Below are 144,179 nucleotides of genomic sequence, written 5' to 3'. Positions count from 1 at the left end.
TTTCAGAGAGGAAGGGAGAGAGAGAGAAGAGATAGAAACATCCATGATGAGGGAGAAGCATTGATCAGCTGCCTCTTGCACACCCCACATTGCGGGCGGAGCCTGCAACCCGGGCATGTGCCCTGACCGGGAATCTAAAGCAACCTCTTGGTTCACAGGTCAATGCTCAACCACTGAGCCACCTGGGCGGGGCCCTCTAGGATTTTTTTGATCACCTTTCCGGGATGCAATATGTTCACTACCCAAGCTGAGAAGGGGCAGTGCCTCCCGCCCCAGCCCGCTGGCCTCCGGAGCGTCGCCCAAGCCTTAAGGACGCCAGAGTCCTGTTCACACTTGTCGGCCAAAAGCTCCAGAGCCCGTCTTACCGGCTGCCCTTCCCTTTGCCTCCTCCTTGTTTAAACCAGGGCACCGCTGGTCCCAGTTGCACTCGTTCCTGCCCTCCTGTGCGCTGGCGGCGCTCCATCGCTCCATCCCGGGGCGGCTCCGGGAGCCGGCGGATGGATTTTGCCCGACGGCGGGGTGGCCCCCAGGTCGCCATGCTCGCGCGCATGTCCCCTGCAGAGAGCTGTCCCTATGGCAGCGGCGACGGCACGGGGACCTGGGGACGCGAGGCGCCCGCGGCGGTGGCAGCGGAGCGGGCACTGGCGGCGCCAGGCCAGGCGGGCTGGTCTGGGTGTGGCCGGGCGGAGGCTGCCGCCCCACCCAAGTCTGAGCTGGGCACCGGGGCCCGAAGGCGGCCGCGGACTTGGCGAGAGGACGCGGGGCGCGAACGCAGGGCCCAGGAGGACGCGGCGACAGGCGGGGTCGTAGGGTGCGCGCGGCAGGCGGGCCCCCTCCCGCTTTCCTAGAAAGCGCCGCCCCACGCCGCGGCCATGCGCTCCCTGTGGAGAGAAGTCCTCCTGGAGACCTTGCTGGGTAAGCCGAGGCCGCTCTGGCCGCGGGCTCGCGGGGGCCGGTTCCCCCTGGTCCCCTCCCGCCCACCCCCCGCCCCTCCCCGGCCCTGCCCGGAGCCGCCGCGCTCGGAGGGCTGGCTGAGCCCCGCGAGGGAGAAAAGCGCTCTCAGTGCCCAGAGGAGAGATGCTTATCGCCCCGTGGGAACCTTGGCTGGCGCAGGGGGAAAAGACAAGACCCAGATGGAGGTGCCGAGGCCGAGGACGCGGCGAGGCGCCTGCGGGAACCGGCGCCTCCGGGTTCCCACGCCGGCGTGCGGTGGCCCCCGAAGGCGCGCGCATTCTCCACGTGTCGGCCTTGAACTGGCGCGGCCGGTACCGCCCGCTCCACGGAGCCGCCGCCCTCCCCACCCGCGACCTTTATGTTTAACTTAACAAAACTCAGGAGGAAAGGGGCACCCGTGTCCTCCGGCGGCTGTGGGTGAGCGCACGGGCAGTAGCTGCTGCTGCTGGTGTGGGCCGGCACGGGTGGCCTTGGTGGCGGAGGCTGCGCATTTGGGCATTTGGCGAAAAGCATAGAACTCGGGTCCCAGGAGCTCACTTAGTAGTTTTACAAAAAAAAAAAAAAAAAAAAAATAAAATCCCACGAACAATTACTGGTGTAATTCTGTTGGAGTTGTATGATTGAAATCAGAATTCCTAGACAAACGCGGGGAGGCTGCTGGGATCTCGCGGTTCTCCCTCTGGCCCGGGAGGGGCGCCTTGCTGAGAGCTGGATTTTCTGGGAGCTGGTAATGCTCAGAGGGCCCACGTTTCTGCCTCAGGCTGTATCTCCTGAGTACGGCCATGTAAAGCGACTGGCAGCAAGTACCTAGGGTGCTAGGTTCTCCTTGTACTTGATCTCATTTAAGCTGAACTCTAAGTGCTGTTTTGCTGGTTAAGAAAGGGAGGCTGAGCCAGGCCGGTGTTGCTCAGTGGTTGAGGGTCAATCCATGAACCAAGAGGTCCCTGGTCAGGGCATATGCCCGGGCTGGGGGCTCGATCCCCAGGTGGGGGTGTGCAGGAGGCAGCCCATTAATGATGTTTCTGTCTCATCCATGCTTCTATCTATCCCTCTATCTTCCTCTCTCTCTAAAAATCATTGAAAACATTAAATTTTTTTTTTTTTTAAAGAAAAGGAGGCTGAGAAGTAACTTGGGAGAAAGTTAGTACACTTAGTCATTAGAAAGCTACGTTTGGAGCTAAACTGGGGGGGGGGGGGTTTAAGTTTATTCTGCGTTTGCTGCTTTCTAAAGTCACAAAAGCAGCAAAGGCAGAATAAACTTGTTTTGCATTTGTAAGTGAGGAGTAGAAATAATGTCAACCTCATAGGGCATGGGTTGTGTGAGGAATAAGAGATGATGTGTGTAAATCAATCCTTAGCACAGAGCCTAGCACAGGTAAGCATTCATTATCATTATTGCAGATTTCACAGTCGTTGGCAGAAATGAAACTGACTTCAGATCTGGGTATTCCACTGCCCCATTCTGTTTCCTAAGGGTTGGGTTTAAAACAGTCTACACTCAAGAAAATGTTGACTAACCGACCTGCCTACACGTGTAGTCTGGAGTGGAAGGAGGGAGTCTGCTGCTTGTTGCTCTTGTCGGTTTTCATATTTCTCATTCTGAAAGTCAACTTAGGTAAGGAAATGTTGTCAGTCAAGGTCCTGACAGGAAACCCAATTCAACCCGGATGTTCCAAATGAAGAGTCTTTAATACGGGGACGACCTACTGGAGGGGCGGGGTTACTGTGTGAAACGATGACAAAGTTACACTCGGTCTTTTTCTGAAAAATCTTTTTCTTCTAGGATACGTTACTTGGTCTCTCTGGCATGACCTGCCTCCGATGATTTATTACTTTCCTCTGCAAACACTGGAACTCACCGGGCTTGAAGTTTTTGGCATAGCTTTTCTTTCTCCGATATTCCTCATCATTGCTTCTTTCTGGAAGCTGGTTAACAAGAAGTGGGTGCTAACCCTGCTGCGGATAATTGCTGTTGGTAATTATTTGAAAGTATTTCTTTATGTTTTATTTTTAGTTAAAAATCAAATGAAAATATGTCGACTGTTCTCTGAATGCTAAATGTTTGAATTAGAAAAAAGAGTTCTCTTTCTCTTACTACTACCTCAAGAGTTTTAGTAAAATTGGAAGAATAGACAAAAATCCAATGTATTTTACATTTCTAATTTTCCTATCAGATTATTAAAGCTTAAAAATCATGAAATGACAAGGGGAAAGAAACCTTGGTAAACAGTTCAACTCTTGAATATATTGTATTCTTCCCCGCGCTCCCCCCCCCCCCGCCTCAAATATGACACAAAATTCAGAAACCATTAAAATTGTTAAATGACACTGCATAAAAATATGAAAATTATGCATGACCAAAACCATAGTAAGCAAAGTCAAACAACAATGTAGGAAAAATATTTGCAATTCTTTTAGTCAAAGGGCTAATTTCCCTAATATTTGTTTTTTTTCACAAATTAATAAATAAAGGAACAACAACTCAATAGAAAAGGGGGCAAAGGCTACCATCAGTTTACTGGAAATGAAATATAATTATTTATTTAAAAATGTACTAAAATGTGTAGAATACAAATTGTACTCACAATATATTTATATATAGTTTTACCTATTGGATTGGCAAAAAAATAAAGTCTGATAACACTGTATTGTAAAGATGGGAAGCAGACACGCATTCACTGCTGGTGCGAATCCAATTTGGCAAACCTCTGTAAAGGATAATTTAGGAGTTTTGGTCAAAATTGCAAATGTGTACATAGTCTTTCATCCATCATTTCCACTTCTAGGAATATATCTAGTTCATACTTCTATTGATTTGGGTTATTTTTTAAAATATATTTTTATTGGTTTCAAAGAGGAAGGGAGAGAGAGAGAGAGAGAGAGAGAGAGAGAGAGAGAGAGACATCAATGATGAGTGAGAATCATTGATCGGCTGCCTCCTGCACGCACCCTTCCCGCCCTCCCCCCCCCCCCCCCCCCCCAGGAATCGAACTTGGGACCCTTCAGTCCACAGGCTGATGCTCCATCTAATGAGCCAAACCACCTAGGGCAATTTGGGTTATTTTTTACCTTAAAGATTTTGACCCATTATAATGGCTATAAAAAAAATAGACAATAACAAGTGTTGGCAAGGATGCAGAGAAATTGGAACAGTCACCCATTGCTGGTGAATGTAAAATGGTGCTGCTGCTTTGGAAAACAGTTTGTCAGTTCATAAAAATGTTATCCTATGACCCATCAACTCTACTCTTGGAATTTACCTAAAAAAATGAAAACATGTTCACACAAGACCTTGTACACAAATGTTCATAGCGGCATCCTATCTAATAAAAGAGTAATATGCAAATTAACCATCATTCCGCTACACCCACCAGCCAATCAGAGTGAGTATGCAAATTAATCCCAACCAAGATGGCTGCAGCCACAGAGAGAAGGAGGGAGGCTTGGGTTACCCTGGCAATGGAGGAAGCCAAGCTTTCCACACACCCTGGTAGGCCCAGGCCTCCACTCAAGGGTACAAAGTTTCAATTATAGAAGGTAAATAAATCCAAACAGAAATGGCGGCAGCCACGGAGCTGGAGAGAGCAGGAGGCTAGGGTTGCCCCCAGCGATGGAGGAAGCCAAGCTGCAGCCTTGGCTGGCTCAGGCCTTCACTCCAGGCTACAAAGTTTCTTTCTTTTTTTTTTTTTTAATATATTTTATTGATTTTTTACAGAGAGGAAGGGAGAGAGATAGAGAGTTAGAAACATCAATGAGAGAGAAACATAGATCAGCTGCCTCCTGCACACTCCCTACTGGGGATGTGCCCGCAACCAAGGTACATGCCCTTGACCGGAATCGAACCCGGGACCTTTCAGTCCGCAGGCCGATGCTCTATCCACTGAGCCAAACCGGTTTCAGCCAAAGTTTCAATTATAGAAGATACATAAATTCCAACAGAAATGGCTGCCAACACAGAGCAAGCAGGAGGCTTGGCTCCGCTCCAGGCTACAAAGTTTCAATTGTAGACAATAAATAAATTCCAGATACCAGGGCCTCCGCTTGGGTCACTGCGGGGCGTGGCTGGCCTGCAAACCACCACAGACCCCTCACCCAGGCCGCCCCATGCCCCAAGGGAACCCCCACCCTGATCCGGGACACCCTTCAGGGGAAACCAGCTGGCCCCCACCCATGCACCAGGCCTCTATCCTGTCTAATAAGAGTAATATGCAGATTGACCATCACTCCAACACGCAAGATGGCTGCCCCCATGTGGTCAAAGATCCTGCCCCCATGTAGACACAAGATGGCCACCACAAGATGGCCAGCAGGGGAGGGCAGTTGGGAGGCACCAGGCCTGCAAAGGAGGGCAGTTGAGAGGGACCAGGCCTGCAAGGAAGGGCAGTGGGGGCGATCAACCCTGCAGGGGGAGGGGCAGTTAGGGGTGACCAGGCCGGCAGAGGAGGGAAGTTGGAGGCAAACAGGCTGGCAGGGAGCAGTTAGACATCAATCAGGCTGGCATGGGAGTGATTAGGGAGTGATCAGGCTGGCAGACAGAAGCAGTTAGGGGCAATCAGGAAGGCAGGCAGGCGAGCAGTTGGGAGCCAGCAGTTCTGGATTGTGAGAGGGATGTCCGGCTGCCCGTTTAGGCCCGATCCCAGCAGGATTGGGTCTAAACGGGCAGTCAGACATCCCTCGAGGGGTCCCAGATTGGAGAGGGTGCAGGCTGGGCTGAGGGACACCCCCCCCCCGCGCCCCCGTGCACGAATTTCGTGCACCGGGCCTCTAGTTATTTATAATAGTCCAAAAGTGCTCATTGACTGATGAAATGGATAAACAAAATGCAGTACATCCATGCAATGAAATTTTATTCAGGCATGAAAAGGAATGATGTACTGATAACATGTACTAACTACAATATGATGAATCTGGAAAACATTATGCTAAGTGAAAGAAGCCAGTCACAGAAGGCTACATATTTTATGATTCCTTTATATGAAACTTATATGAAACTTCCAAAATAGGAACATTTATATGAGCAGGAAGTAGATGATGATTGCTAGGGGCTGGGGGTGGGGAAGAAGAAAAGGGAGTGATGGCTAACAGGTATGGATTTCTTCTTGGGGTGATGAAAATATTCTGGAATTAGTGGTAATAATAACTCAACTTTGTGAATATATAAAAAACCACTTTAACAGGGTAAATTTTATGGCATGAATTATATCTCAATAAAATTTTAAAAAGATTTATGCACACACACAATTTTACATTAACTCTCTCTTCCTGAGTATAAAAACGGTATCAGACACAACAGTGATGAAATGCAGAGAACTGAGTACCAATGTGTGGCTGCCGGAAATATTTAACTCTGTACTGTCTTTGTAGGCAGCATAGCCTCCTTCCAGGCTCCAAGTGCCGAACTTCGGCTGGTGGTCCTTGCGCTTGGTGTGTCTTCCTCACTGATAGTGCAAGCCGTGACATGGTGGACAGGAAGTGGTTTGCAAAGGTATGGTTCGAATCTTACGCACCTATAGATAAATAAGTGTAGCCCAGCCGGTGTGGCTCAGTGGTGTGGCTCAGTGGTTGAATGTCATCCTATGAACCAGGAGGTCAAGGTTTGATTCCTGGTCAAGGACACATACTTGGGTTGCAGGCTCAATCTCCAGTAGGGGGTATGCAGGAGGCAGTCGATCAATGATTCTCTTTCATCATGGATGTTTCTATCTCTCTCTCCCTCTCCCTTCCTCTCTCTTGTGGGAACCCCTTTCACGTCCCACGTGGTTCAGGGTTCCAGTTCAGGGTTCGGGTTCTGGAGAAGGCCAGACACAAATGAAAAGAGACTAGAAAAGTATTAATTTGGGAATATTGGGGGCCAGGCAGGAGCCCACCTCTAGTGGGAGCACTACTTGCTGCTCTGGCCTTGCGGTCCCTTTTATTGAGACTATGGGATACACCCATAGCCCTTGGGCAGGAAACTCCAATAACAGAAATTTACATAAGACAAACCGAGGTGGAGGCTGCTTCAGCTAACAATGTTTCAACGAAACAGTGAGTGAACTAGCTCTGACCTTTCAGAGCAATGAAGGTTGTTGACCAGCCTTCCTGGTTTTCCTGTCCACATCTTTCTATTAATGATCGGTTTCCGGCACTCTCTGAAATCAATAAAAACATATTTTAAAAAGGAGGGGGACATCTGTAATACTTTCAACAATGAAGATAAACTTAAAAAAAAAAAATAAGTGTAGTGATCAGTTACAAAAGGGGAAGTTGGGACCAATAGTTCCAGGTTATTGTATTTACCTTCCATCTGGCCTTGTAGCCAAGATCAGGGTGTGAATAATGTTCTAATAGTGGAAACAACCCACTGCCATCAGTCTTAACAATGTTTTGAGAATGAAGGAATTTTGACAAGTTGCCTAGACAATGGGCTAAATAAAGGCTATGTCATGTATATTACTGCAAATTACCAGACTATTTCACATATTCATTCTATGAAAGTATGAAATTCATGATGGATGCAGTTTATTGAAAGCACACAAAAAGTCATTAAAAACACTTTCAACAATAAAGATAAATTAAAAAAGAAAGAAAGAAACAACCAGAGGCAGAAAACAAACAAACAAAAAAAATACTTTTGCACTTCCAGGTACCTCAGAATCTGGGGATTCATTTTGGGACAGATTCTTCTTGTTGTTCTCCGCATATGGTACACTTCACTAAACCCAATCTGGAGTTATCAGATGTCGAACAGGGTGATACTCACGTTAAGTACCATAGCCACACTTGATCGCATTTCCACAGGTAAGTGTATGCTGGATTTATTTAGGGATATTCTCTCTTGCCTAGTTTATATTTCTGATCTAAATGTAACATATCTTGGAAAGATAAAAATAGTCCCTCTGAACTATTTCTCTTTTTCAACTTTTTCTCCCTCTGACATAGTAACAGGCCCAGTCAGTGGACTATTATCCAAGCAGAAGGAGTCTTTTCCTTGCTAGTACAGCAGGTGACAATAAAAAGCTGTCTCTGGCTTGTATCACTGTGGAGAGGGAGAGTAGATCAGGCCCTGTGCTCCGGGCTGGCTTTCAGCCCATCTTCCTCCTCTTCCCCTCTGGACAGGGCTCTCCAGGGTGGCGTCCTTCAGCCCTCTCCCTCTGACCCCAGTGTCATTTTCTCATTCACAATGGAAAGTTGTTTGTGAGCTAGGGCTGTGGGAACTACCTGGGCTTTTATTTCTAGGAGTCCGAAGATAATTAAACTCTAAATCTGAAACTTGAAAAGAAAGGAAATCTTGCGTATTCGCACCTCCGTTCAATCACCTGTCTCTCTCTGGTGATAGACACAAACTTGGATGCTTGCTTCATAGGCTAACTCAGCACCCTTCTGAAAAGAAGGGAGAAGTGTTACCAGGTTCTAATTAATTTCCCCCTGGCTCTTTGTGTGACTCTCAATGACTCACTGTTCTTTTGTAAATACAAGGACCGATCTCACAGATTCATGGAAGTTTAGAGGGTTTTGGCTCACCATGAACGAAGTGCTTGTGTAATTCCCCTTTGGCCCTGATTCTAGCATGGGCTGTGGGTAGTGAGACTAGAGGAACATCATGCAAGTAAATTGGTCAAGTGACAGTAATATTAGAACATTTAGAACTTGGTTTAGTGCCCTAATATGTGTTTTATCCTATATAATAAAAGGCTAATATGCAAATCGACCGAACGACCAGTTGCTATGATGCATACTGACCACCAGGGGGCAGATGCTCAATGCAGGAGCTGCCCACTGGTGGTCAGTGCACTCCCACAGGGGGAGTGCCACTCAGCCAGAAGCCGAGCTGACGGCTGCCAGCGCAGCGGCGGTGGCAGGAGCCTCTCCTGCCTTCTCAGCAGCGCTAAGGATGTCTTGACTGCAGCTTAGGCTCTCTCCCTCCGGGGAGCAGGCCTAAGCTGGCAAGTGGACATCCCCCAAGGGCTCCTGGGCTGCCAGAGGGATGTCTGACTGCCAGCTTGGGCCATCCCAGGGAGTGGGCCTAAGCTGACAGGTGGACATCCCCCGAGGGGTCCCGGACTGCGAGAGGGCCCCCCTGCCAAGTGCATGAATTTTCATGCACCGGGCCTCTAGTATTTTATAAAACACTAACATCTAAAGGTGGAAACTCAGGCAGCAAATTTTGCAGGTACAGCTTGAGAAGGATCTGAACTTTAGGGTATCCTTTACCTTTCCTGACTTGTGTTTTCTTCTTGCTACTGGTTTCAATTTGTGTGACCCAGTTGTTGGTCCCTTCCTGCTTTTCCCCCTGTGGTCACATTTACAAAACTCCAGACTCCTCACCAGCTTGCCCAGGATATCTGATCATACCAAGCATTTTTTATAGTTTTATTACATATTTGCTGGGTCCGGAGGCAAGGGTCACCCACCATCATATATAGCATATTGCTCAGCAAATTTAGCTTCAGGATCTCTCTTCTCCAAGTACTGTTTAGCCTCAGGCCTTGTCCTCCCCTCTGCCTTCACCACCGCTCCCACCCCCAGAGCTTTCAGCTCTGCTCCTCCTTTCTCTGACTCCTTTGCTGGCAGAATGGCTTTCTTCTTGTAAAATCGGGCTGCTGGTCCCTAGGGCTGCCCCTCAGGAGTCCCTCTGTCCTGCAGAGAGCTTCACAGTGCTATCAAGCATCTGCCCAACAGGCTCTCCTTTCCTACAAAGAGATTTCCTGCCAGCACTTTCTCCTTGTTACATGTTTGTATGGTAAGTCATTTATGCAACGAGCTGAGACCCCTTCATTAAACAGTCCTGGCAGACAAACAATGGGTCCGTGCTGCCTGTCACTACTCGAGCCAATTAAGCAGAGACAGGGTTGAGTCATAGATGAGCGTTTATTCCCATACTGCCGCAGGATGGGAGAGCAGCAGGGCAGCCACAAAAATCCGCTCTGCAGCCCACCACAAGCCAGCTGCTTATATAGAAGAAGTACAAAGGCAAGTAGGCAAAAAGGCAAACGGGCCGTTTACAGACACGCAAAAGGGCTGGTGTCTTCAAAGGGCTTAGTGATATGCAAGGGCTGGGGTTACATGGGGAAATAGCCAAAGCGTAGGCCAAATGGGCAGTTAACAGGTAAGCAGAGGGCTGGCGATTCTGGTTTCTGGCTCCGGTTCCGCAACAAAGTTGTTCGTCTTCCCACGGTAATAGGAAGCTCCAAGTGGGGAGGAAGGGCTGCATTTCCAGGTGAGCTCCCAGGTCCCGAGTGCGGCTCCAGCCAGGTTAGAATGTGCCTTCTTTAATCAGAATAAAGCCATCACGGTTAACAGAGCATGATTAATATTTCTTACAATTCTAGCTGGTTCCCTACCATTCTACTTCTGCCCCTATCAGAAGTATTGTCTAGTTATACAGGCACTGCAGCCCGATGGCTAAAGTTCCCACCCCCGTTTCTCGTTGCTAGCTGACCTTGGACTAGTCACTTGTCTCTCTAGGCTTCAGTTTTCAAAACTGTAAAATGAGATTAGTGATTGAGCCAACTTTGTAAAGTTGATGTGAAGATTAAATGAGCTCAAAAAGAGGGCTCAGCTCAGGGCTCAGCAGAGCCACCGCTCAGTGGGTGCCCTCTGTTACTCCGGCTACGGGGGTTCAGATGAGAGCCCTGCTCTTTTGGGGAGAAGCAGCCTGGTGTCCTGGAAATACTCCACTCCTTTGTTCCCTGAACATACACACCATTCACGTCTCCTACATCTAGTTTGGCTCCTACTATTGACTTCACAGGAAGTAACTGACTCTCGGCATTTCTCGGCATTTTCACTTGCCAAATTTCAAGATGCTTGGTTCTCCCTAAACCATTCCTGATCTGGCTTGCCTAAAACAAGCTCTCCCACCAACTAGCTCTCGGCACCATTCTGCTTTGTATCACAGCCGCTCATCTCATCCCCCTTCTAATGGAAGCCAGGTACCATTTCTTACTCACTAAACGTCTGTAAAGTGTAGGGGGTACATTTCCATGTGACCCATCCTTTTCCATTATTTTTTTATTCTAGATGGTGACTGCAGTAAACCTGAGGGGAAAAAGACCAGCGAGGCAGCCAGAGGGACGGCCTGTAGGCCTCACTGGTTGCTGGCAGGGGCTGCCTTTGGCAGTCTTGTGTTCCTCACCCACTGGATTTTTGGAGAAGTCTCTCTTGTTTCCAGATGGGCAGTGAGTGGGCATCCCCATCGAGGGCCGGATCCTAACCCATTTGGGTGAGTTTGGTTTTGTTATGGTTGAAGAAAGAAGTACCTTCTTTGTTGAGCAGCTAGATCTGTGCTGGCCAGATATTTCCTACTCTACTTCCTTTAGACATTAGAAGTGTTGCATGACATTACTGTGCTCTCTGGAGACGGAGGAGACAGAAGAGTGTTGACCAATACTGCAGGATTGCTGCGAGGTGAATGAGGGAGGGTTGAGGGCTGTGCACAGCTAAGCAGGAGGTTCTGGGAGCTCCTGCACGGGCATCCTGAAACGCCAAGGAATCCCCACACAGAAGACCATGCTCAGTGGCAGGGAAGGCATGGCACTCCCTGGCCATTTTCTCCAGAAACCTCCCCCACTTTCCCCATTACAGTTGGGCATTTGGTAGGATGAGACCAGAGTGCCCTGATGAGGGACTGGAATGGCAGCCTGGGCATAGATCTTGATTCTCTGCAAAGGACGAAAGCCCTGGGAGATATCTGCATCCTCTGGTACTTTGGAACCTGCTGCATCCTTGGGGCATCCACGAGTCAGCAGTCTTGTCCTGGCAGGTTTTGCTCAGTGGATAGAGCGTTGGCCTGTGGACTGAAAGGTCCTGGGTTCGATTCCAGTGGAGGACACATGCCCGGGTTGTGGGCTTAATCCCCAGTAGGAGGCATGCAGGAGGCAGCCAATCAATGATTTCTCTCATCATTGATGTGTCTATCTCTCTCTTCCTCTCCCTTACTCTCTGAAATCAATAAAAAAAAACCCTATCTAATAAAAGAGTAATATGCAAATTGACCATACCTCTGCTACACACCCACCAGCCAATCAGGAGCAAGCATGCAAATTAACCCAACCAAGATGGCTGTAGCCACGGAGAGAGCAGGAGGCTTGGGTTTCCCCGGCAATGGAGGAAACCAAACTTTGCGCCTGCCCTGGCCTGCCTTGGCCTCCGCTTAAGGCTACAAAGTTTCAATTATAGAAGATAATAAATAAATCCCAACAAAAACTGTGGCAGCCACGGAGCTGGAGAGAGCAGGAGGCTTGAGTTGCCCCCGGCGATGGAGGAAGCCAAGTTTCCGCAGCCCTGGTGGGCCTAGGCCTCTGCTTAAGGCTACAAAGTTTCAATTATAGCAGATAAATAAATCCCAACAAAAATGGCTGCGGCCAGGGAGCGAGCAGGAGGCTTGGCTCAGTTGAAGGTTACAAAGTTTCAATTATAGAAGATAAATAAGTCCCAGATACCAGGGCCTTCGCTTGGATCACTGGAGGGGCATGGCCAGCCTGCAAACTACCACAGGCCCCTCGCCCAGGCCGCCCCAGATTGGAGAGGGTGCAGGTTGGGCTGAGGGAAACCCCCTCTCCCCCGTGCACGAATTTCATGCACCGGGCCTCTAGTATATATATATATAAAAAAGAGAGAGTTAGCAGTCTTGAGTTTAAGTGTTGGTCCATGTCCTTGGTCCTCATTATTCTCTCTCTACTCTTCCTGGAACCTCCTACCTCCTGCAGCAAAGTCCAGCCATTCATGTTAAAAGATTGGAGGGACCTTTAAAAAATCTGCCTCAAATATGTTTTCTCTTAAAGTGCCGAAATTCCCATATTTGGATACATGTAAAAAAACTGCCCCGGAAAACCTCTGGGCATATCCCGAAGATGTCTCAAGCTCAGCATCTCCACATCTGGACTCAGCAGTTCCCAGTCCCCAAACATGTTCTTCCTCCTCCATGCCTTGGCTTACTCTGCCAAGTCATCCTGCGAGTGGGAGTCTTCTTCATGTTCTGAATTCAATTGGGCATTATGTTCGGTCAGTTTTACTGCTTCTCTGAAAGAATCTATACTTTCCTCCCTGTCTGCAATCATATCTGCCTTAGTGGAGTCCTCACCATCTTTCACCCAGGCCGTGCTATCATACTATTGTCTTCTAATGGTCTCTCTGGTGTGGCCTTCTCCACACTGCCCCAGAGTGAGCTCTTGAAAATGCAAATCTGACTCCATCCCTCCCTTGCTTAAAACCTTTCAGGTCTCTCCCCTGCCCCACGCCCATACCAGGTCACAGAGACAGGATCTGCACACCCCCGCTCCCCCGCCTTACTTTTACAAATGCTCTCTGCTCTCTATCTTATCCCTGTGCTGCACCTGGGCTGACATCACGTTGAGTTCCTTGGAAGTGCCGGACTGTTCCAGTCCTCCATCTCAGTGTATGTGCTCGTCCTTGTCTGGGTTACCTTCTCTGTCTGGATATCCTGGCAAGCGCCTACTCACCCTTCAAAAACAGCTCAGGCATCTCCTTTGTGAAATCTTCTCTGACTCTCCCAAGGATTCCTTTATGCCACATACTCACTTGGATCTCCACCCGACATATCTTTTTTTATCATTCTGCATTGCAATTTAAAAAAAAAAATGACAGTTATTTCTTCCTTTCTAGACACCATGCTCCTGAGGGCAGGGAATGAGAAAAGGAACTAATATTCAACTTTGGACCAATCACGTCACATCGCTGGCTGTTTTCTCACTGTACAATGACAGCTTTCTTTTCAGATATTTTGTAATTCTATATGTCAGGGCAAGACATTGAAGATGGAGCTGTAACTCACGAGACCGGCATTCCCAAACTATGTTCTGTGGAACGCGGATTTCTTGAGATGTTAGTAGGTACTCTGAGAGGGGGAAAAAGTCTTCCAGATCAAATACTGCATCTCGCATTCCTCTCTTTGTGCTTCACAAGGCAAATGAGTATATTAGAGACTCTTGAGAGTTTCTTAAACGTATTGAAACATGGCGTTCCTTCTTTAGAACTCCTATTCACATCTCAAAAAACTGGTGTTTCTCAGAACCCCTGTTTGAGAAATGTTGCACCATCATAGTGGGAATTGCTTTAGAAAATTCACTAGATTTGACTTAAGGGAACGGGTCATGGATAAGTTTTGATGGCTTAGAGCAGTGGTCGGCAAACCACGGCTCGCGAGCCACATGTGGCTCTTTGGCCCCTTGAGTGTGGATCTTTCACAAAATACCACGTTTTTAGCAAAGGCCAGCTTAGAGTACCCTAATTAAGTTAATAACAATGTACCTACCTATATAGTTTAAGTTTAAAAAATTCGGCTCTCAAAAGAAATTTCAATCGTTGTACTGTTGATATTTGGCTCTGTTGACTGATGAGTTTGCCGACCACTGGATTAGAGATATGAGAGACGAGAGAAAGGTGAGAGAGAGGCTCAGAGGATGCTGAAGGACCCTGGGAAACTGAAGGATCGTTCAGACGTTCAGACTACAGGCTCTGGGATGATGAGGGGAGCAGGACAGACTGTCTTAGTCATGTGTTCGGTTTCCCATCAGCCCGCCCCAGGCCTCCCGACCTGGTTACTCTTACTCTTCCATAGCACTTTGCAGCTTCTGATATTCTGCACTACTGGTTAATTGTATTTATTGTCTGTGCCCCTTCCCGCACTGAACGTGACTCCTATGGAGGAAAGGGATCTTTGTTCATGGGTGTGTCTCTACCCCCTAGAAGACAGCCTGGCACACAGTAGGTCCTCATAAACATTGTTGTTGAATTGGGGAGAGAAAAAGATCAACAGTGTCCTCCATGGCTTTTTGTCACATCTGGTCTTCTGTGGACCCAGGACGATCTTTAACCTTAGGATGCGGGGATGGGCAGGATAGCAGCTGGGAGCCCCACTCCAGAGCCCGAGCGCCTTTTTGGGATTCTCTGTCCTATGTGCGCTGCTATGTAGGACCGCAGCCACTTACGTAAGTGCTCTTTCCCCCAGTGTCCTCCTCTGCAAATAATAATAGCACTTACCTACAAACTCAGGAGGAGTGCATGAGCTAATGTAATTAAACATAAAAATCTGAAACAGTGCCTACAAGGTAGTAAGTGCTCATTTATATTACAGCTGCTTGGTTGAGTGCCCTGTCTTTGCTGCTATTGCTGCTGGATTTCCCCACAAAAGTTTGGTTAAATTATTATTTTTTTCTTCTACAAGTTTTTGCCAAGTTAGCAAATGAATGAAAGTGTGTGATTGTTTTTAAAAACACACAACTATCAATTACTTATCCAACTGACACAGGTCCCAGGAAGGCAGAGACTGCATTATTGAGGCAGAGGAGAGAAGAGGCAAACTAAATAAAAACTATTCCCAATGATGTTTTATTTTTGTCTTTGGCAGAGTCATTTAAAATGAGTCACATGGCCAGTTTGGACTATAATTTAATAGTCTGAGAAAACTTAGTTTCTTTACTGAGCATGAGACTGCACATATGATTTACTTAAAGTCAGAGTTCTGACTGTATCTACACTAATAAAAGAGAAAGATTCAAATTGACCGTACCTTCGCAACGCCCACCAGCCAATCAGGAATGAGTATGCAAATTAACCCAACAAAGATGGTGGGTTAATTTGCATACACAGGCACTGAGTGGCTGGGGGTGGGGCAGGACACTTGCGTTCCACACAGCCCTAGCCACTCCAGGCCTCTGGGCAGCATGGGAAGGCAGAAAGGCAGCTCCGGCCGGAGTGAAGGCAGTGCCAGCAGCCAGGGGAAGGAAGGCCCATTCTTGCATGAATCTTCATGCATTGGGCATCTAGTATAATATGGGTTCCCATGGGCTCTCAATATCTCATATTATCCCTTGGGTGTACCCAGAGGTAAGAGATATTTTTCTTTTTCACAGATGAGGCAATGAAATAATAATGTCAGAAGTTTTATGGCATGTCTTTTTTTTTCTTTTTCCCACAGAGGTGCAATTCTGCTGTCTTTGGTGAGCGGGTTGATGCTTTCGACTTGTTCATGGTTCCCGGGTACCAGTTTACTCTGGTGGGTTACAGGTATGTGGAGTTTACCTGCAGGTATGCCAGTTGTTCAGCTTGGTTGCCCAATTTACTTGCAAGCATGTGCATCTAGACTGGATAGAGATGACCAAGGCCGCCATGTGCTATTACAACCAGCTGCAGTCCCTGTGACCCATCTGTCACCGTGACAGCTGGCTCCAGATTCCACTTCCTCCTATTTCATTTCACCTCTCCTCCTGTAGCTGTCTAATTCTGTCCTGACTCTGCTTGCATGATCTCCCCCATCTCCCAAACGACTTACCTAAGACATGCGTGTCCTGTGCCTTCAGGTTTACCGAAGGTCTGAGGAGATGGAGGGTTGAACATTGCCTTGTTGCCAGACCTCCTCCCTCTCCAAGACTCCTTGCTTCTCTGGTTTTCAGGAATGGCCTCCTTTGGCACTCCATAATGAGGCCTGCATTTTCTATCTGCATAGTGTATTTGGCTTCTGTCAGGAGAGATATCTTATTATATATGAATTAAGCAGGAGAGATGATGTGTGGATATGTGAGAATATGTGTATTGGTAATAGATGTGGATTGAATAACATACTAAGTAAATTTCTGTACCCCTAAGTGCCATCACCTTGCATGGAGATGTATGTGAAGTCCAATAGGTTGCTCAGTTAATGAGGACGGCCAGGCCCTCATCCTCCCAGGGCTGTGTGGCGCACTGTTGCCGTCGCCTTGAGCTGTTTTTACTCGCTTGTGTGTTTTCTGGTAGGTGTTCCCTGTGGGGTTGGAGGAAGTGTGCGTGAATATTGGCGTAACCTTTCTTCTCATCAGAGAGATGCCTCATGAGAGTCCTTGAGGAAAGGATCAGATAATTTTGCTAATGCTGAGTGTGCAATGAGCACACACAGCTTCTTAATCTGTGTGCGATTGGGAACAGGAACATGGAGCACAGTGGAAGTTGGTTAAACATTTCTATCATGCTTTTTCTCATGGAGTAGAAGCAACATGCTTATGGGGCAGGTACGTAGCAGCTTCCGTTTAAACAGACATATCAACTTTTAGTTACAGAAGAGAAAAGCTGTGAACTCACAGTGTTATGCTTAGACTTACCTCCGCAGATAAGGAAGTAAAGTCATACCCTGGAGAGTCAAATCTAATCTAGTGTTGCGGTCTCCCTGGAGTATTACATGGTATTTTAAAAGACTCTAGGGGCAAACAGATTGGAGGCCTCTAATAGGCTCTTTGCAACAGAGAGGAAAGCGTGGCCATAATTCACACTAATGGGTGTGAACCGTGAGGCACTAAGAAGCTGGCTGGGGCCACTCCCTGCTCCGCCTGCTGGCTTTTCTGGAGTTCTTGCCCCGAGCATTGAGGAGTTTGCTGCAGACACCTTGAAGGGTGGATCACAATGATACATTGATTGAAATGTCTAGAAAAGTCATATTCTATGGAAAAGTGTTATAGTGCCCTGGCCAGTTTGGCTCAGTGGTTAGAGCATCAGCCTACAGACTAAAGGGTCCTGGGTTCAGTTCCAGTCAAGGGCACATGCCCGGGTTGCAGGCTCCATCCCCAGTGGGGAGCGTGCAGGAGGCAGCTGATTAATGATTCTCTTTTATCACTGATGTTTCTCTCTCTCTCTCTCTCTCCCTCTCTCTCTCTCTCTCTCTCTCTCTCTCTCTCTCTCTCTCCCTCTCTCATTCCCTCTCCTTCTCCCTCTCCCTCTCCCCTCCCCCTCCCTCTCCCTCTCCCTCTCTCTCTCTCTCTCTCTCTCTCTCCCTCTTCCTCTCTGAAATCAACAACAAAAAATATATATTTTTAAAAAGTGTTGTACTGACAGCTTTAAAATGGGGTGCTATAAGACCCTGATATGCTTTCTCAAAGCTGATTTCACAGGAAGTGGGAGAATTGTTATATTTCCTTGGGATTGGCTCAACAAATGAGCCAACATTTGCTAAGGGTCTGCTGTGGTCCAGGCAGATTGCACCGCCCCCAAACCCACCACGCTGCTGGATAAGGGATGAGCGGACCGCAGACTTGCTAAAGCAGCGTGTCTACAGCACGATCTCGGTCCCATCTCCTTTTGGGCCAGGTGGTTGGGAAAGCCACATACTTAATACAGAACAAGGGGCAGTATTTAAATGGAAGGAAATGCCTTTAGAAAGTTCCTTAGCAAAAACATTCTAGAAACCACACCGACTCTAACATGTTGTCTAAGTCCTGGACCTCGCTAGTTAAATTAAATGGACATGTTTTTGGTATTGCAGATAAGTTCAGTTTTTATTGATCTTAGGATCATAACACAAATAATCTAAAAACACCTTCTTCCTTCTCCCCACCATTCCTGAAGAAATATCACAGGACGGGGGTTCACTGGACACACATTCCACCTCGGGTTGTACAAGTAACTCGCTGTGTGAGCTCCAGCAAGACACGTTAACCTTTCCAGATCTCATTTTCTCATTAGCGTGAAGATTGGACCAGTCTGCCCCTGAGGTCCCTTCTGGCTCTCAATGGCTGTACATTGGTCATCCTATAAGCCGATATCCATCTCCCTCCTATTTATTTATTTATTTATTTATTTATTTATTTATTTATTTGTGTTTGAGAAATGGAAGAGACTATTACTGCTTTCCTGTCTGATTCTTTTTCTTTTTCTCTCTCAAAAACAGGAGCGGCTTCGGCAGCTGGTCTTCTGTACTTGCCCACGTGGGCAGCCGCTGTTTCTGGCTGCGTCCTCGCCCTCTTCACAGCGTCCATGTGGCCTCCAGTGCTTGGACACCTTATCAGCTCAGGGTCAAACCCTGGGAAAACCATGACCATTGCCATGATAGTTTATCTTCTAGATACATTTTTCTGTGCATGGTGCACAGCTTTTAAATTTGTCCCAGGAGGTGTCTACGCTAGAGAAAGATCAGATGTGCTTTTGGGTGAGTACGGTATAAGGGTCTGGATGAAACTAGTAAGTACTGGCAAAAACCCTTCAAGACGGGGGAGTTAGCACTTTACACGACACGTGGAAATAAATAGGATGATCTGGCCTTTCTCATTAAAAGAGTCTCTTGATTTAAAAAAACAACGACACTGGAGAAATGTCTAAATTACTACTTAAAACAAAATTCTTTGTTCATTTGAGTTTCAATAATACTTATTGCTACAAAGCCCTTTTAAATGAATTAGTTGTGAAAAACAAGTTTAATTCATAATAAAGTATAAAAGAGGTACTAGGTAACACTTGTATTTATGACATGCTGAGAAAGAGGGTGTCCTAAAAAGATGTATACACACTTTGAATAATTTCTTAATTCCAATGGGTTAAACCTGAAAAAAAAGAGACATCAATTGAGCTATTATCTGTTAAAGTGTGTATACATTTTTTGGGAATTGTGTGTGTTTTTTTTTCACTTCTTCTGAATTTTATCTATGATTTTTATTTACTATATTTTTACCCATAAAATGTATTTTGCATATGTGAATCTTAGTGTAAATGATAAATTCCCAAACCATAGGATAAATACATTTTTCATTTCAGTGGCTATGAACTTACCTGCCATAATTAAAATTTCATAAACCCATCCCAGTTTAGTACTTTAAAAATTGTTTGCTGGCAATGATGAAATTACTGATGTATAATCTATAAATCAAATGTTGCTTATCATTTTAGTTTAAGTAAAACATGTCAGATGCTTCAAGGATAAAACCTTTGAAAAAGTGAAGAGCCAAAGCATGTTAGTAGAGGATTCCGTTCTTGTTTGTGCATTCATTCATTTTCCCATTTGTTCATTAAAAACATGATTGCACACCTCCTGTGTCCTGGAGACTTAAAAGACATCGTGCCCTTGCCCACCTGAAGCCTCAGTGCAGTGGGGGAAACACCGTAGATAAAATTAAACAAATACCTGTGGAAGTGCAGCTGGGGTGAGTGCTGCACATCTAGGCTTCTACCCGAGTTCCTGTGCCGTCTCCCCGGGGCCCTTGGTAAACATCCAACTACTTCGGACATTTTCACATACATTTTCCTATTCCACAAGCTAGACATCTGTCAGGAGAGGCTGATTTAGAATATATGTGTGTGTGTGTGTGTGTGTGTATATACATATATAGATATATATATATATACACACACACACACACACACACACACACAATATATGTGTGTGTGTGTGTATATATGTATATATGTATATGTATATACACACACACACACACACACATACATACTAGAGGCCTGGTGCATGAAAATTCATGCACTGGAGGGGGGCGGTCCCTCAGCCAGGCCTGTCCCCTCTCACAGTCTGGGAGCCCTCAGGAGTGGAAGGTGACCCAGTGATCAGGGGAAGACGATGCCCCATCACACCTCTGCTGCCACTGCTGGTAGCGCAAGCCTCGGCTGGCACTGGTTACCTGAGCCTCGGGCAGCCCTGGGCGGCTTCGCAGCCACCATCTGAGGCTTGCCTGAACCTCGGGCCAGCCCTGGGTAGCTGGGGGGCTGAGGGGACTGGGGGGCTCTGGAGGCTGGCATACGACAAGGCTGGGCCTGCCACGTGCCTGCTGCCCTGGTGGGGCTGAGGGGACTGGGCACCACCATCTTGTGGCTGTGGGCACCGCCATCTTTGAGGGTGTGCCAGTCAATTAGCATATTCCCTCCTTATTGGCTGTGGGCGCCACCATTTTTGAGGGTGTGGCAGTCAATTAGCATATTCTCTCCTTATTGGCTGTGGGTGCCACCATCTTTGAGGGCGGGGCAGTTGATTAGCATATTCCCTCCTTATTGGCTGTGGGTGCCGCCATCTTTGTGATGGCGTGAGGGTAAATTAGCATATCCCCTCTTTATTAGATAGGAGATATATATATATATAGATATATAGATAGATAGATAGATATATCTATCTATATATATGAAATATTTAAAATGATGGTTAAGAATTTGATATTTCTGGTGAATTCAAGCTCTCATCTGATTAGAGAAACCCATTGCTGCATTTCCTCCACGATAACCTTGGCTTTGCGAACTTGGTATTTCTTCTGGTTTCTTTCAGGTGTGTGTGCTCTGTCCTGCTCTCTCCTCCTGTGCAATGCCCTGCTCTTTCCTTCCTCCAGCTTGCTTAGGGGTCTGCCATGTGGAGAGCACAAATGAAAGTAAGAGCTGTTCTGAGCTTAAGTTTACTTCTTCAGAGTGTTATGCGTGATGTGCTTTTTGAGTGCCTTCTCAAGTAAGAATTATTATTATTATTTTTTTTTAGTAAGCATGACACTATATTGATAAGGCCACAAAATTAAGAAATCTTGGTAATTTTCAGAGTAGCTTTTAATACAATTGAAAAGAATGTGTATTCAATCAGAAACTAGTTATTGTCTGGGTTTCTCCTGCTATTTCCTGGAAATGACACATAATTTTGTTTTGTTCTGTTTTGTTAGCCTGCCACCTAACCCTAACTCTTACTTGACAGTTCCTAATTGATTTATTGTTCAGTCATACCTCCGTTTCCACTCTTATTCGGTACCACCTTAGAAGTACGTAAACTTTCCATGCAAGCTACATCGTAATGCATCCCAACTGAACTCAGCTTTACTGGCCCACCTCTTTGGCACCGTGTGTTCCAGCATGCACACTCTGTGGGGAGCCAGTGCCCAGAACACCCACATCCCAGCACACCGCCATGTTGAGAACCTACCTGGCCTCCTTTGTGCCACGTGGAGAAGCCTGAGTCCTTAAGGCTGTTCAGAAGGCTCCTCTCTCTGAGCTCCACCCTCCTCTGCCCGGTCAATAGTGATGCACACGCTCAGCAACCTAACAACTAAGGAAACACTCGGGAAATTAAAAGAAATCCATCAGGGTTCTACTGAGCTGATGGCTTACGATCATCCCCATGATCAAAAGTACTGCTAGAGCAACTGCCGAGGAACTGAGATAAATTAACCTAATAACTGAATTCTCAGGATGTGCCCATGTCACTGAAACCTTGGCCTCTGGTATTTATCATAGGAAGGATTCTTGGATTAGGATGTAATATCGTCTAATATGTTCTTTTTCTTTTGATAGGGACAGTGATGCTAATTATTGGGCTGAATATGCTATTTGGTCCTAAGAAAAGTCTTGACTTTCTTCTTCAAACAAAAAACAGCCCTAATGTGCTTTTCAGAAAGAGTGAAAAATATATGAAACTTTGTAAGTATAGTTTTGCTTTCTTTTTTAAAAGCATTTGTTAAAAATATAAAGCTTTGAACATATATGAAATTAAAGAGTATAATGAACCCTCATGTACCCTTCGCCCAGTTCCAACAATTGTTATTAACAGCTATCTTCCCTATGGTTTTTGGTGAAATACTTTAAAGAGAATCTCTGATATTATGTCATTTCAACTGTAAATACTCTGTGTTAGTTTTGTTTCACTTCTAACATAGATAAGTTGATTTAACAGGTAAAATTTCCAAAATGCTTTGTTTTAATAGTTGAGGCTATTTTCCCATTTCTTTTTCTTCTTTTTTTGGGAGATTAAATATGTTAACTTTTGGAATATTGATGAGCTATAAAGTCAAACATGAAATAAGTTTACTATTTAATAAGACTCATTTCAAATGGAATAGATTAATAATATTTATTGAATGTATAAAATTTGCAAATAGTGTTTTGGATACAATAAATTTCACAACTACACAGTGTTATGTAGGATTTAAAAACATGGAAAGGCCCCTTCCCCCCGGCACAGGGCACAATAGACACCTGACGTCCCTGTTGGGGGAAGCACCTCCCCCATCACACACGTGGCTTATGGCATGTGGGCCTCCACACGTGAACTGATGGACTTTAATTAGCTTGAATGCTGAACTACTCCCACCTGTAACATGGAGAAGCAGCTCTGGACACGGGCTGCTCCTGGGACCCTAGCTGTACCTCTTCCAGGACTGGCTTCTCCCAATAAACTTTGGTTTAATTAAAAAAAAAAAAAAAAGGTAAAAAACTGGTCTACATCCTCAATGAGTTGATACTTTACTAAAGAAGACAAAATATTATAGTGTGAAGAGATAGAAAACAATCGAGAAGCTACATAAATGCCCTACCTGGTCTGGCTCAGTGGATAGAGCATTGGCCTGTGGACTGAAGGGTCCCTGGTTCGATTCCGGTCAAGGGCACATGCCTGGGTTGCAGTCTCGACCCCCAGTGGAGGGTGTGCAGGAGGCAGCCGATCCATGATTCTCTCTCATCATGGATGATTCTATCTCTCTCCCCCTCTTCTCCCCCTCTGCAATCAATAAAAACATTTTAAAAAAAAAAGGAAGCTACATAAAATCTCAATATATTTCTAAAAGAAATGTTACAAAGCAGTAAGACCATTATATAAAAACCTTAAAATGTGTTCTATAATAATTGGAAAAGGTTATTTTCAAATTTAAAGAACATTTTTAAAATTAAAAAATATATATTTGTGTCCTTATGTTTTGAAACCAAGATCTGGCAGTTTTTGCTTGTTTGTTTTGAATCCTGACCATCTTTGCGTTTTTAATTTATTATTAAGAACGATAAGTCTTTAATTGATTCATCACATTGAGGCGTTGGAACAGTTTACTTACAAGTTGTTTAGACAGTTTTATGTGATTTTTTAAAACTAGATTTTCTTTTTTAGAGCCATTTTAGGTTCATAGCAAAATTGAGCAGGAAGTACAGAGGTTTCCCATAAACCCCCTGACCTCACATGCACACAGCCTCCCCCCATTATCAACATCTCCCACTGGAGTGGTTCATTCATTTCTATTGGTGAACATACATGGACACATCACTGTCACCCAGAGTCCATAGCTTACAGTAGGGCTCACTGTTGGTGTGGTAGATCCTATGGGTTTAGACAAATGTATAATGATATGTACCCACCCTTATAGTATCATACAGAGAAGTTTCACTCGCTGCCCTAAAAATCCTCTGTGATCTACCTATTTATTTATCCTTCCCTCCCCTACCCATGGAACCACTATCTTTATCTTTTAAAAATGTTAATAGATTTCATTTTTTTAGAACAGTTTTAGGTTTACAGAAAAATTGAACAGAAAGTACAGAGTTCCCATATACTAGTACCTCCTCTGACTCCTACCCCCACAGTTTCCACCATTATTAGCATCTTGCATTATTGTGGTATATTTGTTATAATTGATGAGCCAATATTGGTAAATTATTATGAACTGAAGTTCATAGTTTATGTTAGAGTTCATTCTTTTTGTTGTATGTTCTATGGGTTTTGAAAAATGTATAATCACATGTCTCTACCATTACAGTATTATACAGAGCAGTTTTGCTACCTAAACAATCCCTGTGCTCCACCTATTCACCCTTCCCTCCCTCCTCCAAACTCCTTGCAACCACTGTCTCCATTGTTTTGCCTTTTCTAGAATGTCAGTCTTTGTCTTTCAACTTCAAAGTTTAATCTACTATTTTTGCAATTTCTCATGTGTTAAGGATTTATTTCCATCATCTTACTTTTATTTTTCTACTTTCTCTAGGTCTATACTTTCCTTGTTTATCTTCTTGCTTTTTTTTTTTCCAATGTTTTTATTGATTTTAGAGAGAGATAGAAACATCAATGAGAAGGAAACATTGATCAGCTACCTCCTGCACACCTTCTGTTGGGGATCAAGCCCTCAACCCGGGCATGTGCTCTAACCAGGAATCGAACTGGTGACCTCTTGGTGCATGGGACCACGCTCAACCAATTGAACTACACCAACTGAGCTCTCTACCTTTGTTTTTAAACTGCCCCTTGCACTAATTCTCTATTCAGCTTTGTCTAATCTGCTGTTTATTTTGTCCATTGAGTTTCTAATTTCAGTTATTATAGTTACTATATAATTTTATTTCTACAAGCCTATTAATTTCTTTACAAATTTTCCTGATCACTGAGTTAGTCTCATGTTCCTCAGTCATACTGTTGAATGTCCTCTTTTATTTTTCTAAACATGTTAAGTGCCTTATTTTATATTCTGATTCTTTTGTTGTTTTTTGTTTGTTTGTTTTGTTAATCCATAACCCAAGCTATTTTTGACATTGATTTTGGGTTTTTTTTAAGAGAGAGTGGAAGGGAGGGAAAGTGGAAAAGCAGGGTTGGGGGCGGGGGAGAGAGACATCAATTAAGAGACACATCCATTGGTTGCCTCCTTCACGCACCCCAACCAGGACCGGGGATTGAACTTGCAACCTAGGTATATGCTTTTGACCAGGAATCTAACCTGTGACCCTTCGGTGGTGGGCCAATGCTCTAACCACTGGCCAGGGCTATATTCTGATTCTTAAAGTTTAATATCTGAAGTATTTGTGGGCTTGATTCTTTTTTAAAAAATATATATTTTATTGATTTCGGAGAGGAAGAGAGAGGGAGAGAGAGATATATAAACACCAATGATGAGAGAGAATCATTGATTGGCTGCTTCCTGCATGCTCCCTACTGGGGATGGAGCTCACAACCTGGGCATGTGCCCTTGACCGGAATCGAACCCGGGACCCTTTAGTCCGCAGGCCAGTGCTCTATCCCCTGAGCCAAACCAGCTAGGGCTGTGGGCTTGATTCTTTAGAGCAGGGGTCCTCAAACTTTTTAAACAGGGGGCCAGTTCACTGTCCCTCAGACGGTTGGAGGGCCGGACTATAGTTTAAAAAAAAAGCTATGAACAAATTCCTATGCACACTGCACATGTCTTATTTTGAAGTAAAAAAACAAAACGGCAAAAACACCCGCATATGGCCCGTGGGCCGTAGTTTGAGGATGCCTGCTTTAGAGTGATTTTTCCTGCTGGTTCCTGCTCATGGAAAGTTGTTTTCTTGTATATTACCTTGTATCTATTTATGATTTACTTTAATCTCATGGCTATTGGAATATTTTTAGGGCAGATTCTTTGAAACCTGTTATTAAAGTATGGGTTATGTGTACATGTCACACATGAAAATTAACTCAGGGATTAGACATTTCCCCTTTGCACAAAATCCTCGATTAATAGGTGTAATAATTTCATGAAAGTTATTTTTTAAGCAAACTTAACTTCTTTTAAACAAGTATCTTTGCTTTCTGTTTAGTTTTGTGGCTGCTCGTTGGTGTGGGGTTATTAGGATTAGGACTACGGCATAAAAGCTATGAGAGGAAGTTGGGCAAAAGGGTAAGTAAATACCAATCTTAACAAAGGATTTGGTAGGCTATATATGTATATACATACATTTGTACACTCCTCCATTATGACTGAGCTCTAGACCTGGATCTAATGACTTTAAGGCCCTGTATTTCATCGCCTTAACCCTTAGGTCAGAGGCTAATAACATAGAATTATTTTATGAAGTTGGGTTGGGTTCTTGGGACAGGATAGACACACATCGTAGAGGCAAACTGCTTGTGATTTTGTTATACGTAGAAGTTATCTCTCTCATCCCATGGCTTAACATATCTAAACCATGAAATAAAGACCTACTTTACAATGGCTTCTTTGTACTTTCTGGCAGATATTGCTGCAGGCAATAATGTGAGATTCTTTGAATAAAAATCTTACAGACCATCCTTGATTTTTCAGAGTTGGGGTAACTTGTGTATTGATGAGGTGTGGAAGTTTTCTTGTCTTTTTCTTTTCCCTCTTGCTGTCTACAGTTTTGTATGTTTTTTTCCCTTTCTCTGTTAGAGAGGTGGAAAGAGTAAGTCATTGCAATGTTATGCTATCCTCCACTCTGATAAAAAGCTTGATGCGTATCATAATGCAGAGAGAGTCACAGTTTGGGGTAAAATAGATTTCATGGGTTAACTTTGGGTTTTAGCAATCTGTATTACCAGGCAAATGTTTCATATTAAATAAAAAGCTATACTGAAGATGCAGGGCCTGCTTCTCTTGTTGACCTTGGTACTTCTCGCACCTCATGAAGTGCTTGGCACATCCTTGGAACTCAGTAAGTATTTCTTAATTTAAAAAAAAATTTTTTTTAAATATATTTTATTGATTTTTTTTACAGAGAGGAAGGGAGAGGAATAGAGAGTTAGAAACATCGATCAGCTGCCTCCTGCACATCCCCTACTGAGAATGTACCTGCAACCAAGATACATGCCCTTGACCGGAATCGAACCTGGGACCTTTCAGTCCGAAAGCCGACGCTCTATCCACTGAGCCAAACCGGTTTCGGCAGTATTTCTTTTTTTTAAAATATATTTTTATTGATTTTTTACAGAGAGGAAGGGAGAGGGACAGAGAGCCAGAAACATCGATGAGAGAGAAACATCTACCAGCTGCCTCCTGCACACCCCCCACCGGGGATGCGCCCGCAACCAATGTACATGCCCTTGACCGGAATCGAACCTGGGACCCTTCAGTCCACAGGCCGACGCTCTATCCATTGAGCCAAACTGGTTTCGGCTCGGCAGTATTTCTTAATTAAGCTCATTACATGATCTCTTTCTTTTTCCCTTTACTTATTATTTATTACTTATTTATTATTTATCATTATTTATTACTGCAAATAATGTCAACCAGAAGAGGATATGTAATGTCAGGGATTCTTTTCAAAAGGAGTCATTTCAGTTGGATTTTGTGCCTGTTCTTTTCGCCATTCATTCATTCATTCGTTTGATAAATCTTTGAATGTCTCATTTGTGCCTGGTGACAGAGAATAGAAGGTAAACAAACGAGTTAGACAAGATGCCTGCTCTCACAGAGATTACATTCTAGTAGGGGAGACAGTATTCAGAGGAACAAGTAAGTTATCAGGATGGCTTCTGTTTTTTTGGTTTGAGCAACTGGATGGGGGGAGGTAGCATTTACTGAGGATTGGAGGAATGAGGGAATACCAGGTTTTGGGGTGATAAAATCCACAGTTAATTAGTTGCATGAAAAGGGATAGCTTGATGAATATAACCATGCTCTTGAACTCTCTGTTGATGGTTCCATTCTCTTTATGTGACACTCACTAAACGGGGTAATTTTTCTTGTGTAAAGATGAAATGCCTAGCTCACTGCTGGTGGCATATTGAGCTTTTTGTGTTGAGTAATGGCCCTCTGACACCTTGAAGTTGCTGCTTATTCTTCTCCCAGTCTGAGCTCTATGGCCCACTTTGAGGTATTTTTCAGTTGTGGCGATGGATTTGTTCTAATCCTGCCATCCTCTTTCACAGGATCCCTGTTGTGGGCCAGAAGGTATTAGTTTGAGATGGTGATTAGGGTTGAGCAGTGCATTCTCTGGCTGAGCCCATTGACCCAAAAGAGGAACTCTGAAAGGGGCTGTGCTCCTGAGCCTGGCCTTGTGGGGACAGTAGGGGAGCAGCACCCCCATACCTCAGTTAGAAGGGGCACACCACTTTACAAACATGTTAAAGGACTCGGTACCCCTCTGTGATCTCCTTCTTCTCCGGGGCAAGGGAAACCCCTCTCCTGAATGTGGTGTTTATCATTTCCATGCATTTCTTTATATTGTTACGATACATGCTCTATCTCAAGACAGTATTGTTTTTTCCATTTTTTTAACTTTATCTAAATGACATCTGACATATATATTTTACAACTTACTTTTTTCTTAAAATCATCTTTGTGAGATTCATCCACATGGAAATACATATCCTCAACTCATTTATTAGCTCTGTGTAGTATTCCGTTATTTGTAAGTGGTACAATTTATTTATTCATTTTCCTATTTTTGCTTATTGCAACAACAGCCAGATTGTTTCTAAATGTATGCTATTATAAACGATCTTTATTACAAATGCTCACGTTCCAAACTTCTAAGCTTAAGCTAGACGTTCACTGAGGATTATGAGAATACCATTTAGCAAATATCTCCTTATTTTTATGAATTAAATGTGGGCAGATACGGAAATGCCTTTGCTGAAATATGAATTTTGGTAGAGGGAGGTGGAAAAAATGGGATCATTGGACCCGTCTAATTCACATTAAAACTTCCTCAGGCACCAACTACTGAAGTCTCTGCCGCCATCTGGCCTTTCAGGTTTGGCTACGACAATGAAGGATGGTCTAGTCTAGAAAGATCAGCTCAGCTGCTTAATGAAACAGGTGGGTCTTACTGGAATTAGTTTTAGGTTTTGAGAAACTACTATTATTACTTTTCTTTTGAGCAAGATCATAAGTACCAGGAGGAGGGTTTGCTGGGTCATAAACTAATCTCTTAAAAAGGCTTTACCTTGGTGGGCAGCTGCAGGAGGATTGAGCATCTATAATCACATTTGTCTTTGTTTGAGAGCAATTAATTCTGTTGATTCTGAACAAAGCCTCACACTGGGTATCTACAGGGGATTCTTGTCATGCCTTTGCTCTTAGAGATGCCCCTGCTGGTGGCTCCTGTCACTTGGGGACTCACTTTGGAGACCAATAAACTGTCAGGTTAAAACTGTTAGGATCAGAGTGATGCTCATTTGTGAAGCAAATTGCCTTTAAGAGCCTAAGGGACTGGGGCACAGGGCAGGGGCAGGCTAGTAGGGGGCAATGGGAAAAAAGGGGGGGGGGCATATGTAATACTTTCAACAATAATGATTTTAAAATAAATAAATTAATTAAATTTTTTTATTTTTTAAATTCCTTATTTTTTATTATTTTTAAAAATTCTTTATTGTTTAACCTTTTGCACTCGGATGTCGAGTGTGACTCGACACGGTTAGCATCGGTAGCAGCTCTTTTTATACTCTTTGAATGTATCAATAATTTGAAATATAAAAAAATCCAAATAAATAAGTTTGTATGAAAAGAAACTCCAGTTTTTTATTCTACTGCCGTGCTTTGTAAAATCTGGGGTATTTAAAAAATTAAATCCTGAGTAGAATAAAGGAATCGAGAAAAAAGCAAGCGAGTGCAAAGGGTTAAAGTATTGCATATAAAAAAAAATAAAGTATTGCATATAGTACTATATGTCTCCTTTTTCCCCCATTGACCTTTCCCAGGCCACCTCCCCCCGCCCTCACCACCACCCCGCACATGCCCTTACACCTCACTAGTGTCTGTGTCCATTGGTTATGCTTATATGCATGCATACAAGTCCTTTGGTTGATATCTTACCACCACCCCCCTTCCTCCCCTGCTTCCTTCTGAAGTTTGACGGTCTGTTTAATGCTTCTCTATCTCTGGATCTATTTTTGTTCATCAGTTTATGTTGTTCATTATATTTCACTAATGGGTGAGATCATGTGATATTTATCTTTCTCCAACTGGCTTATTTCACTTAGCATAATGCTCTCCAATTAAAATTTTAAAATAGCCTAAGGGACAATTTTAAGTTTCCATGCCTGGGGGAGCTCATCTTTGAATGAAGCATCCTTGAAAATATGTGGGCATTTGGTTCCTAGATCAACTGCATGGAACATGGAGCAAGATATGTAAAAGGCTGAACTGTTCTGGTTATTCCTAATGATAAGCCTGTCTCCCAGGAAATTGCAGAGGGTCTGTACGAGTTTAATCCGGCTAAGAAATCTCCTTGGCCTTTAGTCCTGATTACAGGCCTCCAAGGCACATCTGGTCAGGTCTGGCAAAACCAATACACTTACTTCTGTGCCAATACCATGGAGGTGTTTGCCCAAAAGTAAAATGCTATTATTGTGCAACACTCTCTATTTCTGAACATAAATTGGGTATTTGAGAAAGGCATTACGCTTATTTGAGATTTGGGGAATGAGGTTAATATTATTTGAAAATTTAGAAAAGTTATGTTTTTATCCTTTTCTGCATTTTCTTAAGGTGCCCCACGTATTAATTACATTCTAAATATGGGAAAACTCCCTGATAGCTCAGATTTGGTTCACGTCACTTTCGTGACTCTTTAAGAACTTGTTTTGGATTTCTGAGTGAAGGCAATGGGTTCAAGAACAACGTTTTGCTCATTGTATTTGCATTGTTGTGGTTAATCACTGTGTGCCTTTTTTTTTTTTTCTGAAAAGGTGCAGATTTCATAACAATTTTGGAGAGTGATGCTTCTAAGCCCTTTATTGGGAACAATGACTTAACCATGTGGTTAGGGGAGAAGCTGGGCTTCTATACTGACTTTGGTCCAAGCACAAGGGATCACACTTGGGGGTGAGTGTTCCTTGGGTACTAATCCTGAACATAACTCTGAAAGGCCAGGCAGCAGAGGCTTAGAGTGGGAAGGTGAGATTGTCGGACCTTAGTCCCATGACTGTGCCCCACCGATGCTTCCTGGGGGATGAGGAAGTGCTGAAGATATGCATATTCCATAATTGTTTGAATGGTTTTCCTGTCACCGGATATTTTCAATTTACCACTAGAAACCATACAGCGTAAGAGCTGAGATTATAACAGTAGGCATATCAGACCTGGACATTGTCTTCATGGAGTTTATATTCTCATGTAAAGATACAGAAAATAAACAAGGACACAAAAAAGTAAATAACATTGGAGAGAACCAAGATGGCGGCATAGGTAAATGCTGGACTCACTTGCCACCTTCCACAACCACATCAAAATTACAACTAAAATACAGAGCAACCATCATTCAGAACCACCTGAAAGCTGGCTGAATGGAAGTCCTATAACTAGAGAAGTAAAGAAGAAAGCACTTTGAGACTGGTAGGGAAGGTGGAGATCTGGAACAGGTTGGTCCAACACCCACGTGTGCCATTTATTTAATCAGGAGGGAGATCATCTCTGTGGAGGCCTCCCGTAAGGAGCAAGGGGTCCCAGCCCCACACCAGACCCCCAGACTGAGGTTCCAGAGCTGGAAAGAGAAGTCCCTGTAACTCGGGCCGTAAAAACCAGTGGGGATTGGGTCTGAGTGACAAGGAGGCTGCTGGAGACTCAGGTATTCCTTTTAAAGGGTCTGAGCACAAACTTATAAGGTCCTGCTTCCTCTGAGCTCCGGCACCAGGTGGTAGCTTTGGGGGACCCAAACACATATGGAGAGGAACTAGATTGTCTGCCATTAGGGCAGGAACTTGGGGGCGGCTTTCTCCCTGACAGTGGAGTTTGCAGGGGTCATTGTTCCTGTGCTGGGACCTCCCCTGTCACAGGGCTGACTGGAAGCCATATCTGACTCTCCATTAGCCTGGAACACACTGTTTACTCTGCCCTGGGGATTCCCCTAGATCCTGCCCCATCCAGTTTGCAGCCCCACCCAACCTGTTTGCAGCGGCCTTTCCATATGCATGACCTGTCCTGGCTCAGGCTTCAGACTTTGCTAAAATCTCTCAAACAAGCTACAGCTGGCGTCAGCATGCCCCAAAATTATCAATAAAAGGCCCAAGACCTGGCACTAGCACCAGCCTGCCTTGATTCACAGGTGGGACTTTCCTGGGCACCTCCAAGCCCAATACAAATAGCTCCTGCCAAGCAGCCCCAGGCAGTGGCTGACTGCACCTGGAGGCCCTAGTGCCAGTGTACCCAGTGGACAGCTTCAGACCATAACAGATTTCAACTCTATACACCCACAAATGACACACTCAAGAGGCAGACTCAGTGAGCAGTAAAGCCCCACTAAAGCAAGTCCTGCTCCATCGGGGTGTTTTCTGCACAGCAGCTCTCCCACTATACTCACAGTGGGTCCTCACAGAAAATTAGCTTGGAGGTCAATTCCTCATAGAGGTGCCAACAGCAATCAAGGCTCAACTACAAGACTATGCACACAGCCCACACAGGGGTGCACCTAGAGTGCCCAGCTCAAGTGACTGGGGAGGCTGAGCCACTCGGCCCTACAGGATACCTACTACACAAGGCCACTCTACCAATTCCAAGAGACATAACCACTCTACCTAATACGCAGAAACAAATCCAGGGAAGCATTCAAAATGTGGAGACAAAGAAACATCACAAATGAAAGAAATGGAAGCAAGCAAACTACTGGATACAGAGTTCAAAACCATGGTTATAAGGTTACTCAAGGATTTCCATGAGAGCTTCAATGGACTTAGACTTTCAAGGATCTCAGTGAGAATGTCAAAGACATGAAAAAGGACCAGTCAGAAATTAAGCATACACTAACTGAAATAAAGAATAATTTACATAATAATCCTCAATAGTAGAGTAGAAGATTCCAAGAATCAAATAAACAATTTGTAATATGAGGAAGCAAAAAACACCCAATCAGAAGAGAAAAAAAAATGAAGATAGTGTAGGAGCCTCTGGGACAACTTCAAGCATACCAACATTTGCATTATGGGGATGCCAGAAGATGAAAAGAGAGAGAGCAAGATATTGAAAACCTATTTGAAGAAATAATGACAGAAAACTTCCCCTACCTGGTGAAAGAAATAGACTTACAAGTCCAGGAAGCACAGAGGGTCCCAAACAAGAGGAATCCAAAGAGGCCCACACCAAGACACATCATAATTAAAATGCCAAAGGCTAATGACAAAGAGAGAATCTTAAAAGCTGCAAGAGAAAAACAGTTAGTTACCTACAAGGGAGTATCCATAGACTGTCAGCTGATTTCTCAATAGGAACTTTGCAGGCCAGAAGGGATTGGCAAAAAATATTCAAAGTGATAAATAGCAAGGACCTACAACTAAGATTACTCAGCAAAGCTATCATTTAGAATTGAGGATCAGATAAAGAGCTTCACAGACAAGAAAAGGCTAAGTGAGTTCATTACCACCAGACCAGTATTACACAAAGTGTTGAAGAGTATTCTTTAAGAAGAGGAAGAAGAAAAAGATTAAAAATATGAACAATAAAATGGCAATAAATACATACCTATCAACAATTGAATCTAAAAATCAAAACAAATGAACAAGAAATCTAATGAACAAAATAAACTGGTGAATAAAATAGAATCAGAGGCATGGAAACATGGAATAGACTGACAAATCTCAGAGAGAAGGGGAAGGGGGTGGGGGTGGGACGAGATTAACTAAAGATCTTACCTAAGGACACAGACAGTAGGGTGGTGAAGGCCTGGGGCAGGGTGGAAACCAGGTGGAGGGGGCAATAGGGGTGAAGAAGGGGGACATCTGTATACTCTCAACAATAAAGATTTTTACAAAAAAAGAAGTGAATAATATCATTTGAGGTAGTGATTATAAGCCATGTAGGAAAGGAAACATGCTATAGAGAAAGTGACTGGGTAGTCAGGGGCAAAGGAGATCCTAATGTAGGTAGAATGGTCGGGAAGGTTACTTGAAAATCTCATGAGGAGAAGAACCTAGGACCTAGCCATGGGAAGAGCTTCAGGAACCACCAGAGTGAAGATTTGAGGCAGGATCAAGCTTGGTGTGCCTGAAGCATAGGGATTCATGGAGAACTGATGAAAAATAAGGTCAAGAGTGGGCACCTGATCTGAGGGAGCCCCCTTATCCATGCCTAGGACTTGATTTAATTCAGTTGTGATGGATTGCCATTGGAGGATTTAAAACATGGGAGTAATCTGATCTGACTTTCATTTTTAAAAATATATATTTTATTGATTTTTTTACAGAGAGGAAGGGAGAGGGATAGAGAGTTAGAAACATCTATGAGAGAGAAACATCGATCAGCTGCCTCTTGCACACCCCCTACTGGGGATGTGCCCGCAACCAAGGTACATGCCCTTGACTGGAATCGAACCTGGGACCCTTCAGTCCGCAGGCCGATGCTCTATCCACTGAGCCAAACTGGTTAGGGCTGATTTTCATTTTTAATAGATCATTCCACTTGTTCTTGGAAGAACAGAATGTCAGGGGCAAGAGTGGGAGCAGGGAGACAGGTGATGAGGCAGATGCATTTGTGCAGGTGAGAGATGACAGTGAGAGCCGCAGAGATGGAGAGAAGGGGGAACGAAGCCAACAGGACTTGGTAATGGTTTAGGTGTCAGAAGCCCTGAAGTGAAGAGTCAGGGGCAGCATGTAGGTTTTTGGCCCGCATACCTGATAGGAGATGATGCCATTGAATGGCATGGGCATGACCAGGAAGTAGCAGGATTGTGCTCAGTTTGAGATGCCCCTGAACAGACAAGTGCCATCCAGTAGGCAGTTATGTGTAGCCTGGAGAGCTGAGTAGGACAGGACAGGCTGGACATATAAATTCAGTTATCAATGGAGATAGTCTCCTCGGAGGGGCTCCATGAGGGGCCAGAGAGAGGGCGTGCAGCCAGGGAGAGGAGCCAGCCGAAGTCTGAGCTCTGCTCACCCTTTTGTAGCTCTCTGACTTGGCTGAGGTAGAACATGCTTTATTGAACAGGTTTTAATTTCTAATCTTGTAAATTGCGACGTTGTGTGCTTGCGGGCAAGGTTGTACATTTCCAAATGTGTTGATCACTATTGGAATTGTTTATGCAAATATGTTGTCAAAGTAACAATGCAAGTAAAATGGATTTTGTGTATTACCAGTTCTCCCCTTTTCGTGTCTCCATAGCACGTACTAAAACGGAGTTGATAAAATTCTGACGTCAGAGTTTATTAGTGACACAGCGAGAAATGCTAAGAAACAGAGATACATTAGATGGACAGACTGCCACATACGTCTCCACTGCATTATTGCTCTGAGTGTCCCTCGGTGGGATGCTCAAGTGTGACATGCCCCTTAGTAACATCATTTGCTTAGTCCTGTCTGCATGATGTGGTCAGACCAACAATGATGTTTCTTTTCATTCCCACCCAGGATTATGGTTTTGTCCAGATACCCCATTGTGAAATCGGAGCATCACCTTCTCCCGTCGCCAGAGGGCGAGATTGCACCAGCCATAGCACTGACCGTGAACGTCTCGGACAAACTGGTGGACTTCGTTGTGACTCACTTTGGGAATCATGAGTGGGTTTCTTTGGTCTGCCTGATGGGGCACAAATGCCAAGAAACATTATTAACAGATTACTTTGATTTCTATGCAAATGACCTATCTTTCTTCTTCTTTTTTTTTTTTCCTCCCAAAGTACTTTTCCCTTTGTGATTGCTTTTAAAAATCAGGCGTAGTAGACACCTTTGAGATGCAGGCAGTCCTTATCGATGGCACAAGGCGGCGATGATGGTTGTGTTAGCCAGCAGTTACTGAGCAGGTGCTGTGCTAAGTATTGTGTTTACTCCAACCTGTACGAAGTACTGTGACAGCCCCATTTTGCAGACAAAGAAACGAGGCTGAGAGAGGTTACAGGACTTGTCCAACCAGGGCCACACAGCCAGGAGTTAGGCAGACCCAGTTCAGAGCCTGGAGGTACTTGGGGCTGTGGTGGGAACAGGAAAGTCCCTGTTCCTGCAGGGTTACCACAGTTGGAAGGACTGTTGGGGTCTGAGAGTACTAAATGGCATTCCTTGATCCCTCATGTTTTCCAACGGATAGGTGGGCAGAGGAATCTGGCAGGGCTACCAAAAGATCACTTTTAATTCTGATGAGCCTGTTGGACAACATGGTTAAGTACGGCCACATGGAACTGCTAATCCGTCTCCCAACAACATGTGAAACTGGCTCCCCCAAACAGCAGGGGCGGAGTCTGCCCTATCAAGCTCTCACCTAAGTGGAGAGAATAAACCAGAAAATACCCTGTTTGCAAACTAATAGTTTTCAAGGAGAGAGGAAGGACTTGAGACAAGTCTGCCCAGTTCATTCTTCTAAACTTAATTCATTATGAAAGTCCTCCCCAAAAGAAGAGAGAGGCCAGAGATGGTTTTCTAAGAAAGTCCCTCTACGAGGAGACATGAGGAATGAGCAATGAGGTTTTTAAAAAATATATTTTTATTGATTTCAGAGAGGAAGGGAGATAGAGAAATAGGAACACCAATGATGAGAGAGAATCATTGACTGGCTGCCTCCTGCATGCCCCACACTGGGGATCAAGCCCACAACCTGGGCATGTGCCCTGACTGGGAATTGAACCGTGACCTCCTGGCTCATAGATCGATGCTCAACCACTGAGCCATGCCAGTCAGGCTGGGCAATGAGTTTTATCCCCCCAAAATAACATTCATAACCAGTGACTTAGTACTGACTAAATCATGAATAATGCCCAAAATAGATTGTAAAAGCAAAGATAAAGGTATATAATTGATACTCTACCACAGTAAACATAATGATAACAGAAAATGTTAACAGTAATGATAACAGAAAACACTGCTCTAACGGACTGAGTGCTATAAAATAGGGCAAACAGGTTCTGTTCACATTGATAACACGAGGCCACAGAGCTTTAAAGTGACACACAGAACACTAGAAAACATCACTGCCGCACTGTACGTTTTACCTGAAGAAAATGAATGTGTCTGCTACCCTTAATTTCCTGTTGCCTCACTTTTTCTCACAGAATTATGGGGATCTGAGAATGCATGCTTGCATATGTTCTGAAATAAGTCAGAGCATAAGTAATACATGTTTGCCTCCTTAGATATAAAAAGGGTGTTTGGAAGATGGATGATATAGATGGTCCATATCTCTTTAAAAAGCTGTTTGGAGAAACACCTTCTATTTCTCCCAGTAATTTTCATGTAGCAAGTATAGTCATTCAAAAATCATTCCACTGGCCTTAAAAGAGCACTTGAGTTGGGTTTATCTTTTAAAAAATAGGCACTTTTGTGTCTAAAGGTTGCCAGGTTTTTAACCTAAGAAACAGCTGAATCTCCCCCTTCCCTTTTTCTTTGCTTTTCCCCTGCCCCCTTCAACTCCCTCCCAGCTCCTCTGCAATGTAAGGAAGAGACTTGAAAGGGAAGGGAGGGGACAAGACTGAGAGATGGCGCTCAGGCTGTGTTTGGAAGGATAGCCTTGTCTAACTTTCTATTAACCACGTCTTTCAAGCTCTCTGAATAGCACCAAATCCTTGACTTGCTATCTTACTCGCTTGATTTAATAATACTGACAACATCAGCCACAATAAGAGCTAACCCTTATGGAGGAGATGTACCCGCGGGAGGAAGGGAGTCGGTGTAGTTTCACGGTCAAGCGCATGGAATTCCAGATCCTAGAATCAGACAACCTGGTTTGAATCCTAATTCAAGGCATGTCCTTCACTGAGGTACTTAACCAGCTTTCTCATCTGTCGATCAGGGGCAATAAGCCTGCCGGTCTCATAGGGTTCTTGTGGGGATTAAATGAGACATATTCTCTTATGCCAAGTACAAGAATACAGTAAGTGCTCAGTAAATGCTGGCCATGATCATTGAACCAGGTCAGACAACTCTAACTGTAAGGTATGCTGGGCAGCTTAGGAAGAATTCATTCACCAAACATAGATCCAATGTCTGCCGGGTCTGAAGCCCATGCCGGGCCCAGTCTCTGTCCTCTGAGCCACAGCCAGTGTCCCTCCTCAGAGCCCTGCCCACGAACACGTGGCCTCCCAGCACGGGACACGAGAAAGGTCACGCTTCAGATAAGTTGTGAAGCCTTCATTCCATATTCTGGTTTGTCTCTGTTTCCTGCAATACTAAAGACAAGGTTCTTACTGTGAGTAAATAGAGGTTTCATTTCCTAGTGATTATGGCACCCACCCACATGAGCCCGTATTAGGAATGAAATACAGAGTGTTTGTCCATGTCATTAGCTGACTCCACGAGATTTTAAAAATTACTGGCTACGCAGCTATCCCTTTACAGCCGATAAATAGGAAATGGCAGCATGTCTTGGAGCGGTTTAGGTAACACACCATTTGCAAATTCAGTTTAGGTAATGAAGTCACCAGTTCATCGCCGTTGTTTTTCCTTTCATCTAGAATATGCAGAAATGCACAAACAGGGAAAAAGCACAGAACCTGTAGTTTGAAGACCTGGTTTTGGTTCCAATGCAACATAACCTTAGTGAATTTCCGATCACATGTCACTGAAAATTGTTTACAGTTCTCTTTTGCAGCCCACCTGATAAAGTCATTGGGCTGAGAAAATGTAAAGTCAAAAGTATAGACTATTTCCCAATAATATATAGCTAAAATATATTTGTACAAAAACACTGTGTTGCAGTGACTTTGGACTTTTCTGTACCTGGATTTGAATCCTGGTTCCATGTGTCAGAAGGAACAGCATTCACTGCGGACTTCATGGACCAGAAGGGTCAAAGGGACAGATGAGAGAGGCGAAGGCACTCAGACACCCGTAGCGGCGGGGAACCAGTCCTGTCCTTGGGGCCGGGCAGAGGAAACTGTGTTCCCAGAGTCAGAGCTGGAACCAGGAAGAGCGGCCACCGGCAGGAGGAATGCCGCGACTTCCCCCCAGGGACTGGAGAAGAACGCCCTGACTTCTCTCTCCTCTCAACCTGTTACCTCCTGCCAGAGCCTCCAGTTGGTGAAACCTAACTGGAAATCAGCAGACAAGGGAGCCCAGGAGATGAGATCTGCAGGGGTCAGCCTCCCAGGGCAGAGAGAAGGGCTGAGAATGGGTCCGGGCAGAGGAGATGGGAAACACCACCGACATGTTACTTAGCATCATTTAAAAATAGAGCTAGTGCCTGCCTCCCAGTGATTAGGAGGATTCAATATCAAAGATGTTAAGCGATCATTCTTTTCCCTCTTTCTTATCTTGAGACATCTTTTAATAATAGTACTCAGCGGTCCACACATGCTCATCTAAGCTTCGTCCTGTCTTCAGATCCTACCTTAATGAGGTGTCTCCAATCTTCTAGGTCCTCATGATCTCCCTCTATCTTCCTTCATCATGGTGTTTTGTTTTGTTTTTCGTAATATTCTGGCTTCTGGGGAGGTGTAGCCAACGGGAGGCACTCGCAGGGCTGGGGGGCAGGAGGAGAGGAGAGGACAGGGTATTTCCCATCCTTCCTCTCAGCTTTCTCTGGTTTTCTGGCAGCAAGTGGGTATCTTGTATGGCTCCGGCTCTTCCTTAGATGACCCCAGCTCCTTTGGGGCAGCCTCCCTCGTAGCACCATCTCCCACCGGTCAGGGCTGGCTTCTGGCCTCTGGGCCTCCTTCTCTGTCCCTCTAGCTGTAGAGGTGGTACTGGTGTCTGCTTGTTGCAAAACGCCAGTTGCCTCACTGGCTACTGTTTGGCTTCCCATCACCTAGGTCAGTGGTCGGCAAACTGCGGCTCGCAAGCCACATGCAGCTCTTTGGCCCCTTGAGTGTGGCTCTTCCACAAAATACCATGTGCAGGCGTGCACATACAGTGCGATTGAAACTTCATGGCCCATGCGCAGAAGTCGGTTTTCTGCTCTCAAAAGAAATTTCAGTCGTTGTACTGTTGATATTTGGCTCTGTTGACTAATGAGTTTGCCGACCACGGACCTAGGTAATGAGTCCCTATATTAAATTCCCTTTGTTTGAAACACCTAGAGTGCTCTCAGTTTTCCTGGCTGCATCATTTTAACTATGATGTCCCTATTTTCCCCCAAGTAGATTGTAAAGCACCCCAAAGCTTGATGTCCTTGCCTAATTATCTCAGTTATACACGAACAGTGCTTTGCATCATGAAAATACTGTATCATGCTTAGCCACTTTCAGCCACTGCTTGAGAGAGCCGAGTAGGTTCCGTGAGTCCTGCGTGCTCTGTGAATGTTAGGATTCTCCCTCTGGCCACGGCTGCTTGTGCTGCTGCTGCTTCTTTAAAAATAGTTATTTTTTACTACTAGTTTTTAGCTGTGATACTGATGACCAAGTCTCAGATGGTTATTGACATACTTTCTCCTGATGAAGAGTTAGCAAATGCTGTTCTGGAGTAGATATTTAAATCAGGTGGACTCCAGATGATTTGTGGGAAAAGATCTTGTTGTTTTTAGCCCAAAGTGTGTCAGCCTGCTCAGTTGAAGCACTGTCTCTCCATCTCATTCATTTCTAGAACATTAAGACATTGGCCTAGGTAGGAATTATTCTGGGTTTGTGCTCTACTTAAAGTTATTTTTTTTGGGGGGGGGGGGAAGGAACTTAAGTACTTAAGACTTTTTAAAAGTTGTTTTTCAAATACAAAACAAAATTACATTTTTTGGTGTTTTTTTTTTTTGTTTTGTTTTGTTTTTAGAGATGACCTCGACAGGAAACTTCAGGCTATTGCTATTTCAAAACTCCTGAAAAGTAGCTCTAATCAGGTGGTATTTCTGGGTTATATCACCTCGGCACCCGGTTCCAGAGATTATCGACAGCTCATTGAACATGGCAATGTGAAGGTAACACAATCATAATAGGATTTGATGCGTTAAGTAACATCATGTTTAAGAGCATGAGTTCATCTCTGGCATAGTGGATACGGCAGAAAGTGGGGTCCCAATGGACTCCTTATTGTGGCTTCAGGATGCTGACACTTATTATTATAGAGAATCTATAAGAAAGAAGAATTTTGCAAAGAAGATGAGAAGTCAGCATTAGGCCGAGCTGAAGCACCTGTGGGATATTAATGGAGCCACTGAATAGGTAGCTGGATCAGGAATTGAGAAGGGCAATCAGGACTAGAGGTATAGAGTAAGAGTCACACCATGGTCTTGTTTTGTTTTGTTTTTTAATGTATTTTTATTGATTTTAGAAAGGAAGGGAGAGGGAGAGAGAGATTGAAACATCAATGATGAGAGAGAATCATTGATCGGTTGCCTCCTGCATGCCCTACACAGGAGATCGAGCCCGCATCCCAAGCATGTGCCTCTGACCGGGAATTGAACCATGACCTCCTGGTTCATAGGTCGACGCTCAACCACTGAGCTACGTCGGCCTGGCCTCTGTCTTGGTGATCATTGAAGCCATGGAAGTAGATGACATGGCTTATGGAATTAGAGACGTGCAAAAGGAGGAACAAAGAAAATCCCTGATTTCTGTGGCTGTCAGGGGGGTAAGGATGAGGGACGAGAAGGGAAATTATCTCAGGAAAGAGATTAAGAAGAGGCCAGAGGGTAAGAGGTAAACTCGGGGAGTGTGGGTCACGGAGGCTGCCCCAGTTATCCACCACCCATGCAACAAACCCCCTCCGACCTACTGGCTTAAGTCAGCCCTGGTTTAATATCCTTATAATTTTGTGGGTTCAGTTGGTGGTGGTTGTTTTTTTCTGGATTCACTCGTGTTGTCAGGTGGCTCGGCTGTGGCTGGGGGTCCTAAGATGGTCCCACTCTGGGGCCTTGCTGCTGACCATTGGCTGGGCCTGTCTCTACGTACAGTTGGTCTCTCATCATTTACCAGCCTCGCTGGTGCTGTTGTGTGACCTTGGGGCAAGTTAGTTGACCTGTTTGGGCCGCAATATTTGTATCTATAAAGTGGGGGTAGCAATTTCTACTGTATCATAGGGTTGTAATGATGAAGTATAAGCAAATGTCTGTACAACCCTCAGCTTTGTATGGAGGAGGCACTCGACAAGTGGTGGCCACACATATGTATTGTGTGTGTCTGGCTGTACATAGAAAATCAAATAAAGTAAATGTACAAGTACATGGCCTGTGAGGCACAAAAGAATGTTAGAAAATGTGATATTTGGCAAGTCTAAGAGAAAATTATATCCTAATAAGAGAAGGATTTCTGTGTGTTGGGGGGGGGGGCATATGGGTAGTATTTAGAGAAGAGGAATTTTATTTGTTGTTGTTGTTTTTAATTCTCTCTTGGTTTCCACTGTTAATGGTCAGAAGCTGTGTCAAGATTGGCAGTGGGTTCTTTTATAGCTTTTCCTATCAGGAAGTTTATTAATGCAGAGAGTTTTGGTCATAAATGCTTGGATGAACAGATTTTTCTCTTTAAGAAATGAGTATTTAAATTCTATAGTCTTAAAATTTGATAGCATTTTTTAAAAACCTAATAAAATAAAATGATAGCTAAGCACAGTTACAGTTTATTATTCCCAGAATACACAGCTGAATGGCTAAATTTTCATCGCTTCCCAAGGCAAACCAGAACAGTGCTTTTTTTTATTTGCTTTTTAATCACTAACATTTTTCTTTAAATTTTAAATTTATTACATTTTTTTGTATATACTAAAGGCATATATGTGTGTGAGGGTGTGATATAAAATAGTAAAGATTAACAAACATCCATATGTCTACCACCAACCCTATGGAAAAAATTAAGAAATAGGTAATAAATTGTGGTCTATTCTTTTAGTGATTTAAAAGCATGTTTTTAATTAAACGTTAAGAGTAAAATTGAGAAATGATCAAAAGTCAGGTATATTTTTTATTTATAGGATTTTTAAAAAGAAGAAAATGAAAATTTCTTTAGTATGAAAGCTCCATATCTAGAGTTTTTCTAACACACTATAGAAAAATATATGTGTATGTTCTGCTTCTCTGATAAAAAATAACCCTGGTCTCAAGCTTTCAACATCCAAAAGACTCGTGATTATTCCCAAAATGTGTTTATTTCCAGTGATTCAATTTAACAAACATAGATTGAGCACCTGCCAAATGCCAGAGAGGACCAGAGAGCCAATGTGATTAAGAGTTCCTCTGCTCAGGACGGGGAGGGTGGAGACACAGAAACAAAAACCCGTACAGAACAGCAGAGCTGGTGTGCATGCGGCCCAGGATGACCGAGGAAGGTTCTGTAAATTCCCCTCGGGCTGAGAGACCTGGAAAGCTGCAGGGAGCCAGGAACATATTATAATCGTTGCTTTCCCTGCCTAACTCCTTCTCTAGACCATGTTCATCTGTGTACTCCCAGCATCGAGTACAGGAGCTAGATGGGCATATAGTAGGTGCTCCACAAAGTATCTGTAGAATGAATAAATAACGTGGACCTTAAAGGACCAGCAGAGCCAGGCAGAGAAAACAGCATGCACAAAGGCATGTTTATTACTGCAGCTCACACATTTTCTTGGCAGTTCAAAACAGAGCACTGGTTTAATGCTTTAACGTTCTCTTCTCTGTTTATTAGGATATTGACAGCACGGATCAAGACAGATGGTGTGAATACATCATGTATCGAGGGCTGATCAGGTGAGCATAGGTGTTTGATTTTTTTTTTTTTAATCTATTATTACTGTGATCTTTTGAGTCTGTCCTGGAGAGAAAAGCTTTATGGAAGCAGTTAATTAATTTTGTTATTTTTTGTAAACATTGATTTAGTAAGTTATGCAGTTTAACATCTTTTTCAAGTCACAGCCTAATGATTTAAGAAGGAATAAGTGGCTGAGCAAATTAAATTTAATTATACAAAGAGGATACGGTGTAAGCTATTTAGCATAAGTATGTATCTGTCAACACGTGTTAGGATTGGCACCGTTTTTTACTGTATGGCATGGGGGAAACAGCGTGGACCGTGGAATAAGAAAGCCCTGGGCTTGAATTCCATCTTTGCCAACTTCTAATTATGTAATCTTGGGTAAGTCAACTAACTTGTTAGAGCCACTATTAAATTGTGGTGAGGTCTCTAAAATTTTTCTTTAAATTTTATATCTTTACAAATTATATCTTTAAAATTATATCATCCCAGCCCAGCTGCTGTGGCTTAATGGTTGAGCATCAACCCATGAACCAAGAAGTCGCCGGTTTGATTCCTGGTCAGGGCACATGCCCTGGCTGCAGGTTTGATCCCCAATAGGGGGTGTGCAGGAGGCAGCCGATTGATGTTTCTATCTCTCTATCCCTCTCCCTTCCTTTCTCTCTAAAATCAATAAAACATATTTAAAAGTATATATATATATATCATCTCATGTCAAAAAGTGAATATTTTATATATATTCCAAAATATATTGTGTGAAAGGCAATTTGTATAGATGGAATATTCATTAGTGTAAACAAGTAGAGTAAGGTTGCCAAGTATGTTTAGTTAATTAAACAATACGCATGTTCTTTATTCACGTATGTTGTAAAAGTAATATGTTGATAAATATTTAGAGTAACAAGATCATTCTAGTGAAACACAGGGTAGTGTTAGGAATGGGAAATTGGCTTAATAATGAAGGTGTTACCTACTAGATCTCATCAGATTTCCGAATGACAATAAAATCTTTATAAACCATTTCTACTTCTGCCACAGATTGGGTTATGCAAGAATTTCTCATGCTGAACTGAGTGACTCTGAAATTCAGATGGCCAAATTCAGGATCCCTGATGACCCCATTAATTATAGAGACAACCACAAAGTGGTCACAGACCACAGGGACGTTCCCAAGAAAACTCGTTTCAATCCCAGGTGAGTGAGCTCCTTCATGTTGTAGACTACAGATATGAGACACAGCACCCCCTCTAGGGAACTAAGTATTACCCCACTGTAGTGAACCCCTTTCACGTCCCGCGTGGTTCAGGGTTCAGGTTCAGGGTTTGGGCTCTGGAGGAGGCCGCACACAAATGAAAGAGACTAGAAAATATAAATTTGGAAATATTGGGGGCCAGGTGGGAGCCCAACTCAAGGGGAAAGCCTCCATCCCGCTCTGGCTTTGTTATCCCTTTTATTAAGATTATGGGATACACTCATAGCCTTTAGGCAGGCAATTCCAATAATAGCCAATCAGCAAGGATTTACATAAAACTAGAAGGTGGAAGTTGCTTCAGCTACCATTGTCTCCACTAGACAGTGGGTGGTTGGCTCTGACCTTTCAGAGCTTCAAGGTTGACCAGCCTTCCGGGTTCCTTGTCCACACCTCTCTGCTAGTGAGGACAATGGGCGGCTTCCAACACCCCACAGTGAGCTACACTAGGTTTGGTTCTAGAAGTTCGTTCAGGTGGGGAGCTCCTGGTAAATATGACAAACTCTTGTCTGGGGTTGAAGTTATGGTCCCTGCCTTTTGAGATGGAGAAATGTGTTGTTAGTCCCTCTTCAGGTAGAAAGCTCACATAGGCATCATCATCACGATGGCCATCATTAACGCCATAGCAACAGCTGGCACTGGAGTGTTCCCGTGTCCCAGACCCTGCCCTAGGTGCTCTGCGTGTTATCTTGGTGAATCCCCATGGGGCTGGTGCTTTGCTACCCCCCACTTTACAGGTAAGGGAGCTCAGCCTGAGGAACAGGAAGTGGCATCACTGCATGGCTTGACCGAGCTGTGAAGTGGGGAGGAAGCCCGTTAGTGTCGTTGGGTTGCTATGACTCTCAGTGTTGGCTGCTCGTTAGACTCCCCCGGAGAGCTTTGAAAAACTTCCCAGACCGGCTCATCAGGACTTCCTGGTGGTTTGGGCTTTGGATTTTACCAGTAAAGTATCTTTCCAGGTTGTTCTAATGTGCCGATAGGATGGAGACTATAGAGAGTGTATCATTCATTTCCCTCGCGGATATTCTGCCATGTGAAATATATAGAGTTTTAAATATATTACCCGAGGTTACCTGAGAAATCTATTTGCAGCAAAAGATGTGATTTGGAGTATGTGTTCTTTCCTCCTCCCACGACTGGACAATGAGTAGAAACATCTGCTTAAAACCAAACCCAGAACACGTCATGTACATTATTAGTACTTGACATTTCTACTAGCTTTACCAACGAATACCTATAGAAACTTCTCAGACCTCATTTTGTTTGGGGGAAGAAAGAGGATACTTTACTCATTTTCTTCCTTCCTTGTCTCTCCTCACAACAAGAAAAAACTGGACCACCGTGTAGGCAATGCACGTAAGGAGAGCTGTAACCAAGTCTTGGTTTGCTTCCATTGCTGTACGTGGCATTTCCCTTCGTAAGTGCAACGTGGTGGTGAGGAGCATGGGCGGGGGTCAGCTGCCCAGCTCAATCCTCAGTCTTGCCGTTGAGCAGCTGCGTAACTGGGCAGGCCCCCTAACCTCCACGCCTCACATCTCTCATCTGCAAAATGGGGGAAATAGCAGTGCCTCCCTCCAAGGCTATCTGAGGTTTGAATGAGACCTAATCTTTTCGGAATGGTCACTTCACGGTCAGTGCTCAACAGCCAGTAGCTGCAGCAGCAACAGTAGTATTTGTTGCATTAACAGTAAAAGCAAAATGCATAGAGAGTTTCCTTTTGCTGACGGAGATGACTTCTAAAATGGAAGTTAGAAGATCTGGGAAGAAAAAGGAATTCCCATTTCCTTATTCTTCACACCAGGAGTGTGAAGAATAAGGAATAAAATATTCTTGCCTAGACCGATGTTCGGCTCTCACGTCGATGTTTCTTTCTCCCGCTCTTAAAAAAAATTTTTTTTAATCCGCATTTTTGGCTAATCCCAACTGCAGATTGATCCAAAACAACTGTAAAGGGAGCTAGATCCCACTCAGTTTAATTATGACAATAACAGAAGCAAAAGTGAAAGGCCTGCCTTAATTTAAAAATTTGTTATCAAATGTACATACACATGAAAACTTATAAAATAGAAATAGTAAAAGAATACTAAGTTCACCAAAAGTCCCATTCTTTAATTCAACAAAATGTTCATAGAGTCCCACAATGCCAGCACCTGTGAGGCCCTGTGCTAGATGCAGAGGTCAGCGTGGCGAATAAGACCAAGTCTTTGTCCTATAAAGCTTACGTTCTGGTGGGGAGAGAAACAATTCAAGGGTTACCACTGGTCAAGCTTTTGGATACATTTTTGCTACTTATAATGCATATATATATATATATATATATTACACAATTATCCCAACTTGGCAAATGTATGAAACATATGTATGTGTATGTACACGTGTATTTGTTCTATTTATTAACGTGACTTTTCCATCTAAACAATAAATTATGAACTTCCTTCCATAACAAAGTATTCCTCTGAAAATATTGTTAATGATTGCATACTATTTCAGTGCATAGATGACCCAAACGTTAGCTAACCCATATAGTTGTTTTTGCACATTTTATTTTTTCATTAATATGAAAAGTCTTCCAGGGACTTCTTATATCTTTGGGCATAGCCTTGATTACTTACTTAGCACTCAGTTCTAGATGTGGAACAGCAGGGTCAAAGGTTGGACAAAATTTTGATATTTTTTTTTATCATTATTGTTTTGAGATGACAAAGTAAACAGATCTTCTATATCCTACATTGGGGAGGTTATTTGCTGACGAAGAAAAGGAAGTCAAGGGCTTCATTTTCTCAGGTCTTAGCCTCCTTTGTATTTCATCATACCAGCTAGAGCCATATCATTAATCAGTTTTTCATCAGTAAACAGCTGCAGCACGTGAGCATTAGAGGAAAACCTAGAAGCTGCAATTGTACCGAGACAGATTTTATACATGCATACTTGTAACACGAACAATATTTCAGATTTCATGATCCCTATGTTACCAGAGAATTAAAATTCCCTGTCACTCGTGGGAGTGAGGTTCTTGCAATACCTTTAGAAAATGAATTTCTAAGATTTGCACAGGTGAATGAGATGTGGAAGAAGGCGTTATCTGTGTGAAGTTACACTTCTCACGTAGCTTTTTACTTTTCGAAGTCCCCTGCCCCTTAAGCCAGACCTGGGGAAGGTGCAGCTGTGGTTCTCGTAGAGTCAAAAGCAAGGCCAAAGTCCAGCGCGCCTGTTCCACGGTGCAGCTGGGTGTGGTTCAGCACCCAGGCCAATTAAAGTCTATCCGTCCATTGTGGGTGCCCCACGTGGCCACGAGCCGTGTGGACGCAGGGGAGCACAGCCCTTGCAACTGGAGAGCGAGTTTTTTTGGTAGAATTGATATATTCCGGTGTTTTACACTTGCGGTAGCCATGCCTATTCTGACCATTGACTCGCTTTCAGGTGTGATTGATGGGCAAGCACCCTCCCACGTCCCTCAGAACGTACTGGGCCTGTGCCTATTTAAATAACCACTGCGTCACCTTCACCTATAAAAGGGATTTTATTAGAGCTGAGGACTAGAGAGAAAAATCTAGATTTATTTTTCAATAAGGTTATCAGCCAATAATTCTTAAACAGCTGTGTTTTTGGAGTGATCCATAACCACGAAAAGAGGACTTTGAAGGTTAAAATGTTTGTCTGCCATTCCCAGATGCATGAATCCTTTTTTATCTCTTCATTTGCTGGTCTTATAAATTGATCACATCTCTCCGGGTTGTATGATAGATAAGTAAAAGCACAGTAGATTATGGTTAAACTTTTACATACCTTTCTGAATGGTTTTTACATGTCAATTACTTTTTTTTTTAGATTTGGATCCTACAAAGAAGGACACAATTATGAGAACAACCATCATTTTCATATGAGTACACCGAAATACTTTTTATGAACTATTTAAAACAAGAATTCACTGGCTGAGCAAGTCTAAGGAGAACAAAAAAAAAAAAGAAAAAGAAAAGATGGATGAAAGTGGGAAACGACATACACAAAAACCCTCAGTTTTGAAAATGTACGGTATCTATACAGTGGGAAATTCTATCAATTTATAAAATATATTGCTTAATAAAAGTATTTCTCCAAAATTGTTTTTTTTGTTATTTTTGATAAGAATAACAATGTGGGGTAATATAAGAAAGTTTTACTACTAGAGATAAAATCATTATAATGTCTTACCTTTTCAATGCTTTAAAATAAGAAATTGATTTATTGATGAGCTGGAAGAACTATTTACAAAAACCAAGCAGTCTTAAATCCCTCTTGGGACAAAGCAGGGGGGAGATGTCTAAATAGTCAGTCTAATTGTTAGAAGAACAGTATGGACAAAAACCTATTGCTGACTCAGCAGAAGCAGCATGGCCATCACCGTCCTCCTCCGACCTGTGGTAGAATCACCTGTTTTTCCTCCCGTGCTTATATCACTCCGTGGCTATGGTATCTCCAATCAGTCGGGTCACCAGCTCAGGGAGCACACCTCGACACACAGAGGGGTCCCACGGAGTGAAATGTCCTCCCTAGAATTAAGCCGATAGATGATGGGAGAATTCAGCCCAAGAGCATGGTCTCCATAGAAATAGTGACTTGAATGCTCTCTTCAGGGAGGCACATCACATCATGGACCTGGAATGGGCTCTGAATGTTGTTTTCTCTCTGGGGGCAGAGATAGAAATGACAAGAGAGAGGGTTTGTGTCACAATCCAAGGGAGTTCCTTGGATCTACTTAGTAAACGTGTCGTACTGAGCACACAGCCATATGCAAGACATGGCCCATGGTGGTTTTGAAAATATGTCCACACATGATTTGGTACTGCCTTCCCCAGGTGGAACCTAATTTGCCTCTCTTTGGGTGTGGGCTAGACTTACTAACTCACTTCTGATGAGAAGAATAAAGGGAAAGAGGTGGCATGTGTCTTCCGAGCTTAGGTGATAAAAGATGTTGTGGTTCCTGCCTTAGTCTCACTCTCTTGGGTCTGAGAGAAGCCAGCTGCCGTGTCATGAACAGCCCCGTGGGAAGGTGGGAAGGAACTTGCCAGCAGCCATGGGAGTGACCCACCGAAGATGTGGGACTTCCAGCCCACGTCAAGCTTCAAGTTGTTTTTCAGCCCCACTTGCCATCTTTTTTGTTTCCTTTTTTTTTTCCACTTGCCATCTTGATTGCAACTCATGACAGAACTAAGCCCAACCATCTAGTCAGATAATAACTATTGTCATAAGCCACCCATGTATTGGGGTAATTTACTATGCATCGGTGCTAGTAATGAGACAGTCCTTGAGCCTATTCATGTTTGGGGAACTTTGAGAAGCTGACAACAACAAACATTTACTTAGTGTCTATCATATCCATAGCACGGTGCTAGGCAGGTGGGGGGTGGTAGGAAGTGTAGCTGAACTGAAAAATCCCTTATCTCTGGATTCTGATTGCCAAGTGTGCCAGTCAGAATACGAAAGACAGCTTGAGTGGTAACTACTGACTATTGACCCTCTACTGAGCCAAGTGCTTTACCAACATTATCCCCTGACCATATTGCAAGGTTATGTAATCCAGATGCCAACTGGGGTCTCCTGACCTTTTGGCTCTGGATAAGAGAGCCAGAACCCAATTCCACTCCCTCCTAAAGACAGTGTCCTCCCCAAGATTTCTGTAAATTGCAGTAGGTTAAGGGGCAAGGTTCACATGTTTATGGTTATCTCTCACTGTTCCCTTCCCACTGTCATATTTCAGTCCACAGATGGTCACACTCTTGAGTTTCTAAATTGGATTATGCTACAATGCAAGGTTAAGGCAAGGAGAGCATGCATTTAATGCACCTAGAAGTGCCTGGCATTCAGCAGGTGCTCAATATTTCCCACAGTTCTGGGGAAGCAGATCTACATGCAGACAGCAAGCACTGTCTCTGGACTGTGCCAAGCAAACACAGAACTGGGTTCTTTACTTGACTTCCTCCAAACAAAGTAAAATAAAGCACTCACACCATGTGTTTCAGTGGACAGCATACTTTACTGAACATCTAGAAAGAGAGAGGGGGTTTACATTATAGAAACTCAACATCTTCAAGTAGAATAATTATATATTCTATTGTTTTTAAAAATCCTTTGTCTCCTCCACATCATGTGCTTTAGGGATTTCCTTCTTTTTTTAAATATATTTTTTATTGATTTCAGATAGGAAGGGAAAGGGAGAGAGATAGAAACATCCATGATGAGAGAGAATCATTGATCGGCTGCCTCCCGCACGCCCCCCACTGGGGATGGAGCCAGCAACCTGGGCATGTGCCCCTGACTAGAAACGAACCCGGGACCTTTCAGTCTGCAGGTGACACTCTATCCACTGAGCCAAACCGGCCAGGGCTGGGGATTTCCTCTTATCTCCTCTGGTTTTTCTCATCTCCCCAATTTCTGTTAAATTTCTAGTGCAGACTGTTACAATTCATTAGTAGGGTGCTGTTCTCGGAATGTCCACTAGAGGACACTAGTGCAACTCCTCCCTTACTAGTGTGCTATTCTGAGAATATCCACAAGTAAATTAGATTAACTATTTTTTTTTTTCTCAGCCTCTTTCTTATTCATCGAGCTCTGTGAACCTCAATGGACCATGTAATGCCCATCTATATTGAGGAGGGCAATCTATTTACTGAGTCTACAGATTCAAACACTAATTTCATCCAGACACACCCTTAATAGATACACCTAGAAATAATGTTTAATTTGTGCAACCTGTGGCCAGTCAAGTTGAGACATAAAATGCACCATCACAAACACATTTCAGTGATTTCACACCTGGGGACTTGTTAAAACTGGGGCATCTCAAATCTTGCCTCAGTTCTACTGCATTAGAATTTGCACTTTAATAAGATCCACACACAGATGGTGTCAGTTTGAGAGGCCCTGATCTTGGTGGATAAAATGTCTCCAGCCCTGAACTGTGAGATCAAGGTGATTCTGGCTGTCACTAGATACCTGGAAAAATCTATAATAATAAAAGAGTAACATGCTAATTAGACCGGACATCCTTCTGGACAACCTTCCAGATGAAGCCGGGGCTGCAAGGGAAGCCCAGGTCCCAGATGCCTGCTGGTGGCCAGAGGGAAGCCTGGGTCCCAGGTGCCAGAGGGAAGCTGGTGCCGGCAGCCGGGGAAAGGAAGGCCTACTCTTGCACGAATTTCATGCCTCCGGCCTCTAGTAAGTAAATAAAAATAAAATAATACAACTGACATTCCTCCTTGGAGGAAGATAATAGATCTCAAATTATTTCTACAAATAATTTTTTTATACACAATGTCCAGTACACAATCAAAAATTACTGAGTACACAAGTAATAAGACACCATAAGCCATGATCAGCAAAAACAACAGACAAGGGAAACAGGCTTCAGGTGTGAGATTCATTAGATATAGACTTTAAAAAAATGCTTCTTTTGTTCAATGATGTAAAAGCCAAGCATGAACATTCTGTCAGGAAAGTAAAACTATATTTTAAAAAAAAATGTCAGCAGATTTGAAAAAAAGCAAAACTCTAGAATTCTCAAAAATTCTGTAACTGAAAGTAAGAATTCAGTAAAATCATTTAGCATCAGATTAGACAAATAGCGGAAGAACTGGAAGATAGGTCAGAAAAAACTCAGTTGTAGAGATGGAAGGCTCCCGGGAAATAGGAATAAGGGGAAAATTCAAATGCATCTTTTAAATATTTGCAAAGACACTATCCTTGTAGCAGAGATATAACCACATTTAACAATCTCATGATGCCATCATACAGTAGTGTGCTTTGTGCAAGTCAAGGTATACACCTTTTACTAGTCTTAACAGAAAGCACCTGGAGCCCTGGCATTACATAATCCCTTTAACCTGATGACTATTATTCCGGTGCAAGCACAGTAATTCATAGCTCCTCTAACCTTCCCAGCCTGGCACACCCTGGCTGTTGCTGACTCCTGAGGTAAAATAAAAGCCATGATGTTTTTTGGGTGGAGTGAGGGTGTGGCTGACCACAGTTTTGCTGATTGCTGGGCCCTTCTGAGCAGACTCATTGGACTGCCTTGGAGGAGGAGGCTAAAGTCTGTGGTAAATTGTTGGGAAGGGTAGATTGCCGTTCTGGGAACAGGGCACTGCGTGGGAGACTTTGACAATGTAGCTGAACTTGAAATGATTAGTAAACTGGTATGTTATGTCAATCCAGAAAAATACAATATACTCTTAGCTTGCCTTATTTTTAAGCTTCTTGGGGAAACCTATAGGTTAGAAATTAAATCAATTCTATGGAAATGTGAGGTTCTTGTTAATGATGATAACGCCAGAGTTTATATGCTATAATTCCATCCAGGATAATTGGGAATTCTGGGGGCCTCAATCCCTTCAGTTCCAGCTTACTCTGCAGAGAAGGGCTGTACAGATTCCTATGTCTGTGCTGCTTCCTGGAAGAGTAAAACACTATAAACATTTCTGTTTTTTGTGTTGTTTTTTTTTTTGCCATAAAGAAACTTTCTAGCAATATCTTTGTACAATCTTTCTAACATTTCTGGCAGTTTTCCACTTTGATTTTTTTTCCTCCTTAAAATATTTAGCTAGTTAGCAAAATGTTGAATACGGTTTTTCTTTCCTTTTTTCCCCACATTCCTTTGACATTTAAGAGGAGGAGTTATTTGCCGAAGCTGGTTTGGCTCAGTGGATAGAGCGTCAGCCTGCGGACTCAAGGGTCCCTGGTTCGATTCCGGTCAAGGGCATGTACCTTGGTTGCGGGCACATCCCCAGTAGGGGGTGTGCAGGAGGCAGCTGATCGATGTTTCTCTCTCATCGATGTTTCTAGCTCTCTATCCCTCTCTCTTCCTCTCTGTAAAAAAATCAATAAAATATATTGAAAAAAAAAAAAAAAAGAGGAGAAGTTATTTGTTTGTTGCGTATGCCCGCAGGAGGACAGGTATCATGGACTGAGTCTGTGGGCCTCCTCAAATCCATATGTTAAAATCCTACCAAGTAATGTAGGAGCAGATGGAGCCTTTGAGAGAGGTGATCAGGTCATGAGGATGGGGCTGCCATGAACGGGATTAGTGGCCTCATAAGAAGAGATGCAAGAACTTTCTGTTTCTGTTCTCCAACACATGCAGATACAAGGAAAATACAGCCATCTGCAAACCAGACACTGGATCTGCTGGCACCTTGATCTTGCACACCCAGTCTCCAGAACTGTGAGAAAGGTCTGTGGTGTGAGCCCCCATCTATGGTAATTTGTTATAGCAGCCCGGCTAAGAGAACTGGGTTACTAAGATAACCCAGTGACACCAAACTTGGGGGGTGGGGTGGTCTGTGGATTGGGGAAGACAGAGTCCTCTGGGGGTAAATGGAAACATCCAAATCTCTCCCCTGCTTTACAGTGGACAAACTCCTAACAGAGATTATTATTTCAAAATACTCTAAGGTATTTTATGAATAAAATGAATATAGTCATAGGGGGGAAAAGAAAAAGAAAAAGAAACCACGGCTCCAAATTCCTTAATGAAATAAATAAAGCCCAATGGCATCTTCTTTTCTCAGCTGTCATTTGCGCTGTATCCCTGACTCACAAAGCGCTGGCCCTCATCAAAGTACAGGCCAAGAAGTCGTATGTATTTCTCTTCATCTCCACTGTTGTCACCTGATGGCAATTGACTTTGCCTCCCTAAACACTAATAGCAAATACCACAAAAGTTAATAATTGTAAACTGTGGTCAGAGCCTATATTCCTTCCTTTATATAATATGGTATGGCCAAAACATGCTGCTTTGTAGTCTACAGATTCTTTTCCACCTACAATTTCTTTTTGATTCTCACAATTACCTTTTTATCTAATGTTCTGATGATGTATTATCTAGCCTATCTAATAAAGAGAATATGCTAATTGACCATCACACCCTCACAAAGATGGACGTGCCCACAGCCAATAAGGAGGGAATATGCTAATTGACTGTCACACCCTCAAAGATGGCAATGCCCACAGCCACAAGATGGCGGCACCCAGTCCCCTCAGCCCCCCAGCCGCCCAGGGCCAGCCCAAGGTGCAGGCAAGCCTCAGATGGTGGCTGCCCAGCCACCCAGGGCTAGCCTGAGGGACGACCAAATGACTGAACAAGCAGGCTGCATGGGGCGACCAGATCGGCAGGGGTGGGGGGAGTTGGGGGCAACCAGGCTGGCATGGGAGGCAGTAAGAGGTGACCAGGCTGGAGGGGGAAGGAGTTGGGGACAACCAGGCCGGCAGGGGGGCAGTTGGGGGCAATTAGGCTGGCAGGGGGCCAGTAAGGGGTGACTAGGCCAGCAGAGGGACAGTTGGGGGCGATCAGGTCGGCAGAGGGGGGTAGTTGGGGGCAACCAGGCCGGTACACAAAGGCAGTGAGGAGCAATCAGGCTGGCAGGCAGGTGAGCGATTAGGAGCCAGTAGTCCAGGATTGTGAGAGGGATCCCGGATTGGAGAGGGTGCAGGCTGGGCTGAGGGGGACCCCCCCCCGCCCCCGTGCACGAATTTCATGCAACAGGCCTAATATGCTAAGTGTCCGACTGTCCAACCAGTAGCTATGGTGCACACTGACCACCAGGGGGCAGACGCTCAACACAGGAGCTGCCAAGCTGCAGTGACTTGGCAACAGTGCTTCTTGGGTGATGCCCCCCAAAACCAGAGAAGAGGGAGCCCGATTCCTTGCTGGGCCGCATGATTCCACCTTCGGCCATGGGTTATGTTGTTACTGGGGCACTATTGGCCCCAAATCTGGTTTACTTCACACTTATATTTGCATTCCACACCCTGTACGACAGCAACTTTGCAGAGTGCCCACTTGCACTCTGGGGCCCCTTGGGGGATGTCGGAGAGCCAGTTTTGGCCTGTTCCCACAGGCCAGGCTGAGGGATCCCACCTGCCGGAGGGACCCTGCTCACTCTGCAGACGCCCTTTGAGCCATAGTCCCACCCCAGGTGCAGCCACCTGGGGAGGGACCATGGGAGGTTGGCTTCAGGGTGTGTCCGGCCAGCTCACCCAGTCCCGCGCCCAGCCACCTTCTAATTAATTTCCTTTCAATGTGCATGCATCTGTACACCGGGTCACTAGTAGTGTAATAAACGATGTCTTAGGATTTCATGGATTAGAAGTTTGGGCAGAGCTTGGATGGGCAATCCTTCTGTCCCATGTGGCACTGACTGGGGTCATTTGCTGGGATGTGGATGGTGGCTGAACTGGACCATGGAGTCCAAACTGGCTTTACTCACGTGACAATGCCAGAAAGTATATGGCCATCTTTAACCTTCCACAGCTAGATTTTAGGAGGTGTTATTTGCATTGTCTAGATCAGTGATGGGCAACCTTTTGAGCTTGGTGTGTCAAACTTCGCCAAAAAACTGAGCATAACTCGGGTAGTGTGTCACTTTGAGGAAAAAACTAACTCCAAGACTCTAGTCGCAAATGTTTCATCCTCAGGAGCAGCAAATGTTTCATCCTCGGCATGCGGCCGCCTCAGTGGCCGCGTGTCATCAGAAATGGCTACGCGTGTCAGTGCTCACGCGTGTCATAGGTTCGCCATCACTGGTCTAGATGAAGAAATGAATACTCAGACTAGTAGGGGACTTGCCCAGAGTGGCACATCTAGTGAGCGGGGAAGGCGGGCACTGCCCAGGGCTGCTTATTCCAAGGTGCTGGACACCTTGTTGGACTCAAATATTTTCTGAAGAACAATATGCTAATACTGTTTCTTTTTTGTTCCTTCTCTCTCTCTCTCTTTCATTTTAAGTTAACGCTTATTTTCTTATTCATTTATATTTAGTTAAGATTTTTTTTTTAATTGATTTCAGAGAGGAAGGGAGAGGGAGAGATAGAAACAACAATGATGAGAGAGAATCATTGATTGGCTGTCTCCTGCACTTGCCGCCCCTGGAACCTGGGCACGTGTTCTTGACCAGAATCGAACCCGGGACCCTTCAGTCCACAGGCCAATGCTCTATCACTGAGCCAAACCAGTGAGGGCACTCCTCCTCTTTTAAAAGTTACTGGGAGAGACAAGGGCATTTGAGGGCCCAGATGGGCCCTTAACTGTCTATGTTTCTGATGGTACCTGGTTCCAGCGCCTCTTTTCCCATTTGACCCATTTCCTCCCCTAAGCACCTATGAGGTTGGGGGTGAGAGGGAAGGTGGGGGGAGACTTTCTCTAAGAATTGGGGGTCAGGATGACTGGAGTGGCACCAGCGGCCTCGCTTAGTGGATGCTGCTGGGTTAACATTGAGTTCTGAGCAGAGGGCTGAACCCATGGAGGAAGCACATGTATTTGAGATTAATGGGGGTGGGAACCTAGTCAGGAAATAAATAGCTATGGGCTGAAGCAGTAAGTCCGAGCCATTCGGTGACCAATATGAATCAGCCCTTTGGAATCTGGTTTTAAGTCGAGGCATCACTCAACAGAAGCCAGAGCGTGTTTCGAAGCCGTTGTTCGGTACAGCACAAATGGCTTTTTGCTGAGCACCTCCCAGGACACGACCCTTGCTCTAGTGCTCAGATTTGGTCACAGGAAATCCTGGGGTTATGTCTGACACTTGGTCTTTACCAATAAACTATGCCTCCACTTTCCTTTATCTCAAAATTTCAGAAGATGCCTCTTTTCTCTTCTAGTGAAGCAATGGCTGTACTAAACATTTCCTTTTTCTTATTATGGTGGAGCCTATTGCTACATTATATAATATCATTTTATATTATAACTAGAGGCCCGAAGCACGAGATTCATGCAAGGGGCTTCGTTATATTAGCGTAATATGCTAATTAGACCAGATGTCCTTCCAGATGACCTTCCAACAGCCCCAGCTTCGTTGGAAGGTCATCTGGAAGGACATCTGGTCTAATTAGCATATTACGCTTTTATTATTATAGATTAGTAATGATATATTACTTTATTTATGTTATCATTGTATTGCTATAATGGCCTATTGCTATAGTATCCTTTAGATTTAAATTCATGTGCCAAGTCTTTGCAAACACTTTGTCTCTCCTCTTTCCAAATTCCGGGATTGGTTTTATTTACTGCATTTAAATCTGCCTCATTTTTCACCAAATAGCAAAAGCCCCTTGGAAATCATATGTGAGCAGGGAAAATCCCCTTCCAGGTGCTTCTGAATGTCACCGTGCTGCATGCCACATCCCTTACCCCGCGTCGGCACTTCAAAGTCACAGCAGAACTGAAGTTCAATCAAAGCGTCGTTCACTCGGAACATTTTTGCTTTGTGGATATCAAGTACCACGTGTACTTGCAGTGGCTAGGATTTCCATAAAGGGAACAACAGGAGTGCTAGATTGCAATACCTACGAGTGAGGAGAGCTGTTATCACCAAGGGAAAGAAATTAAAGCAGAGGAAAGATGTTAGGAATAGAGTTAGCCACAGAGTTAGCCGATAATGAAAGGCAAAGGGCCTGAGCACTGTGGGGGAGGATTAGCGGGACCGTGAGGGGTGCCCATCAGATGTGTCCCTTTATCATCTCCTTTGTTCGCAATGTTGAAAGCTTGGGGAATTGCTGTGATTTGTGAAGTGCCTGCCACCGAGCTTGCCTCTCCAGCAGAGAAAGACGGTGTGGCTCGGTTTAGTGCAGTGGTTTCCAAAATGGGGTCTTGGACTCCTGCAGCTGCTCAAGACCATTATCTGGGGTGCAGGGAAAATAGTAATTAGAATTACTATTTTACTCTGCATTACGTTCTTGTTTTAAATTTTTGTTTTGGGGTTATGTTTACACAGCGATGACAGTGATGAAAGGGAGTTCCATCCCAGGCAGCACCGGGATCACCTGGGAACCGGTTAGACATGCACATTCTTGGGGCCCATCTCAAACCTACTGAATCTCTGACGCTCTGGGGGTGGGCCCGAGAATCTGTGCCTGGGCAAGCTCTCCGAGGGATTCTGATACCCAGTAAAATTTGAAGAGCAAACTGGTTTCTAATGAATATCGTATGTTTATAAATAAATTCACAAATAAATTCACACATGTGGACAATGCACTCAGAAGTCTTTCCTGATGAGATAGATGCTCAAACAAAAGCTGATGCTGTGGTGGAAACTTGCTGACTCAAGAAGCACATATTTCTTCTTCCCTTTTTGTCTATTTTGGTAATTAACTCTGGGGTGGGGCAGTCATTTAGCCTCTTCTTTCTGAGTGCGCTTAAGCAAGTCGCTTAATCACTCTGGAAAATGAGAATAAAGTGAGATGTTACTATCTTACAGGACTGTGATGGGAGTTAAATGAGCTTGTGTATACCAGAAGCACGTAGTGAGCTCTGAGCCAAAATAGATGTTCTTTTTCCCCTTACAGCTTTCCACCCCACAGCATCAGCAGGTGAAGTAAGTTCCACCTGCTAGGGCAGATCCATCGGTCCTCAAACACATCAGTATGCTGCATGTATGAGAGCCGCCACCCCCCCCCCCCAAATCTCTTATAGTCTACAGGCTGAAACCTGGCCTATTACCCTTTGTGGAGCCTTGACAATGATGACAGATGGAGAGGGCAGTGAATGAGTTTATTCAACATATTTTCCCTCTCCATGAGTTGCATGTAATTTCCCATTGAAACTCCAAGGTGCAAAGAACAGTCGTGCTGTAGACTGGAGCAGTTCAATACCACGCTGTCGGGAGGAGCAGCTCGGAAAAGCCATGTCTGCTTGTCCTGGCAGAGCAAGTAGCCTCTGATTCCAGCTGAGTTAGTCCATGGGAGCCGGCGAAAAGTGTTGGCCAGCGCTTTCCCCTAAGTCGTGAAGCACTCCCAGTTAGTGTTCGTAAGAACTCTCTGGAGAGCGTGTGAAATGAGCACATTTCTGGGCCCAGTGGCACTCAGCATTGCAGAGACAGAATAGAAGCCACGGACTCTCCTTATGCTATCAAACCCACTAGCTCTCCACAGCCTAATTCTAGACACATCAAACCATCTATTAACGTAAGGTTAAGCTGGAGACTGCATCTGTGCAAGACCAGTGGACACCTGAATGCACTTGGCGGGTGAGGGGAGAAGTGCAGGAGAGCCCCTTTGCCCTCTGACACTTCACTTCTGTTAGTCGTGATGGATAAAAGATCAGCAGAGAATTGATCAACTCTTGATGCATGAAAGGTGAACTGAGTTTGGGTTTCGTGCTAGATCATCGAAGACAGAGCTCTTGCTCTGAAGGTTTCTAACAGGGAAGGATGCGGCCTGGCAGAGGGGGGAGGCCCGCTGGACGCGGGACAAGAAGAGCTGCACTGCCCTGGATGGTTTGGCTCAGTGGATAGAGCGTTGGCCCTTGTACTGAAGTGCCCCGGGTTCAATTCCAGTCAAGAGCACCTACCTTGGTTGCAGGTGCCCAGACCCTGGTCGGGGTGGGTGCAGGAGGCAACTGATCAATGTGTCTCTCTCACATCGATGTTTCTCTCTATCTCTCCCTCTCCTTTCCACTCTCTCTAAAAAAAAATCAAAGGAAAAATATCCTGGGGATGAGGATTAACAAAAGAAGAAGAAGAAGGAGGAGGAGGGGGGGGGAGGAGGAGGAGGAGGAGGAGAAGGAGGAGGAGGAAGAGGAGGAGGAGGAGGAGGAGGGGGAGGAGAGAAAGGGGGGGAGGAGGAGGAGGAGGAGGAGGAGGAGGAGGAGGAGGAGAAGAAGAAGAAGAAGAGGAAGAAGAGGAAGAAGAGGAAGAAGAGGAAGAAGAGGAAGAAGAAGAAGAAGAAGAAGAAGAAGAAGAAGAAGAAGAAGAAGAAGAAGAAGAAGAAGAAGAAGAAGAAGGGCTGCACCCAACTTGGCTTTATGAGCTAGGACTTTCCTGGTTGCAAGTGACTGAAACGTAATATGAATTACAAAGAGAAAATGTATTGTCATGAAACCAATCCCCTAGAAAGGGGGTTGGGGGGGCAGGGCAGCCCAGCCAGGCCACAGAGTCACTGGAACCAAGGACTAGATAGCCATCAAGACAAGGCCACTGCCCGGGTTGTTCCCTGGGTCTGGAAAGCTTTTTCCTCCCTCTTAGTGTACCTACTACTCATTATTCATGGGCCTCCAGTCACCTCCTCCGGGGCGGGCGGCGGGAGGCGGGGAGGGCTCCCCTCCCCCACTCCTCTGCCTGACTGTATGACACAGAGTCCTGGCTGAACTGTTCAAGACTTTGGGGCCAGTTAGGAAAAAGGTGACCCTTTTGGGTAGGCAGTGCCAGCGTGTGAAGAAAAAGGGGCCCTTCCTCCGGGCCCGGTGGCTTGGTGAGAGGACGGTGAGTGGGATTCCCGCTCCCTCGCCCTCTCGGCTGTGCGTCTTTGTGCAGAGCACACACTGTACAACCGCACAGGTGGCTGAGTCAGACCCCCTGCTGTGTGCTCTCGGGAGATTATATACTGTTCTCCTTACTATTTGTCAAAATAGCAGTTTTACTTTGCTTGCATGATTGTTTAAGGAATGTCCTCTCTGCAAGCCTTTAAGTCCCACGAGGGCAGCAACTGGTTTTGTTTTTGCTCAACATGTTATTCCTAGAGCCCAGCAGTATCTGGCACATGGAAGGCCCTTGACAAATAATGTTTCATGAATAAATGAATGAGCAAGCAAATGAGTGCTTGTTTCTTTATTTCCCTTGGACTGGCTTTGTCTCTGAGGTGGGAGCCACCGTTGCTTGCAGCTTATATGAGTCCTCAGACAGATTTTAATTCCGATTTTGAAAATGCCAGGGAAGGATGCTAATTGGCCCAGCTGGAACATAAGCTTCCTGGGAGTGGGAGGCACCCTGATTCGCACCCCAGCGCAAAGCTCTGTTTAATAAATGGTGGGGTGAGCGGTTCCCCCAAAGAAGAGAGGGCCCTTCCTAGCGAAAGTGGGGGAGGGCCTGGCAGAAGCAACCCCAGATGTCCCCGCACTGCCATTGACCTGCCGTGGGGGAATGTGTGAGCTCACCTCTGAGCTCACCCAGCCCAAAGTTCTGTTCCCCTTTGTTCTGGTTCTGTTCTTCCTGCCAGATTCTGTTCCAGTGTTGCAGGGGTTAGTGGAAAAAGACATGACTGTGGGCAGCCTCAGTCTAGGGAGTCTTCATGGAGGTGAGCTTTAAGATGAGTTGGAAAGGCTGAGGCGCTGTTGGACAGAGAGAGAGGAAGAAGGGGAGAGACTTTTCCGGGGGAGGGGCTGGCTGGGGCAAGTACGCTAGGTGTTGGTGTGGAGCCATTTGTTTGTTAGGATTTTTTTAATGCAAATATCTTTGTAAGGGGTGCCCTGCTAACTCATCTACATTTCCCCCCGAACTAGCTTATCCCAGAACAGCAAGCTGGTCATCCACAAGGATCTGAGGGAATGAGACATTGGACAGGTAACTTTTGATAATCAAAATAGGTCCTGGGTACAAGCATCTCGAGGGTGTGGATCCATTTAGTGGATCAGCCTGGGGTCTATGTACATTTTGCATGTGTGCTGGGGGGCGGGGGTAGGTAAGGAGGAGAGAGATTTGCCCCAATGCAGGAGAGTGACTCAGGGAGGCATGGAAGAAAGAAGGGTCCCTCATCCCTTACACCACTGGCCCTAAACCCTTCCCATGATCGTTAAGTATAATAACCTCTCGGTACCTGTCCCCTTTCCAATTCTTTTTTTTTTTAATGTTTTATTATCTAATGTTAACGATTACTCATTTATTTATTTTAATATATTTTATTGATTTTAAAGAGGAAGGGAGAGGGAGAGAAGGATAGAAATATCAATGATGAGAGAGAATCATTGATTGGATGCCTCCTGCACACCCCCCACTGGGGATCGAGCCTGCAACCCAGGCATGTGCCCTTGGCCAGAATCGAACCTGGGACCCTTCAGTCTGCAGGCCGATGCTCTATCCATTGAGCCAAACCAGCTAGGACCCCTTTCCAGTTCTTCACGTGACCCCTTTCCAGTTCTTCACGTGACCCCTTTGTGGCTTTCCTCAAGGATGTTTGTTAAGCTCATTTCAATATTCCTCAGTCTTGTTCCTACTGGGGAACAGTGAGGTTTGCCTTCATGTGCCAAGGATGGGCCTCATCCTGAAAAGGGAAGCGGTCTGTCCAGGAGGGCTGCCCACCGGGCACTACTTGGGTAGCCTGGGCACCTGGAAGGGGAGCTGGAAGAGGGAGAGAAGGCTCACCCAGGGGAAGTGGGAGCAGGGGGCAAGTTGTACAGTTTAGAACACCTGCAGCGGCCATCCTTAAAGCTCAATTGCCTGTGACCGCACTCTGCTCCTTCGGGGCCTACGTACAGAACCCAACATGTACTCCTGTTGCTGGATCCTTGAATCTGTTTAACAAGGAAGAGAATAGAGGTCCATATTCTCCGGAACTGGGGAAACTGTGTTTCATGCTGCTATAACGGTGGGCAGAGAGAACGCTGGGCATTTGCCCTGGGCCTTAGAACTGTGCTCGGTGTGGCTGTCCGCGGGTGCTAGGACAATCAGTGTGTACAGTCTCTGCAGTGATGGGCTTGGAGTGTGTATTGGGGGGGTGGGTGAGCAAGCAGCCCTCTGTAAAATGCTAAACAACACAGCAAGATAGCACAGTGATAAAAAAAAGACAGATCTGAAGCTCGTCGGCGTGGCTTTAATGCTCCCAGTTCTGCCACTTACTAGCTGTTGACTTCAGACAGGTTACTTTACCCACTTGTGCCTCAGTCTCCTCACCTGTAAAATTAGTTTAACAAAAATTCCTACCTCTTGGGATTGTTGGGAGGGTTCAATGAATTAATTTGAGCACTAGAGCAGTATCTGGTGCCAAGTGATGGCACTTAAGTGTTTGCCAATATTTATATCCCCCAATGTATTGTTTGTGGATTTGAAATGTTTCCCAAAGCTAAAGTTATAGAAAATTTGCATGGAGGCTTAGAATAGACTAAGGTTGTAGTGAGAGAACGTCAAAGCCATGAAAGATAAAATGGAAGCAGTTGTAGGGACTTAAGGTTGGACTTTCAAATTGACCAGTCTCTGGGGGTGGGGGCAGGGTGGTTGGGGAGGAGTGGGGGAGACTAGAGTGCAGTGGGGCTTGGGGTCCGGGGATGAAGGGATGAAACAATGAGAGAGAAGGCAAAGGGCGACTGTGGGCAGAGTAGGACCGAGAGTCAGGGTGTGGGTGACTGCAGAAAAAGCAGTTAGACTGTAACCCAGTTTGGAAGGAGAGGTGAGTAAAATGTGGAAAGAGATGAAGTTTAAATTTGGCATCTCTTCTCCAGAGAGCACTTCTCTCTTGCTCTATATCCAATACTTCCATTCTGCCTTCAAAATGCTACTCCCCGAGCCAAGCCCTTCCCCCGCTCCCACTCACTGCCCACAAACCTGAAACTGAGCCCCCACCCCCTCAGTGCCCTAACAAAATTCCCATTATTTGCAGGCTCAGATGTTAGCCCGACTTGGGAGCAAAACTAACAGCGTGGAACTCATCTGTCACTAACCAAATTACCGATAGCCACTGACTAGTCCCTAAAGTGCAGGGATTATCAAAAGAATTTACTTGTGAAGGCAAATGAATATCTAATTTAGGAATTATTAATTTATGGGGTGGGAATAGGCAGGTTTCAGGCCTTTGACAGAGTCATCATTTTCAATGGTTTATAAAGGGGCCTGCAACTCAAAATTTTAAGGGCACTTGCTTAAATCTATTTTGGCTAAGGCAGTGTAACTAAGTTGGCATTTAGCTTAGTTGGAAGAAAATATTTTTCAGTTCTGTTAGTGATTTGTGTATGTGTGTGCATGTCCAAATTATTTTCTTTTTTTATTTTGGAATCACGGATTTTTTTTTCTTAGATGCTTGGATTCATTGTTTTTCTCTCATCCACACAGCTCCTGTGGTTGCTTCAATTAGGGGTTCAGGTTGTGAGTGTCAGGAGGCATGGGGTAGCTGAGGCAGGTAAAGGTTTACTTGTAGAATCTGCTTAGTCACAGGTTTTTGACATCCTACATCCTCTTCCTCTAAAACAGGAAGTTCTTACTTCCATAATATGGTATCATCACCAAGGAAGTGAGCATATATTTTCCCCAGCTCCCATCCTCTTCCCTCCCCCATTTCCAATTGCTGTCTGCAGCTCCATCCACTCTCCCAGAATGCTTCACTTTGCCATAATGAGATGCTCGGCTGCTGTGCAGCACCAATGTCTGGAGATGGATGGGGCCTCCTGTACTGCCCTGAGAGGGATGTTAAAAGACATTGTATTCATGGATGCAGGCTAGAAAAGGCGAGGAGGAATGAAAAGCCTGACAACACACAGAAGCCATTGTCCAAGTAAAATGGTTATTCTTTTTGTCCATTCCCTGCTAGATGGAGTAACTGGAGAGATGCTATGTTCCTGAAAGTCACTATAAAGGTCATGCATTGTTTAGATTCAATTGGAAAATTATACCTTCTGAGATCGATTTAATGCGACACCGTTAGGACTTGATTAGCTCAGTGCGAATAAGGTGAAAATACCCCAATGCAGGGAAGAACATGTGGTAATGAATAAATACATTTTTGTTTGAATACGCTGTTAAATCTGTAGGCAGGTGTGATTCTTATAAAATAAGAAAGCCCTGGGGGGAAAAAAATAAATGTCAGTTTAAGTATTCTATAGTTGGGCTGTAGAAAAAGATTAGCAAAAAGAAAAAAAAGGCTTATTAATGCTATCTTGGAAGTTAGAAATAGTTTTAAAAGTAAATTAAATTTTCTCTATATCTAGGGGAAGCAAAAAATTCATTGCTAAATGAAATTGAAACACTCATATAAAATGTCAGAGGAATGGACAATTCATAGTTTTACTGAGAGATCCTTAAAATGGCTGCTTTAGAAAGAAAAAAAACAACAGGATTTTTCTAGATATTTAAAAATACAGACTCCTTTTTATTTGAAATAGTCCCAAGCATAAAAATTAGCCCTGCACTGCACAAGATACCATTAGGTTCACAAAGAAATATGTGCATCACATAATTGGTGCTCATGCATTCATTCCTGCTTCCCTCTCCTACTTTTATAAATGCTTTTACATATTTTATCTTACTTAGTCCTTATTTAGTCCTTGAAGGTAGAGCTCACATTTTTATAGATGAACGAACTGAAGCTCCAGACAAGTTTAATGCCTGCTCAGGGGTTTAAGTGGTAGGGTTTTGAGTCTTAATTCAGCCTGGTGCAAGGTATTACTTAAAGACATTTTGCCTTTGCCTCTGGGATAGTAGATTAAAAATCTTTATACCAGTAACTGTGGCTCTCAGGGAAGGGTAACATTATTTCAAAGTACAAGGAAGAGAAATTATTCATTCTCGGGAACACAATATTTGTCTCTATTCATGTAGAATCTCCTGCAATTTATTACCATCTATTTACTTGTTTAGGATGCCATCTTTCTATAGCCACAGGAACTTCCTATATCCATTTGAACTTCTAGTATAAATAAATCCTTATTCAGTTCATTTTCAAAGAGTTTGAATGACACAGCACTGATAGTGGTTACTCATTTTTTCCCTTTATGTGTAAAGTCTCACATTTCAATTCCAAACCAGGCTAATTTCCCATTGGTGGCATGTCCTGGGGAAGGATGCTTTTGTATGGTTCAGAAAAAATTGCAAAAGGGCTCCCAGGGCTAAAATGCCCAGTGTGAATTGGTTCTGGAAAGTTCCATCTGTTAAATTTATTTATTTTTTTTAATTGGGGGCCATGCCATAGCCCCAAAGGAGGAGGATGAAAAAATGGAAGACTCTTGAACGTGCCCACATGATAGGAATGTAACAATTCTATGAAGTAACTTGCCGTGATTATAAAGAGGTTGCTGTGTTTGTCAGTGTCTGACCTCTGGTGTAAGATAGGTAGGGGAAAAGGAAGCTGACAAAAGAGAAAGTGTGGTAAAGCAAGATGGCAGGCAAAGGATGCCATCTTTATAGGTTGTCAGTCACTGCCAGTTTTGAGGAGAGGCTGTCCTCACTGGTAACACGGAGGTAAATGCCTACTTATGTGCTTTTCCCATTAACCTGATAGTTAAGATCTGATTGTATGCAGGTATTGAAAAATTAAACCAACATTTTTATAACCCTAGTAGCATCTGGCAAGTGGCTATTAGCAAAACTGTTCTGTGTATGTATGTGAAAAGCAACATATGTTATAGTGACAGCCATTTGTAATTGAAAGCTTGAGAGCTGAAACAGGTTCCCATTGACATGGGCCTCAGTGGTTAAAAGGTGAATTCCAGGAGGCTGAAGAGGCTGCCCCCTCTCTCTGATTTTTTTCAGAGTATTTGAGTATTTTTCAGAGTATTCAGCAGAGCCCTATTAGAGACTCTGGATAAATAATGTCGGCTGCCCAGCCGCCCAGGGCTGCCTAAGGCTCTGGTAACCAGGGCCAGCCGAGGCTTGCGCTGCCAGCAGTGGCAGCAGCAGAGGTGTGATGGGGGCGTTGCCTTCCCCTGATCACTGAGTTGCCTCCCACCCCTGAGGGCTCCCAGACTGTGAGAGGGGGCAGGTCGGGCTGAGGGGACCCCCCCCCCCCCGCCCCCGTCCAGTGCATGAATTTTCATGCACCAGGTCTCTAGTCTTATTCATAATATACCATGAAGTAGATAGTTACTGTTGAAACAAGATCAAAAGGATAAAATAGACAAGAAAGATATAGTAACCTGGAAATAATCTGACTGATACTTTTCCTAATACATGTCTACAAAGACAGCCTGAGTGGTTAGATATTCAACTCAAGAAAGAGGTCAGATGTCACTATTGTTTAAAAGCAGATTCGCAGGGACATCATATAATACTTTCAACAATAAAGGTCAAAAACAATAAAAGCAGATTCACATCCATATTATTGTAACCTTATAAATCAATCTCTCAGGGCAAATATTAATAAAAATTGAGGGAACTGAAGCCCAGCATGGGAACATTATAGGGATACTGTTACCTATTAGCTGAGTGGCAATTTACTGAAGCTCTCTAAGCCTGTTAACTTACTTATAAACTGGGGATAATATTAGTACCCCATTGGGATGGTGGAATAATTTACAATCAAAGCACTACAAGGGTAGTGCCCATCACCTTGGAAACACTAAAAAACGCTATCATTATTTGGGTTGGCAAACTGTCAGTTGGTTATGAGTTTGGAGAAGTAAACTATGCTGACTTCTATGGATATACAGTTGATCCTCGAACAACACAGATTTGAACTTTATGGGCCCACTTATACATGGACCTTTTTTTCAATAAATACTGTAAATGTGTTTTCCTTATGACTTTCTTAATATTTTCTTTTCTCTAGCCTTATTGTAGGAATACAGTTTGTAATATATATAACGTACAAAATATGTGTTGTCTGTTTATGTTATTGCTAAGGCCAGTGATGGCGAACCTATGACACGCATGTCAGCACTGATACGCGTAGCCATTTCTGGTGACATGCAGCCGCTGAGGCAGCCGCATGCCGAGGATGAAACATTTGCGAAATAATGTTTTTTCCTCCAAGTGACACACTACTCGAGTTATGCTCAGTTTTTTGGCGAAGTTTGACACACCAAGCTCAAAAGGTTGCCCATCACTGGCTCAGGCTATTAATAGTTCAGTTTTTGGGGAATCAAAAGTTATATGTGGATTTTTGACTGTGAGTGGGGTTAGCACCCCTCGATCCTTCATTGTTCAAGGGTCAACTGTATTTACTTCCTCCTTGGCTGACGTTCTTTCTCACTCTCTTCAAATCTTACCGGGGGCACATTTACCTATTTGTCTGAGCAGGCCCAATGTTATTTTAGTCTTGAGGACTATGCCATTCCTCATTCTATATCCCCAATCCTAACACCTGCAGGAAAACCATGCTATTGTGGAATTTGGGGAAAAGTTTTAGAATTTGATTTAGACCTCTGTTGTTCTTTATCTCACTAGACTTTTCCATATAAAAATTTAATTTAGGCTTAGGGTATTTAAAAATATATTTGATTAAAATTAATATTGTACAACAAAAAAATAGAAAAATCCAATTAAATTGTGTATCAGTTGACACAAGGTAACTTGTTTGAAATTACCTTAAAGCAGGTGAAGCAAAATGGCAGAGAGACTGCATCCCCAAATATCTCTACTCATCAGAGTCCCAAGACAATTATTAATTTTTCTCTCCAAGGATTTGACTATAAACACACAAGTGGAACTCTTTATTTTGGTAAACATCCCTGCAAGGGATCAAGCTATTTGGGAATGCTACCAATGAGAAAAAAGTGGAAATATATTATATATTGAAAAATACTCTTACTGAATTTTCTAGCTCTGAAGTATAGAATTTGTATTAGATTGATATAATAACTTCCAAATGGGGAGGGAGAGCAATTTACCCATCTTTTGAATTTGAAGCTTTGCTATTGATTGGACAGTGTGGTTCAGGGGAAAATTAAACTTAATTAATGCTTTATTATTAACTAGCTGAGTGACTTGGATTAAACATTTAACTCTTTTGGACTTTAAGTCTCATATTCTTAAAATGAGGAATTTGGATTTGATAATTTCTAAGGTTCCTTCCAGATCTAAAATTTCACATTACAGTCAACATTCAGTTCACTTTAAGGAACAGTTAACTAGTACCTACTATTTGAAAGCACTGTACGAGGTACTAGGGACATAAAACTCAATGTAATAAGTTTCCTGCCCTCAAAGGTTTATAATCTTATGGATTATTAAAACCATGGGATAATATTTACAGAATATTATGTAGTCATTTATACCTGTTTTATTATTCAAAAACGTGGGGTCATAGAGGCAGACCAATAATGAGCTTTGCTGCTCAATCTTCAGGCTGTAGCTGACCCACTACAAAGATGTGTGTAAATTACTGTTTTTTATTTGAAAATAATCATACTGATTTAACTGAAAAAAAAAACAAAAAACACACACACACACACAAAAAAAACAAAAACAAAAAACCACCAGAGGCTGTACATTCTATACTTTTTTAGGGATACCCTGTGCCAGAAGAGTGCTGGATTTTAGGGGCCATGTAGCGGGCAGGTCCCTCATGTAGCTTAATTGTTGTTTACATACATTATTACAAAATTTGCTGCAAATAAACCCATATAGCAAATGGCTACCTAAGACAAATTAATTGTGGGCTTATTTGAATTTTCCCAAAATAACATCTGTGTCTCAGCCCTTGAAGTATGATGGTAAGCAGTAAAAGACCATACAAATATTACATATACAAAATATTATGGACTTGTATAAACTATATGTAATTTATTATTTCCTAGATGTAGAACAGGTTGAAAACATTAATGGGATAAAGAATGCAGGAGCACCTTTTCTGCTGAGAGTAAGGACAGACATTTTGCAATGAATCTGTGGGTCCAGGATGGCCTACCTCAGAGTCTAGAGGTACCTACCCCTCTCGGTAGGGCCCAGCTGACGCTCTCAGGTTAAAGGTCACCAATATGGATGACATTCCTGTGTTGAGAAGGAACCTGAGGTGGCTAAGTTCAGGTTTAATGATGAAAGTCTATGATTAGATGTTCATAGAAGGATAAGTGTTTGAATGATAGAAATACCACAGATTATATTTATAAATGATTAGAGGCCCAATGCACGAAATTCATGCAAGGGGCTTCCTACCCCCCCCCCTCCCAGGTCGTTCCGCTGATCGGTCTAATTAGCATATTACGCTTTTAGTATTATAGAAGATAAGGATGTAACTTATTAAGGAGACATTACGGTATTACAATGCCAGTGGTGTGGGACAGGGGAACTAGTTTGGATGCCGTTCTTCAAATATCTGGTGTTTGGTGTAACATTATGCCCTGATTTGAAACCTTGGCTGTAGAAATCCAGCACCAAGACGACTTTTGTTCTGTTGGGGCGGGATCAGTAGACCGCTCCGGTGCCCGCTGGGGCAGGGCCTGGGGATACCGGGAGGTGGTGTACAACGTGCAGGGATTGGGGTAGGAGGGCGCGATCCTCCATTCATACCTCGGAACAATCGTTCTCCCTACAATAACGCGAGTGTGGTGAGTTGGTTTGAGAGTCCTGAAAAAACTGGTCGGAACTCAGGAAAATGGTGCAAATTCTCGACTTGGGAAACTCGGTGGTCAGAAGTCACCTACACTGAACGTCCTCCCCTGCCAAGTCCCAGCCAACTTGTTCTCTGGGCCCCCGCCCAGCGCCAGTGACTTGGGCTGGGGACCTGCCGAGGTGCGGACGGCGTCGGCGGCTCAGAGCGTGGCCCCGGGTCTCCTCCGCGGCTCTGCGGTCTGAAGCTTGCGGACAGACGTCTGACGGACGAGGCCCGCCACACCCGAAGCCTTCAGGGCAGCCCGTTGGTGACGAAGGGGGAAGAAGCGTGTTAACTCTGGAAAAGGAGTGCACTCGAAAACGGCGGGACAGACTGTGGTACGAGAAACGGGAATTGGTGCCTCACCAGAGTGTGTGCTGGACAGGAAGACGCGGCGATTCTTCATCCAGTGTCCAGCTGTAGGAAACAGCTTGCAAGAGAAGTCCAAGTTCGGCGCGGACTGGGCTCCTGCAGAGAGCCGCTCCGAGGCGTGCGTCACAGGCGGGGGAGACCCGGACGCGAAGCGCCAGGCACGAAGGACGGGCTGCCTCTCCTACTTCTGTGCAGCGAGACACCCAACTGCCCCGACTGCGCCTCCCCTTCTAGGTTTTTCTGGGAACACTTGGCGTGCTTTGTTTCAGGCGCCGACCCATCTTTCTGGGTTGGTCCGCAGCTCCACCAATCCCGCCCGCGACGAGGCGGAGCTTCAGGGTCAAGGTGGACCAATTCCCCAGCCTCGCCCCTACACGCGCTTTCGGACCCCCGGGGTTGAGTGACAGCAGCCAGGACCAACCCGATACTCCAGAGCGTGGTCTCCGCCAGGGGCGTTAGGGGGACGAGGCGCCCGGACCAATCGCATTGGACTTCAGGGGGCGGGGCCTCTTTGACCGCTCCAGAACGGCGCGCTCTGCACTCCTCTCGTCAAATGAGAGGCGCGGAGGGGCGGTTCCTCGGCCGAGATTCACCCAATTGGAGGAGACGAGGTGGGCGGGGCCGGAGTGCCTGGCGGCGGGTCCTCAGCTCCCAGCCGAGGTGCGGCGAGCCGGTGGGGATACCGCGAGGCGAGCGCGGGATCCTGGGCGGCTAGCGGGGTGTGAGCTGTCCGAAAATGCACTCGGATGCTGCCGCTGTCAGTGAGTAACAGAGGGAGAGCGAGAGAGCGGGCCGGGGCCGGGTGGCTGCCAACACGCTCCACTCGGGTCTCGCCGTGCCTGCGCCTCCTGTCCTGAAACGCGCGGGGAGCCCCTGCCCGAGAGCCACCCCTTCCCCTCCCGGGGCCGGGGCGGGCGGTGCCGCCTTGGGCAGCGCGGGGCGGGGGCGGGCGTGGGGGGAAGGGGCCGGCCTGCTAGGGGAGGGCGGAGGTGAGGGGGGTGGGGACTGGCTCTATTTCAGTGTTGGGGGAAGGGGAGGGGGGGGCGGGACGTGAGATGAAGGGCCGGGACCGGAGTGTCTGGGGTGAATGGAGGTGGAAGCGGTGGCGGGCGCCGGCAGGCAGGGCTGGGGGGTGGCACGGGAGCGGGAGTGAGGGAGCGAGCGAGCGGGGCGCAGGGGTGAGGATTTCCTAGGGGCTGAGCTGAGCGGTGCCGGCGGTTCGGTGAGAAAGGCGGGTGAGTGCTCGGGGGAGCGCGGGGGCGGGGACAATGGGAAGAAGGGCTGGCTGGAGGGGGTGGGGGGGGGGAACAATGGGGTGGGGGAATGGGGGCAGCGGCCAAGCGGGGCCGGAGGGCGGGCAAAGAGATGAGGGTTGATGTAACGGGAGAGCGCGATGGTGGGAGGGATTGGGTTGTGATGGGATAGTTGGGGAGTCCGGCGGGCGGAGGGGCATTGGAAGGCTGGTGGGGTAACTGGGAGTGGCACCTTGGGGTAATAGGATGGGGCAGGTGTTGGGAAGACAGAGTAATTGTGAGTAAGAGGAGAGGAAGGAGGGCAGGGTTTGGGGTCCAGGATGGGGGCAGGGGTAAAAGAGGTGCGGTGTGGGTGAAGAGCTAGTTGGGAGGCAGTGGGGGGGTTGGGAGGGGCCGGGGCAGGGGGTGGGACTGTCAAGTCTAGATCCCGTCGGTGCCGGGCTTGGGGGTGGGTGGGCTAGGTGAGTTTTGGGGAGGTGTTTCCTCCCCCTCCCCCATCAAGGGTCTCTGGAGTGAGCTTCGGGGTGTGGAGAGAGAAGGGGGCGGGGTAAGGCGGAGGGGGCGGGGGGAGGTGCCCCGAGGTTGGCGCTGGCCGCGATTCCCCTGGAGCGGCGGGTAGCGAGGTCAGCGCTGGCACGGGCTCCGGCTGCAGGCCTGGGAGGTGGGGTAGGGGCTCGGCGAGGGGCCGGAGAGGTCGGGCCCTGGAGGCCCGGTGGAGGGTGGTTTGCGCAGGGGAGGTGTCGAGGTCCCTGGCAGTCCCTGGATTTGGCAGGCTGTGACGCAGTTTTCTAACATTTGGTCGTCAGGTGTGGAGGCTGGGGCCCCGGGACCCGCTTCCCTGCAAGGGTGCTCCTCAGGGTCTGAGACCCCGGGGAGTGCCTGGGAGGCGAGACCTTCCCCAGCGCTTTAGGGGTTTCCTTTAGGGTCTGGCTCCAGTTGCCGGGTGTGAAGGGGAAAGGCGGTCCTGTGGAATTCTGGGATTTGTAGTCCTAGTCGCGGTTGGATTGGGTGCACGTGGGTAACTGTGGAAACGAGTCCCAGAATGCAGCGCGCCCCTCGGAGCCTCCCTTCTCTGCTAACTCGTGCTCTATTCCCAGCGGACCCCAGAGGGCTCTCGGGAGGCTCTTCTGTCCCCTGGGACTAGAAAAGGTTCACTAGACTAGTCCTTCTCCCGTGGTCAGTGGGAGGGGTAGAACCAAGCAAGTGCAGTGCTTTCACACTTGGATTCTTGATCCCGGACACTTGGTTATTTCCCCCCTGCATGTGGTGGCCTTATTTGTAGAATAAATGCTTAGTCTTGAACCATCGCACATAGGTTGTAGGAGAAACATTCCAGATACAACGCAATATAAAGCAGCCTTTAGGATGGTTGTGTGTAAACACTAGGTTAAAAGGTGTAGTCTTCTATAAATGTGGGAATGCAGTGGAGACAGATGTGACCCTTGTGATGGTTATATATATTATGTGTTTGTATTTCTTGGGTTGTTTGGATTGTCCACGGATGAAGAGACTTTTTGAAAAAAGATGAACTTGAATTGAGTGATGGAGGTGGCTTAATATAATTGAGTGGTCCCATTCATAAAGCCAGCATGAAAATGTGAAGATAAATAAAGGGAATATGTCTTCTGTTTTCAAAGAAGCTGAAGCAAATGAGACTAGAGGAAGGTAAACTCAGTGGAGGACCTTTAGAGGTTTTCATGTTTTTTTTGGTTTTGTTTTGTTTTTTGCTGTGGCCTGTAATTTCTTTTACCTGCCTTTATAATATGAGACCATATTAGTCTGCAGACTCCCCAAACATTACATCCTTTGCAGGTTCCCTTTACCCTTTACTAGTATATGCAATGATTTAAAAAATCTGTAATATAGAGGCCCATAAGATTAGCTCAGAGATGACAGATCATTTTTATGTGATGTATCTTTTTGGTTAATCCTCACCCGAGGATATTTTTTCTGTTGATTTCTTTTTAGAGTGTGTGGAAGGGAAGGAGGGAGGGGGGAGAGAGAGAAACATGTGAGAGAGACACATTGATTGGTAGCCTCCCGCACACATCCAGACCTGAACCCAGTATGTGTCCTTGACCAGGAATCAATCCCACGACCCTAAAAACGGTCCATGGCTCTACACTCTAACCAGTGAGCCACACTGGCCAGGGCTTATGTGATATTTTTGAAACCTTTGGTAACATAGTCACTAGAAGAATATTATAATGATCCTAATGATAAAAATTTTACCAAAAAGTCCTAAGATTTGGAAACCTTTTAGTATGGTTACAAATAAAAGGTAACTTATATTACAAATAAAGGTAACTTACAAATAAAGGGACTTGAGTACTTGATTTAATGATGGATCTTTTCATAATGGCTGAAAAATTGGTCAATGTGCATTTTTTGGGGAGAAATAATTTATATTTTTGTGTTTGTGGTGAAATATCCAGGAAATCCTTTGTGATATGTAAATATGTAATATAGACATGTTTTTTAAAATGTAAAATTAATCCTGGAAATTGCTCTCATAAAGGGTAAAGTATAAGAGGTTGAAAACAATAGTTGTAATTGTCTTCAAGATGGTGTTTTTTAAAGAAAATATTAGGTTAGTCATTTCCTTCCTCTTTTCTTTTTCTATTACATTCCAAAGGGCACAGGTATCCTTTACACACACACATACAACCCACCCCCTACCCTAGCCCTCAAACTCTAGGTTTCTGTACATTATCAGCCTCCACTTTCTGCTCTGGTTTTTAGGCTCCTTGATTTTTGGCCCTTTGAGAGGTCCTTTATTTTTTTGTGAACTTAGCTATGTGTTTAAGCAGATGTTTCTTACACTTTACCCAGACTTTTTGGACTCTTTTATATTGGGAAGGACTTTTGGGTTACCTTGTCTATAACATTGCCAAAAAAGAAAGTTTCCCTAATTTTCTCCACCTTCGATTACTTCTGTACAGTTATGCTTTTATTCCACTGTTCCTGCCTCTAAGAAGTGCCCTTATTAACACGTGATCACATTTTAAAAATGTTATTAATAATTTTCTGTTTTTATCTTTAGCTGCTCCCAGAAGCTTTTATTAGCTTATTGCTTTCTTCTTGACCATAGTATGTTTGGGTTATTCTCATCTCAATAATAATAATATTGTTAACTCAGCAGTTAAAAATCAACCTGTCAGAAATTGACCTTGTGATGACCTCTTTTTCAATTAGGATGCCTTTGGCAAGTAACACAACTCAATTAAAAATGGCTTGAATAATAGAGCTTATTTTCCAGTAGCAAGAAGTCTAGCAATAAGACTTACCTTCTTGTCTAGGTTCCAAGGCTGGTGCAGCATCTTAAAGATAACTTAAGTATCTATATATAACTTTGCATCCTTTTCTTCCTCTATTTTTAGTATTTTGGCTTATCAAAAGTCTCAGGCTCATTGCCTCATGTTTGCAAAGTGGTTGCTGCAGCACCAGATGGCATGCCTACGTAAGATAGGTGGGGAAGGAGTTTATCTACTTACAACTTCCTCTTAACAGAGAGGAGTCTTTTCCAGAAGGTCATTAGTTCAATTTCATTAGTTAGAACGGATTTCATGCCACTGCTACTTGTGAGGGAGGTTGAGAAAGTGAAATCTGGTGTTTTTCAGCTTCTGTCATGGGCTATGGCCTTTGGTAGGGTGGAAGAAGGGTGAGGAGAATGCCCTGGGTTGGCAGCCTAAAGGTATATCCCTGAACCAGCTACTTTGTCTAACTGTCAATGGCTTGGTCTCAGTCTTTTTATCTGTTAATTTATTTTCTGCCTCATTCTAAAATAATTAGATGTACGAAATATAGATTAAAATCCTGTTGAGAGAAAGAAAATAAACTATAGATTTACAGGCTGCACATAAATGCTTGCCATGTATTAGAAATAGGCCATATATTATAATATTCATTATAACTTATGTATGTATTTGGCTTTGAGCTTCTTAGGCAAAATAAAGAGAAAAACAAAGCCAATTTTATTCATTTGAGTAATGTAACTACAATTCATTTAATAACAAAAGCTAGAAGCTTAGACATTTCTTTTCTTATTCTCTTTCCATGGTCAGTACTGGAAAAGAGGTTGCATATCTTCCCATGCCCGTTCCCTCTGGTATCTATCTGTTGTCAACACCTTAGATCTATCTGATCCATCTTTTCTTATATTATAATTAGAGGCCCTGGACTCGGGGGGAGGGGGGGAGGGAGGGGGCGGGGGGTGTGTTCCTCAGCCCGGCCTGCGCCCTCTCACAGTCTGGGAGCCCTTGGGGGATGTCTGACTGCCAGCTTAGGCCTGCTCCCCACATTCTTAGTGCCGCGGAGGCCCGCCACTGCTGCTGTGCTCGCCAGCTGTGAGCCCAGCTTCTGGCTGAACGGCACTCCCCCTGTGGGAGCGCACTGACCATCAGGGGGCAGCTCCTGCATTGGGCATCTGCCCCCTGGTGGTCAGTGCCTGTCATATCGATCAGTTGTTCCGCTGGTCGGTCGATTTGCACATTAGCCTTTTATTATATAGGATATAGGATAACCAGTAATCCTTTTGCCTGGCTCGGCCTCCTGTAAATTTATCTTTTCTATCAGCAGTTGAATCATCTTTGTCCTTTCGATTCCCCTACCTAGAAACCTTGAGGGCTTCCAGTTGCTTACTGAAATACAGACTCATCAGAACCTGGGTTTGAACCAGTTTCTGTAGTTTAAACTATTTCTCCCCCTGGATTTCTGCTGCCTACTGTCCTCAATGCTACTTTTTATGGAACTTTATTGTATTCCTTGTTCCCTTATCTAGTAAGACTCTCTCCCTCCACTGAATCTCCAAAGTACTGTTGACTTCTCTTCTCAACTTTATCTTATATAACAATAGCTGCTTGTTTACTTTTTGTTCCCCTCCCCAATTATATTATTACCCCCTTGAAATCTGGGACTATGTCTTAGTATCAACTTTATTGTCCAGCGTGATATCTTCCTTAGGTCATTATATATGTATTGAATGAATTTAACTGGTTAGCTCTTGAATAGTTTGTGAATTATCTGGAAAATTTAAATTCTTCCTTCTGCTATCCAGTCTGCTTCTAGTTGTCTTTCATTATCTTCAGATTTTTCTTCAGGGAATGTTAGCTTTCATTTATCTGTGCCTTTTTTGACAAAGTCAGCCACATGCAAACCAATTTAAGTGATATTTCTTTTAAAATGCATGCATATATCAGTTTTGGGGAATGTCAATGGCATGGAGAAATTCTCAAAGAGAATAAAATGCGAATGTACTGAGGAACCAGGAGTCTGCATGGGAAAGTACATGTGTGCATTTCAGATCTGGCATCAAACGGTCCAGTGTGGAGAAGGCTAAGGCAGGGCTTGACAGGGCTGATATCAGGGGCCTAGAGCCATGGTCAGCAAACTGCGGCTCGCGAGCCACATGCGGCTCTTTGGCCCCTTGAGTGTGGCTCTTCCACAAAATACCACGGCCTGGGCGAGTCTATTTTGAAGAAGTGGCGTTAGAAGAAGTTTAAGTTTAAAAAATTTGGCTCTCAAAAGAAATTTCAATCGTTGTACTGTTGATATTTGGCTCTGTTTGACTAATGAGTTTGCCGACCACTGGCCTAGAGTGTTTCTGCATTTTCCCTCTTTTTGTTTTAAGGTTTTATTTCTGGTCTTAAGGTTTTATTTCTGAATATTTACAATACATTTAGTCAGTGAAAGGCTTTCTTCATTTAGAAAGTAAACTTTCTTAGTTGGAAATGAATTTTCTGAGAATCTGACATTAATGCTGATATCTTTTTATAGTTGATCAGCTTGAATTAGTGTTAATAGCTTTTCATAGCTTGTTCTTTTTTCTTATTCTGAGATTCAGGTTAGAAGTACCTCTTGAGAATTAGTCTTTTAAGCAGAACCTTAAAAATATGTGTGGCTATAAAAGATTATAATTTGTGGCTTATGTTTTAAGTAGAAGAAGGTATCAAAACACTACTTTTTATTTATTTATTTATTTATTTATTTATTTACTTTATTTTTAATCCTCACCTGAGGACATTGTTTCTATTGATTTGTTTTTTTAGAGAGAGTGGATGGGAGGGAGGAGGAAGAGAGAGGAACATAAACGTCAATGTAAAAGAGACACATCGATGGGTTGCCTCCCAGCAAGTGCCCCAACTGGGGCCAGGATCAAGCTTGCAATCCAGGTACGTGCCCTTGACCGGAATTGAACCCTTGACCCTTCGGTCTGAGGCCCAATGTTCTAACCATTGAGCAACCGGCCAGGGCTTATTGTTTAGACCAGTGGCCGACCACTGACCTAGACTCTCGATTCCAGTAATTACAGGCTGTTGTTGTTCCTTGTGATTAAGCCCCTTAGACTATTACAGATGTCCCCATTCTTCCCCTACCCCCACCTCTACCCAGTCCCACCCCCCTTCCCTCTAGTAGAAGGTGTTGAAATTCTACATTTTAAATAGAATCATGTATTTTAGCAATTATTGCATGACTATTTCAGCTCTAAGGATGCTTTTCATATTGTTTCAGTATTTAAACAGACAAACTATCTGCTATTTCAGATTTGAATTTTTTCTTTTAATTAGAAAACGTTGTTAATGAGTTATATTCAAACTAGAAGGTAAGCTTGTAGTTTTTGAAACTAATTACTATACTGAGTAAAACACTAAATAGTATGAAAAACCCCCCACCCTTCCCAAATAGCATTATCTCTGGGTATGATTCTTTTTAGTTGTGTCTTTGAGTATTTTTTTCCTTGTGAATATTTTTTTTTGGATAACCGTTCATTACTTGCTGATCTGTATCAGCAGTATTCGAAGAGATGGTGTGTCATCCATTTGTGTCTGGTGGGCCCTGGACCTGGCTCTTCCTGTGATTGGGGAATTCTTACCTTTTCCAGCGGAGCTGTACAGACACCCCCCCCCCCACCCCACCCCACCCCAGAGTGTGAATCTGAAGCTGGAGGCTTGTGATGGGAAGCAGGGAGTACCTACAGGCCATTTGGAGAGGATGATGGACAGTTGTGGCAGCTGTGCTATTGCTATTTCTTTTTCTAGAGTCTTTGGAGACTGTGGTCCCAGGGGCCAGGCTGGCCCTGGCTGAGTAGATGGTGTCTTGCTGTGTGCCCTTAGGCATTGTTTTGGTTGTGTAGCTGATGTAGTTGGTTGTCTGGATTTCCTAGAAAATCTGTGAACTGTCCAATAGCCTTTGAAAAACAAATCACTTTTCAGTTTAAATTAGCTAATTGACTTCTGACAAATTCAACATCCAGACCTATCATTGGTCAATTCCCAGTAGAGACCCTTGTGGAGAGCAGTGATCTGCCTGGTTGGTTCAGAGTCTGAGTCCTGGCTCCAGGTGACTTAGGACTGAAGGAGCACACAAGCGATGTCACTTGTGGGGATGCCTTTGCTGGCGGTGATCAGGCAGGACTCAGAGCCACACATCAGTCTCCCCACTGGATGTCATCATATGGAATTCTTTGTTGCTGTCTTTCCCTAATCACGTCTTTGTCTCATCCTCCTCCCCTGCCCCCTCCCCCCCCCCCAAAAAAAAAGAGGTGTTGTGTTACATAACTTCTTGAGCATCTTTTCGGATCTGACTTGAGAATATTAGCTGTGGAAATAACATTTGTGGCGCTTTTTGGAGGAATATTTGTTTAGCCAGAATTCCTATCTGATATTTCTAGTAGCTTTTTAATAAACTTTATTGAGTATAATTTACATGTTATAAAGTTGGATGTATATTAAATATACAGTTTGATAAATTTTGATAAATATCTGTACTGGTGTTGTAATTTTAATAGCATGGTCAGGGAAGGCCTCACTGTGAAGGTTTTAAGATAAGACCTGATGGAGGTGAGGGGCATTCCAGGCAGAGGGAACACACATGCTGAGGCTCTAAGAGGGGAGCAGGCCTGAACTGAGGAACAGCAAAGAAGCTGGTGTGCTTAGAGTGGAGTTGGGGTTGGACTGAGGAGAAAGGAGAGGAAAGATCAAAAGTGATCTGAAGGCTTAAAGGAGATAAAACTCCAAAGTGTTTAGAGAAGTGCTTGGCACTTTTCTGTTTTTGTTGCTAATGATCCCTGGGTAATGACAGCCTCCTTTTAGGCTTTCAAAGGAGAGCCTGGAGAGGAAAAGAGATGTAAGAACCACCAAGTGAGGCATTTCCTCACTCAGCCGTTCACCAAACATTTGAGGTTTTTCTTGTTGCCAGGCACTGCTGTAACAAACATGACTGAGTTGGGTGGTCCCTGTGTTTAAGGAGCTTCCTTCTAGGAGGTTAAGTGGTAGAGGCAGAGAAGTAATGGACCGTGGAAGTATGGAGCGAAGGCTGCTGGGTTCGATGAGTGCCAGGGTGTACTGGGAATAAATGCGGCGTCATTAAAATTAGACTTCAGAGAAGGGTTAGCAGCTGTCATGTGGGTATAGTTTTTGAAGTTTTATTATATGAAGAAAAGGATCTGTGTGCAGCTGGGGGGTGAGGTGGGAGGGTTGCTCTCCAAGTAGAGGGAGCAACATGGGTGAGAGTACCTAGGATTGTGGCTTCGGAATGAGAGTTTGGGAGACTGAGTGAAGGGGAGAGGAGATGGAAGGGTGGGCTGGAGCTACATGGGAGAGGGTTGAAAAGAGGCACCAGGAAGTGAGAGAAGAAGGGAAGAGAGAGGTCAGAAGGTGGGTGTAGGGAGAGAGGAGGAACAAAGGGGAATGGGCACTGGTGATTATTCTTGGGCTGGCTCTACTGCTTTGCAGTAACTCTCTGAAGTAAGTTGTGTACTATTATTATCCCCATTTTACAGATGAGGAAGCTGAGGTGCAGAAAGGTTAATTAACCTTCTCAGGTTAACTCTTTACAGCTTGTCAATGGTGGGTTGAGATTCTTACTCAGGCTTTCTGACTCCAGGGTCTAGATGCCCCACCACTTCCAGTGAAGTAATACTCAACATTTTATTTGTGCTTTTCGTATAATTTTTGTGGTAAACATGCAGGAATATTGGAATTTCATATTTTCTCACAGGCCTGTGAATGATGACAGCAGAGCCAGTTGATATTATCTACATTTGGCTTTTGGTTCTATTCTTCTTGGAATGGGTCCCAACAGGATCAGGGTCTAGGATGAATTCCTTCTTTCCTCCCTCTTCATTTTCTCATTTCAGGCATCTTATTTGCCATGACAGTAGGCATTTAAAGGTGGATTCTGATTGTGGAAAAAATATTTCCATACTTTAAAAAAATATATATATATATTTATTGATTTCAGAGAGGAAGGGAGAGGGAGATTGAAACATCAATGATGAGAATCATTGATTGGCTCTCTCCTGTACACCCCAAACTGGGGATCGAGCCACAATCTGGGCATGTGCCCTTGACCGGAATCGAACCCAGGACCCTTCAGTCCGTAGGCCGACACTCTATCCACTGAGCCAAACTGGCTAGGGCTCCATACTTTTTCTTAACTCACTTTTAGCCCTACATTTATTTTAGATATATTGAACATTTCAGAAAAACCGGAAAATGTAAAACTTACCTTTTGGTAGAGCTACTAATGTAGTTTTTGTGTAACATTTTTTCTTTTTCTGTTGAGGGTGAATTTAAATCTTTTTTTTCCCTTTAAGATCTCTTTCTACAAATGCCATTCCCAAAATTAGATTATTTGTTCTTCATTAAACAGGAAGCTGAGAAGGATAGTTGTACATTCAAGTCCTGGCTTATTGAAGTCAGTGTTTTTAAGGCCTGTCACCTTATCTCTTCTGCCCTGCCTTTACTTTTTTTCTTTTTTTTAAGTTTAAGTTTTGTGTGTTTTTTTAAATATATTTTATTGATTTTTACAGGGAGGAAGGGAGAGGGATAGAGAGCTAGAAACGTCGATGAGAGAGAAACATCGACCAGCTGCCTCCTGCACACCCCCTACTGGGGATGTGCCCGCAACCAAGGTCCATGCCCACGACCGGAATCGAACCTGGGACCTTCCAGTCCGCAGGCCGATGCTCTATCCACTGAGCCAAACCGGTTTCGGCAAGTTTAAGTTTTTTTTTTTTGTTTTGTTTTTTTATTTCAGAGAGGGAGAGGGAGAGAGATAGAAACATCAATGATGAGAGAGAATCATCAATTGGCTGCCTCTTGCACACCCCCTACTGGGGAGTAAGCCTGAAACCTGGCATGTGCCCTTGACTGGAATTGAACCCAGGACCCTTCAGTCTGCAGGTTGAAACTATTCACTGAGCCAAACCAGCTAGGGCACTTTTTTTTGTTTGTTTTGTTTTTAGAGAGAGTGGAAGGGAGGGAGAGGGGTGAGAGAAAACATCAATGTGAGAGAGAGATTGATTGGTTGCCTCCCGCATACGCCCTGACCAGGATTAAATATATAATCCAGGCAGGTATCCTTGACCAGGAATTGAACCTGAGACTCTTTGGTGTGAGGACCAACCGTCTAACCACTGCGCACACCAGCCACTGTCTTTACTTTTTGACCTTCTAGATTCAGTCTGTTTAGGCTCTGTCTCGTTCCAATAATAATAGGGATTAAAATAATGAACCTTTATTTGTGCATAGGAATGGACCAGTACTGTGCTAAATGCTTGGCATGCATGGTCTGATTTAATCCTCACAATAGCCTTGTGAAGAGGGTCCTGTTATTTCAGCTGAACAGATGAGCACACTGAGACACAGTGAGGTTGGGTAGGGGAAGGGTCACTCAACTAGGATGCCCCAGAGCTGGGACTCTAACCCAGGGCTTTCTGATGCCAAAGCTGCACTCTAACCTAAATCTGGGCTCTTGTAACATTACTGAGGTTAAAGGATGATTTTTTTACTCTGAACTATGGAGTGGCTCTGTGTTCTTCAGTGGGAGAGTGGGGTGAAGGGAATGAATCTAGGGCCTTTTGTACCTTGTCACATTTGGAGTGCAGCCAGACTGGGTGTCCTGAAGTGGCCGACTCCTTTGAGATGGCTGCTGCAGGCACAGGCTGTGAGGTGGAAGTTAGGGTGCGGATGGTTTCTCCTCCCAGCCTGTTTTATGGGTCCTGTGAGCGAGTTAGGAAAAAGCCAGCAGCGGTGTGCTTGGATGGCTTTAACTTTGGATCTTGTGTTCAGGGAAAACGCTGAGTCACCTAAGATGACCTGCTTCCCACTCTTTAGTGATTTTCCCCTTTCCAGTACCTTTTGGGCTTTGTGCCTTGTAAATAGCAAATATTTATTGATGACATTTACATGATGTTAACACCTTCATCACTGCTACTTTGTTACTTTTCATTTTTGCCAGGCTTTTCAGCTTTGTAATCTTTTCCCTGAGCCTTAATCTCCGCCCCCCCCCCCCGCCCCCGCACCACACACACACACACACACACACACACACACACACACACACTTGTGAATGAGTTGGATTCCTGTCTGCTTTGTGCTGAGGTTGTTCCAGGAATATATTGGCTGCCAGCAGTTTGGGGATTGAGTCAAGGGTGGGAACAGAACTCAACTCACTGGTTTCACATTAGAATTACTTGGGCTGCTTGAGAAAAGATCAGTGCGTGTCGCCCCCCCCCCCCCACCCACACACACACACACTTATTTTATTGATCTGGATTGGGGCCCTGGCACTGGCATTTTTTTCCAGCTCCCAGGGTGATTCTGATGTGCAGTCACTCGATTGGTCTTAATTAGTAAGTTTGGTTTGGTTTGAACTGTGGAGGAGAGGGCTCAAAGCTTCAACAGCTCTTCCTGGGCCCTGCACTGGGCCAGGAGTGCAGACCATTCCTGTTCACCATGTGACATCACAGCCAGCACTCGGGTAGCTCTTACCCAGTGCCAGGCACTGTTCTAAGCACATTGCAGCACATTTAACCCTTATGAGGATGGCACCATTATTACCCATTTTATAAAGAGACTAGAGGCCCGGTGCATGAAATTTGTACATGGGAGTGGGGTGTCCCTCAGCCCAGCCTGTACCCTCTCTAATACAGGACCCCTTGGTGGGGGGATGTCCAACTGCTGGTTTAGGCCTGATCCCACAGGGACCACTGGCTCCTAATCACTCACCTGCTTGCCAGCCTGATCCCCCTAACTGCTGTCCCCTGCCAACCTGATCCCCCTAACTGCTCTTCCCTGCTGGCCTGATCGCCCTAACTGCTCTCACCTGCTGACCTGATCACCCCTAACTGCCTCTGCCTTGGTCCCGCAACCATGTCCGGAAGGACGTCTGGTCTAATTAGCATATTACCCTTTTATTGGTATAGATTCCCACATTCAAGGGTTGAGTGAAGCTGACCCACAAACCTAGCTTTTGGGTCTTCCTATTTTTGCGATGTGGAAAACATTTCACAGCTTTGTATTTTAATAATTTAGCCTCAAATAGGAATACGTTTGTTTCTACAAATGAGATGTATACATGTTCCATCTCATATAGCTAAATGACTATCAATTGGTATGCAAAGATGTAAATTGGTATTGTGAATCATTTAAAACACTACTTTTTATAATGTCAAAAAACAAAACACTAGGCTTCCCTTTATGGTAGATTTTATATTCCAAGTCATTTTGAGGTAGAACTCAATTTTAATGATCTTTATTACTTAAAATTGTATTTTGTGCTTTTCTTTTAAAATCACACGTTTGAGCTCATATGCAGATCTGGACTGACTTGTGATCTGACCTGCTTTTTACACTCCGGCTTCTAGGATACTAAGCACCTTCCAGAATGCTAAGCAAATCTTATACCAGCATTTTAAACATGCTCTAGTCTCTATGTCATAAAACCCAAATCTGCACTCTCTCAATCCCATGTGCATTTCTAGTCTCCCTTTCACAGTAACACTTCTGGAACAAAATTTTTATGTTTCACGTAGTTTGTTCCCTACCCCCCTGCTGGATCCTCAGCCCACTGCATTCTGGCCTCAGTTCTGGCTTCAAAATCTTCACCAAGATTACAGAGTAACTTCCACTTGCTAAATGCAGTGACTGAATACTTTTAAAACATTCATCCCCCTGCTTATCGTGCGCTAGGCTTTTGCTTATTCTATGTATTGGGATACAGTAGAGAACAAAGCAAAAGAAAGCCCATGTTCTCATGGAGCTTGAGCTCTAGGGAGAATGACAAAGCTTAAATATGTAAATATACATAAAATAATAATGTCAAGGTCACAGAAGACCTTAAACTGTATGATTCCATAGATATAGAATGTCCAGAATAGGCAGGTCTATAGAGACTGAAAGTGGATTCATGGTGGCCTAGGGCTGAAGGAGTGGAGGGGAGAAATGGGGAGTGGCTACTAATGGGGTGATAAAAATATTTTAAAATTAGATTGTGGTGATGGTTGCACAACTCTGTGAATGCACTGAAAACCATTGACTTATGTACTTTAAAAAAGGGTGAATTGTATGGTTTGTGAACTATATCTCAATAAAACTGTTAAAAAGCATCAGAAAGTGGCGAGTGCTATGTAATAATCTAAATCTGGTGGGGGGTGGAGGTGCTGGTTTGGATAGGGAGGTCAGAGGAGACCTCTCTGACCAGGTGATATTTGAGTAGATATTTCAACCAAGTAATAACCTGTCAGGTCTTGTGAGCATCAGAGGTTATGGAGAGAGAAGGCACCTTAAATGCAGAGGCCCTGAGGTAGGAATTCACTTGAGTATTCAAGGAGTGTGGCTGGAATGGAGTGAGCGAGAATGGAGCGAGATGACTTAGGTCAGATAACTTAGGACAGGTTATGTGGGGCTTTGTAAGGACTTGCTGAAGGCTTGGATTCTTTTCTTTTATGTTGCAGTAACAAATCCAAAATCTCTGATTGAAATCAAAGGTCCTTTGCACGTGGGCAGGGTCCTCTACTTGACATCATCGACATTCTTATCCTCTGTTTATCTGAAGCCCATAGGAAAGAAGGCTACTGTTCTCTGGAAGGAAGGAGACAGGGCAAACCTAAACAGTGGCTCTCAACTGCACTACACCCTTGGCTTTAACAACAACATTATTTTCCTTTTTTGTATCGCTGAGTAAAATTGCATTTCAGGAGGATGGGCCATGTCACCCAGGGCTTAGAGAATCCCTAAGCATTCCATGTTGAATCCCATCCAATAAGAGAGGCCTAGCCCTACTACACTAGATACGTCTTGTTCTGTTTCAAAAACATTTAGAATTGGGTACTGATTTTGATAATCTTTAATTTTGTTCAATTCTATTTGACTTTTTTGGCAATAATATGGTCATTATTCTCTCATTATCGCAGTGGCCAGTGGCTACCTCACCCCAAGCCTTTACTGATTTGATCATTTTTATTGTCATCAAAAAGCAGTTATTAAGTACATAACCTGTGCATATTGCTTCATTAAAAACTTTGCTCACTGATTGGTCAGCTGGAGTTTAGCTAATAATAAAATACTTTCATCAATCTTTAGAGACCAGAAGAAAGAAGTGCACGTTGAATAGAAATAACATTGGTGTTACTGATGGTATCTCTTAAAAAAAAAAAAAAAGATGGTAGGTTGTTTTAGATTTTGCCTGTTGTAACTTAAAAAAATTACCCCAAGTTTGTGTGCTTGTTTATTAACATCTTTGGGTGGGAAATGCTGTTGCTTTTTCTTCCTTTATGGAGCATGAAAATAGATCAGTGTTTGCTCTGATTAGAAATAAGCTAGCGTGGAGGAGTGGACTTTGGATTGGGAATTAGAAGATGTGACTTACTCCCAGCTTGGCCTTAGCTAGCTGTTTGACCTACTTGAGCTAATAAAATGAGAAGTGGATAAAAGGATATGCAACACAGCTCCTCTCTCTCATCTCCTGAATGCAGTCTTAGTGGTTCCCTTACAGTGCAATCACATTTGGCATCCAAGTTGGTTCTAAAGTCTGTATGTCAGGTGAAAATCCCCCGTATTAGAAATATCCCTGGGAATACTTTCAGAAGGAGCCCCATTGGAGGTTGTCTCCGATAAATCCAGCACAGTCAGTTCCTGCCTCCAGCATTGGAATAGATTGCCGGCTCTAGAGTGGAGCACCAGTTGAAGGAGCTGGTTTGTGTTTAGGGACCACGTTTTATGAAAAATACATCTTTAAATACTAGACTCATATAATGTTGTGAGGTGCACAAAATGTGATTGGTACATGGAAACCGAGCAACTATGGGATCCATGTTGTCTGTCTTTCTCCCTCTTTTTTGTTACCAAGTGAATAAAGTTGAATTTGTATGAGTTAAATGTGGATATTCTGTAGTTTCACTGGACTTAGGATTTCTCCTCTCCACTCTTACTGCCACTGTCTAACTTAAGGCCCTAATTATTTCCACCTCAATCACTTCCAGTAGTCTTCATGAAAGGCCATTCTAAATCCAGGCCACCTATCATGTATGCCACACATTTGTCATAGAACGGTCTTCCTAAAATGCTCCTTTAAACAATATGCATGGTACTCAGACCTAGAGCAGTGCTTCTCAAACTTTTTCACCAGCCTTCTGCTAAGGCAGAGGTTCTGTGGATTAAGTACCCTTAGGGTTTTGGGAGGCTAGCTCAGTGTGGTGAAATTTCTTCAAAATCTTGTGCCATAATTCTGTATTCGTATTCATGTAAAACTCTTGTAGATGAATTATCATCAAGTAGAATCGCTGCTTCTTGAATGTGCCATATTTATCTGTTACATTTGCATATCCTGTGGTGATCTGTAGGAGATTAAATCTAAACTCTGAAGCAGGATTCAGTGTCTTTTTTTTTTTCTCCTTACCTTCGCCTTCCTTTTGAGTCTCCTCTATCACCATGCTGCTTCTCACATTTGAAGTTCTAATGGTGTGGCTGCGCTGAAATGTTATGAACATACTGAATTTAGGTCTTGGTGTCTTTGTGTCTGCATTCAGTTATTCATTGAGTATTCCTTGAGCACCTAGTATGTGCCAAGTATTATTCTAGGTACTAGGGATACAGTAGTCCTTCATGAAGCTTGCATTCTATTGGTAGAGGAAGATGGCAGATATATGACATAATATCATATTAGTTGGTACTAATGCCTTAAAAAGAAGTAAAGCATGGTAAAGTGATAAAGAGTGAAGAAGGATTCCTGTTTGTTGGGTGTGGCAATAATTTGTAAGAAGGTGCTATTTAAATGGCAGTCTGATGATGTATGAGAACAAGCCATATTATTATTAGAGGGAACAGGGCTCAAGGCAAAGAGAACAGCATGTTCAAGTTCCTGAGGGAGGAGTATGCTTGGAGTGCTCACAGTAGCAGGAAGCTCACTGTGACTGAGAGGAGTGAGCGAGGGGAAGAAGAGTAGGAGATGAGATTGGATAGATGGGGTAGAGGCAGAGTGTGCAGAGCCCTGAGTCCATGATAAGGACTTTGCTTTTGCCTTGAATGCCTTCCCCTTCCATCAGTAACTTTTGGGTGAAATTGGAATTTAATTTTAATTTGTTCACATGCTAGCTAGTTGTCCCTGTATTTACTGAATAATTATCTCTTCCCCATTGATTTCAAGTGCAATTTTATCATATATTGATCGTGTGCTTCTACATACATACATACATACATACATACATGTTTATCAACGCTCTTCCATTGGTTTGTCTTCTTGCACACATGCCATACATTTTAGTTACTATACAGTAGTTTCCTGTTATCCATGGGGAATAATTTCCAAGACCCTTGGTGGATGCCTGAAACTTCAGATAATACCGAACCCTATATATGCTATGTTTTATCTTAGACATACATACCCTTTCACTTAAAGGAAGCACTTTACAGCTCCTCTTTGGCATATCTGAATTGCTAGCATCACTGATCTTGAGCTTTGGGGCCATTATTAAGTAAAATAAGTATTACTTAAACACTAGTACTGTGATACAGGACAGATGATCTGATAACCAAGATGGTGGCTATTACGTGACTAACTAACTGGTCGTGAGCTTATACAGTGTGAATACACTAGACAAAGGAATGGTTCACATCCTAGGCAGCCATGAGATTTCATCACACTACTTGGAATGGCACACAACTAAAACTTACCAGTTTTATTTTTGGAGTTTTCCATTTAATATTTTTGGTCAACTGAAACCACAGAAAGCAAAACCATGGATAAGAGGCGGGGGGGGGGGGCGGGGGGGCTACTGTACCTTTATATCAGGCAGTGGCAAACTACAGCCCTTGGACCAAATCTGGCTCACCACCTAGTTTTTTATAAAGATTTATTGGAACACAGCCATACTCATTTGTTTGTGTATTGTTTATGGTTGCTTTTTATCTATAATGACAAAGTAGTTGCACCCGAGAGCATATAGCCCAGAAAGTCCAAAATATTAATGATCTGACCCTCTATAAAGGGTTTACAACCTCTGCTTTACCCTATATATTGATATCTGATAGGGCAAGTTCTTCTGCCAAGCTTGTCTGACTCCCTCCCTTTTCCCACCTCTTTCTTGGGGTGGGGAACTAGGAGGCACAAAGAATAGAAATTTGATTGCATTTAATTTGTAGGTCAGTAAAGGGAGATAAGTTTGATTTACAATACTGGGTCATTCCATTTCAAGAATATAATATCTCTACATTTATGTATTTTAGCAAACTTTCATTGTTTCTTCATTTGACTTTATATATTTAAGTTTATTCCTACATGTATTATTGCTTTTTTGATGTTATAATTGAGATCACCTCCTAGCTGTATCTTATAAGTGACTATGTATTAAGGAAAGGTTTTGATTTTATATGCATTCAAATTGTTTCTGACCCTCTTATGGAAGTCAACTTCTATTAGGAGTGTTAATTTTTAAATTTGATGTTTTTTTGGTTGACAGTCATTGTCTGAACTTATCCATAAGTGTTTCATTTTGAATATATCTCTGTCTATATTGTGGGTACTGTGGAGGAATGGACTTTGACCTTTCAGTGGCATTCATTTTTTTCTTTTATATTATACTAGTGGCCTGGTGCACGAATTTGTACACATTGAAAGGAAATTAATTAGAATAAATATTTTAATATCACTATTCTCCCTTTCTCTATAATAGAAGTGTCAACCAAATTCATGATCGACAATGACAGATGGAAACACACATGTGCAATTGGCTCCAGCGAGAGCTTTATATGTATCGTGCATGTGCAAGTCAACATAGCCTTTTTATAGATATAGAATAAATTTGCTTAATTAGACCTGCTTTCTGATGTAGCCAAACTTCTTCCAGCCCAGTGAAGCACCCCAACTGCTCTTACATGTAATTGTCAGCAACACAGTAGTAAATATCAACATGAAGCAGATTATTATTATAGATCACACAGGGAGAACAAAGGATAAAATATTTAACTGCTGCAGTGTTTGGCTATATTCTGCAGTGAGAAAAACCTGAAGTCATTTTCAAGGTCCACCATTTCTTTCTTTTCAGTCAAGTCAAGTTTCTAAGCTTTCTAAATCTCCCATTTTCCAGCTAATGAAAAGAAAATAGGATTCCACCAAGTCTCCTATCTACCTACTCCAGGACTTCTGTGAGGATCAAATGAGATGAGGCACAGGAAAACGTTTCACAGACATTTGGTTCAAGTATAATTGTTTCCACCTGGCTATAAAGCTAGTCGTGTTCCTGGGCTGAAGCAAGTCATGTTCCTGGGCTGAAGAAACTGCAAGGAGGCTAGTTGCTAGGGAGAGGAAGCTGGGTGTTGCTATGTGACATCATTATCCGGCACACACAGCCACCGTTTCTGGGCTGGGCTGTGGGCTGCATTTTGTGCCACGGGGTCTTGGCATTGTTGGCTGCGATTTGGTGGGCTCTTGCTCCAGGGTGGTAGCAGGGCTTGTGTCCCACTTGGGGCAAGCCAAGTGTTTTGTGGGCGCCAGGTCCACAATGCCGTTTCTCTGTGCACATCTTGGTAGCTTCTGCATCGAGCGTCTGCCCCCTGGTGGTCAGTGTGTGTCATAGCAACCGGTTGGAACGTGGGAAGGACACTTAGCATATTAGCCTTTTATATAGATAGACTAAAGGCCCAGTGCACGAATTTGTGGACCAGTGGGGTCCCTCAGCCTGGCCTGCAAGATCGGGCCGAAATTGGCTCTCCAACATCCCCCGAGGGGTCCCAGATAGCGAGAGGGTGCAGGCCAGGCCGAGGGACCCCACTGGTGCACGATTGGGGCTGGGGAGAGACACAGGAGGTTGGCCAGCTGGGGAGAGACCACAGGAGGACTCCAGGGTGTGTCCAGCCAGTCTTGCTCAGTCCTGGTTGGCCGGACCCCAGAAGCAAGCTAACCTACTGATCAGAGCATCTGCCCGCTGGTGGTTAGTGCATGTCATAGCGACTGTCTGCCCCCTGGTGGTCAGTGCATGTCATAGTGAGCAGTTGAGCGGCCTTAGCATGTCATTAGCATATTACGCTTTGATTGGTTGAACGGCTGACCGGACACTTAGCATATTAGGCTTTTATTATATAGGATAGATCATAGCAAACGGTAATAAAAATAAGCAAACAAACAAGCACCAGAAACTTTATGCCCAGTCAGCCTTTGTTGGATATTTTAAAAATACCCAGAAAATAATTTAGGTAAGCTATTTATCAAGCAGACTGTGCCTTTTTACAGAGTCATTTGTTGCTTTTTATACAGAATATAGAGTTTGCTTGTCACACAGGAGAGTCAAGCCCAGTCACTGCTTTCCTGTGGAGAGCCATTTGATCATGGAATAAAGTTGGCTTAGCCTAGCATTATCCTTCGGAATAGAAATATGAGCCGGAGATTTTTATGAATCAGTTAGTGCTTTCCTAAGTATGTTCTCTGTAAAGCATTTGCTCTTTACCCTTAACATCTATTCCTTCAGGATGTGAAATCTGTTTTAGATTTTAAGGTCTATTACTTGCCCTGAGCACTGAACAGATGAACCATAAATTTGATATGTGTTAACCTTTGTGGATTTATTTTTTAATACCATTTTTGTCTTTCTTCCTGGAATTTGTGTATCCTCCTTTATGAAACTAAAGAAAATTTCTTCATGTTGCTGGTTCCTTTTGTTTTTAGTGTGTGTGTGTGTGTGTGTGTGTGTGTGTGTGTGTGTGTGTGTGAAGTGATGATGACAAGGTGTTGATGGTAGTTGACATCTGATAGGGAAGTGGAGAATTGCTGACATATATTTTGTGATTTGTGAAATGAACCTTGTTACTCTCCTTGCCTGTAAAGTGAAACTTCATGTACAGATAGATCCTGGTCTTACTTACTTGCTCCTGTATATTTTTCCCACTGTTGTGGAGATTATCTTTGACTATCATTATGAACATCGTGGTATGTGAATATGGCAATGCCACCAAAGCCGTGGAGATGTACCACGCCATGTGCCTCATTCACAGAGGAGAGAGCACCAACTTTGGGTTTTCTGAGATGGGGCTTTATTGGACCTATGGAAATTAGAGACCATTTTAGATAGCTGTGTGGTGTGGAAAATGGTATAAACAAATATAGTGGTAATTGATATCTTTTGTTGAGCACTTGGTATGGTCCAGGCATTGTAATGAATGTCTGTCACACCTAAGCATTGTAACCTCATTTTACAGACGAGGACATCGAAATTTAGGTTAAATAACTGGTAGATCTAAGATTCAAACAAGATGTCTGAGTCCAAAGAGATGTACTTAAAGCACAGTAGTATTTGGGTAGGAACTGTGTGTGTGTGTGTGTGTGTGTGTGTGTGTGTGTTTACATGTATGTGTGTGTATGTGTAGAAGGATTTAGCGATTTTGTTTAGATTCTCATGTGAATTTTGACAGTTGAATTAACATCAGGGTGGTGAAAAAAGTATAGCCTGGGGGGGGGAGGCTGGAAGCCACATTGCTCTGTGATCTTTGGCAAGCCCCTTTCTCCTGTGAGGCCTCAGTTAAAAAAAAGAATCCAGATCCTTGAGTTTTCTGTCTTTGTTTTTGTTCTTTTGGGGGAGGAGGGATAAGGATTTGACTCAGGATTTAAGTTCAAGACGATAATGGAATGTATCATTTGTCTTCCTGTTTTTAAATTGGGAGTGTAAAAAGGGGGGTTTGGCTCATTAGTAGATGCAGGGAGAGGGGGTGGTGTATGGTTAAGCTCCCCATTGCCTCTTGCAGGCCAGGAGAAAGCTGTTGTTTCTAGCTTTAGCGATCTCTATCCATGCTTATTAAATATAAACATAAGTAAGTAAATACACACACATACATATACATACACCCACATCCCCCCAATACTTTAAAACTTCTCTGTGCAATGCACTATAAGATGGAGAAGGTTCTGTGCCACATTATGTCACCATTTGCTTTAAATATGGCGAAGCTATTTAGATGCCAAACAATTAACGCTTGTCTATATTGAAACCCGTTTAGAGCCTGAGGCCCTGCTCTGGTTGTCTCTCAGCCAAAAACTCTTGTGGAGCATTCTCATTGGCTGTGACTGTGGTGCTAGGTGTTTGACTGGCCAGGTGGGCCGGAGCAGTACATGTGTAGCATCCATGTATGGCCGGCTGCTCCTGACAATGGAGTGTGAATGTCAGGGCTCTGCTGCCTGCTGGCCCCTCTGCCCTGTTAGGCCAGCCAAGACCTGGATTCCTGCCATGATTTAGAAAAGAAAGTAAAGCTTTCTAAATACTGGCAGGGAAATCAGCTTGCTTTCCAGATTCAAAGCAGCTGCCTAGAGTCCAGTCCCCCTGCACAGACAACTTGTATTGTCTTCTCTTGGGCTTGTTCTTGGCATCCGATACATGTCCCAAGTAAAATGTGGTTGATAAAAAATGTAGGCTACAAATATTAAGGGTGATATTTTTTCTTTTTTATCAGAATGGCATAATTTGGAGAGTTGCAGTATTTTTTCAAGGTTACTTTCAAGACTAACCTTTATGATAGTAAAGACAAGCAACTAATGTAAATCTTAATATTTTGTGAAAATACATCTGTTGATGCTTATTCAAATATGAAATTATTCATAGACTTTTAACTCACTTTTACATAGCTTAATATGTATGCAAGCATAATTTATAAAAATCATTTGACATTAGAAATTCAAAAACCTAATGGTTTAACTGAAAGTTTTATGTTGTGCAGGATTCCAAGATGGAGCAACTTAATTCTTCTTGTATGTCTGACTTAGAGTGTAATTTTGCAACTGTTGGAGATGATTCAGTAGCTGATGCATTCTTTGCTTTGGCTGTGTTTCTCTGAGTGTGATTTCTGCTTCTGTGTTTCTGTTTCTGTGGCACATTGAATATTGTGGTACAAGTAACCATAGATTCCATCACAGGACTCAGCCTACCAGACTCAGAGTTTGCAGGGTAATTTTGGTTTGTCTGTGTTTGACTAATAGGAGGGGGAGGGGCTTAGATTCCTTTTTTTTGGCTTTCTCTGTTGTATTAGAGCCAAGAAAAGAAATATATTGTAAGAACTCTTGAATGGTTGAGATGCTTTTCTATTATTTTCTTGTTGGGTGCTTGATATTTTGCTAGTAACTCTGGGAAGAGAAAAGGAAAGAGAAAGTGAATATGTTTCATTTGAGATCTGTTTTCTATTTGTATAACTTGTTTAATTTGCTAACATTGTTGATATTTTTCTATTAAGTTTAGGTTCATTGCTGGTAGGATTTTATCACTATTGAAGTATTTTGTTTTACCTTACAATTCACATGAAAATTTTATGAACATTTGGTTGGGAACTTAACTTTATTCTCAGACTATTTCTAGGAGATAGGTCAGTAGTTGCATATTGTATTTTACTTAATAAGTATCAAGTTGATGGAGATTCAGTTGTTTCAAAACATTTGTTTATCATTACATCCGAGCTTTCTTCTTTTTATAGACTTTGCAGTATGGGAAATAAATGACACTGAATTTTCCTCTCTTTCTTTTTTAAAGACTTTCAGCTGAATTCTCATCTCTCAACACTGGCAAATATTCATAAGATCTACCACACCCTTAATAAGCTAGTAAGTCAATCTTTTAATGACAAAACTACCAACTGTTTAAATAGTTGTTTTAAATGTAGTTGATAAGAAAAAATTAGGTTATGGATATTAAGATATCAGCTATTATGAAAATATTGAATTTTAAAACTTGTTGTGATGGTGTGATTTCTTGGTAATAGTGAACATATTTCTTGCAGAATCTAACCGAAGACGTTGGTCAAGACGATCACCAAACAGGTATCTAAATGCTAATACTACTTAATTTTAAATAACCTTCCTACTATAAAGTTACAAAGGAGAAATACTAGCTGGGAATGCTCAACATTGTAATACATTCCATTAACAAGTTGCTACTTGGTTGAGGATTTTTCCAGTGTGTGTGAGGCAGCCATGTTACAGTTCCTTCTCAGTAGGAAATCTGTTCTGGGGCTTGACTATGACAGACTACTTCTGGCCCTTTAAAGGGGATGAGGATTCTCCCTAGTGGTTTTAAGATGTCATTTCTCTACTGAAGTATTTTATTTTATACTAAAAAGTCACTCCAGTAATATAGTTTGAAAGGTATTCCATAAATGTTTGTTGAGATAAAATGATTTGATAGGTAGGTAGGGAGTATGTGTATGTTGTTTAGGTCCTGAGGATTTATGAATGGAAAAATTGAAACTTGACTATTATAAATGACTAGAGGCCCCGTGCACGAAATTCGTGCATGGGTGGGGGGAGGGTGTCCCTCAGCCCAGCCTGCACCCTCTCCAATCTGGGACATCCCTCTCACAATCCAGGACTGCTGGCTCCCAACTGCTCACCTGCCTGCCTTCCTGATTGCCCCTAACTGCTTCTGCCTGCCAGCCTGATCACCCCCTAACCACTCCCCTGCCAGCCTGATTGCCCCTAACTGCCCTCCCCTGCAGGCCTGGTCACCCCTAACTGCCCTCCCCTGCAGGCCTGGGTACCCCCCAACTGCCCTTCCCTGCAGGCCCGGTTGCCCCCAACTTCCCTCCCTTGCAGGCCTGGTCCCTCCCAACTGCCCTCCCCTGTTGGCCTGATCACCCACAACTGCCCTCCCTTGCAGGCCTGGTCCCTCCCAACTGCCCTCCCCTGTTGGCCTAATCGCCCACAACTGCCCTCCCTTGCAGGCCTGGTCCCTCCCAACTGTCCTCCCCTGCTGGCCATCTTGTGGTGGCCATCTTGTGTCCGTTTGGGGGCGGCCATCTTGTGTGTTGGAGTGATGGTCAATTTGCACATTACTCTTTTTTTTTTTTTAAAATATATTTTATTGATTTTTCACAGAGAGGAAGGGAGAGGGATAGAGAGCCAGAAACATCGATGAGAGAGAAACATCGACCAGCTGCCTCCTGCACACCCCCACCAGGGATGTGCCTGCAACCAATGTACATGCCCTTGACCGGAATCGAACCCGGGACCCTTCAGTCCACAGATCGACGCTCTATCCACTGAGCCAAACCGGTTTCGGCGACATTACTCTTTTATTAGATAGGATTCTCTAGCCCTGTTAACATTCTAATCACTCGGGATGGGCTTGTTAAAACAGATTGCTGGGTTCGACCCCCAGTGGTGTTTCTGATCCTGTAGATTGGGGTGGGGCCTCAGAGTTTGCATATTGGACAGGCTCCCAGAAGATGGTGATGCAGGAGATCACACTTTGAGAACCACTTATCTAAATCATAAAGTTTAGAACTTACACTTGATCTGTAGTTTCTAAAACTTCCAGCACAAATGAAAGTATATTTTAAAAATTTTTGTGAATTACCACAGTGATATATGACTATATGCTTGTTGGAGAATTTTGAATAGTCTAAAAGTAAATTTAGAAGTAAAAAGTGACAGTCCTCTCACATCTCCCAATCCAGCCTTCCCCCAGTTTAATGTTTGTTCTTTCAGACATTTTTATGCACGCATATACTTTTATAGTAGTGTTTTTTTAATTTGGCATCAATGAGAGCATACTGTACATATTGTACAGTACAGCATCATTCTTTTTTCATTTAGCAGTGTATCTTTGATGTTGTTGGGATTTAGAACTCTCCCCATCTTCCCCTCCAAATTGGTTCAGAATCAATTGAAAATTAGGTGCAAGATGGAGATTGAAGTAACAAGTTTGTTGGAAAACACAGCTTAGTTGTGCAGCAAAAATGCAGAGGCTTTCAGTATTTATATACCTGAATTATATACTAGTCTTACATCAATCACCGCCTCAACGAGATAAGCACAGGCCAGCATTCCCTCTGTTTCCTCTCTAAACCCCACTGTGACAGTGGAAGGGGCTGGGCTTCTGTTGGCAGGCCCATCCGAAAGGGGCTCAGCAGGGCTGGGCCCCTCCAGTCAGTTCTTCATCCCTGGATCACCAGTGAGATCACACACTCCTCCTTCCTGGGAAGGAGTGAGACAAGGGGCAGAGACTGCCAGGAGTGTTCTAGAAGGCAGGCCAGAGTGTCCCTTTGTTTCAATAAATACAAATCAATTCAAAGACAGTCAAAAGCAGTTTTCTTAATAATTGAAAAGCAATGTATGCACACAGTTTTAAAAGAAATGTCGAAAAGGTATAAAAAAAATGAAGGTTTCTGTCCTATTTCATTACCCCATTTTTCATCCCCACTACTACTACACACTTGACTCTCTAGAGGTAACTCTTACATTCTTATATTTGTTTCCCAGATGGTGGTGGTGATGATGATGATGATGATATTGATATTGATATTTTTTACCCCAAATAACAAGTGTCTATCTGTATGTGCCTTTTGTTTTTTGTCACTCAGTATATCTTGGAGATATACTATAGCACATTTATAAAGCTTTTGCTTTATTTTTTAATGCATAGTTTTCTAATTTATGGATATATCATGATGTGTTTCTGTTGATACACATTTAAGTGTGTTCAACCTTTAGCTAGGACCAGTAATGCTGAAATAAAAATTTCAGGGCCAATTTTAATAGTTAAGAGAAAAAGCACACTTCTCTCCTATTTTGGGACAGTATGTTGGTAGGCTTTGGGGATATTGTTAAACTTAAGAGTTAGTGTAGTTTTGATTTTTAAAACTGAATTTTGTCTTTGTAAAGTCTTTAAGTTGTCTCTCTTTTGCTAAGGTAATAAAACCTCTAAGTTCTGAATCTTGTACATTATATAGTTAACTTTGAACTTTGGATTAAAATGAATGTGGTTACTATAGTAATTTCACATTTACATATTTAATCTGAATATGGCAATTTAATAACCAAGTTAAAATTAAGGAAAATGAAAGCGGACAATGTATTTAACCGCATGCCTCCTCTCTCGCCCAGTGGGCACAGTGGACATGTCTGATGTTTGATGTATGACATGCTGGTGCAGTGCCTGGTACCTCGTAAGTGCCTGTCAATGTCAGTTAGTGTTAGTAATTTCTTAGAGTTGCCAATTTCATTAACATTTCTCCATCTGGTTATGGCATCACTTGTGATTACCATACCTATAATGACTGTACTTTAAAAATGAAACAACATAAAATCTATACTGTTTGGAAATCTGAGAAAGTTAATTACTGTAATGTCTGTTCGAGTCTCTTGGCCCAGCAATAGTCTGAGCAGTAGCTATAACAACTGTATGTGCAAGAGCCAACTTCCTATGTGCAAAAGCGGCTAGCATCTCTCTGCTCTGTCTCCTCTGCCACTTTTCTTTGGTGCTTTCAATCTTCTTCCACCAAAAAATAAAAGACAGACAGACAGAGTCAATGTTGGAGAATTAGCCCAAAGTACTGGGAATGAGGAAAAAAGCCAGAGAGGACAAAAAATGATGAAGGAAGAAGATACCTGTCAGAATCAATATTATTTAGAGAGAAAGGGATTTTTTTGCCTTAAATAGTGGGGTAAAAATTGCTCATTTAGACACTAATAGTTTTACTCAAGCAAGCAAGTAGTTCAACGATCTGTTCAAGAAAATGAAATAAAATATTAGGTACTGGTAAGGTGTCTAAAAATGCAATCTATTTATCAGTTCAAATTACTATATCTTTGTGACATTGTTCAGTCAAAAATGAGGTTGAAATAGCTATCTAAAAAGTATTGAAGTGGCACAATGAACCATGTAAAATGTTATTATGTGAAAAAGGCTCTATGATACAACAGTCACTAAAATGAAAAATTAAACAGTAAGATTTTTATATTGAAACATGAATTTATACTGTTTGGGAAATTCAGAAAAATTCTCTAATTTTATAGACCTTTTATTTGGAGAAGACTAGAAATTGGACACATAATTTTATGTGTTTTACAGGAAATGAATTCTAAACAGGACTTTTTTTATTTAAGGCCCACAAGTGAAAAGATTAAAAAAAAAAGAGAGAGAGAGAGAGAGACAGTGGAGTAACTACTTAGCATTTATTGAGAATAACTGCTTAGTTAAACCATTATCATAACAACAAGCTGGGTAGTAGACACTAAAGGGCCTTTGGTTTGATGCAGGTAAACTCAAGTTGCTCTTTAAAATTATTTTCTGGGACCAAATATTAGGATAGATCTGTTGGAAAAAGTTGGCAGTATTTCTAATTGTTTAATGTGGGGAGAATGGCTATATTCATTCAGTACCTGATTTATCTGAAATAAAGTTGGTTAATATAAGAATTTATTTGTTCTCTTTGAACACTGAACCAAAAGGAAATAAACTTGAACTCAAAATATAACCCTTGGGTGAAAAATATAAACAATTTATATTGCCTTCCTAAGGATCATATAAATAGAAAAGCATGAAGAAAGAGCTTCTAATGATGGGAGAGTTGGGAGGGTTTTCACTCCCTCTTCATCTAATATAGAAATAGACTGAACACCAGAATATCAGTCAAGATAGTAATGTTAAGGGGCCTTAATCATAGTTTGGGATTAGGAGTTGGGATTATTCTTCTCGTCTTCCTCGTTCTCTGTTATTACATAGAGACTTTCTTCTTCCATATGTTTCTGCCAAACATTTCTTACCAGATTTAAGGCAGCTCCCTGAAACCTTTTTATCACTGCTTTTCCCTGGTGACTGTCAGAGAATGAAAATTTGTAGCTCTGATCATTTCAAATGAATTTCTGGGTTTCTTAAAGTTTGTTAGTAAATTGCTCTTATTTGAAATGTCAGCCTTAATATTTTGCCTCTGCCTGTAATGTCAGATTGTTTGTACTCAAGTAGATACTTTAAAGGGTTAAAATAGTTCATTCTTTAAAGAAGATAAACATCCCATAGCATTCTTTATTTGTTTATTAAACTTTTTAAAGTTTAAAGACAGTTTAATTGAAGTAGATTGTGATGCAAGTTCTGAGACAATAAAGTCTAAATTTAACTATACAAATAAATACAAATTTGTAAAACATTCACTTAGATTTAAGTATTTTTATTATAAAAAGACATCACAGAGTTATTTTAAGATGCAAACATTCTAGAATATATGTTTTAAAACATCCTACCTGCTAAGAAACTTAAAGTCAAGTGCTTGTTTTAATGAGAAGTGGAAAAAAATCTGAAATTATGGTGTATTATCTATAAGTGTTTCAATTCTCTGGAAATGTACTGTGTTTTTTGTTGGTTTGTTTGTTTTTAGCAGAATTTGATTTGTTTGTTTTAGGAACATTCAACAAACATTGAGAGTCTGCTGTAGGACTCTCAGTACATGTATCTCATTTTTACTGCAGTAAGATACTTTATCAGCTGCTGTGTGTGCACAGGTGACCCAAACTGGGACCCTGCAAACCGAGGTGTACCTTTGTACATGCAAGCAGGATCCTTGAACATATGTGTCGCCTAGTACCTGGCACTGGGCAGGCACCCCATTCAGGGTATAGTCTTGTTTTATAACAGAATAGTGCTTTTGGCTGGTATTTTCTTGAAGCATATTATCCTGGTAACTTAGCACAATTGTGGAAGCCCAAGTATAAACTGGGATTTAGGTTCTAGTCCTGACCACAGGGTTGTGACTATTAGCTACTGACACGCTCTCCCTGCCTTTCGAATAGCTTTCTAGAAAGAGTTGTCCACATTCAATAAGTTTACTCCCTCACTTCACATCCTTTCCCAGCTCACTGCAATTTAGCCTTCACCATCACCAACCTGTTACTACTGGACTTCATTGCTGAATGCAGTGGGTGCCTTTACTGCTTCTTGAGCTGACCTCTGTGTGCAGTTGGCCACTCCTTGAAACACTCTCTTTTCTTATGGCTTCTAGGACATTATCCTCTCCTAGGTTTTTCCCTGCCCAGGTTTTTACCTTCTTTTTCCACCCCTTGATTTTCCACACTCCCCAGAGCTCTGTCCTTAGTTCTCTCTGCTTCTCAGCCTCTGCTCTTAAGGTTTAGTGGAGGTGGTAGCAAGTGGCGGAGACCTTGTGCTTTGCTGCTGAGAGCTTGGGTTTGACCTTTGACTTCACCTACTGCTTTCCATCTGACATCTGATCTCTGTGGTTCAGTTTCTTCATTTGTAAAAATGGGCATGCTAACAAATTCTTACATTGTAGGGTTGTGAGGATCCACTGAGCACTGAGGTCCAGCCTGAGACCACGGGCATACCTCCATTATATCACTTGGAACATGTTTCTTTATAGCCCCACCATCTGTCTACACACAATGTTTGGAACCTATTGAATGGATGTATATACCACAGTTCTCATTATTCTTATTTTTTTTAATATATATATATTTATTGATTTCAGAGAGAAAGGGAGAGGGAGAGATAGAAACATCCACAATGAGAGAGAATCATGGATCGGCTGCCTCCTTAACACGCCCCATACTGGGGATTGAGCCCGCAACTCAGGCATGTACCCTTGATCAGAATCGAACCCAGAACCCTTCAGTCCGCAGGCTGACGCTCTATCCACTGAGTCAAACCAGCTAGGGCCACAGTTCTCATTCTTCAAATGACACACCAGAGACCCAGACTAGGTCAATGATTGACCGAACCACATAGGTAGGTGAAGAGTGGGAGATCATTCATTAACTGCAGATCATTCAAACCAGCACCCCTTGGTTCTCGTCCTCTTGGGTTACTGAGAGCCCAGGGCCTCTACCAGTGGGCCAGTGGAATGAGTAAGATTTGTGGTCCAGAATTGACACTTAGTACTTCTGAGACTGTGACAAGTACTTGGATGCCTGATTCTTAGTTTTTCCATCTGTCAAGTCAAGATAATTACCTCTGCCCTGCTGTCATTCAGGGTTATTGACATAATATATCTGCTAGCACTTGTGCCAAGATGGAGTATTTTAATCTATATATATATAAAGGCCTAAGCAACCGAACAACCAAACGACTGGTTGACTGGTCGTTACGATGCGCACTGACCACCAGGGGCAGATGCTCAATGCTGGTGGTCAGTACATTCCCACAGCCAACCTCCTGTGGTCCCTCCCCCCGGCCAGTCAACCTCCCACAGCCCTGATGAGCCCCGGTTGCCGGCCAGGCTGAGGGACCCCACCCATGCACGAATTTGTGCACCGGGCCTCTAGTTATCTTATAATTTATAATGTTTAAGACAGTCTGAAACAAGACTGTCAGGGTTTGAATCCCAGTTTTGCCACCCACCTAACTCTCTCTGCCTCCATTTTCTCATCTGCATTGGCAATATTGATGGTTCTTTTTTATAAGCTTGTTATGAGGTTAAGAGTTTGAGTTAATACATGTGAGTGTTAACAACAGGACCTGGCTCACAGTAAGATCTTAATAAGTGTTCCATATTGTTACTGGCTGTTATTACATTTAAATATGTTTTACAAAGTGAAGGGTATGCTTCTGAAAACCCTGAGTGAAAGGGAAGGAACAAACTAAACATTAGTATGGAAATTTTTGCTCAAGATCATGTCAGGCTTCTTCCCCAAAAATCCAAATCCTGTTTTTTTAAACCCCAAACCCAGATGCCTCTTGTGTGTGTTTTGAATCAAGGTGACTGGCTGGCCTGGCCTTGCTTAGTGAAATGCTTGCAGGAGATAGCAGTGCAGTTCTTTACTGACATGCAGGAGGAGCTGGACGCCTAGATGATTTATGTTATTAGTGCTTTGGGGGAGCAAATTGAAGTTGTGATAACTTCTATTTCTGGTGTGGTGGGGGAGGGTATTAACTTATTTGTGTGACTATAACATTTTCTCAAAGAGATACTAAAAACTTTTTTTTCCTATCTCATAGCATTTACAGATAACATTTAAACCATTTACAGTACCAGCCATGAAAACTTCTAGTTTGGCGGAGGTATTATTTTAGGAGTGTTGGGATGTGGCATACCTTAATCTCGTGCCCTTTGACTCCTTGTTTTGTAGGAAGCCTGCGGTCTTGTAGTTCTTCGGATTGCTTCAGTAAAGTGATGCCGCCAAGGAAAAAGAGAAGACCTGCCTCTGGAGATGACTTATCTGCCAAGAAAAGTAGACATGACAGGTATGGTGCAGACAGTAGGTCAGAATTGATGACACTGGTGTCATAGAAGCAGATGCTGCCTCATCCATGTGGGTCTCTAAGTGTACAAATGCCAACTGGAACATTGTTTTGGTTCTGCGTGGCAAACTCTCAAGGTGTAGTTATTTCATGTCACTTATTTTATGCGTGGGTTTATAAAAAAAACACATTAGGTAATTGGACTTCTTAGAAATTACAGCTTGATCTTAATCCACGGATCCACCAAAACTGGTGTCGACTTCCTTGCCTTTTACGGGCTTGCTGTGTGTGCCTGCAGAGGACCTCAGCATTGGTATGTGTTTCACTAAACACCACCACAGGAATCCCGTAATTGCCTCTGCAGGGGACCGGGGCTGAGTGGCCGGAAGGCGGCCTGCACTGACTGCTCTGAGCCTGCCGGGAGTATTAGCTGACCTGAGGTTTATTCTCAGAAGAGTGAGGATTTGTTAGAAATGGATTTGGTAGATAATTTTTTTCAACCACTTCTCTTTCAAACAAGTGAACTGTTAATTTTGTTAACTCCAAAGGTCTGTTAGACTTGTTTATTTTAGGCATCATTTTTCTTCTCTTTTTAAAACAGGCAACAAACATCAGTTTTAATCCTTTCTGCCTTTTTCCATCTTCCTTTATTCTAGCTCTGTAGGTCATTTCACCAAAGGGCCTGAATTCACATCTATAAATCAAGGAGATTAGATAAGACTTTACTGTTTCTTTCTTGTTGTGATACTTAATATGCTATACCTCAGTTGGAGGGATAGGGAGATGGACTCTGAAAATGTGAAAATAATGTCACTATTCATATTCCAAATGAGTAGAAAATATTATCTAAAAGAAGGTAGTAGTGAGTTAGAAAATAATCACCAATAATATGTAGACCAATGCTTTTCAGCATTACGAAGCCAGGTTACTTTATACTTCTGAGTAGTGTAAATGTGATTGTCAAGGAACTGTCAAATTCTAATAAGCACATTGCATTTTGGAACAATATATGGTGTTTATTTTTTCATCACGGCCTAATAAAATTTAGGATGATAAAGCCATTTAAAAACTGCTAGTGGAGTTGCAGAAAGGTGTGGGAGACTCTTATTGACAGCATTCCTATGGTCACCAAAGGGAGAGGGGCTGTAGCATTATCTGAGTTTTATTCGTGTGTTTTTTTCCTAACTTTTTTTAGATTCTATAATGTTCATCCATTTTAAGTGTACAAATTCAGTGATTTTTACTAAGTTGTTAGAGTTGTGCAACAATCACTACAAACCAGTTTTAGAAGATTTCCATCACCTCAGTTAGATCCTCAATGCCCATTCACACTCACTCCCTGTTTCCATCGCCCACCCCAGGCAATCATGAATCTACTTTCCAGCTCTACAGATTTGCCTTTTCTAGTCATTTTATATAAGTGGTCTTTTGTGTGTTGCTTCTTTCACTTAGCTTAATGTTTTTTGAGGTTCATCCATGTTATAGCATATATCTATTTTTTTAAATTTTATTAGCTGAGTGGTATTCCATTACCCTTTTTTATGTAGAGTATGTTTAAGCAATTCAAACATTGTCATATATAGATCTCTAGACTATTGACCAATTAAAGACTTTGAGTTGAGAGAGGAATGTTCAGGACTAGGATAGGAGCATATATATTTGAACCTTTGGACAGTGTCCGTCTTTGCTTCCAGGTATTATGGCTACCTTTATTGAAGAAACAAAACTGGTGGTATGCAATTTAAATATCTTCCCATCCTATAACCATGTCCTTTTTTTGGTATTGAAACTCAGAATCTCTAATCAGAGGTATATACAGATATTCTGGTGAATGTGTGGGTCATGAATAAATGCTCATTTAAAAAGAATTACATGATTTTTATATACTATGTAAATAAAAATTATATTCATAAATATTTATATATACCTGTTTAGTCAATCCTATCTAATAAAGAGGGAATATGCTAATTGACCCTCACGCCATTGCAAAGATGGCAGTGCCCATAGCCAATAAGGAGGGAATATGCTAATTGACTGTCCCGCCCTTAAAGATGGCAGTGCCCACAGCCAATAAGGAGGGAATATGCTAATTGACTGCAACACCCTCAAAGATGGCGGCGCCCAGTCCCCTCAGCCCTTCCCGGGTGGCAGGCGCGGCAAGGCCGGACCTGCCCCCAGGTGGGCTCAGCTGCTCTGCGCGCCTGCCTCTGGAGTCCCCCAGCCCCCTCAGCCCCACAGCCGCCCAGGGCCGGCCTGAGGCGCAGGCAAGCCTCGGATGTCGGCTGCTCAGCCGCCCAGCCACCCAGGGCCGCCCAAGGCTCAGGTAACCAGGGCCGGCCGAGGCTTGCGCTGCTGGCAGTAGCAGCAGCAGAGGTGTGATGGGGCATCGCCTTCCCCTGATTGCCGGGTCGCCTCCAGCCCCTGAGGGCTCCCGGACTGTGAGAGAGGGGGCAGGCTGGGCTGAGGGGACCCCCCCCCCCTTCCAGTGCATGAATTTTCATGTACCGGGCCTCTAGTTTATTTATAAATAAAGGATAAGAAAAGTATATACTTATAATTTTTCTATCCAAATCACTATTTGTAAAGATACTGCCTCCTCTTCCCTCCCCAAGTAGGGAATATTCCAGTCCTCAGCTCCAGGTCATTATGAAATAAGAACTTCTTGCCAAATATCACGGGTTGGAGGAAGAGGCTGCTGTGCTTTCGGGTTTAGTTTTCCAGCGTATGCTGGCTGTTTCCACGGTAGTAGGGAATGATGAGAGAATGGCAGAAGCCAGGGCTTCTCTAAACTTCTCCTGAGGTTTCTAAGGTTATCCTAATGAAGAAACCATTCAAGAGACTTTGTGTGATCAACTATACACCTTATTTTTTTTTCTTGGAGGCTTGAACATAGTTTGATGTTTCTTTTTATTTTCTTATGTTCCCTCGAGGTATCTAATATTGACAGGTTCTTTCTTACACTGTGCTCTTTGCCCAGCCTGACTCATAAGGCACAGAAGTCAGGAGAACCTAGTGTGAGACAGGAGTGAGTCGTAGGGTCATCAGTTGAAGAAAACACCGTAGACATTTTTGCAGTATCTCACTGTCATTCTATACTTAGTTCTGGCTAGTGAGGTAGAAGGGGATCTATAAAATACCTGTTCTATTCAGTTCTTACTGATGATTTGTTAATCAAAGAAAAACTTACATCAAGTACTTACCATTTAATTCTGTATTGGGTGTGACTGTGTTTAAAACTATAGTTATAAAAGCTTAAGCTTCTAAATTCAGGAAGCAAAATACTTTAAAATATACTTGAAATACAGATTAAATAGATGTGTGGTTTGGGTAAGTGAATAAAATCTATCTGCTACTTAAAAAGAACTCAGAATCTTTACTTTAAATAACTTAAAACTGCTTTCTCAATTTCTAGCATGTATAGAAAATATGATTCAACTAGAATAAAGACTGAAGAAGAAGCTTTTTCAAGTAAGAGGTGCTTAGAGTGGTTCTATGAATATGCAGGTAGGTAATCACTTATATCATCTTAGACTGATCCTCCTGGAAGTAGGGACTACCGTAGAGGAGATTAGGAATCGTGTACTTTTCAAATTTGGTATGTGTGTGTGTGTCCCTGTTTGAGGGAGAGAACATCATTGAAACAAATAATCAAATGTCCTATTTATAGCCAGCAGCTAAGCCAAAGAATTCAGAACACTAGAAGCAAACTGAAAAGATGAAATGCACTTGGGAGAAGTTCTTTGGATTGCTAGGAAACCTATTCAGATGCTGGTAATGGGTGATTATTTGGTTTACACATTGAAGTTAAAATAAGCTTTGCTGCTTTGAACCATTATGCAATGCAACAGAATTTCTTACATTAAGTGTCTCTATTTTGAAAGATCATTTGGCAGAAAATGTTTGTTATGTCATTTAAATGTGTTAAATTCAGTCCCAGTTTTGCAACTTATTATAATTGGTTGGCTGGTGTAATACTGAAATCTAAGGTTTGGTTGTTTTTGTGGCTGTGTGTGGTGTAAAAGAGAGAAAGAAAAATTTTCAGACAAGTTTGAGCTGGAGGTTCTTTTTATCATTCCTATTTCTAACTTATTTCCTATCAACTTCACTATCCCAGCATCCTTCAAAGCAACTTTCCTGTCGACAGTCCACTCCGCCCCGCCCCACTTCACAAATCCCTGCTACCTACGGGATAAAAGAACTAGTTCCCTGCTGGCCCTTTGTTTGGAGTGCTTTTCTCCATTTTCCCATCTGACAAGATGCTCTAACTATAAAGCCCCCTAATTAGCCTAATAGCCCTTGTACTTCTCCGGGACATTGTTCATCACTAGTTCTGATACCGTTTTACTGGGTATCAAAGTGAGGATTCCTCTCATGGCCTGCCCCCCCCCCCCCTCCTCTACCCTTTTTCTGGTAAGAGCCTGGCCCCTTTTGGCCACAGAGATTGTTCCAGGGGCTGACAGATCATTCAGGCCTGGCCAATCAGACAAAATTTTCTGGGATTATCAGGAACTAGGAGACGAATCTTTCTCTTCTGGTGTGGACTTGAAAGGATGCGATCCTGATTCCTGTGGTTCATTGGAATTTCGTGAGCTACCCCAATGTCTTTCTAGTGAGTCCACCTTCATTACTTGAACTAGTTTCAGCTAGATTTTGTTTGCAGGGCGTGGACACTAGTACAAAAACTTACTTAATGTTAGACTTTATCTGTTTTCACATTTATGACATAAGAACATGAGTCTCTTGAAGACATTTTGTCTTCCTAGTAAAGTGTTTGAGCCCTGGGCTCAGTGGATAGAGTGGCAGCCCACACACCAAAGAGTTTCGGGTTCGATTCCTGGTCAAGGGCACATACCTGGCTTTGCAGATTTGATCCTGCCCTGGTTGGGGTGTGTTTGGGAGCCAACCAATCCATGTGTCTCTCTCACATCTCTCTCTCCCCCTCCCCCGTCCCCCTCTCTCCTTTCTACTCTCTGTAAAAATCAATGGAAAAAATACCCTCTGGTGAGGATTTAAAAAAAAAAGACAGTTTTCCAGGTGTTTGGTACATGGATGCTGAATGAATGAAGAATTTTCTGATATTTGTATCACTTTGACTATGAAGATCTTTTGCTTTCTTCTTGGCTCACAATTGTTGTTATGAAATGTATTATAAACAGGATATTTTAAACATAAAAAGAACACTTAATCCCACCATCATAGCACAGCTATTTTGATTTTTTTGTGTCTTCCTTTACAAGTAAGCATAAATTTTTCCATAGTATAAGCCCCACTTCTGTTTTCTTTAAAAAGTTACTCTCTTATACTTAAAAAGAGAGCAAGCAGGCTACAATTTTCCTTCTTGTTTGCTTTTCTCTGGCCCAGAAAGATGACATTTGGGATAAAGCTTAAGCCACATTCTTTAGGTTCCCTGAGGTCCTGGCTGGCTGGTTCCTGGTAGTCCATTCAAAAGGAGTTTTGGGGGTGTGGCTAGCTCTATTTTTACACCTGCCTCCCTCCTTTTCCTTCTTCTTCTGTATCCTATCAGTAGGGAAAATGGATTGAAATTGGGAATAATTAAAAGCTTCAAGTGGCAACTTTTAAAGTCCCAACTACATGAGTTAAAAACTATAGGTCAGTATTATTCAAGGATGACTTACAGGTTGTGCTGCAGAGTGAGTCTGTGGGAGGCCGTCTGTGAGGCCACAGCTCCCTGGAATGAGGAGGGCTTTCACCCGTGGTGTGTGCACTTTCACTAGGAGCCAGCCAGCTGGTTTGGGCTGACTCCTGTACTTTAATCTGGAGAGGAGTGGAGGGGCAGCAGGGGTCTTGGTATGCAGTAGTTTCACATGGATGGACCTTCAGTTCTTTCCTGAGCTGTCCGTTTCACTCCTCACCTTGCTGACTGCTGTCCATGGCTTCTGCAGCTTGAGCCCTGCTCTCCAGCTCCTGCCTGGCCAGTTAGCTCCAGCACGTTCTAGGATGTGGACTAAATCACTTTAAAATGGGAGGGAAAGTGGGAGGACCACTTTTTTCTAGATTATTATCAGTATGTCTGCCTTCCAAATATATCTCCAGTATCTGTCTCCTGGGCATTCCATAGCTTATTTTAGATATAATGGTTTTTTAAACCATCTTCCTCAAACCCCACTTTGTGTTAGTCAGTGGCATATTTGTTAGAATGCGATTGCTCAATTCTACAAAGGAATTGATAAATTCAGTGTAAATATAACAATAATCCCAGTGAACAATGTGATTACAGATAGATCTAAATAAGTCCATGAGAAAGATTAATTAGATGAAAGAAGTTGTTTTAGATGGCAGGATTATGGGTAGCTTTTTAATGTTAATTGACAAGCTATATTTTAGCTTTTTTAGGATAAAATAATTACTTTTGGCAGGTCATACCATTGCAAATCCTACTGTTGAAAACTTGTTGCTCTTTCAAAACACACAGTGCAAATGTATACAATTAATACGACAGTGGCATTGCATAAAATGTTGAAAAAAGGAAGAGCATGGATAATTAACATTCCTGCACAGTGTACATCAGCAAACCTTTCTTTGAGGTCTTGCCATGTGCCAGGCTCGGGGGTGCAGTGAACAGAAGCACTGTGCTCATTTTCTAGTGTGGCAAATGGACAAACTGAGAAGCATCATCTTTGTAATGAGTATTGACCAAGTGGGAGGCAGTAACCAGGAGGAAGGGGGCAAGAGGTGGAGAGCAGCCTGGAGACTCCCAGGCCCTAGTGCACAGGGACGGGCTGGCCAGGCTCAGAAATAGGTTACAGTAAAAGAGCTTTTATAAAATCAGCAAAAATGGAAACCAAAGAGACTAAAAAGAATTTAAAAATAACTTTTTATTTTCAGCTCTATGCAACCACCTTCAGTGAGTCCTATTGGTAAATAACAAAAAGGCGTCTTTTCCTAAAAACAAAACCTCTTAGCAAAATAGGGACAGGTGGCTATTTCCTTGTGAGAATAATTATTCTTTAACCTTACAGCCTAAGTATTTTATAGTAGTAGAATGATGAACATACACACATACACATATTACATACAGTGGAGTAATGGAAAATGTCTGCTAACAAGAACAAAGTAGATGCATAGGTACTCTCACAGGAAGATTATCAGACATACTTAATGAAAAAAGGAAGATGTAGAATTTATAGATACAGCATGAACCCAGGTGTATAGATAAATTTAAAACTGCATTTTATTGTGTATTTGCACATACATGAATATATAACAGAAAGGTCTGGGAGGATACACACCTAATTAATAAAGAAAGGGAGAAGGCAGGCTTTCTCTTTTACTGTATTTTACTCAGTCTTTCTCTATTTGAACATTTTACCATGTGAACATATTAATGTCTTCTTGGTGTAACATATTCATGAATGTGTGCATTTAGCCTCTCAAACCTAAAGCTTAGCAAGGTATCAAATGATAAAAATGCTAACTGGATTCACATTTGAATCAAGAATGAGATAAGAAATGTATTTGCCATTGTTTTGTAAGTTAATACATAGTGTTGTTAGATAAGAGAAAGAAAGAAGGGGCATAAATATTGAAAAGGAGGAGACAAAAATGATCATTTGTTGGAGATGAAATTATTAAATTATTGTATACCTGGAAAGCCAAAGAGAATTGCCTGGAAAAATTTAGAAACAGCAAATAAATATGTATGTAGAAACTTGGTTTGGGAAGGGTACTTAAAGGGATTCTTTAATAAATGGTTGTCTCTGGAGAGTATGGAGGGATTAGAGGGGAAACTTTTGCTTTTTAAATATTTTAATTTTTCGCTTTCAGTTTTAAATGAGATTTTTGCCTGGTGTTTATATGTTAATGTAGCAAAAAATAACTAAATTAAAAATTAAGTAAACTTTTATTTGATACGATAACTTTTCCTCTAATAATCAAATTAAGAAAGTTGGGAATACATAGAAAAATATCTAAAATAAAAGGATAAAAATAATTACTAGAGAAAGGTCAGAGGGGGACAAGGCTCTGGAATTAGGGTGATCCTGAAGAGACTGCTGGGGTAACCTCAGTGAAAGGACAGAGCCTGAATAGGTCAGTGCAGGATAGGTCCAATTAAGACATATTTGGAAGGAAAGATTTTGAATATTGATTGGATGCGGAAAGTGTGTAAGGGAAGGATCCAGGATGACTCCCAGGTTTCTATTTGAAACCAGTTGAGATAGAATACAGGAGGATAACACCAGAATACAGGAGGATAACACTGAGATGACACCAGTTGAGATAGAATACAGGAGGATAAGCAGGCTTGGCCTGGAGAGATGATGGGCTCCGTAGGTGGTAGTAGAAAATGTGAAATGCAGGAGGAGTAGTTTGGGGCAGAAGATGAGTTTAGTTGTGTTAGTTAAAGAGGAGGTGATGTAGACAGCCCAAAAGTTAGAGGGAAAGTGTGGGCTAGAAAGAGATCTGGGTAGTAGTACCTGAAACCTCAGGTAGGTTGAAATTTCCTAGGGAGAGTATATAGAATGGATTAGGAGAGGTTTAAGGATGGAACTCTGCACATCACATTTAACAGGTTGGGAGAAGCAAAGGACCCAACCCATAAAGAAGCCGAGGAGGAGAGGTGGCAAAACCAGATGAGAGAGGGCACTTCCAGAAGTCGTGGGAGGAGACAAGTTTTGTGAAGTGAGAACTGCTTCAAATGGTCAGGTGTCACAGAAAAGTCCAGTAACATAAATATGGACTGTTACATCTATTACATTTGACAATTAGGGGGTTATTAGTGACTTTGCAGGCAACCTTATCTTTACACATAAATTATGTCTGTCATATGTCCATAGGTTGAGGGACATGGCAATGATTTGACTTAAATGATTGTGCAGAGTAGAATCCTTTAAAGATATGACAGAATATTTTTCAATTTATACTTGATGATTTCTTTCTTCAGAAAGGAGTTCTAGCCCTTAATTGTTATTTGATTTTAGTTTACTTGGATAGTAAATATTTTGACAATATAATACTATCACAGTAGTAATAGTGCACATGGTTAGATTTAATTTATATAAGATTGCATTTCACCACAGGTACTGATGATGTTGTAGGTCCTGAAGGCATGGAGAAATTTTGTGAAGACATTGGTGTTGAACCAGAAAATGTAAGTCTAACTTATTAAGTCGAGTCAATCAGTTGATTATTTTTCTTAAATCTTTTGTCCCTTGACAAATAAAGCAACAATAAAAAAGTAATAGTGTGTTAGTTTTTATGAAGCAATCCAAGAAACAGATTTCAATTCTAATTTGATTTGTAAGTGAAATTTTTTGTTGGTATGGTGTACAGTCATTTTTTCTCTCATGTTTAATTTCTTGTATATAAAAGGTACAGTAATAAGGTAGTTAAACTAGATTTTTAAAAAGTGGTGTGGGCATGTGTACCTACAGTGACAGATCAGCTCGGGGACCGAGGCACAGCATGTGTCCCTTTGTCTCCCTCCGTAGTTGTCCCAGCCTAATGTGGTTTACCTAGGACTTTGAATAAGGGTTTTGAGGAGGTTGTAATTATCAAGAATTTTTCATAGCTCTTTCACTTCCATTTTAATTTACCTCAGAAAGTGATTGCTTTTTAGTGTAAAGGCCCTAAGTACTGCCCTTAAAAAGTTTAATTAGAATTTATTTTACATGCTTATTTTTGCCTAATTCTTATCACCATGCTATTGTTGAATATTTTTTCCTGTTCCCACATCTACTCTCTCATACTAAAATGAAAAATTGTGCTCATACAAATGCCCTGGATCACTAACTGTGCAGTTGAATATTACATTAGCTTCCAATTTTAACAAATATGCCTTAGATCCTAAATGAATTTATGACCTGGAAGCGATCTCAAGATCATCCCCTTCATTCAGACTATTTGCAGGATATCTGGTGCCCATGCATATATGTCATGCTCTTAAAGAAAACTAGGAATTGAGACTTCACACTTTTTTATTAAAACTTTTCTTTTTTTATCCTTACCATTTCTGTGCCTCTGTTCTCCTCCACATCCCCCTAATAACATTTTCAGTTTTCTAAAGAGCCTTTGGAATGTTAACTTTATTACATGGATTTTTGTCTTGTATTTTAAAATGTAATGTGATTCTAGTTCAGGTATCTAGATAAATTATTCAGCTTGGCGTAAAGGTTTAGGGAAAACTGGGTCAGTAATATTTTGCCTGATCTGGTCCATAGACACTCATAGACATAGAAAGTAACATTCCCTGACTTGAAGAAGGACGTGTCCTATTGAGAGCTGGCTCGAGGCGGGCAGGGTGTTTTTCGAACAGTATGAGTGAGCTGGGCTTGAGAGGGGCTACAGAGATTCCACCAGAGGACGTCAGTCCACGTCTGATCAGAGGGATGGGCGGGCAGCAGGGCCAGCGGTGAGGAGGTGAGGAGGCTGGGGTCAGGCTGCATTTGTGTGAGCATTTATACTCAGAGGTGGAAAGGCCTGTCGGTGTGAGGGAGTGCTGATGTTGGCTCTAACTGGAAAAGGGGGTCCTCAGCTCTCCAAAGTTCCTCACCTCCAAATACCAGTACTCAATAAAAGAGAGCTGCTCTATTACTCCTTTTGGGGCAGTAATGAGTCCTTTAGCTCTCTTTCCGTAAAAATAGTCTTGAAATGTTGAATCATGTACATTAAAGACTGAAAGACCGAATTTAGAATATTTTAAAGTATTTATCACTGTACTTCAATTCTAAGATGCTACTAGTAGAAGTTATATAAGTTGTATCATCACTAAGAAAGAAAAAATGTTGCTAAATAAGCTCAGACATGCCATTAATTGGGGATACATTACAATTTCAGAAATATTAACATTTGAAAAAGTGGCAAAAACAGTTTTTAAAACGCCGTTTGCATCAATGAGTAAGCACCGTAAAGTACTTAAAACTCTCACTTTGCCTGATATTTATAGCTTATAGAGTTTAAGCAGGTTATAAAATTCAAGCCTACTTTCATTTACTAAGGTAACAGCAAGATCCTTTATTTAAGTAGTTAGCTTTCTTATTAGCTATTAAAAGAAAAGGTCTGTTTTGTGTAAAGAAATCCCCATGGCGAACGTGCGCTTTGGCAGTTTAGACACATATCATGTGCACTGTCTGTGTTCTTGTGCCTTCACCATTTTTTAAACATGTTTATGTGGAATTTTAAAAAATCTTTCTAATAGAGGATTGAATATAGATATTGAGAACATACCAAATTTGAATTAAAAAATGTGGGTTAGTTCAAGAGAGGAGGAGAAAATCCTCTAATGTGTAAATATTTTAAAGAAAATATAACTTCTTCTTTTGGGGAAATACTCCTAAATAGCCCATTGGTCTCTTAAGTTACTATTTTTAACCTATTTACCAATCATTTTGTGATGATGTACATAGTAATGTAGAAGCATTGGCTTACTAATCAGTCCTCATAATCTCCTTAGTAATCTAGATTTTCGAAATCTAAAACACCTAGTGACTTTAAAAATTGATATGTACTGATTTAATTAATATTTGATGAAAGGAAATTTTAAACAGAAAAAGTACACTTAATCCTGCCCTCATAGTACAGCTGTTCGATATGTTTACTAGTATATGGTGCCCCACAGAAAAGATTGGGCCCTGCTTCTCCTCCTGGCTCAGTCAGGCACAGTGCTATTGATGTGGGCCATTGGGCTGCTTTAAAATAATCCCCCAGTCTGTACAGTTGAACTTACAAACATTAATGTATTTGTGATACAGCTCCACTGTATGTGTCTCAGGTGTGTGTCCCACCACCCACCTTTTTATTTTTTAACTCTGTTCTGTACCTTGCTCTTTTCATTTAATACATCTTAGAGATTGTTCTCTATTTGTACCCATAGCTCTACTTTGTCATAATGGGGCATAGTATTCCTTTATGTGGAATGTATTTAGCAAAGAAGTATGCAATTACTAGTCCCTTATTTATAAATGTTAGTTTACAATCTTCTGCTTCTACAAATAGTACTGTGGTCAGCATTGTTGAATGTACACGTTAATGTGTATGTGCAGGTATATCTATAAGATAACTTTCCGTAGGTGGAATTGCCGAGTCACTTACTGGTTTTAGTTTTGATAGGCACTGAAAAATTGCCCTCTGGGAAGGTTAATCGCTTTACACGTTCACCAGCACGCATCATAAGAGTTTGTGTTTCTCCAAACCCTTATCAGCAGACTGAATTATCAAACTTCTAGATGTTTGCCAATCTAGAACTCATTTTTGAAGTTACTCTGTTCATATTTCAGTGACTAAACTACCATGAACAGAAGCAGTTAGCGAGGTGTTAATGTATTTAATTGCTGAGGTCTGTTGTTCTGATTTGATTGGGTTTCTTTTTTTTTTTTTAAACAGGTAGTTATGCTTGTCCTAGCTTGGAAATTGGATGCACAAAATATGGGTTATTTTACTCTACAGGAATGGTTAAAAGGAATGACTTCTCTACAGTAAGTCCTAAGACTGTACTGGGGGGTCGCTACTCTCCCAAGCTGGCAGCCTCTTCCCTGATATCTCAGGGAGCCTGGGTTGGGTGACTGGATGAAGGCCAGCTGATCTGGGCAGACTTCTACTGGGGCCATGAGTCATTTTTATGTGATGAGGAGGGCTTTTTGGTTGAATTTTAGCAATTAAAGTTTTTATGTGAGTATTTGTTATTGATTTTCGTATTCTTCTAGAGCAGTTCTACCCAGTAGGAAATAGACTAGCCTATTCTCAAATATGTGAACCAATATGTAATTAAAATTTTTCCAATAGCCACATTAAAAAGTTGTAAAAAGAAACAGGTGAAATTAATTTTAATATATTTTATTTAACCCAAATTATTATCATTCCAGCATGTAATAAATAGTTTAAAAGTCAATGAACTATTTTACATTCTTTTTTCATACTAAATCTTCAAAATGTGATGTGTATTTTACGTTTATGATACATCTCGATTTGCATTAGCTTCATTTCAAGTGCTCAGTAGCCACATATGTCTAGCACCTACTGGATTGAACAGTCCAGGGGTAGAGCTTAAACAGCAAAGGCTTATTAGAATCTGATTTATAGTTAGTGAGAAAAAGTTGAGAAGAGTGTAACTTATAAGTGAAAATATTTGATATCTTCTATTTTATATATTCTGTGTTAGCTTAGGGCAAAATTGGAACTTCATTACTCTAGTGATTAAAAAGTAGTAATAATAAAGATTCTGTTTGTGTTACCTGGCCCAGAATAAGAAAAAAATCAGTGGTTTTATGTGTTCCCTTTGTGCTTATGTGTATGTGTGTGTGGTGTGTCTGTGGATGTATGTGTGTGTGTGTGTTTGCTGAGAGTTTCATTCAAGAAAACATAAATTGTTATTCTACGTTATGCATTGAAGGATGAGGTGGATGACTAAACATTTCAAATGGTTGGAAGATACATAGCTGTGATCTAGAGTACTTGGAATAACTTCTCTTTTCCTTTTCACTTTAACTGGGAATAAGACTTCAATTTTTATTAGATTAAAGTAGGAGTTGAAGTGGTTTTATTTAAATAATTTTGGAATTTTTGTCAAATTTTAGTATCATTGTCCATTTATTATTGATAATAATGCTTATTAGCATTACACTTTAGTAGTTTATGAAGCCTTATCACTGTTTTCCCATGGCTACGGGGACAGATCAGGCTTGAGCCTTGTGCACTTTACAAATAAGGAAACTGAGGCTCAGAGGGAATATGTGATTTGTGAAAGTAAGTGGCAGAGATGGGAAGAAAATCCAATACTTCTGATTCTGAAGTCACATTCTTCTTCTAACAACTGTTGGCTGATGGCAAATGAGTTTTAGGTAAAAGCCAAATCACCTTTTTACAAATACACTTTCCTCTCAGAATATTCTAGTATTTTAGGGTTAAGTCTCTGAAATCTCTGAAATTGTGTTGTCATGTTGGCAAACTACTCCTTATGATTTTAAGCCTTCAACTCTCATTGTGTTCCTCACTGCCTTTTTTCATGGCTTTCTGTCTGCAGGCTGATGCTTTATCCATTGAGCCAAACCAGCTAGGACGCTGGCTTTCTGAATAGAGTACGTGGTGGCTGCTCATTTGTCTTTTTTTTTTATTTTTTTAAAATATATTTTTATTGATTTCAGAGAGGAAAGGAGAGAGAGAGATAGAAACATCAATGATGACAGAGAATCATAGATCAGCTGCCTCCTGCACTGGGGTTTGAGCCCACAACCTGGGCATGTGCCTTGATCGTGAATCGAACTGTGAGCTCCTGGTTCATAGGTCGATGCTCAACCACTGAACCACTCCGGCCAGGTTCATTTCTTTTAAGAGAGTATAATATCCATTTTTTTAATATAGCTTTAGATTCTTTTTTACATTTGCCTTTACAAAAGAATATTGCATGATGCCAGGCCTTGCCCATGTGTTTTGAAGGCCTCACCACCTGGGAAGTGAAATATGCGGTTCCTGGAAGAGGCCTACATGTATGTTGGGGGTGGGGACACTTCACAGGCTTTTTGTTGAGGACTCTGCTTGGTGGCAGGTGGGTTCCTATAAAATGCAGGGTGTCGTGACAAGCCTGATCCTCTAAGGGTGCTGAGGAATCTGCTTTCTTTTTGTGATATGAAACTCTTGAGACTGGTTTTCTCATCAATGAGGTGGAGATAATTACTCAGAATAATCTGTAAGGTTCTTTGTAGTTCAAAAATAGACCAAATTCATGTTTTAAGAACCCCTCTCCCTCCTCCTTTCAGCCTCCCTAGATTTATTATTTGTTCAGCAAATATTTGAATGATAGTGATGTGCCAAGCACAGTATTCTAGGTTCTGGGGAAACAAAACCCATAAACAAGACAAAGCCCATTCAGGGTTGGGGCTTAGAAGCAATGTTCAGGCAAAAATAATAAGGTTAGTTCTCTTTATGCTACTTGAATTAACTAAATAAGTTCTATATTTGTAAGGTGTGCACACTCAGTAAATAAAAAAATTCAAGCCAATCATTTATATGCTCTAAATGGAAACTTTTGCACTGAAACTGGATTTAAAGTGTGTATATGATAAAATATGTAGTCACAGATATAGTATATATATATAGTGTCTATATAGTATATATTTGATATAAATGCTTTTTTAAAAAAAAATTGTTACTGTATAGTGGAAGTGTGCTAGAAATAACCCATGAGTTTTGGAATCAGATAGTTTTGAATCAGTTTGGTCACTCCTGGGTGTCTCTCGTAGCATTTCTAAAACCAGGAAGGTGAAGTGAAGAAATGTGGCATACACTTGGGCACAAAGAAACTAGCCTTGACTCTTCTCCTTGACACTGTGTAGACAGAGTTGTGGGCGTGGCCTCTCTGGTTGGGAAGAAATGACAGCAGCTGATAGGGAATGTCTGTCCCCAGGCTCCCTAGGCCATTTTCAGTCAGGGAAGGCACAGCTCTTGTTTTAATTGATGGTTTATTTATTGCCTTGTTCCAACATGCGTTAAGGCAACTGCTGATGAATTAAGCTTTATAGCACCAATTTTCAACCGGTGTGCCACAAGATTTTTGAAAACATGCAATATCTGACTATTTAGTCTGAGGCACTGACCTCCTTTCCCTTTGATTATCAGATCTAAAAATGACAACAACCAATACAACAATAGCTGCCCATTGTGAATAAATCAAAATTACACCTAATGCTTTTGTCAGATTGGGAAAAAATATAATTTTTGGCGTGCCACAGAATTTTAGTCATTAGTTTACATGTGCCGTGAGATGCAAAAGGTTGAAAATTGCTGTTTTGTAGGGATGTTTAAGCTAAAAACAAAATGAAGTGTGTTAGAGTGGTAGCTAACTACATAGAACTGATGGTGGGTTGGGAAAATACCTTTGGGTTGACTGAGTAAAGGGGTGAAGGTCTTTTCCATGCAATGGGGGAGAACTTCCTTTTGATTTTAAAACTTTTGAGGATTATTGTCTTGATTTATGTTTATTCCGAATGTGTTTGTGGCAGTGAAACTCAAGAAATGATCCCACTGTATGTGTATGTTTTGTTTGGTAGTAGTGTGGCACTGTCACTCTGCAACATCTGTGTTTCCTTATACATGGTACACAGAAAAGCAGGGGGAACGGGATTGAAGATGTGGCTGCTTCCTGAAAAATCTCTGCTGGTTGTTTACTTTCCAAGCCTGTTTCTTCACAGGCCCTTTGTAAGAGCTGACACCTCTGCTGATGATCTTGTTGAGTGGCCACTAGATGGCAACCTCTGGTTCAGACCTGGCAACTCAGTGGCCTGTTTCCCAAGTGGTTGGTCCAGAGGGTCTGCCTGACAAAGTCCTTTTTAAAGCAGATTAAATTCTTTGTTGACAATATCATCTCTAACCCAGGTAACTATCCTTTATAGTATCCTATCTAATTAAAGAGTAATATGCAAATTGACCATCACACCAAGACAAAAGATGGCCACCCTCATGTGGTCAAAGATGGCTGCCTCCATGTGGACACAAGATGGCCACCACAAGATGGCCTGCAGGGGAGGGCAGTGGTGGGAAGTTCGGGGTGCCCAGGCTAGGAGAGGAGGGCAGTTGGGGGTGACCAGGCCAGCAAAGGAGGGCAGTTGGGGGAGACCAGGCCAGCAACGGAGGGCAGTTGGGGGAGACCAGGCCAGCAAAGGAGGGCAGTTGGGGGAGACCCAGGCCTGCAGGGGAGGGCAGTTGGGGGGGACCCAGGCCTGCAGGGGAGGACAGTTGGGGGGGACCAGGCTTTCAGGGTAGGGCAGTTGGAGGGAACCAGGCCGGCAGTGGAGGGCAGTTGTGGGTGATCAGGCCAGCAGGGAGGGCAGTTGGGGGTGACTGGGCCAGCAGAGGAGGGCAGTTGGGGGAGACCAGGTCAGCAGAGGTGGGTAGTTGGGAGGGACCAGGACTGCAGGGGAGGGCAGTTGGGGGGAGGCAGGCCTGCAGGGGAGAGCAGTTGGGGGGGACCAGGCCTTCAGGGGAGGGTAGTTTGGGGGGACCAGGCCTGCAGTGGAGGGCAGTTGGGGGTGGGGGACCAGGCCTACAGTGGAGGACAGTTGAGGGGGACCCAGGCCTGCAGGGGAGGGCAGTTGTGGGAAGTTAGGGGTGCCCAGGCTAGCAGAGGAGGGCAGTTGGGGGTGACCAGGCCAGCAAAGGAGGGTAGTTGGGGGAGACCAGGCCAGCAAAGAAGGGCAGTTAGGGGAGACCCAGGCCTGCAGGGGAGGGCAGTTGGGGGGGACCAGGCCTGCAGGGGAGGGCAGTTGGGAGCCAACAGTCTTGGATTGTGAGAGGGATATTCATTCAATCACCTGTTTAGGCCCGATCCCACTGGGATCGGGCCTAAATGGGCGGTAGGACATCCCTCAAGGGGTCCCAGATTGGAGAGGGTGCAGGCTGGGCTGAGGAACAACCCCTCCCCCATGCACAAATTTCATGCACTGGGCCTCTAGTAGATATATAAAATTGAAATGTTACTTTGGGCATTTTGTGCTGTACACTCCAGACAAGCTCTCTGGTCTTTGAAACATAAGGACATCTTTTGCCAGAGTGCTGGACTCACTCCCAGGCATGCTGCAGAACTTGACATTTCGCCTTGCAGCTCTACCCAAAGACTCGGAGCTTCTTTATTCCCTTTTAACTGTGTAGCAGTTATCTAAATGAGTGCTTCCTGTCCTTGAATCTGTTGAAACAAACAACTGCTCCTCTTCTCATTGAGCAGGACTGAACTAAATCACTGATCAAAATCTGGCCAATTTCCTGTGGCTTTGATACTTAACTTTCCTTTCCACTGAAGAGCAGGGACCTCGACCTTATATGTTTTGGAGTTAGCATTGACCCGTCCCATATTATTAATATTATTTATTTATATACATGGTAATAAATAAAACCACACTGTGGAGTGCCCAGTGCAAAGTGAGCTCTGCTCCCTCTTACTGCTTTCTAGTGTATTCTCTTTTTATAACCTCTATTGTCCCTCAGTTGGGTTCTGGCCCTACATCTCAAATTAGGCTATCAGTTCTCCCGCTTCCTTCCAGAGTGAGCTTTTCAAAATGCAAGCCTGATCCTGGTCTTTCCCATGGTAGGAGGTGGCTTCCATTGGTTCAGGGACTCAATTAAAAAATAAACACTGTGGGCCACAGAAACTCTTTATGGTCTGTCCCATCTCCCTTTCAGTCTCATCTTGTACCACTTCCCCTCTTACTCTACCTAGTCTACTTACAATGGTTTTCTTTTCGTCTTTGGACTTTCTACACTCCCTTCTACCCCTAGGCCTTTGCACATGCTGTTCCTTTTATCTGGAAAGCCATTCTCTCCAAAAACATTGAGTTTCTTCTTTTAGCTTTCAATTTACATGTTACTTCCTTAAAGAAGCCATTTCTGACTTCTAAAATAGTCTGATATATATATATATAAATAATATGATACACACACACATACACACACACATACACACACACACACACATATCCTTAGGTTTCAAACATTATCAAGAAATAAAGAACATTCTGTTTTGTTATAGACTCACAAATGAAATATTTACTCATTTTTGGCTTTTAGATATTTTATCTCAGTAGATCATGAGGGTTTTTTAAATATTTAGCTTTCACAAATGTATTGCTAAAAATAGATCAGTGTGTTCTATTATGAACTGTATTTTCATTTATAAAGTACTAGTACATTTATAAAGTAGTTTGTAAAAATAACCAATTAGTGTACTTCCTTAGAAAAAAGTAAACAGTGTGTCACTTCCCTGTAAAAATAGGTTATCACCACCAGGGCTTTCTAGAGAAATAGCTGATTTCAAGTCTAAGGTAGGAAAAGTACAAAGTGAGCGGAATATCTTGTGCCAGAAAGTGAGGATGTGCTGAAAGACTGATGGGCGCATGTCAGAAGGACACTGGAGCCAGCTTGAAGGGGCCATAGCCCAAATGAGAACAGTTTGTTCATCAAAAAGGATAAAGACAGTAATAGCTTATAACACTGAATAAAAAGCAAAAATCCTTAACCCCCCCAAAATAAGAAAAGTGTTAAGTAGAGCTCTTCTTTTGAGAAGAATTCCAGCCATAAGTATAAAAGCATGTTAGAGTTGGAAAAATCACTGATTTGGACCTTCAAATGTAGAACCGATTCAGCCAGCTATCATCAGTATATGGCAAAACCACCAAGTGAAGGTTTTTGAGGAACAGGATTCAGAGTCTTATTTCAGAGGGAAAAGTATCTTAACATGCGGAATCTAGTGGACACCACTTTATCCAAATAAATCAGCTCAGTATCACCAGTGATGGGACATAGTGATGTGTCAGCCTCCTTCTGGGCTACACCAGGAAGGACATCATGTGTAGTGCTCTTATCATACATGCTTAACCTAAATATACTATAGGGAAATTATCTGACAAATTGAGATTCTATAAAACAACTAGTCTGATCTCTTAAAAAAATGACATTTTCAAGAAAGACAGCAAAAAGGCACGACACCCTTCCATAGACTAAGGATATACGACAACTAAAAGCAATGCATGAGTCTTAATTGGATCCTGGATTGAAAGAAAGCTGCAGCTATAAAGAAAATTGAGGGAACAATTGGGAAATTGACAATGTGGGTTGTATATTAGCCAAGAAAGTTAACATTGATAGGATATTAAGTGTGCTGATGGTATTTAAGTGTTTAGGGGTATCATTTTGTTGACAATTTGCTTTCAAATGGTTCAGAAAAAAGTGTGTATGTGAGAGAGAGCACAAGTGTGAGTGTTTATTGTGAATCAGGGGGGATGGGTATATGGGTGCTTATTAACTGTTCTTTCATCTTTCCTGTCCAGTTGAAATTTTTTAAAATAAAAAGTGTAGGAAAAATAGGTCATTGTGGATGTGTTCCAACTCTGGAATTTTTATTCTGTCTTTTGGTATTGTGTTTTTATATCACTGCCCCAATTAAGAAAAAACTCAGGTTATAATTTGCCTTTATTCTGTTTTTCTAGATGTGATACAACAGAAAAACTCAGAAATACTTTGGATTACTTAAGATCATTATTAAATGATTCTACAAACTTTAAACTTATTTACAGATATGCATTTGACTTTGCACGGGTGAGTTCTCTGGAGCCTATCCAGATGTTTCCCTCTCCTCCCTCCCCCTTCTGATTGCCTTTTGAGGATTGTTTTACATACTACAGCTAAGAAGTTAAGTATATTACTCCCAGGACGCTAGTTACAATTTCTTTCTACATGTACACTTTCTAAACTAACTGATTCTGAGCACAAATATAGTATGTTGGCACAAAGCTGTAATGGCAGACCTTTAATGGCTCTTTCGATTGTCTTAGACGTAATTTGTAAATGGGCATGTAATAGATAATAGACATTGTTCTAGGTATCTCTTAAATAAGCTTGGAAAAGCTCTTGTCATGAAACAACAAACCTTCACCGATTGAGTTTATTGGAATGAGCTAATTAGACCTAATCTATTTTTACTTTGGGTGCTATTGTTTTAGAAATCACTTGACTTTTTAAAAAAATCCAAACCTAACCTATTATTCAAACGTAATTTCTAATCATTTTGAAAAGTGATCGTATTGTTACATAGTCTGTCAGGTTCAAGTATGTGACAGTGGTTCTATTGGTATGAAATAAGGTTTTATTTTTCAGCCTGATAACCATAGGTAGAATTCTGGGTCACTAGTTAGCATTGTGTTCATTCACACACAATCCACAGCTCATTCAACTGTATTTAAGGATGGTGTTTTCTGTTATGTTTGTGTGTTCAGTGGATTTAGGTGACTAGGCTTTATTGATTGATTACGTTTTTTTGTGTGTGTTTTTTTTGTATTTTTGGTTAATCCTCACCTGAGGATATTTTTCCCATTGATTTCTTTTTAGAGAGAGTAGAAGGGGGGAGAAAATAAGAGAGAGAGAAACATTGTTGTGAGAGAGACACATTGATTGGTTGTCTCTCACAGGCACCCCAACTGGGGCCAGGGATTGAACCTGCAATCCAGGTACGTGCCCTTGACTAGGAATCAAACCCCCACCCTTGCGAGCAGAGGCCTATGCTCTAACCACTGAGCATATGGGCCAGGACTGATTATATTTTTAAATGCATTTTTTATTAAAGCAGAAAACTCAGTTAAAAAAATAATCCCCCCCACCACCACCATGCTGGATTTTTTTCACATTTTACCTGCTTTGACATTGCCAATTGAACACCAAAGAATTTGGTGGTGAATTCTGGTGCATCTACAATACTTTAGTAACTACTGTAGTGTCTTCACTTGTGAATTTTTGCATTATTGCAACCTTCAAATAAAATGACAATATGCATAAAAATTCTTGTTAGAAATTATATGGTAAAATTCAGCTATAATGTTTTACTGAATAACATTTGTATATGGAAGTGGTTTGCTACCAGATACTTTTAGAATAGATGCATAGTTTCTAGGATTAAATATTTTTTTACATGAGATTTTATATTCCTTCCATAGTCAGCTGTTTCTTATTGTATAGGTCAAAATTTGTTTAGAAGCATTACTAGAAAATAGGGCTTATTTTCTAACTTCCCTGTTTGGGGGTCAATTTTTCCCACATGTCCACTGCTTTAGACCCAGGTTCCATTTTATTCCTCCCTGGTTTCCCATCCCATCCTCAGTCAGTCTCTGGGCCCATCTCCTGAGGGCTCCTTTGGTTGTCTCTTCCTTGGTGCTTCTCCCACAGCCTCACTGTTTGAGGCCCTTGTGACTGACTCCTTGCCTGCACTGCTACACTAGCCTTATTTCACATTCTTCTCATCCAGCATTCACATCAGGAGGGTGTCATTCCTATTCCTTCCGCCCAGGGTTTCTCGGCCACCCTCCAGCTCACAGAAGCCTTCAGTACCTTCCCTCTGCCTTTGTGCTGCCTAGTGCTTCACCATGGTGTGGTGCAGTTGCTCCCACAGCACTCTAGTGGGACAGGGATTCTCTCAGTCTACTTCACAGAGGAGGAAAGTGGGCTTCAGAGAATGGAGAAATGGGACCATGGCCCCATTATTCATCAACAGTAGACCCAGGGTCTAGCTTCAAGTCCAGTCTGCAGGTCACTGCAGGCCCTTAACAATCCAGTCCCATGCTTCCTCTCTTAGGCGATGCCTGCGTAGTGAAGTTGAATTAGCTGCTGGTTCACTGAACCTGCCACCTGCCTTTTTGGCCTTTCTGCTTTCTGTTTTTTGTCCCACTACACCTCTGGCTAAAGCCCTATTTGTATTCACTCAGCCCTCTGTATTGTGAGGCTTCTAAGCCCAAGCCACATGCTTCCACTTTCACAAAGCCTTGCCTGCTTCTCCTTGTACTGGAGGGATCGCTGCATTCACTTAAGTGGCATTTCTGTCTCCTCTATCTACTTGGCTTTGGAGTTTAGGTAAAGGCCTTAATTTTATTTTTATCTGCCAAATTAAGGGACTATCCCCAGTAACAGCCAGCAGAATTCTTTGCTTTTAAGGAGAGGATTAGTAAATATCAGTGAATTAAGCTGCTTTACGTAATGATGAATAGCCACTATTCAGCTAAATTATGCTATAAGATAAATTTGTTACTGAACCCCTATTTTGATTTGTTTTGTTTAGCTCTATCTCGCAAGTTTGGAGACACTATATTTTCATTTGCATTCGGTTAAAAATAGTTTCTCCTGTGATTTTTTTTTTTTTACTCTGGTTATTTCGAAGGATGTTGTTTATGTTCTTTTCCAAGTTTTTAGGATTTTCCAAGTAATTTTTTTATTATTGATATCTAGTTTAATTCCATTGTGGCAAGAAAGCATGCCCTGTATAATTTAAGCCCACTTAAGTGTATGGAGGCTTGATTTATAGTCCAGAATGTGGTCTGCGGTGATGAATGTTTAATGTGGACCAGAAAAGAAGGAATAGTCTCCGCTGCTCGGCGTAGCATGTCATAGACATCAGTTAGGTCAAGTTGGTGGATTGTGTTGCGCAGTCTTCATTATCCTTATCGATTTCTGCCTACTCGTTCTATCAATTACTGAGAGAGGAATGTTGAACTCTCCGACTATAGTATTTCTCCTGTCACTTCAACCATTATTTTCTGTTTCATGTATTTTGAAGCTCAGATATTAGGTAGAGATACACTTAGTATTATTGTGTCTTCAGGTAGAGTTACACTTAGTATTATTGTGTCTTCTTGAAGAATTGGCCCATTATGAAATGTCTCTCTATCTCTGGTAATATTTGTTCTGAAGTCGATAGCCACTCCAGCTTTCTTTTGTTTAAGCTTGCAAGATATGTCTTTTTTCATCCTTTTACTTTTAACCTATTTGTGTCTTTATATTTAAAGTGGATTTCTTATAGATAGCATCTCGGGATGCTTACACCATTTACATTTAATGTGATTTATGGTATGGTTAAGTTTATATCTCACATCTTGCTATTTCTCCACACACACACACATTTGTCCCATATGGTTTTTGTTCCTTTTTTCCTCTTTTCATGATTTCTTTTGGATTGAGTTTTTTGTTTTTGTTTTTATGATTTTCTTTTATTTCCACTATTGCCTTGTTAGCTATATATCTCTCTGTTTTATTTTTCTTGTGGCTGCTATAGGCTTTACAGCATGGATCTTTAAATTTTCAGAAGTTTTCTGCAAATAATAATTTACCACCTCATGTATAATGCAAGAACCTTTGCAGCAGTATGCTTTTATTTTGCTCTCCCATGCTTTTTGCTGTTATTGTCATACATTTTACTTACACCTATGCTGTAAATCTGACAATATATTATATTAGTCTATTCAGGCTGTCCTAACAAATACCAGGGAATGAGTAGTTTATAAACAACAGAAATTTATTTCTCACAATTCTTGGAGACTGGGAAGTCTAAGACAAAGGCACCGACTGGTCAGACAGATTAGATGTCTGGTGAGAGCCAGCTAGCTGTAACCTTACAATATCACAAGGGAGGAGGGGTCTCTTTTATAAGAGCACTAATCACATTCATGAGGGCAGAGCCTACTTAGCTCCCCAAGGCCCCACCTCCTTATACCATCACTCGGGGGTTAGGATTTTAACATGAATTTCTTTTAAAAAAAATATATTTTTATTGATTTCAGAGAGGAAGGGGGAGGTAGAGAGAGATAGAAACATCAATGATGAGAGAGAATCATTGATTGGCTGCCTCTTACACGTCCCCTACTGGGGATCGAGTCTGCAACCTGAGCATGTGTAATTGACCAGAATCAAACTCGGGACCCTTCAGTGAGCCAAACCATCTAGGGCTTAACATGAATTTCTTTTTTTTTTTTTTTTAATGTATTTTATTAATTTTTTACAGAGAGAAAGGGAGAGGGATAGAGAGTTAGAAACATCGATCAGCTGCCTCTTGCACACTCCCTACTGGGTATGTGCCCGCAACCAAGGTACATGCCCTTGACCAGAATCGAACCCGGGACCCTTGAGTCCACAGGCCAACACTCTATCCACTGAGCCAAACCGGCTAGGGCTTAACATGAATTTCTTATAGATACCATATAATTGGTCTGTCTGACAATATCTGTCTTGAGATGCTTAAACCATTTATATTTAATGTAATTTATGGTATGGTTAAGTTTATATATCCTGTCTTGCTATCCCCCCTCCCCATTTGTTCCAAACATTTAGACCATAGCATGTATTGTATTATCATTTTGGTAAAAATGTCTTTTATATTTACCCAAATATATATCATTTCTGTGCTCTCTGTTTCTTTTGTATAGATATAGATTTCTATCTGATATCATTTGCCTTCTGCCCCCAAATTTTTCTTTAACATTTCTCATAGTACAGATCTTCCAATGATGAATTCTCTAAGCTTTTATATTGCCTTCAATTTAGAAAAGTACTTCTCTGGATTGAAGATCCCAGGTTGATGGAATATTCTTTTAGTACCTTAATGATATTGTTCTGTTGTCTTCTGTCTTGGGTAGCTTCTGATGATAAGTCTTAGTGTTGTTCATTATTCCTTTGAACAGAACGGCTTGTTTTCTGACTGCTTTTATTCTCTTCACTGCTTTTCCCAAACTGATTACAATGTGCGTTGGCATAATTTTCTTTATGTTTATTCTGGTTAGGGCTTGTTGAGGTTTTTTGATCTGTGGGCTTATAGTTTGTATTAAATTGGGAAAATTTTCAGCTGTATTTTTTTCTTTTCTTTTTAAAAAAAATATATTTTTATTTATTTCAGAGAGGAAGGGAGAGGGAGAGATAGAAACATCAATGATGAGAAAATCATTGTTTGGCTGTTTCTTGCCATACCCCCTACAAGGGATCCAGCCCACAACCCGGGCATGTGCTCTTGACCGGAATCGAACCTGGGACCCTTCAATCCACTGGCTAGGGCCAGTTGTTATTTCTTTCAATATATTTTCTGTTCTTGCTCTGCTCTAGTTATACCTATGTTAGATGCTTCATATTGTCCCATAGGCCTCTGATGCCATGTTCAGTTTTTTTCAGGTTTTTCTCCCTTTCTGTTTCTTCAGTAGTTTTGATTACGATGTTTTCTAATATTTTTTAAAAATCTTTACTTGTCTTCTAATATTAATATTTTCTTCTGTAGTGTCTAATCTGCTGTAATCCTAACCAGTATATTTTTCATCTCAGATACTGTTATTTTTCATCTCCAGAAGTTCCATTTGGGTCTCTTTTTGTATGTTCCATTTCTCTCTTCATCATGATAATATTTTCTTCCTCCTGGAACATCCAGAACATATTTATTACAAGTGTATTAACAACTTGTCTTCAGGTTCCATCATACCTGCCATTTCTGGGTCTCTTTCTATTGGTTAATTTTTATCTTGGCCATGAGTCATATTTTATAGCTTCTTTGCATTCCTATTTTGATTGGATGTTGGATATGAAAAATGATTTGTCTTTTTTCATTCTTTTAAATAGCGTTGGATTTAACTCTTTTCTGGTATATAGTTAAGTTACATGGAATCTGTTTGTTTCTTTGAAAGGGCTGGTTAAGGAAGATTGAGCCCCACTCGGAAAGCAGTTCCCTTTTGGGGATTCTGCTGCTCAAGGCCCTGAGATTAGGCGATCTTTCCACTCTGGCTCGTGGAAATACAAACTGTCCGCAGCCCTGTGTGAGCTCTGGAGTTCCTGTTCACTCTTTGCAGTGGTCTTTCCCCGTGCTCAGATTGGGGAGTCACTGCAGAGCTCCGGATTTCTCTCTGTGCAGCTCCCACTTTGCTGGTATTTTGACCCAGAGATTGTAGTCACCTTCACCCCCCAAGACTCTGTCTTTTCCAACTCAGCAAGGTTGCTGGGCTAGGTTTGGGCTCCCCCTTCATGTGCTGTGGACTCGAGACCAGCTCCACACAGTAAGCTGGTATCACTGTCAGGCTTATCTTATGTTTCCTTTTTCTCAGGGGTCACAGTCCTGTGCTGCCTGTTGTCTACTGTGAAGTGAAAAGGGCAATCTAGTTTCTCTAACTCCATTTTGGTTAGAAGCAGAACTCAGCTTTTTATCCCTCCAATCTCTTTTCTACAAAAATGAGTCCTAAAGGTGGTAACTAATAATATAACAGACCTTTGAAAATCAAACTTGTAATGGAAATGAAACTTTCCGATAGTTTCACTATCCTAAATATTGTCTGTTGGAAATAACAATGGCATACGTTAAACATTACGCTTTAATATACCAGGAAGGAAACTATAGTACAGTACCAGAAAATGATAAAATGACCCCTTTAACGTCTCTACCCAGATTGTAGTTCTAAGGGTGTGATCTTTTTTTTTTCTTCGCCTTCAAATTTTATAGCCAATTAAAAATAGTACTTGGCTATCAAGTTATATTCTTTTTCTCCTAATACATTTTTACTTGAATTTATTTATAGTGTTATGGATATCATAGACTCATGAAACTTTGCAGCTAACAGAAACCATAAGAAGTCATCTGGTCCAGTCTTGTCATTATGCAGATGAATAAACAGAGCCAGAGTGGAGGGGACAACATGGCCCGAGCTCGGTCCTTGAGGTGCAGGCCAGTGTCCTCTGCACAGAACCCACCTCACCTTCCCTGACTCACAGCTGTCTCCATCCTATGGGATCTTGTTAAGAGGAAGATGGTGGGATATAAATTCCAGGGCTGAAATGGCCAGTTCTCTTATCAAGTGGAATTTTGTCTCAATATATTTATGCATAGGGTTTTTCTCCCAATATAATTTTTATTTATTATATAAATAAATATTGTTATATTAATTCATTTAAATAAAACAGCCATTTTTTTCTTGATTCCCCTTTTTGAAAGGACCTGGAGAGTTTTAAGAATGGACAAAGAGAATGATATGAAAGAGTAAATACAGTATTTTTTTGTTGATCTGGGGATAATTGTTAAATATCAGTTAAATTTGATTTTCTACATTCTCTGTGTTAGAGGCAAGGTACTATGCTGAAGTCCCGGAGAGAGTTGACACTTGGAATTTTGAGAAGGATAAATGCTGGGCTGATAGCAGCAGCATCTCGGCCTGGCCAAGAGTAGACACCATGAATTTATAGTGATGCTGCTCTTGGATTCTGTTCTAATGGTGTGGTGCAGCTCGATGCAGAAAGGAGAGAATAATGGGATGGACTGAGAGGGAGAAGTGTGTGGGCTGGAGGGCAGAGGCGAGTTGAGAGGAGCCCTCCTAGAGAGATTGAGAGGGATCTAAAGGAAATGAGGAAGTGACGTTAGGAGAAGCTGATAGATGGAGAGAAAGGAGGACTTCAAGGTGAGCAAGAGGAGAATGGGAGACTTCTGTGGGTTGCAGGGAGTTTGCTTTCTCCTTGAAACAAAGCTTTAGGAAGTTGTAAACAGGGCTCTCTGGAGGCAGAACTCGGCCATCCCTTGATGCGCTCACTTCTCTAGCACTAGGTACTAGTGCTGCTTCTGTTTACTGTCTCAGAGGAGGTGTTTCTGGAAGATGGAAGAGCTCACACATATTAAAGTTAATGAATTTTCTTTCTCTAAGTAAAACAGTAGCTTAGTCATTTCCATTTAAGCTAGAAGAGATTGTGGCTGTTAACTGTACTCATATAATTTGCTAAGGAAAAATCTGCTGGGTCTTCTGTACATCAGAGAATTCTGCCTGACTCTAACCTTAGTCTGTTGTGACTATTTTGACTCACATCCTCTTCTAATTGGAGTCAGTTTCTTACTTCTTAACTACTGTATTTGTCAATCTGTTCGTTTTCCTCTCTACACAACTCCCGCAACACACCACACACACAGCTCTCTACTTTTTTCTCATATTTTTAATTGGAAATTACAAAGGAAAGAAAAAGTAGGTTAGGTGAGGACAAGAGTAGGGAGAATATGGTCATCTAATCCCAGGTCCATTACTTTGAAAACCTTGGCAGTTTTATCTTTAAGATTACTCTTTGTTCATAATGTATGTAAAGATTGAGTCACTATGTTGTACACCTGAAACTAATACAATATTGTATGTCAATTATACCTCAATTAAAAAATTACTCTTAGTTATTACAGACACAGATTTGCTCAGCAATTATTTGTAAAACTAATTGGACTATGTGAGTTTATATTTAAATCTCTCTTTCCTCATCACTTCTCAGGGAAGCAAGGCGGTCCACAATGGTTTGGAATGAGACTTCCAGGTTCAAGTCCCAGCTCTACCACTTACTGACTATCATTTTAACCCCCTTGCCTCAGTTTTCTTATTTATAAATTGGGGCTAATAATAATGCCTATCCTAAAAGGGTTGTTGTATTAAATGAATTTAAGTATAAGGCACTCGGAACAATTTCTGGCTCAGATTAAATTCTCAATAAAAGTTAACCATAGAATTAGAAATAGTTGTTCAAATTATTATTCACTAACATTACTTAGGTGCCTGCACAAAACTTCATTGTTTTTCAAGAGTAATGCTTAGTAATAGAATCTCTACCAAATAAAATGATGAGGAAAGACTGTGCCCATTGGCAGATTTTTTTTCTTTTGTTAAGGAAATAGGTAAGTTTAATTAATTACCTTGAAAGCAGTGTGATCTGTAAATAATGCTGGGGACGTTCTAAGAGCGTAATTATTTCGATTCATTTTTCCCAGTGGGATGATACTCTTGGGTTTTATGACTTGTGTGGTTTTTTAAAATGTATATTAAAAAGGAAAAAACCCAGCTCTCATTAAAAAAAAAACTGATTTAGCCCTAGCCGGTTTGGCTCCGTGGATAGAGCGTCAGCTTGCGGACTGAAGGGTCCAGGGTTCGATTCCAGTCAAAGGCACATGCCTGGGTTGTGGTCTTGATCCCCAGTGTGGGGTGTGCAGGAGGCAGCCAATCAATGATTCTCTCTCATCATTGATACTTCTATCTCTCTCTCCCTCTCCCTCTCCCTTCCACTTTGAAGTCAATAAAAAGATATATATATATTTTTAAAAATTAAAAAAAAACTGATTTAATAAATTTTCCGTTATATAAACTGAATCACATTATTTAAGATTCATGATAGAGCTCTCTATTTTTACCTGTGTTTGTTGACTTAGGTAGCTGTGTTAAGGAGAACTGCATATTCACTATTTTTTGTAATCCCTGTGGTCTCAGATGGAATTCTGTGATGTATGTCATAGGTCTTCATTTTAGTCCTTTTGAGTTCACATATCAATTTCTGACTTGGTTGCCACTGTTTGTGAATCATGGTCGCTTATATGTTTTTTGGTTTTTGTTTTTGTTTTGTTTTTTAGTACAACTAATGCTTGAAAATCTTAGGAATTTTTTTTTTCCTGTTGAAGATTTTTTTTCCTATTGATTTTAATCATTAAATGTCCCCCTTTTCACATACAGGTCTTAAGCTATCAAAGCTTTGTGAAAATTGGAAATAGGGCATCTGAAATAGTTGGGGGCCTCTGAATAGCATATTTGAATATCTAGATGGTTAGAGATTCATTTTTATAATATTTACATTTGCATACATACAGTTACCTATTTGTTCATTTATTGTTTCTTAAGTCATTTGCGCCATTTAAAGAAAAAAAGCTTAATTTTCACATATCATTGGAAGACTTATACTGGAATAGCCTTACATAAACAAAGGCAGTAATTTTTTTTTTCATATTAGAACTTCAAATCAGACCTTAGTAAAACGTCATTACTCTCATTGGCTGTTACTAGTCTTTAGCTGGAGGAGTGCATTTATTCCATATACAAAACATAACTTCTTAGAATATTCAGAGTAGGATCCTTTGGTTTTATAGCTGTACCACTGAGAGGACTGATCTCATATGTAAATTAAAATTTATGAAATACATACCAGCACATCTGGAGTCAAGAGATGGACAGGGAGAAAAGTTCCATTTCTTCTTTGACCTTGATGGGCTTGCTGGGGATGCTGATTGACTCTTGACAGCCTGTCTCAAGGTTCTTTCTGCTTAGACTGACCTGGGAGCAGGCGCCTGCCCGCGGGGTCAGTGTTGCAGTGCACTACTGCGATTTCTTGCGAGGAGCTTCTAGATGGCTTTGCTGTACTCTTTAAATTCGTTATGGTGATTATCATTTTTAAAATGCCCTGCTTCATAGCATTGTGGGAGATTCATGTACCTTAATTGGGAACTCCTTGGCAGAGAATGCCATTAGGGTCATTGCTGTCAGAGAACCCCCGGGCGTGTCTCCATGTTGATGTTCAGTAGCTTTTTGTTGTGGGGTCTCTCGACTGTGTTGTTCCTAGGAATTTTGAGTGTTTCCAATTATGGACATTTGCAGGTAGCCTCCAGTCTACCCACCGGCAACGTTGGTTACCAGCGAGTTGCCACTGTTCAGATCTTGAGTGCATCCATAATATCTCTCTCTTATTTGCTAGGCAGAAGATGGTGTTAGTGATTGAGAGCTGCTGGCTGGCACCCTTGCAGAGCAGGAGTGAGTGAGTGCTGTTCAGCTTCCGGTCCTGTGAGTCTGATGCCTTTCTCCCTGTCTGGGCATCACTGCCAACCATCGAAGTCCTTCATGATCATCAGTTTGTCAGATGATTATATTGTTGCAAAGAGTCTTGTCCAGGTCTTTTGTATCTTTTTTTCTTTTTGTCACCTTGGTGTATGTCCATTGTGATGGGGACATAGGCGTTGATGACGTGGGGGAAAAGGCACAGTATGTACCATGGCAAGACCAGTGATTTTAGATTTAGTGAATGATTACAAACTTTTCCAAGGGAAAGCTTTTCCCAAGCACCAGTGCCGTCAGCCCGGTGCTGCATGGGCTGGTTTTCAACAGGTGAACTTTGGCCCAGTCCTGTGGTGCCATGTGTGTTTTCAGCAGTGTACTCATTTTCCATGTGGATTGCTTCACAGTATGGTGTGCTGTTGCCATCTGCTACACCTGTGTTACAGGGTAAGAGGAAGTTTCCATTTCTTGCACAGTGTGTCACAGAAATAGAAGCCTTTGCAGTGCAACAAACCAATGAGGCTTGATTGGCAAAAGGCGGACAGTCTCTAGAGCACCTTTTCTCTTGTCCTCCTCTCCATCAGGACTAAGTACTATGATGCATGGCCAAAGGACAGGCAGAGAACGCTGTGGAAAGGACGCCCCACCTGTTTGCATTGAACTGTGGAATTGGGGCACCCCCACTGTCACCAGACTTAAGTTGTGTGGCCTGGAACAGAGAAGGGTGATGTGGAGCCATCTTCCCTGGTCTGTTGGTGAGGGGCATTAAGTTGTATGCCTGGGACCAAAAGGACAGACCTATTGCACATCTTCCTGTATCTTCATCTACCGTGTTTGCTGTTGTTGAATGAGGCCTTACGTTTGCTGTATTGTTTAAGTCCTTCACTTTTAAATTCAGTGTCAAGACCAGAAATTCTGTGTACTAAAGAGACTTCACTGCTAGAGTCCTTGAATTAGTGCTGTATTTTTATCGGGAGATAACATGTGGCTGCATATATTGCTGACAGTGGTGGTCACAGTGTCATCCCTTAATTTAGTGTGAACATATAGATGGGATAGCCAGGAACTTTCTCCCTTTGTAGAAAAGTACTTTTGCAAGTTTCCACTGGAGTGAGATACTACATGGAAGCTAGCTTTGGATCTATGTAAGGCTTATGGCCCCAGGTCCTTTGTCCCTTTACATAGAAATGCCCCACTTGTAGTCCTGGAATGAAAATTTGTAAGAAAGTGGAGAATGAGAAATTAGGATCCTTAATGGCAAGTATAAGTGGAATGAGCTTCACCTGCCCATTTCAGGTTTATGTACTACTTTTTTTCTGGTTTCTTTTTGAAATGTCTTTCCCTTGGTTGCTAGTTAGGGGTATTCTGCTAGGAGAGTTCACGTCCAACAAATCCAAGGTAAGAAGGACTGTAGTAGACAGACTGTTTTCTCCCCGAGTGGGTGGATGAATACACCTCTTAGTTGGAGAGAAGCTCCACAGCCCCAGCCTTCATTGTGAGCTGAATTTAATTCCAGTGCTTTTTAGGTACAAGAAGAACACTTACCAACAAAATAAATTATTGGAAAAACAGTATTTATTAAGGAACCTGATTCCTAAGCATGAAAGTTGAAACCTTTAGTTAAATTAAACATTTAGTTAAATTATGGGCTTTGTTTGAGGTGAGCAATTATGATTTTGGTAATTATAAATGTCAAACAGCAAGTGATTAAATTACAGATTTTTATTTATCCCATGAAATAATTGTAGATACTATTACTACGTAACTAATTGATTTTTGCATTAGAGTGATCATTTCAGTTGACATGAGTCTTTTCACAGTATGTTTCTATAGTACCAGAGTGAGCAAGCCTTCCATTGTTTGACTGCCTCCCCTCCCCCACCTCAGGCGTGACCCAGGGATTCTATGGTGTATGATAAATGGTCAATGAGCTGTTCACTAATGTCTTGTTGACGTGAAATAGAAATTTGGATTATTGGAATTTATTATTTGGGGCATCTGGCTCATCCTTGTTTTTGTTTATTAAACAGGAAAAGGACCAACGCAGCCTAGACATTAACACTGCCAAGTGCATGTTGGGACTGTTATTAGGAAAAATCTGGCCCCTTTTTCCAGTTTTTCACCAATTCTTAGAGGTACCAAATTGTTATTTTATGGAATGTATTTTTGCTTGCTTAGAATGACCAAGTATATTTTATTTAACCATTTTATGTAATTTTCTGTTTGTTATACTTTCTGCCTATAGGAATTATGGTGACATAACTGCTGTCAATCAGCAACGACCTGTTCTCTCTGCGGGTGTCTGTGTGAATTTATTGTGTTGCATCGCTCCCGGTACAGATGCATCAGAAACAGCTACAGCTCTGTCCTTTGCTCCTCTCTTGTCCCCATTTTAAAAGCTTTACTTTTGTTTAGATTTCCTGCTCTCTATAATAGTAGTAAAACAAGATTTCCTTTCCTTTGTGGCTTTAGGTGAATTTCCACTTTTATTAAGCAAAGATTAAAAAATAAGCATTAAAAAAAAAAGCATCGGCCTTCTTGTTAAAAGAAGTGTGTAATGTAGTTTTCTTTACTCTTATCTCCAAGTAACTTGGGGACCATGACTTAGTCTGAGTGTTAGGCAAACTGACAAAATATCCTTCAGTTTAATTTTTCTTCACATTTGTATTAGAAATAATCCAGCACTGAACCCCATCATTGTTCATTTGCTTTAAGGGTGAATAATAAATAACTTTGAGCTGCTGGTTATGAGGAGCTGGTTTTGATGTAATGTAATACTGTAGGAGTTTGAAGTACCTGAGATGTAGGTTTAAGTTACTAGGGGTGTCATATAGATAGCATCCTTCTTGTCCTCCAGCCCCAAACTCCCTTCCCTTTTTTTCTTTGCCCTAAACCCCTTTTGAAAATGTCCTCGCTTGAAAGGATAAAGGTGTTGAGTCTTTGAGGAAATCCTGGGTCTTATCCTGACTCTAGCTTCACTCTTGAAATAATCTTTCTTACAACTTACTTTATGTAATCGTCTGGGAAAACTTCCAACTGATACGATTCTTTGAGGACTGTTATTTAAAAACTTGAGGCCCGGTGCACAAAATGCATGCACGGGGGTGGGGGGGGTGTCCCTCAGCCCAGCCTGCACCCTCTCCAATCTGGGATCCCTCTCACAATCCAGGACTGCTGGCTCCCAACTGCTCACCTGCCGGCCTTCCTGATGGCCCCTAACTGCTTCTGCCTGCCAGCCTGATCACCCCCTAACCACTCCCCTGCCAGCCTGATTGATGCCTAACTGCTCCCCTGCCAGCCTGATTGTCCCTAACTGCCCTCCCCTGCAGGCCTGGTCCCCCACAACTGCTGTCCCCTGCAGGCCTGGGTCGCCCCCCAAATGCCCTTCCCTGCAGGCCCGATCGCCCCCAACTTCCCTCCTCTGCCAGCCTGGTCACCCCTAACTGCCCTCCCCTGCTGGCCTGATTCCTCCCAACTGCCCTCCCCTGCTGGCCATCTTGTGGCGGCCATCTTGTGTCCACATGGGGGCAGCCATCTTGTGTATTGGAGTGATGGTCAATTTGCATATTATTCTTTTATTAGATAGGATTGCTTGTAACATTACTAACTGGAACTCCTCAAGAAAAGCATAAAAACTAGTTTTAATGTAAGAAGTATTTGTTTAATGACAGTTCACACTACAAGTGATCTGTTCTAATTTCTCTGCCAATCCCATGAAGTGTTAGCTTTATATGGAAAATGAGTAGAAATAGGTTCTTGCTCTCAGAGAGTTGAGCGGGATTAGCTTGAGTGCGAAGGGTGCTTTAGCCCTAGGACCTTGCCTGAAGCCAGTTTGACTTTGCACAGTTCCTGGAGCCCCACCAGCTGGTTCTTGCTTTTAGGTGCCTAGAAAGTGAAACTTGTAATCTGCTTTATTCTCTTATTAGTTTGCATTTTTCTTTTAAAAGGAGACAGTAATCCTTCATTTTCAGCTGTTCTTGTGTTTGCATCTTTAAAACTATTGGCTCAACTCTTTGCTTTTTGTCTGCTTGTATTGTTTTCCAGTGTTTCTGATATTAGTGGTTAAGATTAAAAAATTGTTGGATCTAGCTTTTATTTTCAAATGTTTACTCATGAATACTGTATTTTAAAATACACATGGCATATTTCTTGTCTAAAAGGAATAGGAATCTACTCTGATTACTTTTATGATCAGATTGAAGTTTTGACTTATTAGAACAGTCATCATCGACTGCTGTGTATACTTGAGCTCAGAGCTTGACAGAGTACATCCTGGTCATATCAGAGCTCATTCATGGAGCTACGCTTTATTTAGCACTCCTGTGTGCCAAGTATGGATGAAGGGCTTTACATAAGTTACCTAAATTATCTCTTAATCTTTGCAACATGTCTATGAAGGAAATGTAACCCCCATTTTATGTAAAAGGGCCTTTCCAGTCTAGAAATTTCACTTCTAGATATATAAAATTATGTTTCTTTGATGTGCTTTTTATTTGTGTTGGGCCCCCATAATATTTTTGTAATGAAAGTTGTCATCTTAAGTTCTACTCCTGCTCTCTCTCACAGTCCTCCTAGACTGGTACTTAACAACCCAATGGAAAAAGAGTTAACCTTTATGAACTGTATCAAGTTGATTCATCAGCAATTGACACCGTCCCATTTGTTAATTATGTCAGTAATTCCTATTACTTTTCCCTCCATCAGCAATCAAAATATAAAGTTATTAACAAAGACCAGTGGTGCAATGTGCTAGAGTTTAGCAGAACAATTAACCTTGACCTCAGCAACTACGACGAAGATGGCGCATGTAAGTACCAGCACTGGGTGTCCTCTCACTCTTCACATTGTCGCACACTCGCGCATCCTTCTCAGCTGTCTTATTTTTTCTTTTTCTCCAGGGCCAGTTTTGTTGGACGAGTTTGTGGAGTGGTATAAAGACAAGCAGATGTCCTAGGACTTTATGCATAGCAGCGCGAGAGTCACTGTTACCACAGTTATGTCAACCATTAGCCATAAATTGCTGTTTGTATCAAAGCGCATGCTGCTTTTCTTGCACTGTCTCCCTTTTGCAGGGACGTTTTTGGTGTTTGCTATTGAATGGACCAGCTCTGCCTGCTGTGTAGCATTATTCTCTTGGGAGGCTGCTTTTGCAGTTTGTATTTACACTACAGATTGGTGAATTTGCCAACGTCCTCACTGTGATTATGTGTATATTGCTGTTTAAATTTTGTACATGTGTATAAAAAGAAAAAGCTTCACCTAGAGATTATTTCTGCAAAAATGTATTTAAAATAATTTTTGTGGCATATTTCTAGTCCCTTTTTTCAAATGAACCAATTATACTTTACTTGGTCTCAAATGTAGCATTTCAGAAAACAAGAATTTTACCATAAGTAAATGTTGCCAGAATTCACCTTATTGTTCAAGAGGCCAACTTTTGGAAGGAGGTGGGAGTTCTAACTTTGCATAGGCATATGCCAAATGTAATTGGTTTACCTGGATATTAGCATTTTTAAATGATGAAACTATAATTATTTGAACATATAGACATGTACCAACCATGTCATCAATCATTTCCACCATGCAAGTTATAGGTTTTTCTTTTCTAATGTTAAAAAGCTGTAGTACTTTGAATATAGGTACAAATGAATAAATTAACATTACACCATTTTTTTTTTTCTAGTAGAATGGTTATGAACTCTAGTATGCTTTAGCAGGGTTTTCTTTCTCTTTTGCATTCTTCTTGTCAGCGTTTGGTCTGCTGATGCCTTCTATGCCATTCTAAGTGAAATTGGTTTTGCCTCCTTCATGGAAACCCAATGGTTTACTGGCATTTGATAATTGCAGAGCAGTTTTAGTTGTGGCTTGAATTTTTAGTTAAGCTTTCATGGTGTCTAATTTTCTAGTTTTTTTTTTTTTTTTAAAGAACTCTATTATAAGTGAGAGGTGTTTTGTTTTCCTTTTTGTTTCTTTCATGCTAGGCTTTTCCTGGCAGAATGTCCATTGCAGGCAGTGGATATGAAACCACCAGCATTGAGCTAACTCTGTTACACGGTAGGACCTTCCCTGGAGAGGCCGCTTGTCGTTACCTGGGTCATTTGTACAGAAAGGTGATAGCCATTATTTATGTGGATGAGGAACTTGTAAACAGGACGGGACTTTTAGGTTTGTATTTTATGTTTTTTATTTCCCTCCCCATACCTTACCCTTTAGGAAATGTGTAGATAACATGTTTTCCCCTCAACTATCTGGTGCTATTGAATGACTAATTTAGTCCCTAAAGTTTTGTGAAAACAAAAAAGTCTAATGATTTAAACCAAGTAAAAAGCTAATGGTGCATTTGAACCAGTGAATGCTACTGTGTGAGCAAGATTCATGATTGAACATGTCATGATTGGAAGAGGTTTGGATTATTTCAAAATCTGGCTGAAAAATCTTTTGGATTAAATGTGAATCTTTAAATGGCATTCAATGAGAGAAGCACACAGACAATGCTACTCTTAACCACTATTTCACAGTTGCTTTGCAAGCAGTGTTCAGATTTTCATATTATTTTTTTCTCTAACTGAACCACCAAAGACAGAAATTTTGTATGTATATACAGTGTGTGCACATATACAAAATCATGATCTGGTAGAATTCTTTTTTCTACCAATTAGAAAGGTTTGGTTTGCTGTGAAATAAACCAGAAGTTTGAAAATCCCTGTAGTGATTAAGCATACTTAATCATTCCTTGTTTAGGAATTGTAGAGTCACTTCTACCTTATAAATTCATACCAGTTTGCACAAATTAATACCTGAAAAGAATTGGAGATGTTGATGGCAAGAACAGCCCATGAGGCCAATGTGTTGAAAGGGGCTCCGTTCCGATGGTGTCATTCTAGTGGCAATTGGCATAGGTTCAGATCTGTGGAGAACTTGATTCATTTTCAGAGGTATCCCATGAATTAAAAACAAAAAACAAAAACACTGTGAAGTCAACAGTTCTTAAATTTGGTCAATAAATCAGAAATGTATATATAAATATAAATCACAGATGAGAGTATTTTAAAAGTTATTGTTAAAGAGTAGAGACTTTTTAAAACAGCGGTTGCCAACTGGTGGTCCATGAAATCCGAAAGGTGGGGCGACTGCTGTTTTAAAACACTAAGCACAGTCAATCCTAAAGTAAGTACAGGACTGTTACAGGGCAGATGTTACATTTCATCCACAAGAATGTTTTGATGATGGGGGAAATCCCAGCTAGAAACTTTCATGATGTATAATATGAAAGTATTCTAAAGAGATAATCTTGCATATGTAGACAATTCCAAATCTTTAAACTCCCTTGAAAAATAAATCTCTTTGGCCCTTGGTTTCCTTGGCTTTATGCAGTTATTTTAAGGGGAGGAAAAGGGGTCAGACAGTATAATAAGGTACCTTTTCTTAAAAACATCCCTAAGTTACATAAAATTGAGCAATCATCAAACACTTACTGGCTAATGTTAAATAAATTAGGGTGCCTTCTGGTTTTTTCTTTATCACCCAGGTCCACATCCTTTCTCTCTACTGTTTTGACCTCCACCTTGCAATAGTCTGTCATAACGGACACTACATCTTCTAGATGTTTACTGCTGCACTAGGTCAGAAAGCTCGTTATTTGATTTGCCATAAACACCCGATGTAATGTTCCCTACAGCTCTTTTGAAGCATGAACTCGGAATTAAGTTTTTCTAAATCTGACTAGATAAACCTTCTGGTTTAGCAACAGGTTTCTGTTGCCTCTCAGTCTCCTTTTATTAGTGCTTTTGAGGTTTATACGGAAAGCTTTAAAAGTTTTTTTGTGCCCTTGGTTTTCAATCTTACAACTGCTAAAATACCTCTGTAAGCCTTATCTTTTATTCTTTCATATGTTATGTTGTATAATAAATGTATAGAATTCATTGACCAACTAAAATGTTGGGTGTCTGTAAATGAGACCAAAACGTGGATTGCTTTTTTTTCATGAAATAATTTCTATAATTTCTCTTGGGGGCTACTGTTAAGTGAACAGCAGCTAACCTATAACTGTGAATGCTTCGTGTCGTCAGTATTTGCATTACATTCATAAACGTGTGCAAGTCCTGTGACTCCCAGCTTAACTCAGATACTGTTATGCCACCTAACTTGAGTACAGCAAACTGGTTTTAGGTTTTAATGGAATTGATGTAAAATGATATCTCATAAATAAAAAGTATTTGTGTTTGGTTTCAGAACTGCATGTGAATTATTCTTCTCTGGCTTTTCTTCTAACACTGCTTACAGTAGATTTAAAGTGTTCTGTTTTTTATTTGTTTTCTTTTCCCAACTTTTTAATATTGAAAAATTTCAAAGCATAGGATAATATAATGCAAGGATAATATAATGAACACTCATCCATATACTTATCCCCTAGGTTTTCCTGTTTTTAACCTTTTGCTATCATTCTATGCCACTCTGAGTGTATTTCTCTCTATAAATAAGATATACTTTTTTTTCTGAACCACCTGAGAGTAAATTATATTCTCACAGTTTATACCTAGTATTTCCAAACCAAGGGCATTCTTTTTTTAAAAAAAAATATATTTTATTGATTTTTTACAGAGAGGAAGAGAGAGGGATAGAGAGCCAGAAACATCGATCAGCTGCCTCTTGCACACCCCCTACTGGGGATGTGCCCGCAACCAAGGTACATGCCTTGACCGGAATCGAACCTGGGACCCTTGAGTCTGCAGGCCGACGCTCTATCCATTGAGCCAAACCGGTTTCGGCTTCCAAGGGCATTCTTATAACCACAATATAATGATCACATTCAAGAAATTTAACATTGATCCAGTGCTATTACCCAACACACAGTCTAAATTAAAGTCTCCCCCTTTGTACCTATGTGCTAGCTATTTTATTTTTAATCCAGGGGTAAGCATTGCATTTAATGCTCATGCCTCTTTAGTCTCTTTTCATCTAGACCAGTTCCAGATTCAGTACAAACACTCCTCTGCCAAATAGTGATTTAAAAAAATATATACTAGCACATGCTGTGTATGTCTAAACATTGAGCTGAGAGCTGAGTGCTTACTATGTGCCAGGAGCTGTGCAGAAATGACCATTTTTACTACCTCCATGGCCACCACCTGTTAGGGTTCCCGAAGGAGGGACGCACAAGGCCAAAGTGGTGAGGGATTATGAATTTACTAGAGGCCCAGTGCACGAAATTTGTGCATGGGTGGGATCCGTAGGCCTGCCCGGCAATCAGGGCCGATTGGGCCCAGGCCGATCAGGGCCGGGCTAGAGAGGAGGCGACGGTCACCAGGCCGGGCGCAGAAGGAAAGGATGTCAAAAGCTGCTGCTGCTATCGGTGCCCCGCCACTGCATGGTTCTCCACCTCCCCCCTCCTCCTTCCCTCACCGCCGTGGCGGGCAGATCAGGGCCTGCCGGTGGGGGGGAGGGATAGGGCATGGGAGGTTGGCCACCAGCCCCAAGGAGGGAGCCGGCCCTCAGCTCCTCTAGGAAAGGGGCTGCATCCGCCATCACCCACCCCGGTTCCCCATCCCAGCCCGGAGGCCAGGGGGAGTGACCACAGGAGGTTGGCTAGCGGGGGAGGTTGGCTGTAGGAGTGCACTGACCACCAGGGCAGCTCCTGCATTGAGTGTCTGCCCCCTGGCAGTCAGTGCACATCATAGCAACT

At 42.4% G+C, this 144,179-nt stretch overlaps 2 protein-coding genes across 6 annotated transcripts; both read left to right on the top strand.

The window, feature by feature from the left end:
• Nucleotides 1-430: 430 nt before the first annotated feature.
• CWH43 (cell wall biogenesis 43 C-terminal homolog) lies at nt 431-48,948 on the top strand. Its single transcript, XM_008140295.3, has 16 exons — nt 431-915; nt 2,738-2,929; nt 6,319-6,439; nt 7,580-7,734; nt 10,957-11,158; nt 15,875-15,963; nt 18,590-18,847; nt 21,961-22,086; nt 25,972-26,051; nt 28,826-28,931; nt 30,803-30,938; nt 35,448-35,597; nt 40,722-40,866; nt 43,544-43,605; nt 44,648-44,803; nt 48,687-48,948. Exons 1-16 carry the CDS (start codon nt 873-875, stop codon nt 48,763-48,765), a joined length of 2,100 nt encoding a protein of 699 aa, XP_008138517.2. The 5' UTR covers nt 431-872; the 3' UTR covers nt 48,766-48,948.
• A 12,886-nt stretch (nt 48,949-61,834) lies between these two features.
• DCUN1D4 (defective in cullin neddylation 1 domain containing 4) lies at nt 61,835-142,723 on the top strand. 5 transcript variants are annotated; one of them, XM_028143784.2, is made up of 12 exons: nt 61,835-61,895; nt 62,101-62,161; nt 95,238-95,308; nt 95,485-95,524; nt 103,559-103,673; nt 107,083-107,174; nt 112,709-112,779; nt 116,010-116,101; nt 123,596-123,704; nt 136,528-136,632; nt 139,202-139,304; nt 139,396-142,723. In XM_028143784.2, the coding sequence occupies exons 1-12, from the start codon at nt 61,890-61,892 to the stop codon at nt 139,449-139,451; spliced, it is 921 nt and encodes a 306-aa protein (XP_027999585.1). In that variant the 5' UTR covers nt 61,835-61,889; the 3' UTR covers nt 139,452-142,723. The 5 variants fall into 5 exon arrangements, with proteins under 5 accessions (XP_027999585.1, XP_027999588.1, XP_027999587.1 ...); XM_028143787.2 differs by lacking the exon at nt 136,528-136,632; XM_028143786.2 differs by lacking the exons at nt 61,835-61,895; nt 62,101-62,161 and adding an exon at nt 71,852-71,962.
• The last annotated feature ends 1,456 nt before the right edge of the window (nt 142,724-144,179 follow it).

Source organism: Eptesicus fuscus, chromosome 2, assembly GCF_027574615.1.
Source record: "Eptesicus fuscus isolate TK198812 chromosome 2, DD_ASM_mEF_20220401, whole genome shotgun sequence".
Lineage (NCBI taxonomy): Eukaryota > Metazoa > Chordata > Mammalia > Chiroptera > Vespertilionidae > Eptesicus > Eptesicus fuscus.
The sequence above is the reverse complement of the archived record's forward strand: the minus strand, read 5'-3'. Positions and strand labels throughout refer to the sequence as shown.

Excerpts from the sequence above, each read along its gene's own strand:
- CWH43 (XM_008140295.3), top strand. The coding sequence starts at position 873 with ATGCGCTCCCTGTGGAGAGAAGTCCTCCTGGAGACCTTGCTGG. Across the intron at positions 7,735-10,956 it reads ACTTGATCGCATTTCCACAG|ATGGTGACTGCAGTAAACCT; the intron begins GTAAGTGTATGC and ends TTTTTATTCTAG. Across the intron at positions 26,052-28,825 it reads AGAGGAAGTTGGGCAAAAGG|GCACCAACTACTGAAGTCTC; the intron begins GTAAGTAAATAC and ends AAACTTCCTCAG.
- DCUN1D4 (XM_028143784.2), top strand. Across the intron at positions 107,175-112,708 it reads GTGGTTCTATGAATATGCAG|GTACTGATGATGTTGTAGGT; the intron begins GTAGGTAATCAC and ends ATTTCACCACAG. Across the intron at positions 139,305-139,395 it reads CTACGACGAAGATGGCGCAT|GGCCAGTTTTGTTGGACGAG; the intron begins GTAAGTACCAGC and ends CTTTTTCTCCAG.